A 144,179-nucleotide genomic window follows, 5' to 3' on the forward strand; every position below is an offset into this window, starting at 1 on the left:
GGTTACCTTTTATTATCTTCTCCTCATTAGCTATTGAAACAACATCGCTTTGTTATGTAATTTTAATTTTCACCAAAAGCACATTCAACACATCACGGAAAAATACACGTCTTTCGTATCAAGACAAGAGAGAGAGACATCCATTAGTTCTTAAAAACAAAAAAACTACGCAAAAGTAAAAAAAAAAAGAACAAAATTATTTATAAAATCGGTCGCTGGCGCAGCGCTCTTCTGCGTGCGCGATCGTAAATTATAACTTTGAGGAAGTCAAAGTACCATTACCGGATGTGTACAAAAATGTGAACAAAATACTTCGAAAATTCAAGGCAAAATTTTCGATCTTGAGAGTAAAATTAAAGATAGGCCTGGTGTTGTCTGTAATGGCACACCAATTACGAAGCTGGATCATTTATGGCGCGAGTTTATCATGGCCAAACATCATGATAACAGGGGCAGGAATTCTTTGAAAGAATTCTGCGAATATTGGTACTGGAAATTGACACATTTAAGAGGTCAAAGATCAGATTCAGAAATTATTTGGGAGCTATATAAAAAGCTTCCAGAAGATTCAAAGAGATACGTGGGAAGCAATCATCGTAGCTTCCAAGCATTTCTCCAAAGGGTCGAAGACGAAGACCATTGGCGCGAAAGTCGTGCCAATTATCAAAATTTTGGTCATCGAAATAATCGTAATAACGACGAGAGAAATGACGGCGAAGGATTTCGCGTCAATATGATACAGAGAGGAAGAGGCAGAGGCAGAGGCCGAGGAAGTTATCTAGGTCGCGGTAGAGGATACACCGCGCAAAATAATAACGATGCGGGAAACTGATTTCCGCGAACGTTGCGGGCCAAACGGAAGCGGAAATATATACCGGCCCCGATTTAAGAAAAGTTACCGAACTGACAGTAATATTATGAGACAGGTTAGAGACAGGCGTGGAACGACGCAACGTGTTGTTGCGAAACAAGCGTCAGGTGCGAGCCAGAATGAGTCATCTCCGCCGCGCAGAGTGTTACATGTTAACAGGCGAGTGGAGCAGCAGAGCGCAACGGCCCAGCCTAGCAGAACAGCTGTTCAGAGAGAAGCCGCTAGCAATACGGCAGCATTAGGTACGAACAGAGCCGTAAGAGCTGATGAATATATTACGAGTGATAATCCCGTGGCGAAGGAAATAATAGATGAAACTGTGGACACACAGAGAGGTGCGGATAGCAGTGTTTGCAATGAAGTAAAAGGCGAGAATGAATTAGAGGAAGTAAATAATTGGTGGGTGCAGATCGACGATCTGTACAAGGGCCTAAAGCAATGTGAGTGGGAGGATTTTAAGAAGGAGTATGAAGCAAGGAAGTTAATTAGTGAAAAAGGAGATAGTAGGGATGTCGATAAGGTGACGTGGCCCGAGTTTAAAGAGGAGAGAGTAAATAGCGCCGCGCAAAGTACGCGTGCTGCCGATAGAACGAAGGTGAAAAATAGGCAGGAATTGGAGGATGAAATCCTTAGCATTGACGAGGAAGTAACTTCTGTTAATGATCCGCCAACAGTACTAGCTGCTACCGAAAGGCTCCGTGGAGAAGGGGCAGATAATTACCTAAAAGTAATTGAAGTCTACGAGGATTACACGAAATATGAATTAACAGTAGATGTGAGTAAAGCTGATGATGAGGCCGTTTTGCCGAAAGAGGATATTGAATTAAAATTAAAGCCTGACCAAAATGCAGAGGGAGAACTTAGTGCCTGTCTCAGAAAAGCGTTTATGTTAGAACCTGAAAGCGATCCAGAATGGTCGGACTCTGACGATAGTTCAGATGATGAATATTTCGGTAATAGCGAAAATAAAGGGGATATAGCTAATTGTGATATTGTAACTAATGATGACGAAGTTTCAAAACAAAACCCAGATGTTGAGACTGAACAAAGAAAGAAAGAGCCACCTGACGACTCAGGGTCTATTTTACAAAGAGTTCAAGTAATTAATGACTTTGAACTCCCGGGACCAAAGAAACCGCCAGATATATGTGGGGTGAATGTTAAAAGCATATCTTGGGACGATGTTATCGTCGACCCGGATTTGCTTAGGGAAGATCACAACAATGAAATACATTCGACGGTGAAACAAACTGTAATACCAGTTGAAATTTATAATGTGAAATTGCAAGTACTTCTTGATACTGGATCTCAGATAAGTGCAATCTCCCAGTCGTTTTTCGAACACATTTGTGATAAGCCTGGACTAGTAATTATGTCAGTGACGGGTGTAAAAATTGTTGGTGCTACTGGCAAAGCTAGCAAGCTGGTAAAGAACCAGATTTTGGTTGAATTTAGTATAAAAGGACAAAAATTTGAACATGATTTTTTGGTTGTGCCAGACTTGAGTAATGAAATGATTCTGGGAATAGATTGGTTGGATAAAGAAAAGGTTATTATTGATTGTAGCCAGGAAGTGATCAAAATTAATAATGCATCTAGGAATTTGGAATTAAAATTTGAGGAAAATGGGAAGGTGTTCGATTCAGAAATTGATTCTTTATTGTTGGAGATTGACCAAGGGAATGATGGTTTGACAAACAAGTATGAGGTGTACCATGTCCAGAGGTTAATAGATGAGAGTGACAAGCAGGGGCATAATTTTAAAGAAATGGTGGAAAATTTGAAGGGAATATCTCCCGAACAGAAAACAGAATTGCTTGATGTTTTAGATAGTAACAGCACTGTATTTTCGGACAAACCTGGCCTAGTTAAGAACTTTGAATACCAGATTGAGACAATAGAGCATAAACCTTTCTTTGTAAGACCGTTTTCGATACCCATATCAAAGAGGTAGGCTGTTCAAGTGGAAATAGATAAAATGATAGAATGGGGTGTAATCGAATGGAGTAGCAGCGAATATAATAGTCCCCTTATCATCGTGAACAAAAGGGATGGGGGAGTGAGAGTAGTTGTCGACGCCAGGACTTTGAACAAAATTGTAAAGAAGGAAATAGACAGACCTGAAAATCTGGACGAAATGCTCCAAAAAGTTTTATAACGTGAAGTATTTAACCAGTCTGTATATGACCGCCGGATACTGGCAAATCCCATTGAGTAAAGAATCCCGTAAATATACCGCTTTTCTATTCGCTGGGAAATGCTATCAGTATAAAGTAGTGCCATTTGGGCTTAGCACCTCTGTGGCAGTATTTATTAGGGCACTGGACTTTGTATTAGGGAGAGAATTGAGTTCCCGGCTAACCATTTATGTAGATGATTTACTGATTGCTACAGAGGAATGGCAAGAGCATTGTGAATTATTGCAGAAAGTTTTTATTGCTCTACATGCAGGGAGCATGACGCTTAAGTGGAAGAAATGTGAATTTGTGAAATCGGAGATAAAGTTTCTGGGGCACATTATTACTACGACCGGTATTGGCAAGGACCCAGAAAAGTTAAGTGCAATAGCAGATTGTCCAGCTCCTAGAAATAGAAAACAGTTGAAAGCCTTTTTGGGTTTATGTGGGTTCTATAGAAAATTCGTCAAGGGGCAAGTTTTTAATAGTCCTAGAAATAGAAAACAGTTGAAAGCCTTTTTGGGTTTATGTGGGTTCTATAGAAAATTCGTCAAGGGGCAAGTTTTTAATAGTCCTCATTTGAATAATATACTTAAGAAAAATAGTGCTTTTGTGTGGACTGAAGGGTGTATGAGAGATTTCGGAAAATGAAAAAGTGAACTTTTGGATGACAATACTTTGCATCACCCCATACTGTCAAAACCTTTCCATATGAGTACTGACAGCAGTGCTTATGGATTTGGTATAGAAGTTTTCCAAGAAATCTGTAATGGCAAAGAAATCGAACACAGGACTATCGCGTTTGCAAGTAGAACTCTAACAAAATACGAGAGAAACTACACTATATCAGAAAAGGAAGCTTTAGCCATTATATGGGGGTTAAAGAAATTCAGAAATTATTTGTGGGGCCATAAACTCATCATGCATACTGACCACAAAGCTTTAACTTTTCTTAAGGATTGTCGTTTACTTAATGGCAGCCTAACTCGTTGGGCTTTGTGCCTGCAACAATTTGATTACGAGATTTGCTATGTTAAGGGTACTGAGAATTATGTGGCAGATGCGTTATCTCGATTGCCTAATGGTATGAGTGAAGTGCCCAATGAAAATAGTGGAGAGGGTACTTTTCAGATAAGGTATATGAAAGAGGTTTTAGGAAAAAGGAAAATTGAGCAAATATGTAAAAATATGAGATACCATCAGAATGAGGATCCAACATGGAAATTGGTGAAGGTAAATTTTGACAGTGTGCAGTATCCTCAAATTAAGAAGTATTACAAAATCTTTAAAGGCATTTTATATAGGAGAAAAGATTTAACCACTGAGGAATGGAGAGTATGTTGGCCACACCAGTTTGATACTGATGTCATAGACTATTTTCATTTAGCATTGGGGCATAGTGGGCCAAAGAAATGTTTGGATAAATTGAATAATGTAGTAGTGATTGCTGGTAGTGTCGGTAAGAAGGTAAAGGAACGAGTTAAGTCGTGTGATGTCTGTCAAAAGGCCAAAGTACCGAATAAAACTAGTAGGGGTCCAATGCAAAGTACATTACCTGAAGACACCCTAGAATTATTATCTGTAGATTTGTATGGTCCCCTCCCAAAGACTTCGGGAAATTGTGCATATATTTTAGTAATTTTGGAAGTATTCTCAAAGTTTGTGAAATTATACCCCTTGAAAAAAGCAACAGCAAAAGCTGTATTTAATAGGATGGTCGAATACTTCAGAACCATCGGGAAACCCAAGGCAGTACTATCTGACAATGGACCCCAGTTTATATCCAAAATTTGGAAAGAAGGAATGGAGAAAAATGGTGTGGAGGTTAAATATATTGCAGCCTACCATCCTGCTAGCAACCCAGTTGAAAGGTACATGCGAGAAATTGGGAGATTGTGTAGAACATACTGCAGTCACAACCATAGACCCTGGGGCAGATTTATATCGGATTTTGAGAATGTCATGAACACCTTACATCATGAAACTACTGGGTTCCCACCGGAAGAAATTTTGTTAGGCAGCAGAAGTAAAAGTTTAATTGAGGAAAAACTAGAGTTTCCACCTTGTACAAGTTTGGGGTTGAGTCAAAAGAAAGAATTAGTCAGAAAAAGGGCAAAGCAAAAAGCTGAATCTAGATCAAAAAGACACGATAAAAATCTGAAAGTTTCAAAATTTAAAATTGGGGATTATGTTCTTTTAAAAACCCACGAAAAGTCTAGTGAACTGAACCATGAAATTTCCAAATTTAAATATATTTATAATGGGCCGTATATAATACAGAACATTCCACACGATAATGCTTACTACCTGATCTACCCAAAATCCAAAAAACCTTTAGGTGTAAGAAATGTTGTGGACCTGAAACTGTATGTTCCTAGGAGTGAGTGACATAAGTACACTCAGAAAATAATTTGCAGTAAATGTGCTGTATCCTATGCTAAAACTATTTTATTCCAAATGTAACAAATCTTTGTAAAAGTATGTATACCATTGACAGTGTGCTAATGTAGTTATGTGAGTTTCAGATTACCAAATGCACTGTATATGTAAAGATGTATGGAGAAAAGGGCTGAAAAGAAATAGCAAATGCTGCAAGCCAAATAAATGATGGGACTGCCAAAAACCAAAGTGGGCAGTATATGAGTCATAATCTGAAGGACTGCCAAATAACAAAGAGGGCAGATGAATAGTCAAAGGAGAATTGTAAGTGTGGTACAGGAGATGTGATAAAATGATGCGAAGTAGACTGCCCAAATCTGAATAATAGGCAGCAAAAATATGTAGTGAATTTTCTAAATATTATTGTGTGTTTTTTTTAGTAAGTAAGGAAATGGACTGCCATTCAATGCAAGCAGCAATAAATTGTCTTATAGTGTATACAGATACTGGCATTTGCTTTTGTAGTTAAATGTTTATGTTCCAGATTTTGAAATTATTTCTTTGAAAAAATAAGTAAAAATGAGTAATTTTCTATTTTAATAATGTTGTGATGGGAGGTTGGACTGTGCAAAAGGCACTTAAGTAAATAACAAGTAAATGTTCTTGATATGTTAAAAAGTATAGACCTATTTAAGGTGAGTGAAAAGGAAGTATGTGGTATAAAATTTTTTTTTTTGGACATTCACATAAAGATTCAGAACCACTGTATAAATGTAAAATTTAGTGTTCCCATTAAATTTATACTTAGTAAAATTTACTCGAAACAGGGGCATGTGTAACAACAACAACTGTACAATATGTGGAATGTAAAACCTTTGGTGAATACCCTATCTGTAGGGGAGCAGTAAAGGGTGGATGGCAGGCGAGCGTGGGAAAATGCACAAGGGTGCGGCACGGCATAACGGGCTCAGCAATACAGTCGGAGTTGGGCATCGGTCTGGGAAACACGTTCCGGATCGAGGAGGCTATCCTGGAAAAAGTGGTTTCATTGAGCCTCGGATGTGCCGTTTCCGACGACTATACAGCATGGCTATATTCTATAGGCACTGAATTGAAAAGGATTGCGACGCTAAGAAGAAGCAAAGTGCCGATACAGCAAAAGCCATAGCTGTGATTGTATGTGTGCTGTGCGCCTCGCCATCTCGCCGCCCGCCAACCACCGCATCGACACGAACAGGTTAAATCTTTAGAATTGTATTCGTGTGGACCAGTGTTAAATTTGTTCCTAACTGTTCAATAATAACTTAACTTTTACCAGAATTGCCCTATCAATTAATTATCCTAATCACTAACCTGGACAGGGTCCTTTCCACATGTTGTGCAATCCAAGTGTCCCGAAATGAAGATTTAAAGTTCATGTTAATAAGAATTACATGCAGACCTATCTATGCTAGAAAGATGTTTAAGGAGCTTTATTGTTAATGAAAATATAAGCAAAGAACAAAGGTTTGCCAAAGTTGGAAAATAATTTTGGAATTGGTTTAGTAATGAAGCTTAATTAATTCGAGACAAAAATAATGGTAGTTAAATGAGGAATTAATAAGACAAAAAGAGTAGTAACTCTTATATTGTAAATCTTGAGTACTTAATGTTTCCAATAGTGGATAGTTTCAACACAGTGATCATGACAGTTTCAGGGTCCCCCACCCCTCCACTCTTTTCTTTTCTATTCATTTAAATTCTGAAGTGACTGAACTGATTTGACCAGCAAAGTTAAAGTCTATATAAAACCTAAATTTATCAGTGTTTTACCATTATTAAAATTGACATTGTATGTGTGTGTGTCAAAAGTGCTATTTCTAGGGTGACCTATGTCCGATTTCAGTCGGATCAATAGACAAAACGCAGTTCGTAGTAATCATTGTAGTGTAATGTTGTGTATTTATAGCTTGTTCAAATTAGTACAGAAAGGGAAAATCTTAGTTCAGTAGATTTTTCTGGTTCTAAAATTCACCATATAATACAGTATTACTACGTGTGGTTATGCTTGTACATACATCCACTTGTACAAGGGAGAAACTCACTTAATGCCTAATTAGGCTGGCGACCATATTATTAACCATTGGTAGTATCTGCGGTGTATGTTTCTTGCCTGTCCTAACGTGTAGTTGCACTTATACTTGCTTGACGTATCATTGTTGTTACTGACTGTGTATAAGTCAGGTTTTGCTTCCATTCAGGTACACGCGGTCAACATATTTACTAAAATCCTTTCCTATAAGGTGAAGCCCGTCAACTTATCATAGTACAGGCTTTAAAGAGTTAACGTACGCCTGAGGGTGGAGATGTTACAACAGGACAAGCTATTACTACCCATACAGAGTAATTTTAGACAGGCATCTGTTGCCTGTACCTGGCAGTTACTGATATTACCCTTGATATCAGCAGCAGATATCCATTAATCAGTAAAAGAAATGACATAGATTCTGATAAACTAAATCAGATGTATTAAAGTTGAGACGTAAGAGGCCAGCAATGGACTGATGCCATGCATGGAGCGTTCAACGAATTCGAAAACAAAATTCTTTCTACCAACTTGACAGAAAATCCTAAGAAGTTCTGACCATAATGGCACTGAAACGGAGGATGACACAGAAGAGGCCGAAACACTAAATACATTTTTTCAGAACTGTTTCGTAGTAGAAGATCGCACTGTAGTGCCTCATTTAAATCGTTGTATGAACAACATAATGGCTGATATCCAAATAAATGATCATGGGATAGAAAAGCTACTGAAATAGCTCAACACAGGGAAGGTCACTGGAGCTTGCAGGATGCCAATATGGTTCTACATTGAGTATGTGAATGAACTTGCCCCTTTTCTAGCAGCGGTGAGCTTTAGATCGCTGGAGGATGAAACAGTTCCTGATGATTGGAAAAAGAGCACAGGTCAATCCCGTTTGCAAGATGGGTCATCGAACAGATGCACAAAACTATAGACCTGCATCTCTAACGTCGGGCAGTTGTACAGTTTTATGGGTATTGAAACATTTCTGGAGGCCAAAAATCGCCTATATAGCAACCAACATGGCACCCAAAAACAGTGATCATATGATCATTTGGGCGCTGATGACCACGCCACGCTGTTTAGCGCCCGAAAACCTCAAACCACACACACACACACACACACACACACACACACACACACACACACATATGATCATGTGAAATCCAGCTCACTCTGTTCGTCCATGAGACCCAGTAATAAACAAATACAGGTGCCCAGGTAAATGCTGTGTTCCTTAACTTCCGAAAAGCATCTGATACAGTTCCACTCTGCAACCTAATGAACAACACGAGATTGTGGAATATCAGAATAACTGTGTGTCACTGGACTGAAGAGTTTCTGGTAAACAGAACACAGCATATCATTTTGAACAGAGAGAAGTATTTGGACATAAAATTAACTTCGTGTATACCTAAGGAGAGTGTTACAGGGCCAATATTTTCCCCAACATATATAAAAGACCAAGTAGATAACGTCAGGCGTTACATGAAACTTTCTATAGATGATGCCGCTATATACAGAGTAGTTGCAACGCTAGAAAATTGTAGCAGAATGGTGGAAGATCTACAGAGGATCAACACTTGGTGTGGGGAGTCGCTATTGACTCTCAAAAGAACCAAATGTAATGTACTATGAATACATAGACAGAAAGACCCTTTATTGTATGACTACAAAATTGTAGAACAATCACTGGCAGCAGTTACTTCTATAAAATATTTTGGAGTGTGTGTATAGAGCGATCTGAAATGGAATGATCACATACAATTAATTGCGAGTAAGTCAAATACCACAATGAGATTCATTAGAAGAATCTTCAGGAAATGTTGTCCGTCAACAAAGGAAGTACCTTACGAAATACTCGTTTGACCAATACATAGGTATTGCTCGTCAGTATGGGATCCATACGATATTGGATTGATACAGGAAAGAGAGAAGGTACAAAGAAGAGCAGAACATTTCGTTACAGGTTCATTTAGTAAGCACAAAAGCATCATGGAGATGATCAACCAACTGCACTGGCAGATGCTGCAAGAGAATTCTTCATCACAGTGTATTACTGTTAAGTTCAGAAAGCATACATTTCTAGATAAGTCTCCTATATATATCTCACGAAAAGGCCGTGAAGATGAAATTGGAGAGATTCGAGCCTGCACTGAGGCTTCCCAGCAGTCGTTCTTTCTGCAAGCTATTCGTGACTGGAACAGGAAAGGGGAGGAGTGACAGGGGTACACGAAGTACCATCTACCACGTGCCAAAAGTTGGCTTGAGGAGTATAGATGCATTTGTAGTAGATGTAGAGGTGTTTCAAGATCACAGAAGATATCTGTAAGTTTACCCATCCTATGCTTTGCACATATTCTCAATAAAGTTATTTACTGCATTCTGAGTGATTTTTCCTTGTTAAAATCTAAATTGGTTACTTATAACAATATTATTTTTTAGAATAAAATTTTGGATCTTGTTTGCCGCTACTTTCTCTTACACTTTCGACAGAACTGGAAGAATAGAAATAGGGCAACAGCTTCCCTTGTCTTCTCTTGAGCCTTTCTTGAACAGAGTCTGAGTTTGGCATATTTCAACACATCAGAAAAGTGCCGCTGTTCAAAAGATTGGAAGTATTATTTGAGGTAGTCTAGGTGCTATTATACAATGCACTGCTTTAATCACTTTAGTGAGTATCCATCTCACCCAGCAGAATGATCATTTTTAATGATAACATGACACTCTCCACATACTTTATTCTGACTTTTTTCCAGTCTGTGAGATATTCAACTCATTTGCAGAGTCCAAAGGGACTTTCTTTACTCAGATACTCTGATACATCAACATCTGACTTTGTCATGTTTATGAAGCACTCATTTAAACACATTGATATTTGAGCTTGTTTATAATAAAACTATACTCTGCTTTAATCCTAGATATTTCATTACTATAACTCTAATACCTAATTATGATTTGACAATGATCATACTGCCTTTATCTTACTATTATGTCATAAAATGAAGCCATTGTTTCCATTGATTTGACTGTCTTCACAACTTTTTTTAAATATAACTTTTAAATTACTAATATACTCAGTGTACATATTTTTATTATTTTTCAGTTCATTGTGGAGTAGCCTCCTCCTGACACAGAAATATTTATACCTTCAGTTATCCATTTGAGTTTATTAGAACTTCCTTTCATATGGTTCCAAGTGGAAAAGCTATTAAAATCTGTCAAAGCTACTACTGCTTGAAATACAGTCGTCGAAATGTCACTCAACTGCTGTTGACCCCTTACTAAACATAGCTGAAATTTCTCATTGAAGTTCATTTACAAATGGCTTTTATTATGGTTTTAGTGACATGAATTTTCTCTGTTACTTTTTGGTAGCTCAATAAATAATGCAAAGTGTTCAGAGACTCCTAAATCTAAGCAAAAGTTATTAACATCTTCAAACACATTATATGTTAAAACGTTATCAATACAGACCACTGACTTTGCATTTACTCTAGTGGCTTCCATGAAGTTTACTTTGAAACCAAAGTTTTTATTGTCTAATTGAATTTGGATGTATCACTGCATTTAAATATGATATTAATACTGAAGTCAGCAGCTATTACAATCTTTCTTCTTTATTGTGATTTTCAAGTAGCCACTGAAATTCGACCAAGAAAAGAGCCAATTATAGATTTATCTAGTACTCTGTAAGTAGAAACTACTCTGAATTTATGTCTCTTAACTCTACACAGCAACTTTGATACCAGATAAAATAATTACGCAGGAACCTCAGCGGTATTTCTCTCATCTACAAAAGCTGCTGGCTACCTCAAATTTTTTTTTGTTAAGAATTTCATTATTATCATCTGTAAGTCGATGTTCATTGAAACGAGTCGCTTTGATATTTTAACATTTAGAAGGAATAATTTTAATTCATCAACTTTATGACTTTTGCTTTAAAAGTCAGCACTGACCATTTACATTCCAGTGCATTACATAGGGACATTTATAATCTCAAGCATGCTCTTTCTTAGATAGCATTTCAGTCTTTCCATTTCTGTTGCAAAACAATGTTTGCATCCTCATCCTTCCCTATATGTTTACCCAGCTATTTAGAATTTTGCATGTTTCAGCAAACATTTTACTACGAATTTTCAATCACAATTTATTTAAATGAAGGCCACCTTTACCAGAGTATTGATCGCTTAGGATCTTACTTGAAATTACAAACACAGCTTATAGATCATTACATATTTGTTCATATTGTAACACGGCCGTTTTTCGCTGAAACTGTTGATTAACATTTTTCAGAGGATTATATGCAAATGCCTTAGATAAGGCTGGTGCTGAAAGGATGACTGTACATAAACGTGAAGTACAAACAGAGGGTGGAAACCATATCCTCCAGTTGCTGCTGCCACCAGTGACATTAATCACGCTCTGTGCGCTTTGGCAAGATGAGCCATCATCACACCTGCCAATGTCATTTAGGTGCGGAGTTAATTTTCTTCCTCCAGGAGCCGAGTACACAATGTTAAAGTCACTCACCCACTTTGTTCTTCTGCATGCGCATTTTTGGCAATTTTATGGTGATCATTCCAATCTTTACATGTGCTTTCTATGTCTAATTAACAACTTGTGCAGTCACTGGCCATGTCTGCAAATTGTTAACTGTGTTTTATCCTCCTCACCCATCTGTGACAAGGTTATACTCTTAAATTGTTTTCATAGTTCAGTTGTTAATGGTTCTTTTCAACAGGTCAGTGGATAAAATTTCATCTTAAAAATTAATAAATCTATTTTATAGTGTCCATTTCCTAACATTCATAGCTAAAAGATCTCTCCTTCCATTAATGTGTCTATGTCAGTGGGGTGGTACCACTGAATTGGACTACCCATATTAATATTCATTTAAATAAGACGTTTTCCATTGTGTGACAGTATCCTTGTTTTGAATTAATTTGGATGATCGTGTGGGGTGGTTCCATATTCTGTTGGACACCAGAATTTGAAACTGTGCACCCTTGGGGTTTGCTTCAGCTGCAGTTGTCGCCCCACAATATAATGGTTTGTTCTTTCTATACACGGTTCACTGATGGATCTTCTGTTTGCTTCTGTTGCCTGTTTTCTTGGTTGAAAGGTATTTTAATTGCCCCGTTCAACATTTATGTATATATCACTTCTTCATGAATGTTTGGATAGCATGAAGTTGCAGTTGCAGTAATTTTCATGTTGGCCATTATAGTTGTTTGGAGTAATTTTGGATGTGCATGTATCGTTATGACATTACGTGCTGAAAATATCGAATGGTATCTGATTTTTCTCCATTTCTTGTTAAGTCAAACTGCAAATTGAAGGCTGTTTCACACTAGACGTCAATGAATGGTCATGTCACGACACGCCAAAATCACATCTGGATGTACTCACACTGAATGTCTCGTCACGTCACGTCAGTTCGTTTAAGTCCAGTACCAAACGATGAAAGTGACATACCAACTGTTATGCAAAAAGTCAGAGGATAGTAGGGATAGGGTGGAGACTTTATTGACCAGACTAATCATTGTGGTAAGTAATTTGGATAATCGAAAACTCGGATAATAGAATGCATAAAGAAAACGGATTTGCGTACTATTATCTCTAGAAAGAAAACTTACGTTACTCGCATATTGTTCTCTTTCAGGCACATTTTCATATGGTTACCTTTCTAGGGTTAGGTAATACATAATGTTTTGTGTTTATTCACAACTATAAAAACAAATTAAACTTATTAGAATCAATAAAAGTCAATGTTTATTAAGAGATTAGGGACATATTTTCGTATGTATGTATACATTTTCTTGAAATTGCTAAAATGCTGCAACCTTAATCGTAGTATACCCAACAAAAGTCACATAGGACAGTCACTATTTCTAATTTTGTTTAAAATGTTCGCTAATTGTCATTTGAAGTAAACAGTTCTTTCTCTTAGTTTCTGGTTCATCACGATTTCGTTTTAACTGTAATAAACTCACAGTATCACATTCTGTCTGCTTTTCAAATCATTTGAAAGTTGATTACAGGCTTGAATGCTTCCACATGAGATAGTCCAACAACATTTCCTGCATCTACGTTCTTTTCTGATTCATCTTCTTGCATTTCCAGCTGTTTGTTTACCTACAATATCTTTTCAATAACGATCTGAAAAACTTGATGATTACTGTGACAAGTGAGCCACTCTTTCATATCATCTGCATAACATTTCTGGCATATTTGTATGTTCGTCATTAGCTTATTTACATCCTCTAAAACAGAATCATCCATATCGTTTATTGAACTTTTATTTTAGTATTCTGTTCCAAGCTTTGTTCAAAGTCCTTCTTTCAGTCAAGTTACACATGTCTACAACCATATAACAACATTCCTTTAATTTTATTTGCTTGAAAAAAGTTACAAAACAACTTCATCAACAGATAACAACACAAGTAAAAATTGTTTTGTGTAACATAGTTTTAATGTTTCAGCAGCACTTTGATCTATTGGTTGTAGGGAGGATGTCACATTAAAAAGCACGAATTTTACTGTTAACATTTCATTTTCTGTCTCTAATAGGTCAGCTGAAGGGTGGTGCATCATCCAGTAAAAGTAAGCCTTTTCTATATTCACGAATTCAGTTCTGATTTTTTTTTACTTCAGGGATAAATTTATACCAGTCAATGGATATATCGATGTTGATTAATGTGCTTCTTTGCTAACACCAATATTTTTGATGTGTCTGGTCTTTTGGAATTTTCCTAATGAGGTGCAAAGGAATTTTATGCATCTTGGTAGCATCTGCACAAACGAATACTGTTACTCCTTCTTTACTAGTTTCATATCCTCAAGTTGAACTCACTGAAAATTTAAAGATTTTAATCGTCATGATTTTCAGTTTAATATGGTTTCATCAGCATTGTGAACAAAGTCCAAGCCTTAGTCACTTTCGTCCAATTCTTTTTAAAACCATCATTAAAAGAATTTTTGTACCTACTTCAGCTGACTTTCTCATCTTGCATTTCTAATTCGCAAATGACTATATTTACATCTGCACTTCGATCTGCCACAAATTATTCATCACCACCTTTTTTTAACTGTAATGCCTTTGCACACAGCAAAGGACCATATATTTGTTACACAGTTGATCGTTTCTGTAAAACCAAACAATAGAAAGCTTCTTCCAAAGCTCATTTTTCAGGTACTTCATCGCTTTTTGATGTTTGCTCCATTCTTCATTAGCACATTTGCAGGTGTACTTCAAAATTGAATCGGTATTCTTTTTAATATCGCTTATCATAGAAGTACCTATATCACACTTACTGGCTAATTTATTACCAGTTTCTCCTTTTTTTAATAAATCAAAAACATTTATTTTGTCTTTAAGCAATAACACCACTCGTATACACTATGACATTTTTAAGCACAGGTGCAACATGGTAGTGTAACATAACGATTGGCAGCAGTCTACATCATACAATAATGAAAATCATACTCTCTAACTCAAATAATAATGAAACACACTGGGGAGGGACAGTGCAGTGTGCAGGCGTCTAGTTGCAGTGCGACATGTCAGTGCATGCATGGACTGGCCACAAAGATGTTTCTTCTCACGGACAATCCATTTAAGTGATGTCCGCATAATCATGTCCCCATTGTTTCAGAATTGAGGAATTAACAATGAGGACGTTTATTAAAAGTCAAAGCAAACTTTGCAACACATTTCTTGATCAGTATTGTGCAGTAAAGTGCTGAGAAGTGAAACAACATTTCAAAACAACGACATTTATTTACCAGCTGAAATATATACATGCAAACACATAAAACCATATTTATAAAGAAATAAGTAGAGCTTGTTTACCTTATCCATTTATTTACATAACCAATAAAGTCATAAGCAACTGTATTTTTCTCCTTCATTAGAGAAGGCATTTTCACTTGAAATATTTATTTCATGAAAATTACTTCATCAACTTATATTCTTATTTACATACAGGGTGGTTTTTTCCACTGTGTACAAACTCTAGGGATTGACCGATGAGGGGATACAGAACAAAAAATGGCCAATGAACTTATGTCTGGAAATGCATTGTTTTCTTGCTAAAGAGCATTTATTGAATCACACTTTTTTACAGAGACTGTAGTCTGATATGCACTGCACCATGCAGCCACAATTACAGTACTCATGGTTACAGGGTGGTACTGTTCATCATACATCATGCCATACGCCACTCCCCTGCCATAGTACTTGGTAGTGTTGTGTCAGATTCACTTCTCTTGCTGACTCACCTTGTAGTGGATGTGATGCAATATTGTACGCAATGGTTCCATTGAATCAAGAGCTTGACCACATGGTGTTTACTTATGTAAAGGTAAATGGCAATGGACCATGGGCACCAAGGTTGTATCAGGAGATCTATCCCTGTCCATAATAACCACAGCATTCAATGTTTGTAGCAGTCTTTTACAGCTTGTCTGAGACAGGAAAGTAGGACATCATTAAGAACGTACCCAAAATGTTCAGACACCAGGCTTGGACAAAAATGTGATAAACACTGTGGAAGTTGACCGCCATGTCAGTACCAGACAGTTGGCCCACCGGTACAGGGCAAGCCAGACGACAGTGTGGAACATTCTCCATGACAATTGCTACTACCAGTATCATGTACAGCATATGCAGGGTTACTAGCGATAGACTTTTCCCATGGGAGCAGTTTTGTCGTTGGTTTCTTTAACAGGTAACAACAATTTTGGAGTTTGTGTCACCCATGCTATTCACAGATGATGCCACCTTTATGCAGAGTGGCATCTTCAACTTTCATAACAGTCATCTGTGGGATAGTATGCAGAACCCCCATGATATGGTGACAGTGAATCATCAGCATCAATGCTGCCAGAATGAGTGGGCCGGGATAATTGGCGATCATATTTTGAGAGCAGTCTTCCTTCCACGTCGCCTAACTGGCTGGAACTATGGGTGTTTCTTACAAGTGACTTTATCTCCCCTGCTGGAAGAAGTCACATTGATGATTCAAAGGGTTATTTGGCTGTCCTGATGGTGCTCCAGCCCACTTCGCCATTAGCGTCTGGACTCATCTCTGTCGTGTCTTCCCTGGTGGATGGATCGGATGAGGGGGCAGCTGCATGGCCTACTCTTTTGTTGGATCTCAACCCCTGTAATTTCTGGTTATGGGGCATCTCAAAAGTACCGTGCATACACAACCCATTCCAAATGTGGAGACACTGCTGCCTTCAACACTGTTCAGATGCAGCCTGGCCGATGTGAAAGTGTGAGACAGAACATGCTATGGTGCATACACATGTGCACTGAGGCACAATAATATTCAACACAGTCTGTAACTGTGGCTGCATGGTAGAGTGCATATCAGACCACAGCCTCTGTAACAATGTATGATTGAATAAATGGTTTCTAGCCTGGGAACCATGCATTTCCAGACTTAAGATCATTAGACCTTTTTTGTTCCATGTCCTCTCATCAATCAATCCTTAGAGTTTATACATGGTGAAAAAAGTCACCCTATATAATGCAGGTGTCAGCTCAGTTCTGGTATTATAAAATGTAAATAATTTTTCACTTCGAGATATTTGACCTTGCTAATGAAAGAAAACTACATGGAAAAAATATCAACCTGCAATTTACCACGAAAACATGCAGCTGCTGTGATTTTCAGTCCAGAGACTGGTTTGATGCAGATCTCCATGCTACTCTATCTTCATCTCCGAATAACTACTACAACCCACATCCTTCTGAATCTGCTTAATGTATCCATCTCTTGGTCTCTCTCTACGATTTTACCCTCCACGCTTCCCTCCAACATAGCAAAACACTAAAAAAAAAAAAATAATAATAATAAGGATTAAGAAGACATAAAAGCCCACAATCCAAGACTATAACATGAGTGAGTGCGAAGAAAATAAGTTGACTTCCGATCTTAGCAGACAATTACACCGTAAAAACCTCCTTGACCAAACGTGAGGATGACGTGACATGAAGTAACGTGACCTTCCGTTAACAAACCGTGTAAATGGCGCCATTTTAAATTCATTGTGTAACGTTTCGATGTGACATGATGCCAAATATGAACTGACTTTGAATGGAAACTCAAGGCATGGATACAACGTTCAACTGTCTGCACATATTTCTATGCGTACCTAATCTGCGCAGACAGACCGTTTTTGAGTGAGCAGGAGATATTTGCAAATATGAGAAGTGCACAGAACTGGGAATTGCTCAAGTCTGTTGACATCAATCATATCTGCGTAGACAAATTGTAGCGTTTAGACAGAGTATCGCCATTAAACGTATTTTGTGATGTCAGTTGTTTGTTCAGTCTAGTGTTTCTCATCTGTGTATGCATAGTCAATTTTAAAACTACAGATACACGCTCAATGCTCTAGAGAGTGCATTGCTGAATTGAAATGTACAGGGATCACATGTGTTTGTGAAAAACTGAGAGCACGTAATACAGCTATTAAGATAAGAAGGCAGCTGTTTACAATTCTTCAATAGATAAAATGTGGGGGGTATGGTAAGAAAAGAAATAAATTCTTTGCCAACAGTTTACCGCACACATTTAAGCAAAGTGACGAAATCCTAATACATGTAACATGTGGTGCATAACAAGAGTTAATTCGAGGTGAACCGTAGAATTAAGTATCACAACACTAGAAGTAAAGCTTTTCAGATAGATTATGAATCTCTAGCTAGAGTTCAGAACGGAGTTTTATTTTCTGGTGTATAAATTTGTAACATGTTGATGGTGGACTTAGGGAATTTAAAATCACGACTCAGAAACAAACTCTGTCCAGAGGAATGTTCGATTTGTTTCGTCTGCTTTGGCCAGTGACCTAGGGTAATGGCTGCTTTCAAGTCACCTTTTCGTGCATTTATTCACCGTTTTTTTTTTTGTTAATTGACTCAACAAACTAATATGAAAGCAGAAAAACTGGATGTGGTGATAGATTGATCTGTAGCTTAGCCCATACAATTTCTCAGAATGTATTGAAGTTCTCCATCAGGACAGCGTAAATAGTTTTGCATGTGTACGATATTATGTCACGCTACGCTTGTTTCGCAATTGCAGTGCGAAATTCTATATCCTTGTAGCGTCTTTCTGTCGCCAGGAATCTTAAAGGCAGCCGCTAGTGTAGACATATTGTTCTCCTCGTACTAGTATTTTTTCCGAAACACACGAGGGTTTATGAGTGTCAGAATATAATTGTTTCCAAACCCAATCGCAAATAATTACGCCAGTCGACGGGTTCACCCTGCATCTCACGAAGTAAATTTATGTGCGAAAACTGCTTAAGCATCCACTGTCTTGACCACTTTGATAGGTCTCTCCGTTTGCCTTTTTTTTCGACACAAATTACAAACACAGGCCATAATAGAATTTTCTCTATTACGAATTTCTGGATAAATGAAATAAACGTTGATGTTGCGCGAAATTTGACGGTGAATTTCTTTTCTAGACCGGCGGATGGCGGGCGAGCAACGGAATGGTGCCGTGTGAATACACCACATTTACATGTACAGAATTTTGCGCAGACAGGGGCTCGTGACTTTGACGTGTACACTTTGGCGTATGCACTTTGGCGTATCTGTGATGGCGTATGCCGGTAGTTTTGAATGTTATCAATAGTAAACAATTATTTTTAGTGTGTTTATTTTCATGCCGTAATTGGAATGGATGTTGTCACACATATTTATAAAAAGACGTTAAAATGAGTGTTGTGTTTCAAGACAATATCGGTTGGGTTTTATCTCACGAAATGTTCGTGAAAAGGATTTATGGTGAAGTCTATGACAATAACGTTACGTGTAGGTTAGAGTTCGACCCAGCACTGTTTAAGATTGAAACTCCATTTATAAATAAAGCACCTATCGACTCAGATAATTCGTTGGGCTCAGATAATTCCGGTAATTTGTGGTTTTCACCCAAGAAGAAAAGAAGAACTAACAGAAACGGCGCCGAAAGTACGAATAACAGTGCAGAGCAAGTAGTGAGTTTCTTTGTGAAAGTTTAAGTGACTGAGGAAGCTAATATAAATAATATTTGTATGCAGATTTTTTTCAGTTACTACGCAGATAATTCGACATCAATAACCCATATCATTATTTTGACTTTCCTTATGGCTATTATATTATTAAAAATTGTACTGTAGTTACACTACATTTTTCAGACTTGTTTTTAACAATGTTTTAGATGCTACTATTTCACATCACAAACAAAAAAACAGTTTTTGCACCACGTGGAGGCAAAATTTGTGGTATTATGTAGTCCTACGTAAAAGTAATAGGCTGCTACATAAAGCCAAACACTCAGCTTTGCACAAGACACCTTATCAACGTAGCTTTGTAAGTCTCTGTCTAATACTCAAATTTTTCAGTTGTGCTGAGTTGAAATCAGTGTCTGTACAATAAATAGTTAAAGAGTACATGTGAGGGTGTTGGAAGTATGGACTACGAATCCCATGATAGAGGGATATCACAGTTAAAATACTGAGATGCATGCACAGTGCTGTGCTGGAAGTTGATGGACACCATGTCTTCTGCTGAATACTTCACTCATTTTCCGCTATTGCAGGCTGTCCTTGACAATGGGATTTGCAAAACACAGAGTGTGAAGGAATAAATGAATTCTCATTGGCTACTTCTGCCCTAAGAATTATTTTTTATTATTTTTGTTTTATTGTACCATAATACACTCGTATAACCAAACATATAAGTGTGCCCACTTCCAGGACATGGGAAGACACGCTAACCACAGATTTAATGTGCCTTGTGGCTTAAAGATGGGGCCAGTATTCCAGCCAGCCAGGACTTGGTTTTTAGGTGGTTTTCCATCTTCATCTAGATAAATGCCAAGGTGGTTCCCAAGTTACAACTCAGTTATGCGATGGACAAACGGTTTGAAAAACAATTCTACATTTGACCATACAGTTATACTAGACTCAAACAAAAGGGGTACATAGATTCTTCCGTGGGAGGGAGATGGCTATCAATAGCTTTAAAATGCCTTTGTGTATGATGACCCCAATGTAGTAATAGCCTGTATACGGGCATGGTACCGTTCTCCATGAAATTGGAGCTGTACCGTACTAGTCCTGACCTAGCACTGGCAAGATAAAAGGCATCAGAAGGGGGAGAATGCACTGTTGTCCTAAGATGTAATGTTGCAGAAGACAGTTAAGTGAAAATAAAGCAAGTAAACAATCTTTTATGTTTTTGTAAGGGATATTAAGCGTGTGAAGCAGCAACACGCAGTTTCTGCACTAGATTGTAAACATGTTACTTCCAAAAAAAGTTTTGTTTCACCTACGGTTCAAAAAATAAAAAATGTCCTCCATTCCTGTTTAATATATCATTTTGTGACAATAAAACTTTAGTTCTGTAAGAGAGTGTGTCAAATTGTGCGGACTGTATTTTGTTGCAATTAAGTGATATCACTCTTCAAAACATACATTGCAGTATTGACCATTAACCTGTTTACTAAGTAACATATTACAGAGACAGTAGTAGAATGTAAGTATTGTAAGCCTGACAGAAAAACTTACAGATGAACCAAGTATTGTGTTTGTAAAATTCTACATTCCTAGATCTGTATCATGGCATTACAGAAGTGTCAGATTCCAACCATCTGCCTTGACACATGTTGTCCTCGATATGGCGGAAATGGTTAGTTCCAGTGTACAGAATATAGTATGTACACAAGCCAAGAAATATAAACAAAAATAATAATGACACAATAATGTCTCACACCAAAAATAAAATTAATCTAATGGGACAATGGCAGAAAATTCGTGCTTTAGAGTGGGGACAAGCTAAATGTACAACAATAAAAAAACACTGCACTATCCTAAGGCAAATAATATAAAAAAAGAATTGCATTACAACATTCTGCTACACCAATGAAACCACAGGAATCGGACATTTTCCTTGACCTGTATAGCTCAACTGCAACTATCGATACCAAAAGCCAACACCTACAACTCTGAAATGTGGAACCAAAATGCTAATAACTCAAAAACCTATTTCCTCCTATGTACTACATGAATTAAAATGCTACTGACCTACCATAAATATACAACAGATGAAACATCACAATTACTATAGAATATATCCAAAACAAAAATTAATTTTCAACAAAAGCTTCCAGCAGTAGCAGCACATAGATTGGCCACCACACGCACGCACACGTGTACATGACACCCCCCCCCCCTCACCCCCCCCCCCCCACACACACACACACCAACTACACATTACCAAGATGACAACCAGAACTCCAAAGAACCCAATACCACACATTAAAATCAGCACGTCCGCATCCACCACCAGAAGGCACTATGAAATACAACATGACATCTACAAACACAACCAACTCAAAAAATACCACATCATAATGACGTCACACACAACACAACCAATACATCACAGGTCAAAGCAGACAGGTGCAATCAGACGCTTCTGTTGATAATAATAATGGAAATGGAAGCCATGTGTATTTTGTTTCAAATATGCACCACCAAGCAACAAAGCCAGGAGGAAATGTCTGGAGTTTAATTTTCGTTTCCTTCTCATTGTGATCTGTCTTTCGCTTGCCTTTCATGTAACCATACACCCCCGACCTTCCTTTTACATACTCACCACTTGTCATGCTGTTTCAAGGGGGGGGGGGGGGGGAAACTGGCATTGTAAAAGTTTAATTTTTGTTAGCACATGTTTCTCTTTGTCTCATTAAAATTTTAGTTATCTTTGGTGTAGGTCTATACGCCTATTCCAGAAAGAAGAATAGGCCTATTTGTTGCATAGATAGATTGCTACAACCTTGCTGTGAAAGACACTGTAACAAAACTTGTTGAGAAAACTGAATGGCAGTTATTGCACCCGCAATAAAGGCTAGGCAAGAAGCTAGCGGCAATTTCAATTGTCATATGCTGACAAAAAGAGCTACTAGAAAATTCTAAAAAGTTCTGATCTGATGCAAAGTCAATGAACGGATCAGACTGTTCAGTAAATCTTTTGTGTATCAATGCTGTGAAGAAAATGCAGTGAACTGACAGGAAACCAAACTATTACATTCCACACTTAAAATATATTCACATCTGAAGATTCTACCAAACCAACGATTGATCACTTAAACAACAACAAATGAGAGACATGGAGAAAAGCAGCCACTGTACTGTAAAGACAATTAAGGTGAACTCAAAGAGAACAAGGGTCTAGGCCCTAATGGAATCTGTTAGTGTGACAGAATGAATGGGAAAATGGTGCAATTAATTATGGTTTACAAAAAATGGTGAACGAACAGATGCACAGAATTACAAACCAAGATCGTTAATATCTATCTGTGGTAGGAACCTAGAGTATATTGTAAGCCTCAACATTATAATGTTCCTGGAAGAAAATAAACTTATGTGAAATAATTAGCCTGAGTTGAGGAAAATCACAGTTCACTTTAAATACATACCATGTCTTGCAGATAGTTGATGCAGATTTCTGAAAGACATTAAACACTGAATCTCATTGTTGACTGATAATCAATGTACCCACAATCTAAAAAAAATTTAATGCGGTTTGGCAAACCTAACTCGAGAATCATTGTTTGCAGAGACTTTAATGATGATTTTCTGTCAAAAAAGCTGACTGAGAGCATTTAAAGTTGCTGATGCCCAACTTTGGGTTATTTTCACAGCAGAATTCCCTTCGAGAATTGATAGACTCAATGCAATAGATATTGGTAAGTTGTTTTTAGACTCAACAACCTGCTATAACTTAATTGTAAAACCAATATTCAAGGGTTTATCCAACCACAATAAAAATAATAATAATTGTGTGTCGCTCAAGGGCCTGCTGCTGTTCTTTCGATTGGACACCATTTTGGTGACTTGCATGACCCTAATCTATCCCAGTTACCCAATTGACAGACCAAGCAAAGTTGTGCAATGTTTAGCACACTGGACTTACATTTGGCATGATGGTGGTTCAAATCCGTGTCCAGGTGTCGAGATTTCCCTAAATCATTTAGGACAAATGCTGGGATGGCTCCTTTGAAAGAGCACAACCAATTTCGTTTCCAACCCTTCCTTAATCGACACTTCTGCTCCATCTCTAACGACCTTATTGTCAACAAGATGTTAAATGCTAATCTTCCTTCCAATCAAGGGAGTGTGACCTATAGTTTAATGTGGAATCCGAGTGGTGTGTCATTCCTTGCAACTCCTCACATCATTGAGAGATGAAGGCTAGACTAAAGGCAGACTGAAAATTCCTGTGGCCCAACCATGGTTCAATCCCGCGACCTCTCATTTCCAGGCAAGCTAAACCACCAGGCCTGACATCCAACTATGATGGTCAAATGTTAACAATACAATATACTGACCAGTGAGGTACAAATCAAAGAAATATCATGTCACAGGATCATGAACAATGACTCAGTCATAATTATTACAGTGAAAATATGCGAAGAACACAGAGGAGAAACAGTAGACAGTGCTGGCAGAAAAATTTAGCCTAACTTTTTCTTTAACGTATTCCTACAATATTTTGTTTCTTGTTTTTACCTAGATGCAAGCAATCAAAACTAAGGTTAAAATTAAACATAAGCAAGGATAAGGATAAGAGGTTGATAACTCCTGGGATTAAAAAATCTTGTGCTGGGAAGAGAGATCTATACCTCATTCAGAGAACAAGCTTAGTCAAGATTTGAAACTCCATTACCATGAGTTCTGTAAAATCCTCCAGTCTGATGTTAACAAATGAAAATTCAGGTGTTGTGCCCAGAAAAATAAAGTGCCTAAAGCATGAGGCAAAAGTTGTTTGAAACATTGTTGTACCATAAACAAACAAAAGTAGGGACCCAGTGAAATTAGTCCCCAGCAAGTAGCTCTGGGAAGAATGGTGACACTTTCAAATCATTGTCCACAAAATTCAATGATTACTTCATTAAGTGGCAGCAAACATTGCACCCAGTAATTAAATCCAAATACGTATGCATTAGATTTACTTGCGCAGATGCTACATCACCAAAAGACATTAGTTTCAAAAGTACAGTCCCTGAGGAGATTTACAAAATTCATCAAATCACTAAATTCTGCTGGCCATGATGTTTCTGGCAGAATATTAAAAATGTGTTCTGATTTCATAAGATTTCTCCTAAGCTATCTTTCTTATCAGTCAGTGAACTAGGGCGTATTTCCTGCCAGATTTAGTTCTGTTGTAGTATCGCCCTGACCTACAAAGCTGGAGACAAGCAAACAGCATTAGAAGTACAGATCTGTATCACTTCTTCCATTCTATTCAAGAGTGTTTCAGAAAGACAGGTACTAACTCCTTTAACTGAGCAGAATTTATTAACTGCCTCTTAGTTTGGCTTTCGTAAAAAATTATCCACAGAGAAGGCAATACAACATCTCACAAATGATTATCCTGTTGAGTTATTCTGTGATCACAAAATTGTATTCTACAAACTAAAATGTTCTGGCATTAATGGCATCGCTCTTACACAGATGGTTTCAGATCTGCTTGACAGAAAGCAGAGGGGTCTCATTAACAGACCTTGTTGCAGGCATCAAACTAACCTCAGAGTGGGGGAACATAATATGAGGAGTTCCAAAAGGATTAGAACTGGGCTCATTCTTGTGTCTTATCTCCATAAATGATTTTTCAATAACTTTAAAGGGTAGTTCAAAGTCTAATTTCTGCTGCTGCAAACATAATCATGCTAATCAAGGGCCCAAACTCAACCATAGCTGACAGCCAATAGTTTAAGTCTTAATCTCAAAAGGTTCACATGACGCCATTCCAAACTATCAATAAGGACATACACTATGTGATCAAAAGTATCCAAACAGTTGACTGAAAATGACTTACAATTTTGTGTCACCCTTTATCGGTAATGCTGGAATTCAATTTGATGACAGCTTCCACTCTCACAGGCATATGTTTAATCAGGTGCTGGAAGGTTTCTTGGGGAATGGCAGCCCATTCTTCATGGAGTGCTGCACTGAGGAGAGGCATCAATGTCGGTCAGTGAGGCCTGGCATGAAGTCGGCATTCCAAAACATCCCAAACGTGTTCTATAGGATTCAGGCCAGGACTCTGTGCAGGCCAGTCCATTACAGGGATGTTATTGTCGTGTAACCACTATGCCCCAGGCCGTGCTTTATGAACAGGTGCTCAATTGTTTTGAAAGATGCAATCGCCATGCCTGGATTGCTCTTCAACAGTGGGAAGTAAGAAGGTGCTTAAAACATCAATGCAGGCCTGTGTTGTGATAGTGCCACGCAAAACAAGGGGTGCAAGCCCCCTCCATGAAAAACACGACCACACCATAACACCATCGCCTCCGAATTTTACTGTTGGCACTAGACACACTGGCAGATGACGTTCACCAGGCATTTGCCATACCCACACCCTGCCGTCAGATCACCACATTGTGTACCATGATACGTCACTCCACACAATGTTTTTTCCACTGTTCAGTCGTCCAGTGTTTACATTCCTTAGACCAAGCACGGCGTCATTTGACATTTACCGGTGTGGTGTGTGGCTTATGAGCAGCCGCTCGGCCATGAAATCCAAGTTTGCTCATGTCCCGCCTAACTGTCATAGTACTTGTAGTAGATCCTGAAGCAGTTCGGAATTTCTGTATGGTGGTCTGGATAGATGTCTGCCTATTACACATTATGACCCTCTTCAACTGTTGGCGATCTCTGTCAGTTGGCAGATGAGGTCGGCCTGTTCGCTCTTGTGCTGTATGTGCCCCTTCACATTTCCACTTCACTGTCGCATCAGAAACAGTGGGCCTAGGGATGTTTAGTAGTGTGGAAATCTCACATACAGACATATGACACAAGTGACACCCAATCACCTGACCATGTTCGAAGTCCATGAATTCTGCGGAGCGCCCTATTCTGCTCTCTCATGTGTAATGACTGTTGAGGTCGCTGATATGGAGTTCGTGTCATTAGGTGGCAGCACAATGCATCTAATATGAAAAATGTATGTTTTTGTGGGTGTCCGGATACTTTTGATCACATAGTGTATTAACACCGTAAGTAGACATTGATGGCCATACAACAAATGAAAAACTGTAAAATTCATTGGTGTTGAGTTATATAACAAACTGAAATGGGGTCAACAGAAAGCTAAACTAATGAAGAAGCTCTGTCCATTGTTTTATGCTATCAGAAGCAACTATCATTTTTACACTCACTTTACAATATATTTGCTCCACACATATGAACAAAAATAAGTTTCAGAATAACTGTGTTTCACACAGTTAACTAATCAACACCCAAAAATAATTCTGATATAAACTCTGTCTCCCTGTGTAGGGCTTAGAATGGAGACTGGTGGGGAGATATTCAACAAGCTCTTGCCTAACACAAGGGAAGAAATAGGGACTCCCTGCCATTTAAAAGAAATGAAAAACATACCCCATTAGCTATTCTTTCTACAAATTATCAAGAATACTGAGACTTAGGGACTGAAAAGTTCTGTTAGATGCATGACAAGTAGCAGGGGTCACTGTAAAGCTTCATGACAAGTAGTTATGTACTGTAAATAGGACTCTGTATTTTCAAATGAAGGTACATTTTTCTTTGAGAATTATCATCGTAACAAAGTAAATATTGAGCTACTAAAAGCAGATAAAACCAGCTTCGTAATATAACTGAAGAGAGAGCAACGTTTTTCAAAGTAGCAGATATTTTTTTAATTTACTCAATTTTCAACCAAAATGTATTTTATTGTTATTAAAGCTGTAGAGGTCAGGGGTGAATGACTTCTGTGGAGGGCGATAGAGCTGGGCTTCTAGTGGTCAGGAAGACCTGCTGTTCACCACCCTAGGCAAGGTTCCAAGGGCGTGGCGGGTAGGTACCTGGTGGACGTTCAACATGCCATCATATAAACAGCATTGACATATAGTAGTTTCTTCTTTGCCACAATATGTTGATAACGGTGCTAGGTGGTGGCAGTGAGCCCAATATTAGGCTGCTTGGTCGGTTGGATTATCAGGCAGCCCCTTGACACAGCCAAAGTGCGACATCACCCACGGCAGCGGGTGCTTCAGTAATGTCGTACAGACTCAAGTCCTGATGCAGGGTGGTATGTGGCAGCTGGAGTAAGCAGCAGCACTGACTGGTACAAATACACAGTTCATTGTGGGACACATCAGAGTGTTCTGAAGCAAACTGTGGACTGCAGTGACGACACAGTGGTGACATGTCCCTGGACAGTTAACAGCAGATGGCAGCAAGGTTTGTCCATACAGGGCATTTACCGGTGTGGTGTGTGGCTTATGAGCAGCCGCTCGGCCATGAAATCCAACAGAGTTTTCCCACAGAGGTGGTGACAGACAGCATGTGGTCCCTGCACAAGCCATAGACACCCAGAGTAGGTGGCCAGTGGTGGATGGAAGTCAACCAGCAGGCAGCCTGCTGTTTGGAAGGTACCAGGTCAGCAGCATTCAGACTTAGCGCACACAGCAAACCCACAGCTGGTGCAGACAGCATCAGTCAGAAGCAGCTTGTTGACCCATTTCTGGTTGTAGACTTCCCCTTGCAGGTGGCTGCTGGCAGTGACTGATGATGCCTGTCTAGGACGAGTAGTATTTATACGCACTCAGTCCACTGTTGTTTCTGAAATGGTAGGGCCCATAAGTCACAACAGATGTCGATGTGGCATTTTCACCTTTTAGGACTGGTTTCTGTGGTCTCAGCATCTTTCACAAAAACATCTTACCGACTGCTGTACTGTGATTTCTTGCATCAGCCTGCTATGAGGTCTCGTGCTAAGTCTGTCATAGAATTCTTCTGCTGGGAGAGGTGGAGCTGAGGCACAATATGGTATAGGGAGTAATTTTCTATGATTGCCTTTGTTTTTTTTTTATACTGTATATTGTGACATGTACCACATCCACTAATGTTCTCTTCCTCAATGGGACATGCAGAACATGATGAATGAATGAGTGAGCAGCAGTCTCAGTTTTCTTGATGTGTCTGTTGACAACTCAGCATCTCAGTTATTCAGTGAATTACCTTTTGTCCTTAAATTATTCCTCCAAGGACTTTCCATTATCACATTTAAATGGTTTATCAGATGTGGTCAGTATCATCATCAGATTATTGCCTGACAGTGTTGTTGTCTGCAGTGAAGTTGGGTCATTGGACTATCATGGGAAATGCAGTGCAACTTTTACAGAATTTCCACTTGATGCAGTGAGTGGTAAGTCTCTTTGAATGTGCATAAATGAAAGATAATGCTCATAACAGAGAAAGAGAACTTGATAGCATTGAATTACGAGGTTAATGATAAAATTTTGAGAGCCCATAAGATCGATTAATTATTTATAGGCAATATTGAGAAGTGATATGATATGAAATAAGATAAACACTTTCAGTCAGTTGTATGGAAGACAAATGAAAGACTTGGATTTGTTGGGTTGTTACTAGGAAACTGCAGCATTTTAATCCCACTGCTCCAGAATTTGGAGCTTTTACAATGTAGACATTGCAACAGACATTGAACAAATTTAGAGAGACACAGTGCCAGGATCACAACTGCTCAGTATTATTCACATGAAAGAGTAACAGAACTAATAGGGAACTGAAATGGGTATTTGTGCAAGTAAGATGAGATTGTTCTTTCATATCAGTATAGGTTACATTTAGAGAACTGTTGTTCAAGGAAGACAGTTCAGTAAGCCTGCTGCCTCCCTCACATACTTCATGCAGGTATCATGAGAATAAGACATGTGAGATTAGGGAGTGTACCAAGGCACTTAGCCATTTACCCTGTTTCAATACACAAATGGAATTGGGCAATAATTCAGAGGAATTATTTTGAGGTGGAGGGGAGAGTGGAATTTGAGATAGTATGAGCTATAAAGTAACTCTTAAATATCACACAGAATAAGTAATATACAGAATATGAAGTTGCAGGGTGCATCATAAATTTGTGCATGGATGTTCATTGACTAATTCCACATTGTTAAATTTAATTTTAATTGCCATCTCCCAACTCTTGTGTACCCTTTATATGATAGTTTCCTCGAGTGCATTTCATGCAGCCTGTAACTTGAAGTGTAAATAAACTTTAAGGTACAATATTTGACATGCAGGTCACTTTTGATTTCTATCAATTCACGTTTTCAGGTTAATCTTGTGGCAAACAAATCATCAGTTTTACTTAACAATGCAAAGAAACAGGGTGTGTTCAATTGTGAGCCATCATCATCAGATACCTTAAGAAGAAACGAAGATGCTAGAAACCTATCGGTTATATTTTACAAAGAAAACTCTGATGAACAAAATAAGACATTTCATGGAGCCAACAATCAGGAGTTTCCCATAATAGTGTCACATGGAGAGAAAAAGTATGTTTTCCCACCAAAGTGTATGTTCTTTAATAATGATATAAGCAACTTGAACCAGAAATTGGATGTCCTTGGGAAGTTCGATCTGCTGCTCTTGGATCCACCTTGGTGGAATAAATATATACGAAGGAAGAAACAAAAGTCCCGTGAATCAAGGTAAGTTATGGATAATGAGAATAAGAAATTATGATTCCACAGATGAGATAATTCTGTTAGTTTGGTCCCTGTATGATACTTTTACTTCCTTTGTTGTCTTCAGTTACAGTATGATGTATGATGAGGACCTGTTAAAATTGCCAGTTGCATCCTTAATAGCTCCTGGTGCACTTGTTGCAGTATGGTGCACAAATTCTGAAACACACATAAATACAATGAAAAATAAAATATTTCCTTCTTGGGGAATTGAGTGTGTCAGCAAATGGTACTGGCTGAAGGTACGGTTTCTCCATAATACTTCACATCTGGTAGATTGTGGGGTTTTAAGTCTAGGTGCTCAATGCATACATATAAATTGCTGTGTTTACAAGTATGTTATGTTGTTTTTGCCAGACATTTGCCATCATCTTCTATGGAAGAAACTTTCATGTGGAAGTAGTGAAACCTATAATTTATTTTCTGTTAGGTCACTCGGAGTGGTATACCAGTTTGCAATTTCTCTGAACCTCCTAATAAGCAGCCATTTGAGCAAATACTCTTTGCACATCAACTGTGTACACCAAGAAGTTTTCCATTACCAGAAGATGGAAAAATAGTTATTAGCGTCCCAAGTGCTATTCATTCACACAAACCTCCTCTGACAGGTAAGATTAGTTAATTACTTTGGCTTTTTCATATGTACAAGAGGCATGGGATAATTTAATATGTTTGAAAAGAAAAAGGATATGTCTTAAAATTGAAATACATTGCACAGTGCTATCGTTGGCTCTCTCATCAATCACTAGATGTCCTCAGAGAAACACAGTGCTTCAAAATATGAGTAGTTAATTCCATTTATACTAGCACTGCTGTACTGCACACCCTATATAAATGACATTTGACTTAAAATTTGATAACACCTGAGAAATAAACTTAGTGAGGGTTTTAAATGAAACAAAAGCTCTGAAGGTGGGAGGGGGCAGTCTGCAGATGGCACACATCTGTGATCTGAACTCACGAAATTGTATTAATTTAAAAAAATAAATAAATGAAATAAAAGTGGTAAGTCAATCTCTGCCCCCACTCAGGAGTCATTGCAGGAATCAGTGGATATCGATATTCATACTGTTTTATCATCATATTTGCTGTTGTCTGCAGGCCAGAGCAGACTTTTCATTGAAGGGTGAATGATGGATAAGCCATTATTCCTGCAAGTCGACATGGGGGCTGCGGTGTCCTGACTTAACTCATAGATGTACACAAGGCTACAGACCCCAATATTTGCAGGCATCAGGCATCCATTAATAAGCTCCTATTCTTGGGAAATTCGCAGCCAGCACAGCTTAAAGTCGATTGTCCATTCCATCACATAATTAACGGTTAACAATGTGAGTACTGAAAATTTGTTTGCAATTTTTTTTTATTGTGTCAGACCAAGTGCCTTATCACGAATTGGATTCTTTGTGTTCTGAGTTTTCGGATGTTTGCCCCAGGTTTAGGTTGTAAAAACAATTTCATGGCCCACGTCACCCTTAAACACTCTGCATGCCCTTGCTTTTTTGGGCAATGGCGGTGCCAGTAGCTTTATGAGAGCAGGTTGAGGCGGGGCTGGATCACTTAATGTCACTGAGAGTGATTACACCAATTACCTCAAGATTACTTAGTGACCGTAAAGAAGCCGTCCAGTCTGCTTCTACTGTGTTTCGAATTCAAGGCAGTAATAGACAGTATCCCATGCCTCACCGGAAGGAGGTGCTCACAAAGTTGCCTGGGGTCTATTCTTTTTGAAAATCGACTTGGTCAAACCCTACCGTGATGCATGAGTCTTGAAAACAGTTGCTTGTGATTAATACATGTTTCAGCATCTGTCAGTATCAATTACTAATGCTTAGGATTGGAGTTCACCTGCCATCTTACAGCATTTCTGAGAACAGGTTATGATGGTTGTCCCTCATTGTATTAACTATCTTGATGATATCTTCTTGACAGATGCTAACATGGAGGATTGCATATGTAGCTTCCATTCTTTGTTTGCTTTTCTGTAGGCCGTGGGCTATTGTGTAATCATGATAAGTCTCACTTTTTCCAGGCCTCCATTGTTTGTTTGGGTCATGAAACTACACAGCAGGCGTGTTTCATAGAACAACGTGTCGACACCCTTCTGGCTTCATGCTGTCTGTCTAATCTATAAGAACGTCAGGCATTCCTTGACAAATTGGTGTTGTATCACAAGATTATTCCCAGTGTGGCTCCAATTGCCCACCCCTTGCTTCTGTTGCTTTGGAGAAGTGCTCCTTTCGTTGTTCTGCAGCCCGTGAGCATGCTTTTGTGCAGCTTAAGGATAGCCTTTGCTCCACGCTGTGTCTTGCTACATTACAACCCAGCAAGCATCTGGTCCTGACCACAGAAGCATCCCATTACAGGGTGGAGTTGGTCCTGGCCTATTGTCATTCAGATGGCTCTGACAGCCTAGTGCCTTTGTGTCAAAAACACTCAATGTGAATCAGCAACATTATTCTCGGGTGGAAAAAGAAGCTCTTCCTGTTGTGTAAGCTTTAAAAAATTTAATGTTCTATTGTGTAGTACAAAATTTCATTTAATTACTGACCATAAGCTCTTGGTGTTCCTGTTTACCCAATCCCCACCTGTCCAGACAAAGCCGCTCATCATCTTCAGCATTGGGCTCTGTTTGTGTCGTGGTACAATTATGAGCTCCATTTTCACCCCACATCACAACATGTGAACACGGATCCTCTTTGCCATTTCCCCATGTGCCCTGACCACTCATTCAACCAGGAGGAATTGGTTTGTTTTCAACTGGATATGAAGATGAGGCACATGACAGATGGCTTCCCCATCACCATTTCATATATTGCCTTTGCTGTGGCAGCAGATCCAGTGCTCCAGCAGGCCATGCACATGATACAACATGGATGATCTGACCGTCAGTTGCGCCAGGCATCGGACCTACTTCAGAATTTTTATGCATTGTGCCATTGCCTTTCCCTCTGAGACGGTGTTATCCTCCCATCGACAGAAGGGTTTACTTCCACATCGTGTTTCCAGTGGCTCTGCAATGGGTGGTTCTCAGCTTATATGAGGTTCACTGGGGAATCTCTCATGCAAAACTGGTGGCATGCCACCACAAGTTTTGGTCAGGCATCGATCAGGAGGTGGGACACCAAGTCATGGACTGCCACAAGTATCCGGGTCAATGGGCAGCAGCATGCACTGTTTTCTCACCATAGCTGGCCCCTACACAGTCATGGGAAAGAGAGCACAGTGATTTTTATGTCCATTTGTAGACTCTTTCCTTTTATTGGCAATTGATGCTTCTCCTTATTTTTCTTATGTTGCTCATCATCCATCTGTGACAACAGATGTGACTGTCAAAGCCCTCTTGAAGATATTCTCCGTAGAAGGCTTGCCTTTCATCCTGGCTGTGAGCAAGGGTACTCAGTTTGTGGCATAACTTTTCAAGGACTTTTGTACACATAATGACACTTGCCATGTCATGTCACTTACCTTCCATTCACAATCAATTAGTGAGGCAAAATGCCTTGTATGGATGTTTGCATTGCAGATGTGCAAGTACATATAAGATTTCCCAGCCTAGGAAACCCTTACATTTTTGTAAGCTTTTAACAGAACTGTGCCAATTGGGGCAAAGGATCCCACCACCAAGATTCTGCACAGCCATTAGCCGTGGACACTACTTAACCTCTTGGTGCCAGTTTTGTCGACATTTGCAGCCGATACGTCAGTCTGGGCCAGGGCGTTTGGACAGTGCCCTCACTCGATTCTGGCCATCATACAGCACTAGTGGCGGGTTTGCTTCTTGCAGCTGGTGCCAGCACCTCTCACTGTGCTGAGCAGGTGCTGCTGCCACCAGAAGCAAGATCTCCATTGCCAGAGCCTCTCCTCTCTAGTCCACTGTCATTGCTTCCTGTCTCAGCCCTCTTCATCATGGACTCACAGGTCCAGATAGCACCTGCCACCCTGTTGCTGATTCTGTTCACCATCGCCCCGGGGTCCATGGGTGGTGGGGGTATCCTCATCCCACTCACTTTCACGCACCAGTCCAGGTGTATCGGGAACTTCCCATGTATTTGACTGCTGTCACTGACATTGTCACTGATGCCAAGCTCAACTCTTTAGTCATGGCATTGAGGATGGTGAGGGCTGGTCCCCCCTCCCTTCCCCTCTCCTTCCCCCACGAAAGGGCATGTCCAAAAGAACAGATACCACTTATATAATTAAGACAATGACGGCCAATGATCCCTTTAGTGCAGATGCACACTGAGCTCAAACTCTTACAGGAATTGATGAGATGCCACGAATAATGAGGCTAATGAGCAGGGGCACTAAATCGGTAGTGTGTGGTGTAAGTTGAAAATTTGGGTCTGATGGAAGGTGAGCTAGGGTAATCTGTGCAGTTGCGGTGACCAGTGTCCGGATGGCATGCATACTTATAAGCAGGAGACCCAGGTTCATATCCCAGTCCAGTAGGACTACTGGCATCATACAATTTAATGGAGAGAAGGATTATTTGAGTCACTTAGATGCAAAACTGTCCATGTCCACTTTAAAAAAAAATTGAGTTGGCAACTCTGGATTGTAGAGCATGACATGCTTGAAATGCTATTTATGCTCAAAGCTCTCCATGTCCAATGGAAAATAGCTCACAAAAAGGGTGGTTAGATTCAAAACTGTCCATGTCCATCAGTAAGTTGGGTGCAAAACTTGCCTTGTCCGTTTTGACAAATCACATTGAAAGCTGGGGTCATGTGACTGTAATGCAAGATGGCTACCATAAGCATGTAAACATTGTACTTGTGTGGTATCTTACAGCTGTTTATTCTGAAAGTTATACACACTCTCAGAATGCTATAAAAGTCCAAGGGGAGCCTAATTATAATTCTGAAATCAACCTAGCAGTGTCCGTATGCAAACGTGGGAAACACTTAGGACACACAAACTCGAGCTACATCACAAACACGGTTGTTCCTATTAGTGAAAAGAAACTGGAGGATGTTTCAAAATTCCTCGAGAAACACTATGGTGAGTCCTGGAGGGAATGTGAACCCTTGTCGTGGTACATGACATTACTAGGTTCCAGCGGGTCAGGGGCATCAGATGAATCAGAATGCCTAACAGGAGAAGATGAAGACACTGTTCCAGATATGATGTATTAAGTGGATTGCAGTTTGTCAGTTGTTACACCATGTACCTTCAGAAATATTAAAAGAAATAAAAATTGAATACACAGTTTTATGTTCACCCCATATCCTCTCCTCATGTACAACTAGTCAGGTTCAAAATTGTCCATGTCCATTTCAGTTGCATGCAAAAGTGGCCATCTGCAAAGTCAGATGCAAAACTGCTTATTTTGCTTATATCTTACGTGCATTGAGTTCATGATTTTTTTTTCAATAGCCCAAATGGTTTTGTACTAATCCATACTTATGTATACAACATACAGTGTAGGGCAGTGTGTATTTACCCAGTGGAAACAGTTTTTCCACTTTTTCTCAATACCGGTTATAGAGGACATGGACAGTTTTGCATCTAGGTGACTCATTTGTAACTATGCAAATGTAAAAGGATGCAGAAACATTAATATGATTATTGAGAATCACACTCAATTGCGTTAACATGTAGAAATTGTTTACAAAAACCTTTGAACACAGTTGTGCAGAAAAGAAGTAGTTATGGTAGTGAAGACAAGTATTCCATTTGTGAGGTGCTACCAGAAGTTGACAATACTGTTATTGCTTCTCTGAGAGTAAGAGAAATCTACTATTCTTGCTCTTTGTAAGCAACAGTTGATTTAACCTTCAAGAAGGTGCCTCTAAAGTTGTCACATGAGCAGGTGCATGTTGTCAAATTTACAACATAGACATTTTTAAATAAAAGCAGGCGGTGCAGTGCAATGGCTGAAGGTTAAGGCATTGATAAGGCACAAAAACAGCTGCTTTTGTACTTTTTATAACAGTGACCATGCTGGACGGTTAAAAAGGGGGTACATAAGGGCTATCCTTCCCTTATTCACAAGGTAGGGTAGGTTCGCAAGAGGGAAACAAGGACAAATTAAAAATATTGCCACTATAAGGCAAATGGTCACAGTCATTCCCGTGAAATCTTCATAATGAAGTTGACACTGTCCTGAGATGTTATCTTACCTCACTTCATAAGTCTTCAATGTTGTTTATTGAAGTTTTAAACTTAGTGAAACATTTTACATATTTAGTACTGAGTCATGGGAATTAGTGGTCACAGTCAACATTGAGCAATCCAAACATGTAAGTAATGACAGTTGTGTAGAGAGTATTCAAATATTCCTTTCAGAGTAATACTCTTTACAGTGTAGCCCACAGCTTTAGTGAATCTTGTCCCATGCCAACTCGGTAATGGATTAATATTGATAGAAACAAACAGTGGTTGGATCAGCAATATCACACATTACTGCACAGGACCACATGCGACCAGTAGCAGGGCATGGCTGAGCGATAGCTTGCATTATCTGACACATTCTGTTTGTGTGGCACCAGTCAAGCTACACTTAGCATGATTAAGGCACACAGCTGAGCAAAATCCATATGTTTTGGACTATTGTGTGTATGTGGTTGACAGTGCATTCATACTCTTATGAAGCAAAACATACCAGGCCCCATCCAATTTTCATCTGACCTTACACATTTTCCCAGCAACAGAATACACAGTGCAAACTGCATTTGTCCCGCTTTGTCACAGCCATTCACAAAGTGAAATTGCTGCACTCCTTAATAGTACATAGCTTTATTAACACATTTTCCATTCCCAAGACAAGCTGTGGTATATTAACAGCTGGTTTCAATTATTTCAGCTATGGATTACAGCAATTACTGTATTAGGCCTATTTTAAAATTCAAAAATGACTGTTGTTTGCTCACAGCTCCAACCTAGAACTAGCACCATTTCTAGCAGTGACTTTTCCGAGTCCAAAGAATCAGCAACGCAAGTTGAGTACTTGTTATGTCTTAATTACTCACAGCCACAGTGGAGGCACTTACTACATACTGACCAAGGGATAAGCTAAAGCACTCAATAATAATAAATTGTTCTGTTGATTGAGATTTAAGCTGCAGTACGTTGTTTGCTTCACTGTGCTGAAAGCTGTAAATCTACTAGCTACAACAAATGTATATGGTGTTTAATAGCAAAAACGCAGTGCACAGCAAAGACAAAACAATTTGCTAGAAAGTGTAATTATCATGTCCATTCGTCCAGAACAAGTGTATCCATTTACGATAGCAAATATAAAATACCGTATTTGCTTGGAGTCAGCTGATGGTGCCAGATGTAATTCACACTGTACTTTAAGATGCCAGTGAAATGTGGACGTGTTGATGTCTGTGATAGTTTAATTTGAACCATTATGGCTATCTACAAAACTTACATCAGTTCTGACTTCTAGTGTATAAATTATCAGTTGTGTAATTTAGGTGTAGACTTCCAGAGGGAAGTAATCACTGAACTATGCCACATGAGTAAGCACTTGGAAATTTTGTATCATCAAAATCAACTAATGTGTGAACTGTGATTGTAATGCAGGCAAGGAGGAAAAGGAATTTTAACTGAATGAAATCTTGGGGTGAATGAAACTGTGTCCCAGTCTGCGTATCTGCCATCGATCTGCACATCTCTTTCATCTGAGCTCTCCTATTGCAGCTCATCTGTTCTTCAATCGTTACTAATCTTTCTTGTTACCATATTAAATGAGGTTAAACAGTTTACACTATGAGTACATCTTTAAACTAAGTCAAAACTTCAGCATAGTGAATACCAATTAAGATGTAATAAATTCTTTGTCCAGTTTGTATTTGCTGCTCTCTACCATACCATTTTTCTCTGTCAGCCCACATTTTAAATGTCTACTAGCATGTAAAATGTGGAAGGTCTAACAGTAGGGTGATGAAATATGAAGCAATACATCACCTCACACGGTCGGTCTGAATAGAGTAGCTGGTAGACAATCGGCTAAGAACACCAAGCATCCATGGCTAGTTACGGGAACAGAGACTTTTATTTTTCACTAATGTGCTTTTTTGTGCAGCAGCAGTCAGGCTAACACACGTGGCTAAGGCTGGTATGACACTGTAATATTTCTTTGTCAAAGTTGATGTGTCAAATGTTTGTGTCAAAGAAATTTGATGATGTAATAGGAAACTTTGTCAAATTTTGTCTGTCATCAAGTAAATATGATCAAATCTAGAGCTTTGCCATAAATTTGATCATAAAAGTCGCTTGTCTTCTGTTTACTGCAATGTGAAATGTTACCACTTGGAGCACTAGCATCAGTGCAGCTGTCAGTCACCAGTAGTGTGTTTGTAAAGTTTGTAAACATGGCTGCAGAATTTAGTTGGTTTGTGCCATCAACTAAAATATTAACAGAAATGTATGAAGCTGATGAGGTGCTTTACAACATGAGGTTTCCTGAGTACAAAAATGGATTAAGAAGACTGGAGACCTGCAAAAAAATTGCGGAGATCATTAGTCGTGAGATATGACCAGGGTGTACCAGGCTCCATAGAAAAGAAAGTTAATGGCCTCTGCCCAAGTTAATCTCACGAGAAGGCAAAAGTACGTATCAACACATGTATTTAATTTTATTAATGCAAGTAATTTTTACATGACACACAAATGTTTTACATAATTTTGTTCACTAAAGATACTTGAAGCACACATAATGTTTACGTAACATCAAGTAGTTTACATTATTATTATTGTTATTATTGCAGATGCTTAAAAGCAAACGTGGAGCCAGTGCACAGGCCGTTTATAGTTCACAAGTGTACTGGTCCTACTTGCTGAAGTTTGTGGACCAGGCGACAGTGGTAGATGAAAGTGTCTCTAATTTAGAGGACATGGAAAGTGGCAGTGAACATGGAAACCCACGTTTGAAGAAATTTTTGAGGTAGGTGCATTTGTTTACATTTTACATTATGAAATGTGATTGTCTTGTCAAGGCACTATCCCAGCACCATTTTAAAATGTTTTAAAGTCTTTTCTAACTGCTCTCCCATGTACTGGATGTGCAACAGCAGCTTGGCAAACTGTTGGTTCCATTTTATGTGGGTCCTCAGTGCTCTGTGACTCTAGATAAGTGCAGTTTCCTACTGCTGTAGACACTGTTTCCTGACGAATGTACATGTGTTTTCTCCTCTTGGTTAACAAGTTATGCAATATACAGGCAGCTAGTGCAATTGTAGGTACTGTTTCTGGAGGTAGATTAATGGCATTAAGAAAAATCCTGAAACTACTGGCAAGAATGCCAAACCTGATTTTCACAAGTCTTCTTCTTCGAGACAACCTGTAATTGGGAACTTTTTCGTCCTTAGTGATTCCCTACAAGGGATACAGCTTCATGATGTTGTAACTCAGAGGAAAAGCATCATCTGCCAGCACAACCATTGGAGTTTTAATGTTTGTGTTCCTTAGCTTTTGGCCTTCAGGAATGTTCAGAATAGATGGTCAATGAGACATTCCTGTAGTTTGCTTTTTGAAAACACTCCAGCATCACCAAAATGCCCATTAGTTCCTACATCAACATACAAGAATTTGTAGGTAGCATCTACCATGGCAAATAAAATTATACTGTTAAAGGATTTATAATTGAAAAAGTGAGAGCCACTAGCTCGTGGACATTTGCTTTCCACCCATTGTTCCTGTAGTGTTATAACAGTTCCACTTTTCCTCTAAATCATATGCAATTTGCTCCCACTCTTCTTTGATTGTGGGTACCCGTAAATAAAATTTATGTATGTGTAAGATAATGTGTAACTAATGGTTTCCATTTCTATATTCATAGCATGAAGTAGAGGCACAGTATTCATCACAAGAAGATACTGATGTCACCTGCAGTGAGCCACAGCCCCAGCAGCATGAACGGCCTCCCACAAAGAGAAGAAAAGTGACAACAGACATTCTTTTGGAGGCCACCAAAATGTTGAAGCCTGTAACTGATATGAGCAAAAACCAGTCCCAGCCTGCCCGGTCCGCCTGCGGGTCCGGGGGTAAGAACAGGCCAGAGGTATTCCTGACTGTCGTAAGAGGCGACTAAAAGGAGTCTCACACGTTTCGGCCTTTATGTGATGGTCCCCTTTAGGGTTTGACCATTTTTCCAAAGAGCAAGCCAATTGGGGAAGGGCGCCTTACATGGTGCATTGTATCCAACGTGCATTGAGATCTTTAGCCCACTTTCTTGTCGAGGCATTGTAGTCCCGCTCATCCTCCATCTCTTGGTCGAAGACACCTTCCTGGTTGCATTTTCCTCCACCCACTATGCAGTTTCATTTTCTTCGCCGACGATGACCAAGGAATTCTTAGTACCTCATATCCAGCATGGTAGCCAGTCTGTTGTGGTGTGGCCGCCATGTACCCTGTTGGTTGTAGCCCCCAGACTACACAGGGATCGCTCTGCTGATGCCTGCACCGTTAACTCCCCACGCATGCCAAGGAGTAGATGCCTGTCACCCTGGGGCATTGGGAGTCCTGGCAATGGACATCGTGCCAAGTGGCCTTTGTGCTGCAGCTGGGTGGCGACCGTGGGGATGGCCCCCTGGTCAGAGTAGGTGTCATCAGGGCGGATGACACGCCATGAAGTGTAGTACGTGATCTCTCGCTGGTGGTCTGCCGCCAGCAGTCTCTAAGTGGGTAAAGTCTAAGTCAATGAAGTCTCAGTTTTTTGTGGAGCATTTAGAGGACAAGTTCGGGGAGGTGGAAGGATTGTCCAAAATGTGATCTTGAGCAAAACAGCCTCCTGTGCCCAGTTTAGGGCACCACTCACCTATGACAAGCTGGAGCATGTTTTTGTTTCCATCACGCCCATAAGAGCTTAAATCTGGTCCAGGGTATTTCACAGGGATCTTCTTTTGCCGTCTGATGACAAGCTGCACGCCAACTTAGAGCGACGAGGTGTTCATTTCATCCGGCACTTACATAGGGGTCCAAAGGATAATCAGGTTGCCACTGGTGCCTTCATCTTGATGTTCGAGGGTGACGCATAACCCGAGAAGGTGAAGGTGATGGTATACCGGGGTGGTGTCAAGCCATATATCCCTCCCCCGATGCGGTGCTTCAAGTGCTGGAAGTTCGGGCATATGTCTTCACGCTGTACTTCCAGCATCACCTGTCAAGATTGTGGATGTCCTTCACATCCCAATACTCCATGTGCCTCGCTGCCCATCTGTTCAACTGCAGAGAGCACCATTTCCCTTGCTTGCCAGACTGCAGGATTTTACAGAAAGAAAGGAAAATCATGGAATACAAGATGCTGGACCGACTGACCTTCACTGAGGCTAAGAGGAAATTTGAACGCCTACAACCTGTGCGTATGACATCCTCTCACACCACCGCTACAGCAACAGTTCTAGCCCCATCAGTTTCGCCAATTCCAGTTGGCTCTCAGAACCGTAACACTACACCTGCCCCCTTGATGGTGGGGGCACTTCCCTACCTGTTGCTCCTGCACTTCCTACCTCGGAAACACTGCCACCCCAACCACTGGGGCCATCAGTCCCCACTTCTCAGCTGGAGAAGCATCAGTCTTCTTCGCCTTCTCTCACTAGGAAGAGGTCCCTTGAGTCACTCCGTTCCCAGGTTCCTACCAGTGGCAAAGCAGACACCCACCAGTGGCTGAAGCACCCACAGGTAGCTGGTCATAGGGCTTCACGATCATCCTCAGTCCTTGAGACTGAATCAGTGAAGCCCTCCCTACCACTGGAGAGCCCACGATGACTTGTGTGGTTGTGACCACTTTCCCATCTTCCTGTCACTCCCCTGGCGTCATCCCCACAGATGCCTACCCAGATGGGCTTTAAACAAGCTGGACTGGGAAGCTTTCACCTCTGCTGTCACCATTGAATCTTCCTCATGTGGTAACATTGATGTTATGGTTGAGTGAGTCACCAGGACGATCATTCCTGTGGCGGAAAATGCGATCCCTTGTTCCTTAGGGTGCCTCCGGCGAAAGACAGTACCTTGGTGGTCACCAGAAATTGCTGAGGCCGTTAAGGAGTATAGGCAGGCTCTTCCTCATATGGTAACATTGATGTTATGGTTGAGTGAGTCACCAGGACGATCATTCCTGTGGCGGAAAATGCGATCCCTTGTTCCTTAGGGTGCCTCCGGCGAAAGACAGTACCTTGGTGGTCACCAGAAATTGCTGAGGCCGTTAAGGTGGAGAATTAGGCCCCCCCAGCCTTTCACATTGTCAAATGGCAGATGGAAGGGAAGGACCTCTTGTTCACTACATGCCACAGTGAACCCTGTAATGCTCCATTTACTGAGAGGGAGCTCCTCAGCACCCTTAAACATTACCCCAACACAGCCCCTGGACCAGATTGTATCCACACTCAGATGATTAAACATCTCTCGTCCCACTACAAGCGACGTCTCCTCATCATCTTCAACCGGATCTGGTACAATGGCATCTTTCCATCACAGTGGTGGGAGAGCACCGACGTTCCTGTGCTTAAACCCGGTAAAAACCTGCTTGATGTGGATAGCTATTAGCCCATCAGCCTCACCAGTGTACTTTGTAAGCTGCTAGGACCTATGTTGAGTTGGCGGCTGTGTTGGGTCCTGTAGTCACGTGGCCTACTGGCTCCATGCCAGAGTGGTTTCCGCCAGGGTCACTCTACCACTGATAATCTCATGTCCCTCAAGTCTGCCATCCGAACAGCCTTTTCCGGATGCCAACATCTGGTTGAATATTTTTTGATTTTCAAAAAGCTTACAACATGACCTGGCAACATCATATCCTTGCCACATTATATGAGTGGGGTCTCCGGGGCCCACTCCCAATTTTTATCCAATATTTCCTGTCGCTCCGTACTTTCCCTGTCCAAGTTGGTGCCTCCGACAGTTCCCCCCATATCCAGGAGAATGGGGTCCCGCAGGGCTCTATATTGAGTGTATCTCTATTTCTATTGGACATTGATGGTTTAGCAGCACTGTAGGGCTGTCTGTCTCACCTTCTCTGTATGCAGACGACTTCTGCATTTCGTACTACATCTCCAGTACTGGTGTTGCTGAGTGGCACCTACAGATAGCCATCCACAAGGCCCAGTCATGGGCTATAGCCCACGATTTCCAGTTTTCAGCCGCGAAGTCGTGTGTCATGTACTTATGTTGGTGTTGTACCATTCATCCGGAACCAGAACTTTACCTTAATGACGATCCACTCACTGTAGTGGGAGACATATCAATTCCTAGGGCTGGTTTTCGATGCCCGATTGACTTGGCTTCCTCACCTTCATCAGCTTAAGCAGAAGTGTTGGCGGCACCTCAGTGCCCTCCGCTGCCTGAGTAACACCAACTGGGCTGCAGATCGCCCTACGCTGCAGCAGCTCTACAGTGCCTTGTTCAATCCCGCCTTGACTATGGGAGTCTGGTTTATGATTGGGTGACACCCTCAGCATTGCATTTACTCAACCCAGTGCACCACTGTGGCATTTGACTAGCGATGGGGGCTTGTAGGATGAGTCCAGTGACCAGCATACTGGTGGAGGCTGGAGTCCCTCCATTGCAGATCAGATGTGCATAACTCCTCACCAGTTATGTTGCACGCATCATAGTTCTCCTGAGCATCCGAATTACCGTCTCCTTTTTCCACCCACGGCGGTTCATCTCCCGCATCTGCGGCCTAGGTCAGGGCTTACGATCACAGTTCATACTCGATACCTCCTGTGTGAACTAGAGTCCTTTCCTTTACCACCTCCCCTCCAGGTCCATCCGCATACACCTCCATGGTGTATAACTAGGACGCAGCTTCGTCTGGACCTTTCGCATGGCCCTAAGGACTCAGTTACTCCCATGGGTCTCCATTGTCACTTCCTCTCAATTCTTGGCGTGTTCCGGACTCTGAAGTGGTTTACACTGACAGCTTGATGACTGGTGGTCATGTTGGCTTCGCCTACATCCACAGAGGCCATATTGAACAGCATTCCTTGTCCGACGGCTGCAGTGCATTCACCACAGATCTTGTGGCCATATGTTGTGCGCTTGAGTACTTCTGCTCATGATCTGGCGAGTCATTTCTTCTCTGTACTGACTTCCTGAGCAGCTTACAAGCTATTGACCAGTGCTACCCTCGCCATCCTTTGGTAGCGAGCATCCAGGAGTTCATCTATGCCCTGGAATTATCCAGTTGTTCCGTGGTGTTTGTGTGGACCCCAGTACGTGTCGAAATTCCAGGTAACAAACTTGACAACAGGCTGGCCAAACAGGCTACCTGGAAACCGTTTCTGGAGATCAGCATCTCTGAAACTGACCTGCATTCAGTATTACACTGCAAGGCTTTTCGGCTTTGGGAGACGGAATGGCATAACCTTGGTATGCACAACAAACTTGTGTGCCATTAAGGAGACTGTGAATGTGTGGAAGTCCTCTATGCGGACCTCTTGCTGGGAGTCTGTGGTTCTATGCTGTCTCCGAATTGGTCACACTTGGTTGACCCACGGCTATCTCCTGCCCCATGAGGGCCCCCCTCAGTGACAGTGGTCCACATTCTATTGTGCTGTCCTGCTTTCTCTGCCCTGCGACAAAATCTTCGACCTCATTGGCTGATTTATGTTTTATATGGGAGAGTGGGTTTTATTGTTCTATCTAAGTTTTAGCACCTCTGTGTTCTCTAGCCTAGTGCTTTTAGGCAGGAGGTTTTAATGTGTCGCAGAGTGTCTGGCTTATCCTTTTTATTCTCGTGATCAGCCAGCCACGTCATCTGCTCTCTTGTTGTAATCCCTTCAACCTGTTTCTTGCATCTCTGTGGTTTTCTAGTACTATTCTGTCTATTGTAGTGTTTGTTATCCTTTTGTCGTTCTTGTGGTTTTTCCTTTTTCTTAGTATCGTGCTGCATGTCTCCTTTATTTTCTTCTTTCACTTGTAGAATTGTTTTAATGGGAACAAGGGACCAATGACCAAGCAGTTTGGCCCCTTCCCCATCCCTTTGAAACCAACCAACCAACCAGCCTGCCCAGAAAGATTGGTACAGTGCCTTTGCCAACCATATCGCTGCTGAGCTGCAGAAGATGGAAAATGTGGGTGGTAAAGTATTTGCAGCGAACACTATGCATGGATTAAATCATTTTCTGATGGACAGGTGGGATAAGCTGCAGCTGACAATTCCACAGTCATAGACACAGCCATCCCCCTCTGGATACATCCAGGCAACTTTCCAGCTAGCTTGTATATAGGAGGAGGAGGAGGAGGAGGAGGATGCTATAACATATATAAATTTTCTGAGCTCTTCAGTCTTCTTAATCTGTTTTTGTACTCAGGATGCCTCATGTTGTAAAGCACATCATCAGCTTCATACATTTGTTAATTTTGTAGTTGTTGGGACACAAAATGTATTTATTGCTTTCTTCTGCAATAAAATAGTTTTTAATGCACATAAAGTGTCTTGAACATTTATTTACCATGAGATATTGGTTCTTTAGTGCTTTATAAATTGCTTCACATGTTTCTGGGATTATTTTAGTTAATGTGGACTGTGGTATCCAAGTGCTATTCTGTAAGCTAGAGTAACTCTCTCCTGTAGCAAGAAATCAGACACAGTTCTTGAGTGAGTATTGTGTTTTGTGATATGGGGAGACACTTTACTGAGTGCACACTGAAATGTATTCTCATCTGTTCTTAAGTAATTTATGTACGACTTGACGCCCTCCACTTGCAGATCACATAACAACTTTTGTTGAATGCTTTTATCATCTTGTTGTAAAACCCATGGCTTCATCCAGATACGTTTCCTTTTATTCCCCTGCTTCTCTTCCAAATGCTTTCAGTGCATTTGTGGTACAGGCCTGTGTCACCAGCAAAGCACACGTCACAGTGGCCAACCAGAAACAAGGATGAAATGTCTTTTAAGGTAAATAGAAGTGGCAGCAGCAAGGAAACAAGGGCAAAGCTATATCCAAAATTTGTTTAGCAGTAAACCGTGGATTTCATTACTTAGCTACATAAAACTTAGATGTTAGTAAAGCAGAGTTCAAATAACATTGCCATGCCAATCTGTAATTCATTGAGTACTAAGTGACATTTACAGTTTATTCTTTTCATGATGCTACAGTTGAGGAGAATTGCAGCGTTACTTTACCGACAAGAATCAGCCAGTTCTAAGGGACTGTTAATGATTTGTCACCACTGTTTGTTTGCTCAAGCCGCACTATGAACAAAATTTGTCAAATTTGATTTTTAAACACTTTCTTGTTACTTTTGTGTTTCGCCTGGGATGACTGCAGTCGTCATTTGGTTGGTTTCCTTTTTGAAGCAGTTGGCAGAGAAATAGTTGGGGAGCACAGAATGATGATGTCTGGGATCTGTTGAGTATTAACTTAGGGAATCTTGCCCACCATCAAGCTTCCATCAGATAAGCCACTACTTCCACAGAAATCGCTATGTGGCGCTTTGTTCTGCTCATGTTTCACTGTTCCTGTTGCGACCAGGAGCTGTCACTTGTTCCCATTTTTCCAGCAGCTGTCCTGAACGGAGATTAAAATGCACACCCCCACACCACATACAGCTGCAGCGCAATCAGAGAATCAATGCTTCAGCAAACCAAAACTGTGCATGTTGCAGTCTGCTGACGCAACCTGAGAAATGTCGAGTCAGTATGGATCCTCTCGGTATCAGTGAAGGCTGAGAGAAATGATGAGTCAGGACAGACCGTCCAGCTATCACCCAGGCTCACACACATGTTGCTGACCACCAGCTTCATATCTCTGTGTACTTAGCCAGCTCTCCGAGAAGTGTCAGGAGTCACAATGCGTGTAATCACTGCAAAATGCTGAACTTGTGAAGGCAAGCAAAAGATGAAACAAGAGCATGTAGAGTTAGAAATCTTACATTTGCAGATCATGCAACAGAAAAGCGTTGTCCATAATGCGTAGTTGCTGTCTTGGCGACAGTAGTACAATGTCCTTGTAATGGGAGTTCCTACGGCTTGCCTTTGCAGAACCTGTGCCACAAAGGCTGTACGCTATGATGTCCATGCCACATGTGCTGTGACTTCTCTTTGTCCTGACCAATACTGTCAAGCTTGCTTGGATGTAGGTGTTTTCATTTGTCTGTTGGAGCTGCATATCTGTGTATTATTTATGTGAGTTGAATTGAACTGTATCTCAGTAATGATGAAGCAACGTGAGATGAGTGCCTGTGGAGAGGGCTCTGGGGCAGGAGGCAAATGCTCACATCTAGACCAAATGGGTAAGCAGTGTAGGCTGAATCTCTCTCTCTCTCTCTCTCTCTCTCTCTCTCTGTCTGTCTGTCTGTCTGTCTGTGTGTGTGTCTGTGTGTGTGTGTGTGTGTGTGTGTGTTGCCTTGATGTGGTAGAATGCTATGTCAGGAGGTCTCCTCATGTCCCATTCATCTACATGACTACTCTACAGTTCACATTTAAGTGCCTGCCAGAGGATTCTTCGAACAACCTTCAGATTATTTCTCTGCCATTACATCCTCTAAGAGCACATGGAAAAAATGAACACTTAAATCTTTCTGTGTGAGCTCTGATTTATTTATTACAATGATCATTCCTTGCTGTGTAGGTTGATGACAGTAAATTTTTTTCACATTCGAGGAGAAGGTTGGTCATTGAAATGTTCTGAAAAGATCTCATTGCAATGTAGAAACAATCATTTGTTTTGATGATTGTCACCCCAACTCACTCACTGTAACCATGACACTCTCACCCCTATTTCATGACAATACGAAAGGAATCACTTGCTTTGAACATTTTTCAATGTCCTCTGTCAATCCTATGTTGTAAGGATCCCTTGCCACACAGCAGTAATCTAGCAAAGGATGAACAAGTGTAGTGTGGGTAGTCTCTTTTAGTAGACCTGTTACATCTCCTAAGTGTTCTGTAAATAAAATACAGTCCTTGGTTTGCCTTCCCCACAACATTATCTATGTGATCATTCCAGTTTAAGTTGTTTGTAGATGTAATTACTAAATATCTAATCAAATTGTGACACCCTTATTTAAAGTTGTGTGATTTATGATGCAGCTGAACTTTTTTGTTCATATTCATGGGGATGTCCGCACACTTTCCATTAATCAGAGATAATTACCACTTTTTCACACCATACAGATATCTTATCCATATCATTTTGAAATTGGTTTTAATATTCCAATGACTTTATTAGGTGGTAAATGGCGGCATCATCTGCAAACTATCTAAGAGGGCTGCTCAGATTGTCTCCTAAATCATGTATGTAGATCAGGTACAGCAAAGAGCCTATAACACTTCCTTGCTTATGCCAGATATCACTTCTATTTTACTCGATGATTTTTCGTCAGTTTTTACATGCTGTGGTCTTCCTGGAAGGAAATCGTGAATCCACTCGCACAACTGAAGTGATACTCTGCAGGCACGCAAACTGATTGGAAGTCTCTTGTGAGGAATGGTGTCAGAAGCTTTCTGGAGATCTAGAAACATGGAATCAAAGCTGCCGTGCTTAAAAAAATAAATAAAATGTGTGTGTGTGTGTGTGTGTGTGTGTGTGTGTGTGTTATCTAGTGAAGTAATTTTTTGCATTATTATTATAATGTTGCTGGATGGACAACTGCCTTACCACCAGCTGCGAGAAACATGGTTGCAGGGCTCCCACCACCGTCGCCACCACCACAACCATCCTTCCCATTATTGCTGGTCTGTGGAATTCCACTGTGTGGAGTCACCGCCACCTGCGTCGTCATCACCTGTGGAATTTCCCACTGTAGTTGATGATGGTGATGACAGTGACAGGATTGTAATAATCAGTGAAGTCATTACAATTTCTGATCGTGACACAGAATAAAAGTTAGAAAATATTGTCAAGACACACATGAAGCTGTGCATGGAAATTTAAAACCTCGAGCGGGCCTCGTCTGTGTAAAAATTTGTTTCTGCGATGAGGTGGGTGCAATATTCTATCCGTATGGACACATTAATACTTGTGTTAAATGTGCACCCTTCATTTCTTCATGTGTTGTTAGTTGGGAGCCAGTAGCATCTATAGTTAGAGTAATTTTTTGTGTCGTTAAGATAGTATCAGCAAATAGCTTTTATCCTTTGCAGCAAGTAAACTCCACAGTTTACAATTTTAATGTGTATCTGTTGCAAAGCACAAGAATGTCTTTTTTTAAGTTCATATATACAAATATAATCAATTTGAATTCGAATAACTTGATGATTCACGTGGTTCCTGCTGGGAATGGCATTGCCCGCACTGTCTAGCACTTTGCCTTTTTGATAGAAAAGTCAATTACACGTGCAACTGCTCAAGAAAGCACTTCACACGTTTTTTGAAGGATAATTATACTTTTTGCCATTGTTACTGCATAATATGTAATCTCTGAAAGAACTAAAATAAATATAAAAAGCTAATCTTGTAACTTGTTTTTTAGTGTATGTCACCCTTTAAGACATAAAACATACATGTGCCAGAAAAATTTTAAATAGTGGGATAAATGGTTGGTGTTGTGGGCCTGAAATTTTTGTAAGTGGCTGGTCCTCGGTGTTAAGTTTCAAATGAGAGTCTAACACTTCATGATTTAAGAAATTCATCACACATTGTCACACGTAATGTAATTCGTTTTGCATTAGAGGAAATTTACTTTGCAGGTAACACTTCTCAAATCACCATTTGCAATATTTTCCCACAACCTGTTACAAGTGTAAACAGTGGCGATGTCACACACATCGAAACGAGGCCCACAAGAAAGATGTGCCGAAAGCAGTTTGTTGTTATGAAGAATTGTATAGTCTTTGACACATTTTGCTGTCAGCAGATGCTTGTGTGTGCCCTGTGTTTTGTTGTTGTAAATGGCACATTTTCTTTGCAACTAAAGTTTTATTTTGGTGTTATTCTCTTTTTGTTTTATTTCTGCAGTAGTGGACTAAAGTAAAATTTTTTGTCAGAGTATCAGTTCTTATCAGTTTAAATTACAGTAATGTAACTGAAAACTAAAACAATGAAAAAATTGTAGAATTATAAAAAATTTCCAGGTTTTCCCCTGATTTTTCCTGGATGAAAAACATTCCTGGATTTTTCCCATTTGTCCTGGGGCATATACACCCTGAAGTTTACAGCTCATCAGGTTAAAAGACAATCAGTGGGCTTAATTTAAAGTTATATGTTCACTGCCCTGTAATACATTTCACAAGCTAAAATACAGCCCCACTGTGAATGCTTTCTCGAACATGGGATAAGTTGGCTGGTGTTTGTAAGCAGCTGGAAATCTGTGAAACAATAGGCAGCTGCTGCTAATCGGTGTGTTGAAAGAGCTCCTGAGAGTCGTGTACCTGTCATAACGGTACCAGAGGAACCATAAGTACTATCCTCTCCTGTGTATCCTCTCTCCTCTGCAGTAAGTACATGATCTGTCATTACTCATCCACTTGACTGTGAGTGATGTTTCAATGGCAGATTTAGACATCCAGTACAGTGTGGACAGGTACCAGGGTGTTGTACCAACCTCCCTGACCAACAAGGTTGTGGTGCTGTCTTTCACTGAGCCTGAAACTGAGCCAGTGGGACTCACTTCATCTGTTTAGGGGAAACCTGTTCTGTCCAGTGTCAGGAGGAGGCAAATGCAAATAGGTAGGAGTCTATTAATCATCGGCAGTTCAAACATGCAGCGATGGTACAGGAAAGGTACACCAGGTGCACTCATTTTGTATGCCTGGGGCGTTCATTCAACATGTTGAAGAGGCTATTCCAGGAGCCATTGAGGGAACAGGGTGCAAGAACTGCAGATTGTGGTGCACATTGAAACAAATTTTGCCTGTTGTCTGGGCTCCAAGGTCATATTTGTGACATTCCAGTGACTGTGAGGGAAGGTTGAGAAGACCAGCCTTGTGCATGGACTTTCAGCGAAGCTTACAATTGTCAGCATTGCCCCCAGAACTGACTATGGACCTTTGGTTCTGAGTCGAGTGGAACCATAGACTTTCAAGGTTATGTGACAAGTTAGACTGTGACTTCCTGGACTTGCACCATAGAGTTGAGATCTGTAGGGTCCTCCTATATGGGGGAGATGTGCGCCAAGTGTCAGAGGCTGTTACTCAGGTAGCAAACTGTGTGTGTGTGTGGGGCGCACACACTGGTTTTTTAGACTAGACGGCTCTCCATCCAATCTTGGTTATGGTAGATTTAGGAAACCCAGCAGTATCAGTGTGAGACTGAAAGAAATACTTCCAACAGGTGTGAATATTAAAATCCTTCTGAAACATTCGCAACAAAGTGCCAGAGTTTGAAGCACTCCAGAAAAGCAGTGAAGCTCACATGATACTAGGTACAGAACGCTGGTTGAAACCTGAAATCAACAGTAGTGAGATTTCTGAGGAAAATTTTAATTGCATATTGAAAGGATGGACAAATAGGAAATGGAGGTGGTAGTAACAGTCACAGTAGACAAGAAACTCAAATCGACCGAGATAGAAACCGAAGCTGCATGTGAGACTGTTACGGCAAGACTCAGTATCAGGGGTGGACACAAAAGGACAATGGGATCCTTCTATTCCCCATCAGACTCATCTCCTGGTGTAACTGAAAACTTTAGAGAAAACCTCAGTTCACCTGTACATAAGTTCCCTTGTCATACTGTAATCATCAGTGTAGACTTTAATCATCCAACAATTAATTTTCAAATTATAGTTTTGTTAGTGGTGAGTGTGATAAACCATCCCGTGAAACATTGTGTCTGGAAATCAAATTTGACAAATTTTGTCCATAGTGTTGCTTGAACAAACGAACATTGGTGACGAGTCATTACTAGATATAATCTTGTCAATATCTTCTCGGATATTGCACTTCTCATCATTGGCAAAACACAGTTCCAGTGCAACAGAAATACACTTACAGACCTTTTTTTAAAAAAACCTTGTATGTACCACCCAATTTCACTTCACATTACAGCTTTATGAGACAGACCAGATGCTGAAATTATCAGTGCCAATGCAGTAAAAATCCCAAATACAAGACTTATGGATATTCTGCAACTCAGAGGATCAGAAATGTCCCTTAGACCTGGCTGGTTCTTGTCGGTAAAGTAATGGTGCAGTTCTTCTCAACTGTACTGTCAAGAAAAGAATAAACTGTAAATTGCATTTAGTACTGAATGAATTACAGATTGACAAGGTAGTGTTATTTGAACTCAGCTTTACTAACGTCTAAGTTTGTATGTAGTTAAGTAATGAAATTCACGGTTTAATGCTAAACAAATTTCAGGTATAGCATTGCCGTCGTTTCCTTGCTGCTGCCATTTCTATTTACCTTATAAAAGACATTTTATCCTTGTTTCTGGTTGGCCACTGTGACGTCTGTTTTGCTGGTGACACAGGCATCTTATCATGATTCACCTGCTATGACAATGTTTGATTACAATGCTATGCCTGCTATAGAGCAAGAATCATTTTTATGCTGCCAGCTGAGTTGCAGCAAGTACAATATCGATATCATGTGGTGCTCGCTTGGTTCTTGGTGAGAAAACAATTCTAGAGTCTATTAATCTTAACTTCAAGTTCTGTTGTGCACTTAAAATGTGGTGTTCATAGATGAAGTTATGTGGTAGATGACTAGCATGGCCATTTCATAGGAGATTGTGATTGTTATAGATGTATAAAGTCTTCATAATGTGTGAGAATTTCTTAAACTTCTAGAAGTGGCACAGAACTCCTAAATGAGCCACAAGGAACAACCGCTGAGGCTAACTGGTCGGACAGTTACACTGATTCACCTACCTGGTTAGCCGTGTGTGTTAACATGTCTGCTCCTTACAAAAAAAAAAAAAAAAGAGTGTAAACTGTTTAACCTCATTTAATATGGTAACAAGAAAGATTAGTAACAATTGAAGAACAGATGAGCTGCAATAGGAGAGCTCAGATGAAAGAAATGTGCAGATGGATGGCAGCAATGCAGGTTGGGACACAGTTTCATTCACCGCAAGATTTGATTCAGTTAATAGGATAATTTCTTTTCCTCCTTGCCTGTATTACAATCACAGTTCACACTATCAGTTGATTTTGACGATGTGACATTTCCAAGTGCTTACTCTCATGGCATAGTTCAGTGATCACTTGCCTCTGGGCGACTACATGTAAATTACACAGTTGATAATTTACGCACTAGGACTCAGAATTGATATTAGTCGAATAGTTAGCTATAATGGTCCAAATTGAAGTATCACATACATCAACAGGACTATATTTTCTCCACATCTTAGAAGTACAATGTGTATTATACATGCAGCCCTGAACCAACTCTGTGCGAATAAGATATTTTATATTTGCTATCGTAAATGGATAGACTTGTTCTGGACGAAAGTTACACTTTCTAGCAAGTTGTTTTCTCTTTGCTATATACTGTGTTTTTGATAGTATATATTTGTCATAGCTAGTAGGTTTACTGTTTTGAGCACAGTAAAGCAAAAAATGTACTGCAGCTCAAATCTAAAGCAACAGAGCAATTTCTTATTCTTAAGTGCTTTAGCTTGCCCCTTGTCAGTGTGTAGTAAGTGCTTGCAATGCACTGCTTTTTCAGTAATACCACACACCACACTGTGGCCGTGAGTAATTAGAACATAGCAAGAAATGAACTCACTGTGTTGCTGATTCTGTGGACTCAGAAAAGTCATTGCGTAGTTTTTAATTTTAAAATAATACAACTGTTATAATGCAAAACTTAAGTAATTGAAATCAGCTATTAATATACCACAGCTTTTCTTAGTAATGGAAAATGTGTTACAGCTTAGTATTGTTAAGAAATGCAACAATTTCACTTCGTGAATGGCTATGTCATAGGGAGACAAATGCAGTCTCTGCTGTGTACCCTGTTGCTTGGGAAGTGTATAAGGTCAGAGGTCAGATGAAAATTGGATGGGGGTTGGTATCTTTTACGTCATATGAATATGAACTCGCTGTCAACCAGAGGTGTGCACAGAGCATGCGTGGCCTGCCTGGGACCGTAGTCTTGACTGCTGGGTGAGCCTCGACTTGCCCTGCCCGGTCAACCAGTCGATCCATAGTGGGGCCTGCCAGGTCTCACCGTGCCCTGCCAGGAACCGCATCCACCCAGGCGCCCATGGGGCTCGGCTGCTTGTGAAGTCGCTGCTCACCAAGCATCACACTGTTGTGGGTACAAAACAGAATCTTTGTGGCCCGTTTGCAAGCAGTATTTTTTTTAGAACAGTATTTACGGACACAGTACTTCACCTCCGGTCTTATATTAAAATAATTGATGGTTGTAACGTCAGCAACAAAATGATTACTCAAACCTCCATTGTTGCTTATAATTATTATATCAACTTATTGTTAGGTGCATGTGAAAAACCTCTGTACGTTACAATACACTGGAAATAGTTAATTTTGTTAACGGTCATCCTACTAGTTAGTGAATTTTTGTAATACTAATCTAAGTATTTAAAAGTTTTTATTGACCAACATGGATGTAAGATGGTTATATCGCAACAGAACTTGTCTTGTATTTTATGACATTTATCTTTCCCTAGGCAAAGACTGGCTTCCGACTGTACCTTATTTAACAGAAATTTTGTTAAAAAATCAACAGTTGCAATTTATTACTGCACAGACCAAACACAAACCTGTGTAATCTGCAAGACCATATGAATCATTCAGTAAAAGCCTTACAGTTTGGGAAATCTGTCTAAATTCCAGTCAAATTGAATTCTTCAATATCCTTCACGATTTCGTAGTAGAAATTCGTCTTACTTCGGACGGAAATGTCATGAATAAAATTAAGGAACATTGGAAGGGATTTGGAAAAATTTCAAACACTATTTCCCTGCTCTGTCTAGTAATAACAACTGGATTCTCAGTCTCTTGTAAAAGACAATAATTTTGGAATCCACATGAAGTGTAAATTGGAAGAAGCAGTTACTCGAAACAAATATTAGTCACTGATAAGTTTCTCACTACGCTTAAAGGCAGAGTTTCCAATGCTGTCGGATAAAGTGGTAACATGTTTATTATCTGTCTCGTCTACATATCAATGTGAAAAAGCTTTTTCTTCTTACATGTGTATAAAAAATAAATCCAGACACAAACTTCACAGCAAAAATAATTTAAAACTGTCTTTATTTTCTGTGGTTCCTGATTTCAGAGTTATCTCACACATGCAAAGCAATTGCATACTGCTTAATGAATTCCAAGGAAGGGTTGAGCCAGTCGGCTCCATAATGACAACTCTGATTAACAGAAAGGTGTGAAATACTTTAATATTGCATACCAGACCTATCCATTGTGCAAAAGCTTCATCAGCCCATTTGATGTGGTACAGGGGAAATGTACGGCATTATAAAAGGATAAGGGCTATTAAACCATTTGCTTTGAATTAAATTACTTCTGTGTTACAGTAAGTTCTTTTTTGTGTCACATCAATCATTTTACATTACGTGTTATTTTTTCTTGTAAGGAGCCTAGCACATCACACCTTTGTGATTCTCAAAGGAGTGCAGACAATTCAGAAAGCAATTCTGCATGCATGTGGCAGTCCCTGTTGCACAGAGCCTTGTTGACACCCGGGCTCGGCCGGGTATCCGATGAGCCATAGGTGTCGACGGCGCATCGCGGCTTGTGCACTCAGTTGCCAGTACAGTTGAGTTCGACTGCCTGTGGTGCAGGAAAGAGGAAGGAGCAGTCAGCTGCAGCTGGGTTCGGGTGGGTAAATGTGGCGTGGTGCATGGCTCTGCCATCAACCACGTATACATGACACTCCAAAACATGGAAATTTTGCTCAGCTGTGTGCCTTCATCATGCTAAGTGTGCCTTGACCAGTTGCCACACAAACAGAATGTGTCAGATAATGCAAGCTGTTGCTTAGCCACATCCTGCTACTGATCGCATGTAGTCCTGTGTAGTAAAGGAATTTTCACATGATATTGCTGATCCAACCACTGTTTGTTTCTATCAATATTAATCCATTACCGAGTTGGCGTGGGACAAGATTCGCTAAAGCTGTAGGCTACGTTGTAAAGAGAGTTATACTGGAAGGAGTATTTGAATGACCTCCACACTCCTGTTATTACTTACCCGTTATTTCATGTTAATAACTGCCTGTTGATTTTACCACTTTGCTGGCATTTCAGTGGATTGCTCAGTGTTGGCTGTGACCACTAATTCCCATACAATAACTATAATTACCCTCAAAACGTTTTAGGAAACTATTAATTTTTACCACAGGTTTTTACGTTGCCTTAATAGAAACCTCATTCCAGTATTTGCTTCAATTCCGTTCAGTTCTCATAGGGAATTAGCAACTTCAGGATAAAAATGCCTAAATTTTTCCCTGTTAAAAATACACTTTTTGCCTAGATCTACATTTTCATCTACACACTGCAAACCACTGTGAGATGCATCCCATTGTACCAGTTATTAGGGTTTCTTCCTGATCCATTCATGCATAGAGAATGGGAAAAATGATTGACTGAATGCCTCTGGGCATGCAGTAATTATAGCCTACGCAATTATTATAGTAATTAATCTAATCTTATCCTCATGATCCCTACATAACCGATACATAGAGGATTGTAGTACTTATACAGCGTGTAAATTTTAAGTTGTCAAACAAGAATAACTCGAAAAATAAGCTTCACACAAAAAAATGTGTAGAATCCAAAGTTGATTATTTTCAAGGGGGACATCTGCTAGTGCTAAAATTAGCCTGGCACACCAGGCCCCTTGGGTGTGGGGTGGGAGGCAACTTTAATATTTCCAAATGGTAACCCACATTTTTTATTGCATTATCAGTTTTTACATAAAAAACTATGTACATTTTGTCTTAAACATTTGTTTTGATTCTTCATAGTTGGCTCTGTAATTCAAGAAAATCCATGTTCTCATTTTTGGTGGAAAATTGTGACGGATATGTGAAAAATACTTATTTGCTTCGTAAATTTTGATTCGCTAAAACTAAAACTCTCCTTCTGTCCCCATACGGTGGGGTTTGATAGAGAAATTAGAGTTTTAAAGATTTTGACCCAAATTGTAATTTTTTCTGCAGATTCGGATAGGTTTTGTTTGTTTTATGTTCATGAGGCCACACAACTTTTAATTATCAAACAAATTCATTTACTTGCAAATAATCAACAATAAAATGAAACCAATCGTTATTTTTCAGGACCACCAAATCTTAAATGGGAATACATTCATCTTTAGTTAGCGACTGGGTTAGTCTTTTCCTCAGTTAGTCTTTTACTTTGTTTACTCTATGAGTCAATGAGTTCACTCATTAGTAAGTAGAATGTTTGGTTAATTATTTAGCTAGTCAGATGATTTGTTTGATAATTAAAAGTTGTATGGCCTCATGACTATGAAACAGATAGTTAGGAACCCCACTCATGGTGGAAATATATTGGATTGGATCTAATGGCAACAAAAAGACTTAGAGAGAGAGGGGGGGGGGGCGTGTGTGTGTGTGTGTGTGTGTGTGTGTGTGTGTGTGTGTGTGTTCAGTAAACTAAATAAAAAAAGTCAGTAGGGTCATACCTCCATAAGGGACTTGATGCTTTCAGCACAAGTCAGGAGTATAAAGAGGAACTATGGCTCAAGTTTAAAAGAATAGTTGACTATGCATTGGATAGACATGTGCCCAGTAGAACAGTTCGTAATAGGAGAGAACCTCTATGGTATACAGTCACTGTAAAGAAACTTCCAATGAAACAAATATTAGTGCATAATACATGTAAGACAAAGTGTAGGGGTATAGATGGAGAGATGTGTGATGTCTTCAATGACTGCTGCAGCATAATATTGTCAAATTATATTTCACAAATCCCAAAGAAATTCTGGTCATATGTAAAAGCTGTTAGGTGCACCAAAGTTTGTGTCCAGTCCCTAGCAAATGAGACAGGAAATGACATTGAGGGTAGCAAATCAAAAGCTGAAGTGCTTAACTCCATTTTCAAATGTTCCTTTACAAAGGAAAAGCCAAGACAGCTGCCCCAATTCAATCCTTGTACCACTGAAAAGATGAATGAAATAAGTATTGGTGTCAATGGTGTTGAGAAACAGCTGAAATCTTTAAAGTTGAACAAAGCTCCAAGCCTGGTGGAATCCCTAACAGATTCTATAATGAATTTGTGAATGAATTAGCCGTTCTTCTAACTGTAATGTATTGTAGATCACTTGAACAAAAACTTGTACCCAGTTCTTAGAAAAAAGCACAGATCACACCTGTCTACTAAAAGGGTTGTAGAAATGATCCACAAAACTACCTCCCAATATCCTTGACATCAATTTGTTGTAGAGTCTTAGAACATATTCTAAGCTCAAACATAATGTACCTTGAACAGAATGACTACAACAATGCCAACCACCATGGATTTCGAAAGCAGCAATCATGTGACAACACAAGTCACACTTTCCTTGGATGACTTACTGAAACCCTTAGATCGAGGCAATCAGGTAGATGCAGTATTTCTTGATTTCCGAAAAGCATTTCACTCAGTACCACACCCACGCTTATTGTCAAAAGTACAATCATATGGAGTATCAAGTGAAATTTGTCACTGGATTGAGGCTGTAGAAGTAACTTTGGATGTACCCCAGGGAAGTGTGTTGGGATCCATGCTGTTCATGTTGTATATTAATGAACTGGCAGAGAATATTAATAGTAAAATCAGGCTTTTTGCAGATGATGGAGTTATCTGCAATGAAGTACTCTCTGACAGAAGCTGCATAAATATGCAGTCAGATTGTGATATTTCAAAGTGATACATAGATTGGCAACTTATTTTGAATGTTCAGGAATGTAAAATTGTGCACAAAAAAAAACCATAATATCCTGTGACTATAGTATCAGTGAGTCACTATCAGAATAGGCCAACTCTCACAAATCCCTGAGTGTAACACATTGTAGGGATACGAAATGGAATGATCACATAGGTATTGGGTAATGCACGTGGTAGACTTCGTTTATCCAATAATACTGCGTAAGTGCACTCAATCTACAAGGGAAATTGCTTACAAATTACTCATGCAACCGGTTATAGAATTTTGCTCAAGTGCACAGGACCCCTACCAGATAGGACTAACGTGAAATACTGAACGTATACAGAGAGAAGGGCGCCACGAATGGTCACAGGTTTGCTTAATCTGTGGAGGGTGTCGCAGAGATACTGAAGGAACAGACATAAACTATCCTGAGAAAGTCTGTTAACGAAGTTTCGAGAACTGACTTTAAATGATTACTGTAGGAATATATTACAACCCCCTATGTGTCGCTCACATAGGGATCATGAGGATAAGATTAAAATAATTACTGCACACACACACACACACACACACACACACACACACACACACACACACACACAGGCATTATGTCAAACATTCTTCTCACACTCCATATCTGAATGGAACAGAAAGAAACCATAATAAGTGCTACAATGGGACGTACCCTCTGTCATGTACATGACGGTGGTTTGCAGAATGTAGATCTAGAGGAAATGTATATTTTTAACAGGGAAAAACCCGGGGATATTTTTTTTCTTGTCCACGTATACACCCTGAAGTTGCTAATTCTCTATAAGAATTGAAGTAAATACCAAAACGAGATTTCTATTAAGGCAACGCAAAAACTTGTGGTAAAAATTACTAGTTTCCTAAAACGTTTTGTGGTTAATTATAGGCCTAGTTATTAGCAAACTCAAAAACAGAGATAATTTATGATAAATGTAGATAATATATAGGGCAGGGAAAACTATATGTAACACAATATGATAATTAGAATATCTGTTACAGTAACTAATTCACAAACACTGATCTACTACATACTACTCGTCGATTATGCAAAGGACAATGTTAGCTTCCAAAAATTCTCAAAAACACGCATTTATTTGCACTGATGCTGTAACTTACCAAACGAGAAAGCACTGGTATGTTGATAGACACAATAAAATACATGTCTATCAACATACCAGCACTTTCTCATTTGGTAAGTTACAGCATCTTTTATATACCAGCGCTCTCTCGTTTGGTAAGTTACAGCATCTTTGTTTTTTATATATATTTTTCCCAAGTGGAATGTTTCCCTCTATTATATTCATTTATTTGCACTGATATACAATGAAATTCAGAGGTGATGTAGTCTTTGGCAACAACTGTGAATCACAAATGCTGATTTTCTACAAAATGGGTTATGTATCTAAACACTTGTACTGGTAAGATTTGTAAACATCTGAAAATTCTCAAAGATAAACTATTTCTCACGTAATGAAATTAGTGATTAGTTGTTTTGAACAAAATTTTAAACAATCACAATCAAGTTTAAGCCTGCAATTGATGATAACAGTACGAGTTTATCGTGTCCCTCCTGAATGTTCAAAATTTCACAATGTATGACAATATAAACGGGTATTGATACAATAAATGAAAGATTGTGCAAGAGTGATGTGAACAGTAAAATGTGCAAATCTAGAACTTGAAATCAACACACGAATCTTGTACATGCTGTCTCACACAAATGGTAATTTCCGAGTTGCTTTTATATATAAATAAATGTGCAAATTGCACGGATTTTTTAATTAGCTGTTTCTGTACACACACTACACTCATGTGCCGAACAAGGACAGTGCAGTGTGAGTTTATCTCAGTGAGAATTGCTAAAATTACCTTGAAGAAAACGGTCTATTGACACACAGTCAACATGGGTTTAGAAAATATCGTTCCTGTGAAACACAACTAGCTCTTTATTCACACGAAGTGTCAAGTGCTATTGACAAAGGATTTCAGATCGATTCCGTATTTCTGGATATCCGGAAGGCTTTTGATATTGTACCACACAACCGGCTCGTAGTGAAATTGCGTGCTTATGGAATATTGTCTCAGTTATGTGACTGGATTTGTGATTTCCTGTCAGAGAGGTCACAGTTCATAGTAATTGATGGAAAGTCATCGAGTAAAACAGAAGTGACTTCTGGCGTTCCCCAAGGTAATGTTATAGGCCCTTTGCTGTTCCTTACCTATATAAATGATTTTGGAGACAATCTGAGCAGCCGTCTTCAGTTGTTTGCAGATGACGCTGTCGTTTATCGACAAATAAAGTCTTCAGAAGGTCAAAACAAATTGCAAAACAATTTAGAAAAGATACCTGAATGGTGCGAAAAGTGGCAGTTGACCCTAAATAACGAAAAGCGTGGCATCATCCACATGAGTGCTAAAAGGAGCTCGTTAAACTTCGGTTACACGATAAACAACTCTAATCTAAAAGCCGTAAATTCAGCTAAATACCTAGATATTACAACTATAAACAACTTAAATTGGAAGGAACACACAGAAAAATGTTGTGGGGAAGGCTAACCAAAGACGGCGTTTTATTGGCAGGATACTTAGAAAATGTAACATACCTACTAAGGAGACTGCGTACACTACGCTTGTCCATCCTCTTTTAGAATACTGCTGCGTGGTGTGGGATCCTTACCAGATAGGACTGATGGAGTACATCGAAAAAGTTCAAATGAAAGGCAGCATGTTTTGTATTATCGTGAAATGATACAGGATTTGGGCTGGAAATCATTAAAAGAAAGGCGTTTTTCATTGCCACGGAATCTTCTCACGAAATTCCAATCACCAACTTTCTCCCCCGAATACGAAAATATTTTGTTGACACTGACCTACATAGGGAGGAACGATCACCTCAATAAAATACGGGAAATCAGAGCTTGTACGAAAAGAAATAGGTGTTCATTCTTTCTGCCCGCTATACGACATTGGAATAATAGAGAATTGTGAAGGTGGTTCAATGGACCCACAGGCAGGCACTTGAATGCGATTTGCAGAGAATCCATGTAGATGTAGATGTGCAGCACCAACAAAGTACATCTGGGCTTAATGTATTGCTTGTGAACTGCAACGTAATCTGAACAGATTGCAAAATGAGGAAATTGAGATGATGATCCATGTAAAAATTGAAAGAACCAGAGGTAGTTGAGAGTTTGGGAATGAGAATTAGTCAACAATTGATTGAAACAGAGGAAGGGAATACAATAGAAGGCAAATAAGTACATTTGAAGGTTGAAATATTGAAGGCAACAGAGGATCAAGTAGGCAAAAAGACAAAGTCCAGTAAAAATCCTTGGATAGAGCATGAGATATTAAATACATTTGACAAAAGGAGAAGGCATAAAATGCAGGAAATTAAGCAGGCAAAATGGACTACAGACATCTAAAAATGGGATTGTAAGGCAGGAATGATATACAAGAAATGCAAGGACATAGAAATATGCATAACTAGAGGAATGATATGTACCATCTATAGGAAAATTACAGAAATCTTTGGCAAAAAGAGAAGCAACTTCATGAATTTCAAAAGCTCAGATGGCAAACCAGTACTAAGCAAAAAAGAAAAAGCTGAAAGGTGGAAGGAATATATAGAAGGGCTATACAATGGAAACAAACTTGAAGACAGTGCTCTAGTAAGAGAAAATGAAGTAGATGATGATGAGATGGGAGATATGATGCTATGAGAAGAATTTGACAGAGCCCTGAAGGACTGACATTTCCTCAGAATAATTGAGATCATTGGGAGAGGCACCCATGACAAAACTTCTCCACCTGGTGTGTAAGATGTTCGAGGCAGCTGAAATATCCTTAAGCTTCAAGAAAACTGTAATAATCCCAATTCCAAAGAAGGCAGAACTGACAGATGTGATTATTAAAGATTAAAACTGTGTGCCAGACCAAGACTCGAACTCTGCCTTTCGCGGGCAAGTGCTCTACCATCTGAGCTACCCAAGCACGACTCATGCCCTGTCCTCATAGCCTTACTTCTGCCAGTACCTCGTCTCCTATTTTGCAGACCTTACAGAAGCTCTCCTGCGATGAGGTACTGGCAGAAGTAAGACTGTGAGGATGGGGCATGAGTTGTGCTTGGGTAGCTCAAATGGTAGAGCACTTTCCCGCTAAAGGCAAAGGTCCCGAGTTCGAGTCTCAGTCTGGCACACAGTTTTAATCTGCCAGGAAGTTTCATATCAGTGCACACTCCGTTGCAGAGTGGAAATCTCGTTCTGGATGTGAATATTGCCTACCATCAGTTTAATAAGGTATGTGTACAAAATACTGATACAAATTATTTACAGAAGACTGGAGAAACTGGTAAAAGCTGACCTCGGGGAAGATCAGTTTCAGAGAAATGAAGGAAGTTACAAGGCAATATTGACCTGACTTTTTGACGTATCTTAGAAGACAGATTGAAGAAATGCAGACCTATGTTTATATGCGTGTATATTTAGAAAGCTTTTGATAGTGTTGACTGTAATGCCATTTGAAACTCTGAAGATAACAAGCATGAAACACAGGGTGCGAAATGTTCTTTTGAACCTGTACAGAAACCAGTCTGCTGTTATAAGAGTCAAAGGACATGGAATGGTGGTTGAGAAAGGAGCAGGGCAGGGTTGTAGCTTGTTCCCAGTGTTATTCAGTCTGTAAACTGAGCTAGCAGGAAAAGAAATGGAGGACAAATTTTGGTGGGGAACTAATGTTCAAAGAGAAGAATTAAAACTTTGAGTTGTGCCACTGATATTGTAATTATGTCAGAGTCATCGAAGTACTTTGCAGAACTGTTGAATGGAATGGGTAGTGTCGTGAAAAGGGGCTATAAAATGAACATCAATAAAATTAAAACAGTGGTGCAGGAATTCATTTAAATAAAATCAGGGGATGCCAAAGTAATTGATTAGAAAATAAGATATTAATGGTAGTATACAAGTTTTGTTATTTAGGCAGCAAAATTGGTAACTGAATCAATATGAGGAAAAAAGAAATTTGTTGTACAACTTGACTAAAAGATGTGATCAGGGGACAGGATACTTAGGCAGATTCAAATGGATGTAGGTTGCAGTAGCTATTCGGAGATGAAGAGCCTAACACTGGACAGAGTAGTGTGGAGAGCAGCATCAGACCAGTTTGCAGACTGAAGACTGCAATAACAATAACAACTAAACCCTTAATTTTCATGTTCATGGATGCTTTTGATTTGTGACACTAATTTCACATGCCTCATACACAGCATTCTAAATTACTGTAGTGTTGTGTGCTGTCCTTAGGTTAGTTAGGTTTAAGGGAACTGATGACCATAGATGTTAAGTCCCATAGTGCTCAGAGCCATTTGAACCATTTTTTTAAAATTACTGTACATTTAATGCCATTGCTAGTCTCTTCACTTTGTTTTCTTGGGGGTTGCTTTAGACTCTCAACAAAGAAACTTGCTGTTCCAAAAATCTTAAGACTCATTTCATTGGATTACCAAATGTAGTCCAGTCTACTGCCTTTGATTCTTTTCCAACTCATTTTTAGTAATCTCATCCATCCGAATAAAGTGTATTCCTCTCGCTTTTCACCTTTAATGTGTAATTTTGTATATCATATGTAATGTGACTCTTGAACTGAAAAGTGGACAATGGCTTTTATCACAAAAAAAGTTTAGGATGTGATTTATAAATATTTATTGAGTGAGAAATTTACCAGTGAAGGCTATAGAATATATTCTTGATGGAATATTATTGGGTTATGACCCAAGTGGTGGTGTCCTGAAGTAATATTTTGGCAAGTTTCCTACTCTTAGACTTCAGGAAAAGTTCTTGGAGTCCAAAGAAAGTAATGAATCATAGATTTTGGGGTACACTACTCATCTCCTTGGGCAGCATCAGGGAATTTAGTAACCCCACCAGTAATGGGGAACAATTTGTTACTCAGAGATAGTAATAAAACACACTCTCCAGGCAATACATGTTTGGCACTCATACTGCATGCAGGGGCATCCACTGCTAAGATAGCTAGGACTCTGAGCAGATACAATACACAGACTGTATTTCACCCAATATAAAAAAAATTAATGACTTACTGAAACCCTCAAAGACCTACAGGATTATAGACACTAGGTGTTTACAATATCAGATGTATGTAGCCATAAGTGCAACAACTGAATGAAACTATTCTTTGCAGTACTGTGTGGAGCATGTAAGAATCATTCCTTTGAGCCAGCCAGACAAGTCTATAGCAGCAAACAAAATCAGTGAAGGACACAGTTTTGCTTTGAACAGATGAAGATAATATATTCTTTGTAGAAATCAAACTTTTATTTCAGTCAAAGACTTTTGAATTCTATATATTGTAAATGTTTGGTCCCTATATACTTCACTGTTTTCTCATTTCATCGTGATGTACCTTGACATTGGATTCCAAGCCTCTGTGATGAAGAAGGTGGCAATGATAAGAGTAAATGATAGGTGCACCAACTGGGAGAAGGAGTTCCACCTAAGATCTGCTAGAGTTTCTGGGTTATCGTATATTTGCCAAGACTGCTGGTCTTGCTGGTTGAGAATGATGCGGGCAGTGGACATTATGAATTGGAAGTCGACACTTTCAAATGATTCGTTTGGTCTTCCTGTTGATGTTCTCTCAGGAAAAGAGGAGTGTTGTCAAGAATCTATAAAAGAAGACTTTCTACAGGCTCCTGGAACTTTGCCTGAAGATGATGAGCAGGAAACTTGTTCAAATGCTGCTTCAAAAACACTATTCATTAGTTATCACCCACAGGAAGATTTAATCAATGAAATTTTGTGGTAAAGCATGCTTTCTCATAGATAAAATATATTGTCATAGTGGCTTGTACAGGTACAGATGAGCCTTACATCTAATGGTGAACAAAAACTGACTGACAGCTGGTCCCAGCCTGACCCAGCGCTGGGATGCCTTTGTATGTGCTACTTGTTGCAAGCACATGAAATGCAAAAGCAGGCAACTTTTACTCATCTAAAAGTCTGCATGGATTTTTCACAGCTGGTACTCAGATGGTTAGACTTTGCACGAGGGATGATTATTTACTATTTTTAACATGCACCACTTTTAATGTCAAACAAAGAAATCTCGCGTTTAAACCACATCACTGCTGTTTTTATTTTTACTGTAGCATACGTGAGTGAAAAGTAATTGGAAGTATTCTGAGATTCTGGAAATAATGATCGGAAGAGAAAAATGTTTCAGGTTGCCCTCCATGGGGTGGGTGCACACAACGACTGTGGTTATATTGGGTTAGATAGAGCAGCAATCAGTCGTAGAATTAAGTTGCTTTAATATGACATTTATAGTCACAACGCAGATCAGATTTCGACCTGTGTCAGGTCGTTATCAATGCAGTGCGGAATTATAGCAGTTGTTCGTGCTCAAGTGAATGCTTAAACAGTTCAACCATTACAAAATGTTTGCTTTGGACCACCACATCTGATAGAGAAATATTACTGGAGTAGGATATTTTTCCCACATGACAGTCATCAGGAAAAGGATACTTGAGACTACACCCTCATAAAGTTGTCAGAGATTGCAGTCGTGCGCGTGTGTGTGCGCTAGTTAATTTACATGATACCAGATTCTTAATTTCAAGTACTTCATTTATCAAAATGGTATTTGCAAACTGTTCTGGTAAAGAGAGAAGTCCAAGCAGTACCTTTCTTGAAATTCTTCCATCAATGTTCTGCCAAATATGTCACTGTTTCAGCACTCAATTGAATGGAATTTTGTATTATTTAAACTTTTGGTTGGCTACATGGAAAGTAGCAATGTTTTTATAAAGTTGTTTATTAAATAATAATGTACTGCATGTAGGACTCAGCATTTATAAACTTAAAAATAGCATTGTAGTCAAGTAGATATTAAGCTACTAATAGCAGATAAACAGCAGCTATGTAATCAAGCTGAGGGGGCCGCAGCTTTCTTACTAATTTACTCCATTAAATTTATATGGATTAGTGGGATTAGTATTAAGCAGCATAGATGCATTTTGTTGTTAATACTGTATACCTATTAGTTTCTATGATATTTTTGTCTCGTGTTAACATATATCTTGACGTGTTCGATATCCCTGGAGGTTTTTCTTTATGGGATCTGTGGAACAGGATGAACGGATCAGACCTTTGTTGCATTGCCAACATAAGCAGCTAGTTTCATTAGCTGAAATGAAGGCCCTCGCACCCTTGCTGAGAAGTTCAAATGGTTCAAATGGCTCTGAGCACTATGGGACTTAACATCGATGGTCATCAGTCCCCTAGAACTTAGAACTACTTAAACCTAACTAACCTAAGGACAGCACACAACACCCAGCCATCACGAGGCAGAGAAAATCCCTGACCCCGCCGGGGAATCGAACCCGGGAACCCGGGCGTGGGAAGCGAGAACGCTACCGCACGACCACGAGATGCGGGCATTGCTGAGAAGTACTCAAGAGAAAGCAAAACTACATGCCTGAAATGTATTTTACAAGTTGCTTTCGCTCAGTGAAATTTCTGTGTTAGCAAGGATTTGTCTTTCTGTATTTTTATTTGCACATTATTTTAGTGCTCATTCTTGTGGTGGTAAAATAGCGTGATGGGTTCCATTCTTTGGTACTAGAGTGACATTATTGTTTACCATGTAATGATAGTGCAAAATTTTTGTTTTAGAAAAAATACTAGAAAACTGCTCCTCTAGAAATGGTAATACCGTAAACCCTATGACAAATAGTCTACTAAAGCATTTTGATTTCTGATTGAATCATAGAAAAATACCTGATGCAGATTCCTGATCACTTATTTATCCAACTAAAAGTACCTTTATAGCAGAGTGCATACTTTGTAGAAGACTGATGATGTGTCAACAGCTTTCAAATGTTGACTGATTCTGAGGCTAATCAAGGTAAAGCATTTGAGTAAATATATATATGAGACACACACACACACACACACACACACACACACACACACACACACACACAAAGATGATGTGACTTACCAAAAGAAAGCGCAGGCAGGTCGATAGACACACAAACTGACATAAACATACACACAAAATTCAAGCTTTCGCAACCAACGGTTGCTTCGTCAGGAAAGAGGGAAGGAGAGGGAAAGACGAAAGGATATGGGTTTTAAGGGAGAGGGTAAGGAGTCATTCCAATCCCGGGAGCGGAAAGACTTACCTTAGGGGGAAAAAAGGACGGGTATACACTCGCGCACACACACACATATCCATCCACACATATACAGACAAGCAGACATATTCAAAGGCAAAGAGTTTGGGCAGAGATGTCAGTCAAGGCGGAAGTGCAGAGGCTAAGATGTTGTTGAATGACAGGTGAGGTATGAGTGGCGGCAACTTGAAATTAGCGGAGATTGAGGAGGCCTGGTGGATAACGGGAAGAGAGGATATATTGAAGGGCAAGTTCCCATCTCTGGAGTTCGCATAGGTTGGTTTTAGTGGGAAGTATCCAGATAACCCGGACGGTGTAACACTGTGCCAAGATGTGCTGGCCGTGCACCAAGGCATGTTTAGCCACAGGGTGATCCTCATTACCAACATACACTGTCTGCCTGTGTCCATTCATGCGAATGGACAGTTTGTTGCTGGTCATTCGCACATAGAATGCGTCACAGTGTAGGCAGGTCAGTTGGTAAATCACGTGGGTGCTTTCACATGTGGCTCTGCCTTTGATCGTGTACACCCTCCGGGTTACAGGACTGGAGTAAGTGGTGGTGGGAGGGTGCATGGGACAGGTTTTACACCAGGGGCGGTTACAAGGGTAGGAGCCAGAGGGTAGGGAAGGTGGTTTGGGGATTTCATAGGGATGAACTAAGAGGTTACGAAGGTTAGATGAATGGCGGAAAGACACTCTTGGGGGAGTGGGGAGGATTTCATGAAGGATGGATCTCATTTCAGGGCAGGATTTGAGGAAGTCGTATCCCTGCTGGAGAGCCACATTCAGAGTCTGATCCAGTCCCGGAAAGTATCCTGTCACAAGTGGGGCACTTTTGTGGTTCTTCTGTGGGAGGTTCTGGCTTTGAGGGGATGAGGAAGTGGCTCTGGTTATTTGCTTCTGTACCAGGTCGGGAGGGTAGTTGCGGGATGCGAAAGCTGTTTTCAGGTTGTTGGTGTAATGGTTCAGGGATTCCGGACTGGAGCAGATTCGTTTGCCACGAAGACCTAGGCTGCAGGGAAGGGACCGTTTGATGTGGAATGGGTGGCAGCTGTCATAATGGAGGTACTGTTGCTTGTTGGTGGGTTTGATGTGGACAGATGTGTGAAGCTGGCCATTGGACAGATGGTCAACGTCAAGGAAAGTGGCATGGGATTTGGAACCAAAGGAGTTGAGGTTGGAGAGGAAATTCTGGAGTTGTTCTTCACTGTGAGTCCAGATCATGAAGATGTCATCAATAAATCTGTACCAAACTTTGGGTTGGCAGGCCTGGGTAACCAAGAAGGCTTCCTCTAAGCGACCCATGAATAGGTTGGCGTACGAGGGGGCCATCCTGGTACCCATGGCTGTTCCCTTTAATTGTTGGTATGTCTGGCCTTCAAAAGTAAAGAAGTTGTGGGTCAGGATGAAGCTGGCTAAGGTAATGAGGAAAGAGGTTTTAGGTAGGGTGGCAGGTGATCGGCGTGAAAGGAAGTGCTCCATTGCAGTGAGGCCCTGTACGTGCGGAATATTTGTGTTTAAGGAAGTGGCATCAATGGTTACAAGGATGGTTTCCAGGGGTAACAGATTGGGTAAGGATTCCAGGCGTTCGAGAAAGTGGTTGGTGTCTTTGATGAAGGATGGGAGACTGCATGTAATGGGTTGAAGGTGTTTATCTACGTAGGCAGAGATACATTCTGTGGGGGCTTGGTAACCAGCTACAATGGGGTGGCCGGGATGACTGGGTTTGTGAATTTTAGGAAGAAGGTAGAAGGTAGGGGTGCGGGCTGTCGGTGGGGTCAGGAGGTTGATGGAGTCACGTGAAAGGTTTTGTAGGGGGCCTAAGGTTCTGAGGATTCCTTGAAGCTCTGCCTGGACATCAGGAATGGGATTACCTTGGCAGACTTTGTATGTGGTGTTGTCTGAAAGCTGACGCAGTCCCTCAGCCACATACTCCCGACGATCTAGTACCATGGTCGTGGAACCCTTGTCCGCCGGAAAAATGACGACGGATCGGTCAGCCTTCAGATCACGGATAGCCTGGGCTTCAGCAGTGGTGATGTTGGGAGTAGGATTAAGGTTTTTTAAGAAGGATTGAGAGGCAAGGCTGTAAGTCAGAAATTCCTGGAAGGTTTGGAGAGGGTGATTTTGAGGAAGAGGAGGTGGGTCCCGCTGTGACAGAGGACGGAACTGTTCCAGGCAGGGTTCAATTTGGATAGTGTCTTGGGAAGTTGGATCATTAGGAGTAGGATTAGGATCATTTTTCTTCATGGCAAAGTGATATTTCCAGCAGAGGACAGTAATTCTTTGACTAGGGCTGTTTGGTTGAATCTGGGAGTGGGGCTCAAGGTGAGACCTTTGGATAGCACAGAGGTTTCGGATTGGGAGAGAGGTTTGGAGGAAAGGTTAACTACTGAATTAGGGTGTTGTGGTTCCAGATTGTGTTGATTGGAATTTTGAGGTTTTGGAGGGAGTTGAGCTGGAAGTGGGAGATTGAGTAGATGGGAGAGACTGGGTTTGTGTGCAGTGAGCGGAGGTTGAGGTTTGCTGGAAAGGTTGTGAAGGATGAGTGAGTTGCCTTTCCGGAGGTGGGAAACCAGGAGATTGGATAGTTTTTTGAGGTGGAGGGTGGCATGCTGTTCTAATTTGCGGTTGGCCTGTAGGAGGATGCTCTAAACAGCCGGTGTGGATGTGGGAGAGGAAAGATTGAGGACTTTCATTAAGGATAGGAGTTGACGGCTGTGTTCATTGGCTGAGTTGATGTGTAGGTGAAGGATTCGGTGGGTGAGGGCAATGGAAAGTTTGGAACTGGTATAGGGACTGATGGAAACAAGGGTTAGAGCCACCTGTCAGAACTCCGGAGATGGGAACTTGCCCTTCAGTATATCCTCTCTTCTCGTTATCCGCCAGGCCTCAATCTGCGCTAATTTCAATTTGCCGCCGCTCATACCTCACCTGTCATTCAACAACATCTTTGCCTCCGTACTTCCGCCTCGACTGACATCTCTGCCCAAACTCTTTGCCTTTACAAATGTCTGCTTGTGTCTGTATGTGCAGATCGATATGTGTGTGTGTGCGCGAGTGTATACCTGTCCTTTTTTCCCCTTAAGGTAAGGCTTTCCGCTCCCGGGATTGGAATGACTCCTTACCCTCTCCCTTAAAACCCACATCCTTTCGTCTTTCCCTCTACTTCCCTCTTTCCTGATGAAGCAACCATGGGTTGCGAAAGCTTAAATTTTGTGTGGGTGTTTGTGTGTCTATCAACATACCAACGCTTTCGTTTGGTAAGTCATTATCTGGTGAACACCATTTCAAAATAAAAACTTTATTTTATGATTATTTCAAGACAAAAGTAGTGTATGTAGGAAAATGGCTTCACTCAATAAATTCACACTGGTTTTGGATCTATGTATACAAAGGACTATTATGTGCTTTCAAATAATCAAAAACACTCCTCTCATTTGTACTGTTATTTCAGAAATACTGTCAGCATATCTGCCAAATAATGCCAAGTGTCTTGAGCTCTTTGCAAGATACTTGCTACCTGGATGGACTAGCTGGGGAAATGAAGTCCTGAAATTGCAGACTTTATCATTGTATCAGTCCCATGAAATCTCTCGGACAGGAGATGAAACGTAGTAAGTTTCAGCTTGAGGTTTTTGTGAAACCTCAAAATTGAAATTTGTCTTTTGGTTTGACAGATGTATTTGAGGGTTCAGCCTAGAGCAAAACAAGTTGTTCTTGTTCACTGCTTGTCAAAGATTTTTCCTTGCTGCTACAACCTCAGCACATTTCCTTTATTTTGCTATAAAAGATTAATAATGGACAAATATATGCTGTTCAGTTTGTGTAATGTGATTCTGTTAATTCAGTGTACTAAAATGTTTGCTAAAGTTCACTCTATGTAATGTATTAATAAATAAAATATAAAGCGTAACACCTCTGCAGTTTTATTTATAGAATACATTATCAGTGCCTTTGCAGTAAAATGATGTACTGCTATGCACTGTATGTAAAAATCATGCAACAAAGATCAAATAAGACTTAATTCCACTTTATTATTCCTTTCTTGTGATTACATCCAAAGTTACCATGTAACTGTTCATGATAAAACTTGTTGAATAATAATGTGATTACATCCAGGTATCATTTCTAGTTCAAAATACACGAGTTTGTATCCCACAGCGTCTTGTAATTGTATTTTGAAATTAAAACAGTACCAAATCACATTAATTGGTCCAAAGAAATTGAAATGAAATGAATATGTATTATGAATCAACAGTTACTGAGCATTCGAGATGGTGCATAAATGCTGTACCAATTAACAATCCAATATACATTTTTTACATACTGTGGTTTTCTTCTGAGACTTAAAAATATAATACAGTTCCGATCTGTTTGTTTTCACATTAATAATGGCAATGATAAAAGTAAAGCACTAATTGAATAATACTGGCAATTGTGATGTAAGAGAGGCTACAGTTACGTTACACATTAAAAATGTTTTAGTGTGTAACATTTCCAGGGTTTAGTCGCCATGTGCATTGAAAAGGTGTATATTGACATTATTAGAACTGCCATACCATGTACAATGCACTATTATTTGTGCCTCACAGGATTCTCATGAAAATATGACTATCACAGTGTCCATGGTCATTGAGGAAACTAATGCCCATTCAGTTGTTTTCCATTCACTGCCAGAGTAGTTCCGTTCAATTTTGCTGCAGTAGCTGTCTCACTGCGATATCCATTGGGGTTCATTGTCTGCCAACGCCAAAAATCTCTGCCTGAAAGTTGAATTAGTGGTTACTTCTCCAGAGTTTAGTTTTGACTACAAAATACACATTTCTAAATCAATTCATATGCTACAAGTCATAATTAAAAATTACAACTGACATCAATCTGCAGTTTTTATTTTTGTTGTTAATGCTAAAGATTTCCACTTGTTTCTGGGATCAGATAAACTGTGGACCAGTATATCTTATCTGCAACAGTCTATTTTCAGCAACACCTTTTTCATTATAAGCACTTAAAAGACTTTTTTTATGAACTGCATCCCCATTAAGTCATCAGTTCACATTTCTTCCTCCAGTTAGGTTGTTACTTAGTCCGCGTCATGTACTTGCCAACAAACAGTTGGAAAGAGAGTGTGTACAAGACATTTCCACTTGAGGTTATAGCTGTTCTAAATATTTTTGACAAATGGTGGGCAGCTACCATTACACCATGTGCCTTAAAATCTCAAATTATGAATTGCCACAGATATTACACTGTATTCTGGTAAGATGTGATCCACACTTTGATGCCCCAAAAGTAGACCAAAGTGCTTAATTTCAAGGTACACAGTGTATCTTAAGACTATGAAAACAACTGTAAACACTTAAACATCATGAAACACTATGGTTGTGAGAAACTGAAAATTCGGTCTCGGAAAACCTGTGCGGGATGAAGGAACTTGCAAGATTTTTTATGAAAGAAATGCCAGGAATTTTTTAAATGAATGTAATCATAAACATTCTAAGAGTAAAGGAGATCTTTCACCAAATAGCAGAAGCATGGAGTCAACAACAAGCATACAAAAAAAGAAAGCGAGGTTTTGGAAAAACCGTGGTTTGTTTGCATGTGCCGTGCCCCCTCACCCCTCTCTCCCTCTCCCCCCTCTCTCTCTTTGCGTGCGCACTCCCTCCTGTGCTGGCCGAACACACAATGCCAATATTGCAATTTGGCAGGTGAACCAGAGTGAGGGATTGTGTCGGGTGGGGTGCATAAGGGGAGAAAGAGGCAAGAAGCAGGAGGGTGGTTTGGGGATGGGCAGCTAGTGGCTAGAGGGAGGCAGTAGATGTGCAGGATAGGAATGCAAAAGGGAGAGGTGGGAAAGGCATAGGCTAGGCATGAACCAACTCTAGCATGGGGCACGGAGAACACACTGACATAGTACCTCACATGAAGGCAAACAAATGAAGTTGCACTGCTGCTTTACTCTTAACGATCGAAAAGGATAAGCAAATTTCAGTGCAAGAAGGCACATCTGAATATCACACAGTTATGCACAACCAGTGTTTTATGTACATGGATTGCATCACTGACATAATTAAATCCTTGTTCAACGAGGCATTCTCATGCCCACAGGCAAAAATCAGATCATTTATCATGGATGTGACTGCACCGTTTGCTACAGAACAAATAATGAAGGAACTGAAAGAAGCCCAGTCAATTTAAGTGATGGTAAATTCTTCCAGCCACACAGACATGAAGTTGGTTTCTTTAATGGTTGGATTTTACCATCCAGGTAAAGGCGTCATAGTGGAAGTGTTGGAGATGGTGAACTTTGGTGTTGAAAGTGCAGAGCATTTGACTGCGTATGTCTTAAAGCTATTACAAAAGTTTGATCTTTAGAAAAAGATTGTAGCAATTTCAGCTAACACCACAAATACCAGTTATGGGGGAAAGACAAGGAAATTTAAAAACCATCTTTATTCTAAGTTGCAGGAAAACAGTAAAAATAATTTAATAGTTAAAGGATATCTTGTGCTATTGTGCACAATACTGTCCAAACTGGCACAGAAAGCTGACCCATCAATATACAGTTCATAATTGGTAAAATCTATCAACATTTCCACATTTTAATGCGTGCATTGAAAAACTAAAATCATTCTGTGAATTCGTTGAAGTAGAATACAAGGTACTATCAAGTAAAAGTAAGATCAGATGGTTATTTCTTCCAGTAGCTGCAGAAAGAGTCTATGTTTTTCAAGCATTAAAATCCTACTTCCTGGAACTTGACAAGTGTCCTATCACCCAGAAGAATTTTTTCAAAAATCTGCTGTTCATCACCCATCAATTCCTTTCGGCCCAGTTAAGTAGTTTCTCCAACTGTATTCTGTGCATAGAAGGAAGTAACTGTAACTGTAGTTGCTGACAAAATAAATATTTCCCTCAACAAACTAGCAGCCAGAAAATCCAAAAGATTTTTAGCACCTGCAATACTACAGGTGTTAAATGAGTTGGAAAGTGAGAGACTAATGACATCTGATCAGTTTACCAGTAGCATTACAGCTTTCTGTGATACCTGTGCTGGATACATTTGTTAATTATGTAAACCATGTCTGGAACCTCTTCAGCCAATGTAGCAGATTTCCCAAAATAAAACCATTAGCTGGATTAGTGTTCAGGAATTGTATAGTTTTGTCGAATTTAGTGTCTTTAACTTCACTGCAGATGAGGGAGAATTGTTTGATGAGTACTGTTGTGTAAGTAAGTAATGTGAAGGTAAACTTCTAAACTGAAATATGAAATCAAACATTATTTTCAGTGAAAAATGGCAGGAAAGTTTTATCCAATTTCACAGTGGGCAAGTGAGCATAAAAGATGTTAGAAGCTTGGTTGAAATTTAACTTGCTGTTCCAGGTACTAATGCACTGAAAACCTAAAATCATTCTGTGAGTTCATTGAAGTAGAATGCAAGATACTATCAGGCAAAAGTAAAATCAGATGGTTCTCTCTTCCACCAGCTGCAGAAATACTGATCCTACAAATTATCTTAGAAGATAGATTAAGGAAAGGCAAACCTACATTTCTAGTATTTGTAGACTTGGAGGAAGCTTTTGACAATGTTGACTGGAATACAGTGCTGGTAGATCATAGGTTGACCATCCAGGCTGCATGCAGTGCCATAGGGCTGTCTTGCAAGAGGTGTCAAGGGATTTTGTCCAACAAAAGTGGTGCTTGGGCAATTTGTTCCTCCCTCATGACAATGAGATTATGCAGGAGTTTTTGGGAAAAAATAAAATGACGGTTGCTCTTTATTTGAAATATTTACCGTACATGTGACTTTTATTCCCCAGAATGAAACTCGGATTAAAAAACAAGGTTTCACACAGTTGAGGAGATTCAAACAGAATCGCTAGTGGTACTTAGAAGACTTACAAATAATACATTCCAAGGAGCTTTCAGTTCATGGGAAAACTGCTGGGAGCTGTGTATACACCTCTACTTTTGAAGATAAAGGTGATAAATAAGAAGCAGGTAAATTTTAATTTTATTTATTGGTGTATTCCAGGAACTTTTGGGTAGCACCTTTTACATCCTATCTCATTTCTGGTCTAGGATGTGTATTGTCTTCTGTCTATTTCTTTTAAAAATATTCACACGTTCTCCTTACAGCTCATTCTCTTTATAGGTTGTAAAATCCCCACAATTGTGGGAGCTTCAGATTCATTTTTCTCTCAATATGGAATTATGGATGTGGTACAAGTTTGTAAATTTCTATTTTGCTATTTTTATTATACTAGGATTGCATTTTGTACCCTTGTGCATTGATTTAGTGAAACATTTAATGGTTATTGTTTGAAAATGAGTGTGTAGAGAGATGCTGTTAGAGATTTAAGAATGCGGGCGTGGTATATTTCTCAATAAATGGAACTAAAGATAAAGTTGCTATATTTTACCAAACATCAAGGGAATTATACAGGCAGTGATAGAGCACTTTAGAATTTCATGTGGTCATAGGCTATTAATACACTGTAGTGTTTCTTTGAAGAGTAAATGAGGACAGTAAAACAATATAGACATTCTTTATTAAAGATATGTAAAATCTATCATGATGCCTCTCAAAGTTATTGTTATTCTGTCAGTATCATGCAACGTTATCAGACTATTTTTTTGTTAATTGGGTGATAGAACAATACAAATTAGAAAGAACTCATGAAAATTAAAAGTTAATTCTGCACTTACCAATGTTTCTGTTGTACATTGAGTATTATTTTACTAACTAAAAAAGAAGTCATTGGAATTGTACAGGCATGCATAATAATTATTTGAAACACCTAACCATATGTTAGAAAACAAGCATTCAATCACTAAGAGTATTCTCTAAAATGAAATCAGTATCATTAAGTTTCTATTACTATAATGATTAAACATTCACCATTACACCAGTGTACTTGTTATCTTGCATTTTCTGTCTGCATAGGATGCATGATCCATTTTAATAAATGAGTGTAACCTACTGTCAAATCTGCAGGATATGCATGTACCATATTTACATGTTATTAGGTTACTGACATTCAGATGGATGAGTAATTAAAAAGAAAATTACACCAGCACTTGCATTCTACAGGTTTTAATAACTTCATCACACTGTCAATTCTTGCTAAATAAAATCTTTCATTCACACAGTCAGGTGAATTGTCCCAATGACCAGTATGGGTGCTGGTTTTAAGTATGTAATCACTTGCACAAAGGCAGTGAACTCTATCTCTTGGGCTGAGGGTATTGAGAACATTGGTTTTTAAAGAAAGGAAATCTATAGATTTTTTCCTTCCTGTCTCAGAAATACAGAATGTCACTTAGGATCCCAGTGATTGAGGGACATAATTGTGACCATTTTTTATTCTTGCTCTAGAAACTGCACCCTGTTCCAGTCCACTTCTATTAAGGTAATCGCACATGCTCTTGACAGCTTTTGATTTCTCTCTTTGTGTTTTACCTATCTTTATTTTATGCTATTGCATTTTGTACCATTATTCCGTGGTTTGATGTAAATACAATTTCATGCATACTATTTGAAAGTGAATATATAGAAAGGTACCATCAAAGATTTAAGATTGCAGGAAACGATGTAGTCTTCGATAAAATGTATTTCATAGTCATTTAGAGCAAATGCAGTACTCGTATTAATTGTGTTACAGTTGATACACAAGAAGTATTAAAATCTTCACCGTTCATTTATTTTTCCAAATTACGCACTATCAGAATATTTTGTTAGCGCCTGAAGTATAGCGGTAATGGTTAATGTAGTTCCTAGAATTTTAGTACAAAAGTAACTGCGTTATTTTGTCTTAAAACATCCGTAAACCAGTCAGCGATTCATATCATTTTGCATAAACATCTAGCCTGCAATTTGTCTCCATACGAACTCTTTTCTGGCCACACAGGAACCGTCCAGTTAATCCTTCACCTTCAGTCTTTTAAATTACCCTGGAATTGTTTAGCAGCCTCAGTACAACCAGATCCTACCTTTCCAATAATGTATATCTCTTTTAAGCACAATCTTCAAACTAGCTTTGCTGGTGTTGGCACTTACACACTATTTTTATTTTGTGTTGCTTCAGTTTTTCCCTAATGGCCATGTCAGGAACTAGTGTAGGAATTTTGGTACAGTTTTCACTAATAGATAGACTGATTCACAAGGGAGGTTTGTGTATGTAATTTATCTCCTCTGCACCAGACAAGTCATCCATTCATAGATATTTAGTGCTCCTTGTGCGAAGCTACGGCAAGTCACTAGTACTATCTAAGTTGATGCCTGCACCTCACAGTAAGTCACAGCATATCAATTTTAAGGCAGAACTGCTTTGCATTTGGTAGACGTATTTTGTCAGTAAGGCATAAATTCATCATTAATACCACTCTTACGTGCATTGTAAATCATATAATTGATTGTGAATGGGCTTTGCAAATTATTGTGCACTTGAGTCATCATTTTTTTTACTGTTAGTGTGGTATGTTTTAATTTGCCTTTAAGTCCTTTACCCCTGTGCAACTATTGACGGAATACATCTGAGTATAACACTTTATCTGGAGTTAACAACTGTTTGAAACAAATAAAAATCATTACATAGAGAACTATACATAATCAGTCTTACAATCAGAGGAGCATTCCTAATCATTACACACTTGGAAACTATCCCTAGCCCAAATTCAAAACCATTTAATTTAATTTTGTATATTCACTAAAAACCTCAGAGGTGAAATTTACCTCTTCGGCTGCTAACATATTTCTACGGTCTTGATTTGTTTCCCAGTATTTTTAAAAATTCTAAAAGGAGCTACTACTCTATTTCAGGAGTGGCACTGTACCTAATAGTAGAACTCATTAAAATATACCCTACTCCCAAGTAACATACATGCAGAAAGTATGGTAAATGCAGAAAAATTTCAGAATTCTAACTGAAAGACTGAACATTAGTATACCATTACCACCTTCATTTTTGTACAGCATATTTGTGTCCTTTAACTTACACATCTGTTCCAAATTGTATTTTGTTTTCCAACCAAGCTCTTTTTCTGCCAGGTTTGCATTGGCGTACATGGAAACAATGTCACCAGTACGTCGTTCTCGGATCTCATATGGCACTACTGTTGAAGTGACTGCTTCAAATGTTTTGAGCAGCTGGAGCACTGAAACCCCTTGCCCTGTGCCCAAGTTGTAAGTCTGAAATAAAAAATACATTATGGCATAATACTTACACATCATTTTAACATCATATTTGGGCTGCCACTGCAGCTCTGTTACTGCCAGACTTCCATCACAGACCAGGCTGTCCACATCTCCAACTCTCCTTGGACCCAAAGCATATGGAATGTGTACACCTGTCACTTCCTCAAATTCGTGTACAAGTTCTTTCACGGATAATCCCGTACCCAAACCAAGATTATAAACCTATATAAAAAGTTAGTATTAATCATAGTAGTAATGTACTCTACCAGCTCATGTGTTTGGGTGACATGTACAAGGAAAACAGTCCTGAGGCAATGTCTTAAGTAAATTAATAGTAGTAGTTAAATGGATAAAAAGTGGCACTATCTCACACCATAACATAACATAACATGATGGGAACCTGAAGGAGCTGCAAATTAGCTGAAGCAGTTATAAAATTTGGAGATGTGATTTTGGCTGAAAGCTGTTGTGTGTAGTTTCAGCAAAGGCTGATGCTGTTTTGAGTTTTGTATTAAGGATGGGGACATAGCAGTGTGCTATCAGTCACCTACTACAGTGTTAAGATGACAAATGTAATTGTTGCATTTAACATTAGGTAGGAGGGAAAAGATTAACTCTGGAAAAATCTTGGTAAAAAGAACCAACACCATTCACATTTCACTGTACTACATTCTGAACTGGTAGTTCTTCCATCAGCCTGTGAAATTTCACACTTTAACATAGTTAATGCTCGAGGCTCGTTGATAAAGTGCCAGACTACAAATTCAAATGCCTTGGTTTGACCCCTGGTTACTGCTAGGATTTTTATCTGTCATGTACCACTTTTATCAGCTCTGGCATATCTGTTAATGTAAAAAATGCTGGGTTATGCCATGGCTCAGAATCCGTATTAAAGTGAAAGTCCCCATTAACTGGCTGGGTCAGTCAGTTCAAAGGTGAAGGGAAGGCAACAGCATACCACCCCTTCAACAGAACCATGCCTAGTAGAACCTTGTGGTGTGCAAAACAATCTTTGGATTGATGACTGCATTACTTTTTAGTTTTTTATTGTGAGTTTGTCATTTTACAGTATTTTTGCCACCTAACTGTTAAAAACCAAGGCCAATCTATTATTACATGGAAGCTCAGATATCAATAAACACTGATAAAATATGCCATACTTAAAAACACTATAAGTTATTTCAGGGCCAGCAATAACTCTCAGTTAGAAACAGGAGGGATGAAAATAATGACAAGAGGACAAAGCTAAGGATAAGGAACTCCTTGTTTCAGCCTGTACAGAGAGAGGAACAGGTACACTTTTCAAAATGATACTTCAAATGGTTCAAATGGCTCTGAGCACTATGGGACTCAACTGCTGAGGTCATTAGTCCCCTAGAACTTAGAACTAGTTAAACCTAACTAACCTAAGGACATCACAAACATCCATGCCCGAGGCAGGATTCGAACCTGCGACCGTAGCGGTCTTGCGGTTTCAGATCAAAATGATACTGTTGTTAAGAAAAATTGAATGTTACTTCTGTTCAAATTATTGGCCAGTGATGTGTCCCCACTTCCCTCTTTCATCCAGTTCATGCAAGCAGGAGACACAAGAAGCCTACTCAGAACAATGTCAGTAAGAGAAACCACATGGTTTGCCATCTGCTCTACTATTCACACTTTTTCACTACCGTGATTGAGGGACTGATGAGAGATAACAAAAGGAGGATGTCAATGAGAAAAATTTGTGGATAAGGAAGAGAAGATGAGATTGGCAGTGCTGTGTTTTCTTTTGTGTTCATTCTTTTAGTAAAATGTAGGTTATAAAAAATGTTAGCAACTGATAATTTTATGCCTGCACATAATGATGAAGTGAACTGGGTTGTAAACAAATAAAGAATTATGCTGAAGAATTTTGTTTATCACAGCTTGGAAAGTTGACTGAAAAGTCTCCTGGTCCACTTTGTAATGACAAATACATTATTAGTGAGTGATGTGCATAATGTAGAACATAAGCATTTAAAACCTCAAGTTTACATCAACCTATCAGGGAGAAACATTTTTTGCACTGGACATGTTATATTTAAGGTGGAAGTCTGATAATTATCATTGTGGAAAAACCAGTAATGATGTGAAAACATTATTATTATTACCAATTTAATAAAAAATTTCTTTTGTGGTAAAATACTAAATTACTAATTCCTCATTTCAATAATAAGTAGCTGTACCCTTTACTACTGAAAAAAAAAACAATGAAAAGGTAACCTGGTTTTGAACATTCATTTGTATCCTATGCCAATTTGTTAAGTTCTCAGCAATGTAAGCATTATTGCGCATTTTGATGGTAATCTTACTTTTAACCTTAGATGTTCCTTGTTCAGTTTGTCCAGGGCTGCAACATGCCCAGATGCCAAGTCCATTACGTGTATGTAATCTCGTACCCCTGAAACAAAGGTTTATTTTCAATTCTAATTCTGGAAGTGATCGTTGTGATGAGAAATAGGGAATAATGCACAAATTTATTGTACTTATTTATTTTTATTACGAAGTCAGAAGTGTTGAAATTAACATTAAAACTAATATGATAGTTGATGACTAAGATGATGTGAGATGCCAAATAAGTTGATTTTATACTGGAAGTTCAACTTTCACTTTCAGTAGGAAAATTAAGAAAACAGTGCAGATGGTTGCTGAAGTGACAGAAGGGGGAGAGAGATCTCTGTCTCTCTATATATAAAATTAATTTGAGTACAGTTGACAAGCATTGCTTTAACAATCACACATTGTCCATTAATCTCCAAAAAATTAGGTCAATAACTTACTTAGACTCATACCTGTTTTTACCAAGTTGTACAAATGGGAACCTACTGTGACTTTTCTGACTACAAATTCACAACTTATGGTGACTACACGACTGACTGGCAGAGATTCACGGTAACTGAGCCATTAGCTATGACTTAATGAACATTACTAACTTGACAAGAACCAACTGTGGCATTCTCCACAATTCTTCATTGAAGACTTATGTAGGAATTTTTATTAATTATTTTCAAAATTTTAAAATACAGAGTAATTATATTTTAAATGCTGGCATAAAAGAAATTACAGGCAATATTTATACACATTTGGGACTGAATGTTGTTATATTTTACTTATTGGCTGCATACTTTTTTCAGTCTTCAACCTTACTGTTGAAATATTTCTTCAACTAACTTATTTTCTCAGTAATTGTATGCACTTAACAACAGACTATGAAACTTTACAGCCAGATTTCTTGAAGGATTTACACTCTTCCATTTGTAGAATATTGTATTATTTCTGAAAACAAATTTGAATGGCAATATTTCTGAAGATGTTAAAGTTTGAAACAAGACAGTGTTCATTGCATACAAGAAAAAGCAGTGCTTCAAATCCTCCAACAGCAAGTACGTATTAGCAGGGTCAAAGTACTGAGTGCATGTGTTGTAATCTTACGAATATTCGTTTAAGTAAAAGTTCTGTACAAATATTTATAACACAGACATCTACCATATGGAAATTATACAGTAAGTAGAGATGAGAATTTGATTCAATTGAGAGTTCTGAGAAAAATAGCCACTCTCTCAAGGATCTTGTAAAGTACCTAATGACATATTGTCACCACAAAAAAATAGAATTAAAAATATGGTTTATTCCTCTCTAAATGAAAACAGTACGTTTTACTTCCTAAAGATAATTTGTTTCTTGATTTCCTTTATATTTGGCCAGATCTGCAGCCCAAATGTGTGCAATAATTGCAACACTTATCAAATACCGAGCGAGGTGGCGCAGTGGTTAGCACACTGGACTCGCATTCGGGAGGACGACGGTTCAATCCCGTCTCCGGCCATCCTGATTTAGGTTTTCTGTGATTTCCCTAAATCGTTTCAGGCAAATGCCGGGATGGTTTCTTTGAAAGGGCACGGCCGATTTCCTTCCCCATCCTTCCCTAACCCGAGCTTGCGCTCCGTCTCTAATGACCTCGTTGTCGACGGGACGTTAAACACCACTAACCTAACCTAACTTATCAAATATGAAGGCGAGTCAGTGCTGATTTGGGGTCATAATTAGTTTGGCTACAGTCAAAAACCGGAAGTTTACTGTAAGAGTAACATTCAACATCTTGTATTGATACACTGAAGGCGAATGTATATGAGTGCAAAAGAAACTAGGTTTGAATCAGAGACAGTACTCTCCACCACACAGCATATCTTGGTTTGCAAAGTATAGCTGTAGATGAAAACAAATTTGTCTTCCAGCAAGGCACTCCAGTCTCTGGGTTATCTGTTATGTTAAAAATGTTTGGAACACCTTAGAATCCTGGACTAAAAACCATCATACTGCAAATACAAGTGATGTGAAAACTGACTTATGTGCAAAAATTAAATTCTTGCCAATCATTATACCTGTTCCATCCACCGTGTCATAATCACCACCAAAAATGGTAAGGCTCTCTTTGTTGCCAATGGCAACTTGTGCCATATATGGCATCAAATTGGTAAATGCTTTTGTAGGATCTTCTCCAATTAATCCTGATGGATGTGCTCCAACAGGATTGAAATATCGTAGTGATATTATATTCCAGTTCTGCAAAATTACATAATCATATATTTTGTTGTTCAAATTTTTGTAATAGTTCAATATAAAATACAAAAAACGAGTGTTCATGAACACAGTAAGAAATATACAGTGGGGCAAGTGGTATTTCTAGAAAATACAAGTCTCATGAAAATGAAGGAGTGTGTCTAACCTCTCACAGCCCAGTTTTTAAAGAAGACTTGATTAATTTGAAAAGTAATCTTAATTATGCATGGTGACTCGTTTACAGTTAATGATAAATTCATTTTACATTGCTTTTTAGTGCAATATTTCAAGATTCATTGCATTTTGTTCTTAGTATTTAGTCTTCACTCCTGCTAATGACATGTTTCTAAACAGCTTCTGGTTTGTGATTATTGTTATATAAACTATGGAGTATTTAGTCATTATTACCTTTTCTGCTGCACTTATATCCTTCAGCATTTCCTCTATGAAATATTTTGTCCGTCCATAAACATTTGTGACTTCACCTGTTGGGTGCTCTTCTGTTATTGGTAAATACTCTGGATTACCATACACAGTGCATGAACTTGAGAATACCAGTTGGTAACAGTTATTTTGTTTCATAACCTATAACATAAAATGTTTGTTCACTTTTGTTTTAGTTGCTTACTGTGACAACCTTCTTACAAAGTGTATTTCACTCACCCTCTCAGCATTTATAATACATTAAAAACAACAAAATAAATCTGTCTATTAAACCCATAAGGCTAATGAAGCTCAAAACTGTTGACTTATAACAGAGACAATTGCAAGGTAGGAACTTTTTAGGGTTTAACATCCACTTGACGTTAAGCACAAGCTGAGACTGGAGTAAGAAACTTGTAGTGTCCTTTTCAAAAGAACTATTCTGACCTTGTCATAAGTGATTTAAAGACACAATCAAAAACCTAAATCTGGGTGGCCAGACAGTGATTTGAACATCTTGTCTTCTTGGACATACATTGAGTTTCAACTACTGTGTCACCTCATTCAGTGTGATAACAACAGTGAAATAGCAGACTGTAATAAAAGTAATACTTGTGTGGATTAGAGATGGGCAAAACATTCAGAGATTGTCCCACAACTGCTCACTCAGAAGAATGAACTATCTTTTCCGTGACTCACTACTCAATCATGAAACTCAGTAAAAGGAAATCACCTTGCCTCTTTAATTCAGTTATCATACCTCTAAGTTCATCTCATGTAGTCCTATTCTGAAAGATCATAGAAAGGGAAGTAATATGCTTGTGTTATTCCACTAGTAGTTTTGAGATTTAAATGTTCTCCATTTCATCCACTACAAAAATTAAAAATATTACAACAAAATCCTAAATATTTTTTATTGAGAGGGAAAATTTTAAAATTAAGACTGAGTCATGTTCTGTTTTCATACTTTTATTGCATATGAGGTACAACTTATGAAATATAATATAATTTAAATTAATTTAAGTATCTACAGTTGTCATTTACTATAAACATGACATTATATGTATCCAAGAAGGAAAAATTAAACAATATTATGATATATGCAAGTTACACAGGTAAAGTGCTGTCTTTTGTGACTGCAGTAAAGCCTGGTGAACACAAAACACATTTTGCTTTGTTCTAAAGCATATTCAGTGGCCTTTTTTTTTTTTGTTTGTTTCTCATGACATTTTTCCCATTCTTCTACACATGTGTGATGGATTTCAACACACAGCATTTTCATTAACAATATATGCATGTTTTCATGTTGTGAAGAATCACTGACATCTTGCAAACAAAGATAAAATAATTGTGGCTTACAAATAAAATTTGGTCTGTTTTACTTAAAGGGAGTCAGTTTCTTTTGTCAGTGCTTATTTGTGCTGCTTTTGAAAAGACATACTCACAGGGCATTGACATAGCTGAAATCCATTATATTTTCATTGAGTACAGCAATTCTCTGCTTTCCCACCATTTTAAGGAATTGCTGTTTCTAGGCAAATATTCCTCAGCTAAATATTTGTGTAGTTCAACATTGGTTGCAAGTTCCAAGTCACGACTTTTTTTGAACTGAAGCCACCCTCCAGACAGCTGTTTTATCTAGTTCAAAAACAGCTGCATGTCATGGGTCATGACTTCCGTGGAACTGAGACCACACTCCAGACAGCTGTTAATGTTTTATGCACAATTTCTAAGGGAAACAATCTGTCTGTATCTTTAAAGAAAACAGAAGTTATGGCTTTCAGGGGCCAGGAGCTAGTTCCCAGAAAAACAATAATAAATGATCAGAAAATAGAAAGAGTAAACTTGTTCAGTGTCTTACTCGTATTAGAAATGGAAATACAAAAGAAAGTAGAAAGATTTAATTACATTAACAGAACAATGTATAGAACCTAAGTAAGAAGGGAAACCGCCCACGTAAGAAGGGAAACCGCCCACGTAAGAAGGGAAACCGCCCACGTAAGAAGGGAAACCGCCCACGTAAGAAGGGAAACCGCCCACGTAAGAAGGGAAACCACCCACGTAAGAAGGGAAACCACCCACGTAAGAAGGGAAACCACCCACGTAAGAAGGGAAACCACCCACGTAAGAAGGGAAACCACCCACGTAAGAAGGGAAACCACCCACGTAAGAAGGGAAACCACCCACGTAAGAAGGGAAACCACCCACGTAAGAAGGGAAACCACCCACGTAAGAAGGGAAACCACCCACGTAAGAAGGGAAACCACCCACGTAAGAAGGGAAACCACCCACGTAAGAAGGGAAACCACCCACGTAAGAAGGGAAACCACCCACGTAAGAAGGGAAACCACCCACGTAAGAAGGGAAACCACCCACGTAAGAAGGGAAACCACCCACGTAAGAAGGGAAACCACCCACGTAAGAAGGGAAACCACCTACGTAAGAAGGGAAACCACCTACGTAAGAAGGGAAACCACCTACGTAAGAAGGGAAACCACCTACGTAAGAAGGGAAACCACCTACGTAAGAAGGGAAACCACCTACGTAAGAAGGGAAACCACCTAAGTTCTATAAAACAATGTCAGAACCAATTATGACATTTGGAGGTGAATTGTGGACTGTAACAAAAAGAAATAAACAAAGCATTGGAGACGTGATACCTAAGAAGAGTATCTGGGTACACACACAATCTGACAGTAGGGTGAATGCTGACAGAAGAACAGGGAGTGAAAAACTTAAATCAGCAGATCGACGAATGTAGGGGCTATGTCACAAGAATTCAATGTGACAGAATACCTGAATCAATTATGAATTATTACTCAGTGGGCATAATGTCTTTAGAAAGACTGAGGAAAAGGTGTAAAGGTGAATAATTCCAATCAATAGGGTGTAACACAAGTATCTAATACAAGCAGACAAGAGAAGAAGACATATTAAAAATGTTATGATTTTTTAAAGTAACTAATGTAATAAGTTTTGAAATTATGTTTAAAACCCTGGTCCAATGTAAGAGGTGTCCTAAACTCATTAATCTGATCGGAGTAAATAAATGAAGTGGACAGAAGGCATGACTGTTCCACATGTTTGTGACAGTACCCAGACAGCATCTGTCCCACATGTTAGTAGTGGCTGAATCAGTAACATTCCAGGCTAACAACCTGATCTTATTCTGGGAACTCAAGGATGGCCCTAGGTTTCTTACCCTCTGCAATTAACTCCTTCAAATCACGAAATCTAAAGTTTGCACAATGGGTGTACTACCCTTGGTGATAACTCTGGTGAGAAATCCACCATTACATATTGTAATGCGTTGGGACCTAGGGTTCTGGAGGGTCCCATCATCTGTAGTGATGAAGAGATGGACTATACTCAAAACGATTCTAAGTTTAAGTTCAAGAAGTAGTACTATTTTGGAATGAAATGTAAATTCTCTTCTGAACATTGGGAAACAGGAGGAACTTTAATTATTTCTACAGAAGAACAATATACAAATTTTAGCAATGCAGGAAACAAGATTCTTATGTGAGAATGTAATTGACACAGAATATTTCAGAATTTATAAGGGGAAATCAACCACAAGAATAATGGAAGACATGCCACGTTTGGAATAGCATTTTACGTAAGCAAAAAAATTGTAGTGTCACAAAATTTACATTGAAGTCAGGAAGTGTGCATGTTAGCAGTAAAGTGCAAGAATAAAAGATGTACTACTATAAATTACCAAGCACCTATAAATGATAACAGAAGAAATCTGGCAAAAGTAAATCAGTTTTGGGATCATTTAGAATCAAATCTCCAACATACCTAAAAACAATGTTAAAATGCTTTATGATCGCATCAGTGTGCAAGTTTGGAAGGAAAACAAATTTAATATTGTAGGTGAATATCCAGCACACTTAAGAAAAAGTAGAAATGGTGAAAGACTGATAAATATGAGTAAAATGTTCCACCTGAAACTGATGATGATACATTTTCGCAATCTACCAAGAAAAGCCAAAACTTCTGTATCTCCAAATCCAAACCTAAGAGAATTTAAGCTGGATCACATAGCCATATATAAAAGGGATATCATGGAAATTATGAATGTTAAAGTAATCAGAAATGGGGAATTTGACTAGATCATTAAATCTCTTGCATTAAAATGCAATTTCTTTCATCCAAACCAAAGACTAAAACCAAGAAAATAATCAGATACAACTCCACTACACCTAATATTACAAGAAAATATAGAAAAATTTAGAGAAGAAAACGAGACAAAAAACAAGGTGATTGACATGAACTCCAGGTATGAATTACTACAACAGCAGAGAAAACTGCCCACAAAAACATGTTGGATCGAAGAGCGTGAAGAAGCTCTAGTACAAAGAGCTCAAAAATGGAGGAAATGGAGATGTTAAAAAAACACTTAGAAGAATTCTGATGACAAACAAAAAAACATTAAAAAGAGTCTGAAAAATCAAAAGAACCTTTGAAAAACTTCAGCTTATGGAAATGCAAGAAAACTTTACCAAACATACTAGCACTAGAAATTTTTATCAACTTTTAAACATGTAATTAAAGGGTATCAACTACAAAGTATTTGTTTCAAAGATGATGAAAATGGCAAAAAATGATTAAATAACAAAGAAAATTTGCAAAATATTAGCAAATTTTTTCACAGGTCCTTAAACTGTCCGGTTCCAACAATTAAATTGGGATTTTCACCAATACCATAAAATCTTGAGTATGATTTCCCCACCAATAGAGCAAGATATTCAATGAAGCCATTAAATCGCTCAGCAACAACAAAGCAAGTACTGAAGAATCCATTACAGCAGAATTACTGAAATTGTCAGAATTAAAGATCTACAACTGCTTTTTGAGAACATTTGGAAAACTGAAAATATTGCAGAAGGGTGAAAAATATCATTAATCCACATGCTACATAAAAAGGGAGAAAATCAAAAGTCAACAATTACAAAGGAGTGCCACTTCTGCCAGTTGCATACAAAATATATCAAAAATTTTCCTTGACAGAGTTATAGAAGCCTTAGACAAACAACTGGGAAAACATGAGGGAGTTTTTCGAAAAGGGAGACCCTGCACAGAGCAGATTTTTAAGTTAAAATCAATAATTTGTCACAGAATGTTAACCAGCAAACCTAAAATAGTATCATTTATTGATTCCAAAAAAGCATTTGATTTGGTAGACAGAGAAACAGCAGATAAAATCATTAGAGAATTTGGTGTTAAAGCAAAGTTACAAACATAATTCATGAACCTCTAACAAAGACGATATCTAAAGTTAAAATTATAAAAGAACTGTCTCAGCCATTTGAAATAAAAACCGATGTTAGACAAAGGGATGGTTTGTCACCTTTACTTTTTAACTGCATTCTAGGGAAAAGTATAAGGATTTGGAATTTGGAGCTAAAGAATCACAAAATTGAACCAAAAAGTGTAGGAAGGAAAAAAAAATGGAATTAAGGTATGCTGCATGGATTTTGCAGACGATTTTGCAATACTTTCGTAAAATCTGACAGATGCACTTATTCAAATAAATCTTCTGGAAGAAACAGCAAATGCAGCTGGTCTCAAAGATTCAGCTGAAAAAACAAAATTCATGACAAGTATAAAAAATGCACCAAAATTCACAGAAACACAAATAGATAAAATAGAATGAGTAAGTAAATTCAGATATCTTGGGGAACTATATAACAGAATGGACAAGAAAAATTTGCAATAGATGTAAGAGTTAACAAAATGGGGAGATGATTATGTTTGGTTTGTGGGGCGGTCATCAGTGCCTGTACAAAGTCCAAATTATTACACAGTCCTATCTAGCCACTGTCACGGATGATGATGATGATGATGAAATGATGAGGACAACACAAACACCAAGTCCCTGAGCGGGAAAAATTCCCAACCCAGCTGAGAATTGAACCCCGTACCCCATGATACGGAGCCACTAGACCACAAGCTGCGAACAAAATGGAGAGAGCACATGGTTTCACAAAGAATATTAACAAGAAGAGATGCAAAACTATAAAAGTAAAACTAAAACAGTATACCTCTGTGGTGCAATTGGAATGTTTAAATGGGTGTGAATGCCTAACAATTTTAAGATGGACTGAATAGAGGTACATGAATACAGAACATTAGAAAAATAATTGCGGCAATACAAACTACACATGGCTAGAAAATGAGGAGATCTACAATCGAATGAAAACAGGTTTGCGAAATAAATGTTCCTGTATTTCTGGAAGAAGAAATGAACAACACCATGGATTACAGCAATCAATAACATCATTACAGAAATAAGCAAAGACTTAGAAAGAAACATCATTAAAGAATCGGAAATAACAGTCAGAAATTGTTTTAAGAATAAAATGCTAAATTTATAAAGCTTTCAGTGCAGAAGGAGATTATATATATGAATACAACAGAGGGAAAAATTCCACGTGGGAAAAATATATCTAAAAACAAAGATGCTGTAACTTACCAAACTAAAGCGTTGGTATGTTGATAGAGACACATATATACAGGGCTATTACAAATGATTGAAGCGATTTCATAAATTCACTGTAGCTCCATTCATTGACACATGGTCACGACACACTACAGATACGTAGAAAAACTCAAAGTTTTGTTCGGCTGAAGCTGCACTTCAGGTTTCTGCCGCCAGAGCGCTCGAGAGCGCAGTGAGACAAAATGGTGACAGGAGCCGAGAAAGCGTATGTCGTGCTTGAAATGCACTCACATCAGTCAGTCATAACAGTGCAACAACACTGCAGGACGAAGTTCAACAAAGATCCACCAACTGCTAACTCCATTCGGCGATGGTATGCGCAGTTTAAAGCTTCTGGATGCCTCTGTAAGGGGAAATCAACGGGTCGGCCTGCAGTGAGCGAGGAAACGGTTGAACGCGTGCGGGCAAGTTTCATGCGTGTATCTGGACATGCTGGAAAATTGGCTCATGCCACAACTGGAGACCGAGAGCGCCGACTTCATCTTTCAACAGGATGGTGCTCCACCGCACTTCCATCATGATGTTCGGCATTTCTTAAACAGGAGATTGGAAAACCGATGGATCGGTCGTGGTGGAGATCATGATCAGCAATTCATGTCATGGCCTCCACACTCTCCTGACTTAACCCCATGCGATTTCTTTCTGTGGGGTTATGTGAAATATTCAGTGTTTAAACCTCCTCTAACAAGAAACGTGCCAGAACTGCGAGCTCGCATCAACGATGCTTTCGAACTCATTGATGGGGGCATGCTGCGCCGAGTGTGGGAGGAACTTGATTATCGGCTTGATGTCTGCCGAATCACTAAAGGGGCACATATCGAACATTTGTGAATGCCTAAAAAAAACTTTCTGAGTTTTTGTATGTGTGTGCAAAGCATTGTGAAAATATCTCAAATAATAAAGTTATTGTAGAGCTGTGAAATCGCTTCAATCATTTGTAATAACCCTGTATATATATATACAGGGTGTTTCAAAAATGACCGGTATATTTGAAACGGCAATAAAAACTAAATGAGCAGTGATAGAAATACACCGTTTGTTGCAATATGCTTGGGACAACAGTACATTTTCAGGCGGACAAACTTTCGAAATTACAGTAGTTACAATTTTCAACAACAGATGGGACTGCAAGTGATGTGAAAGATATAGAAGACAACGCAGTCTGTGGGTGCGCCATTCTGTACGTCGTCTTTCTGCTGTAAGCGTGTGCTGTTCACAACGTGCAAGTGTGCTGTAGACAACATGGTTTATTCCTTAGAACAGAGGATTTTTCTGGTGTTGGAATTCCACCGCCTAGAACACAGTGTCGTTGCAACAAGACGAAGTTTTCAACGGAGGTTTAATGTAACCAAAGGACCGAAAAGTGATACAATAAAGGAACTGTTTGAAAAATTTCAACGGACTGGGAATGTGACGGATGAACGTGCTGGAAAGGTAGGGCGACCGCGTACGGCAACCACAGAGGGCAACGCGCAGCTAGTGCAGCAGGTGATCCAACAGCGGCCTCGGGTTTCCGTTCGCCGTGTTGCAGTTGCGGCCCAAATGACGCCAACGTCCATGTATCGTCTCATGCGCCAGAGTTTACACCTCTATCCATACAAAATTCAAACGCGGCAACCCCTCAGCGCCGCTACCATTGCTGCATGAGAGACATTCGCTAACGATATAGTGCACAGGATTGACGACGGCGATATGCATGTGGGCAGCATTTGGTTTACTGACGAAGCTTATTTTTACCTGGACGGCTTCGTCAATAAACAGAACTGGCGCATATGGGGAACCGAAAAGCCCCATGTTGCAGTCCCATCGTCCCTGCATCCTCAAAAAGTACTGGTTTGGGCCGCCATTTCTTCCAAAGGAATCATTGGCCCATTTTTCAGATCCGAAACGATTACTGCATCACGCTATCTGGACATTCTTCGTGAATTTGTGGCGGTACAAACTGCCTTAGACGACACTGCGAACACCTCGTTGTTTATGCAAGATGGTGCCCGACCACATCGCACGGCCGACGTCTTTAATTTCCTGAATGAATATTTCGATGATCATGTGATTGCTTTGGGCTATCCGAAACACACAGGAGGCGGCGTGGATTGGCCTCCCTATTCGCCACACATGAACCCCTGTGACTACTTTCTGTGGGGACACTTCAAAGACCAGGTGTACCGCCAGAATCCAGAAACAATTGAACAGCTGAAGCAGTACATCTCATCTGCATGTGAAGCCATTCCGCCAGACACGTTGTCAAAGGTTTCGGGTAATTTCATTCAGAGACTACGCCATATTATTGCTACGCATGGTGGATATGTGGAAAATATCGTACTATAGAGTTTCCCAGACCGCAGCGCCATCTGTTGTTGAAAATTGTAACTACTGTAATTTCGAAAGTTTGTCTGCCTGAAAATGTACTGTTGTCCCAAGCATATTGCAACAGCGGTGTACTTCTATCACTGCTCGTTTAGTTTTTATTGCCGTTTCAAATATACCGGTCATTTTTGAAACAAAAACCCACATCCTTTCGTCTTTCCCTCTTTCCTGATGAGGCAACAGTTTGTTGCGAAAGCTTGAATTTTGTGTGTATGTTTGTGTTTGTTTGTGTGTCTGTCGACCTGCCAGCACTTTCATTTGGTAAGTCACATCATCTTTGTTTTTAGATATATTTTTCCTACGTGGAATGTTTCCCTCTATTATAACCATATCATTAATTTGAACCCAACAATTACGTTTGTTATTGTCGCTGTTGCATTTCGAAATCTTTCCTGTCGTCTTATTTTCTCTTTATTTTCTCTTTCTGTTTTTACCAGTAGTCTCACTTTGTATTCACCTTCCCCTTTTTACCGTAATACAATTTTATCCCGCCTATATATGCTCAATAATACGTAACCCACTTCCAAACCATTATCAAAAAAATTTTTATTTTCCGCTTTCAACACTACCGCTGCTATAAAATCCACCATTTCTACTTCAATAACAGCTGCTTTCACTTATTAAACAACCATTTTGGCTAGTTCTAATAACTTTCACTTTATTTCCACTTCCGTTTTTTCGTACATCACTGATTATTTTTAGCCGCTCCCAACAGGTTTTAACGTCATTATTTCTTCGTCAGACAATTGTTAGCCCCATTTTCGTAATCTTTCACCACAACACCACTCCTTTTAATACATTTACACGTTTTTTCAAAATTTCCCGAATTTCTCCGTCCTTTAACGTGTTTTAGCGGCAACACAACCACCTAACCTTCATGCACATCGCTGTCTACCAACCCAAGTTCACCACAGGATCAACTTAACCAACCTTTTTTCATACCAGATCTCCAGTTACTTTCTAGTTCACCCTTATCTCTCCCCATATATTTTTCTCTTTCATTTTCATTTCAACCTCAGGTTACACTCTCCACCTTCTAATACCATGTCACCCTCACAACACCCCCACAACAACCCCATTAAGTTTTATTTACATTCCCTCCGCAAACATGCCTTCACCCTAGCCAGATTATGCTTGCATATTTTATTTTCTCAGGCTTGTCTGACATTTGGCATAACCCCCAAAGGCCTCACACTTACAGTTCCCATCTCTGGCTGCAACCCTTCTTTCCATCAGTCCCTATACCAGTTCCAAACTGAACAATCCATTGCCCTTACCCACCTAATCCTTCACCTACACATCAACTCAGCCAATGAACACACCCGTCAACTCCTATCCTTAATAAAAGTCCTCAATCTTTCCTCTCCCACATCCACACCGGCTATTCAGAGCATCCTCCTACAGGCCAACTGCAAATTAGAACAGCATGCCACCCTTCACCTCAAAAAACTATCCTATCTCCTGGTTTCCCACCTCCGGAAAGGCAACTCACTCACCCTTCACAACCTTCCCAGCAAACTTCAACCTCCTCTCATTGCACACAAACCCAGTCTCTCCCATCTACTCAATCTCCCACTTCCAGCTCCACTCCCTCCAAAACTTCAAAATTCCAATCAACACAATCTGGAACCACAACACCCTAATTCAGTAGTTAACGTTTCCTCCAAACCTCTCTCCCAATCCAAAACCTCTGTCCTATCCAAAGGCCTCACCTTCAGCCCCACTCCCAGATTCAACCAAACAGCCCTCATCAAAGAATTACTGTCCTACACTCGTACTCTCTGCTGGAAGTATCACTTTGCCATGAAGAAAAATGATCCTAATCCTACCCCTAATGATCCAACTCCCCAAGACACTATCCAAATTGAACCCTGCCTGGAACAGTTCCGTCCTCCGTCACAGCGGGACCCACCTCCTCTTCCTCAAAATCACCCTCTCCAAACCTTCCAGGAATTTCTGACTTCCAGCCTTGCCTCTCAATCCTCCTTAAAAAACCTTAATCCTACTCCCAACATCACCACTGCCGAAGCCCAGGCTATCCGTGATCTGAAGGCTGACCGGTCCATCGTCATTCTTCCGGCAGACAAGGGTTCCATGACCGTGGTACTTGATCGTCGGGAGTATGTAGCTGAGGGACTGCGTCAGCTTTCAGACAACACCACATACAAAGTTTGCCAAGATAATCCCATTCCTGATGTCCAGGCGGAGCTTCAAGGAATCCTCAGAACCTTAGGCCCCCTACAAAACCTTTCACGTGACTCCATCAACCTCCTGACCCCACCGACACCCTGCACCCCTACCTTCTACCTTCTTCCTAAAATTCACAAACCCAATCATCCCGGCCTCCCCATTGTAGCGGGTTACCAAGCCCCCACAGAACGTATCTCTGCCTACGTAGATCAACACCTTCAACCCATTACATGCAGTCTCCCATCCTTCATCAAAGACACCAACCACTTTCTCGAACGCCTGGAATCCTTACCCAATCCGTTACCCCCAGAAACCATCCTTGTAACCATTGATGCCACTTCCTTATACACAAATATCCCACACGTCCAGGGCCTCACTGCGATGGACCACTTCCTTTCACGCCGATCACCTGCCACCCTACCTAAAACCTCTTTCCTCATTACCTTAGCCAGCTTCATCCTGACCCACAACTTCTTTACTTTTGAAGGCCAGACATACCAACAATTAAAGGGAACAGCCATGGGTACCAGGATGGCCCCTTCGTATGCCAACCTATTCATGGGTCGCTTAGAGGAAGCCTTCTTGGTTACCCAGGCCCGCCAACACAAAGTTTGGTACAGATTTATTGATGACATCTTCATGATCTGGACTCACAGTGAAGAAGAACTCCAGAATTTCCTCTCCAACCTCAACTCCTTTGGTTCCATCAGATTCACCTGGTCCTACTCCAAATCCCATGCCACTTTCCTTGATGTTGACCTCCACATGTCCAATGGCCAGCTTCACACGTCCGTCCACATCAAACCCACCAACAAGCAACAGTACCTCCATTACAACAGCTGCCACCCATTCCACATCAAACGGTCCCTTCCCTACAGCCTAGGTCTTCGTGGCAAACGAATCTGCTCCAGTCCGGAATCCCTGAAGCATTACACCAACAACCTGACAACAGCTTTCGCATCCCGCAACTACCCTCCCGACCTGGTACAGAAGCAAATAACCAGAGCCACTTCCTCACCCTCTCAAACCCAGAACCTCCCACAGAAGAACCACAAAAGTGCCCCACTTGTGACAGGATACTTTCTGGGACTGGATCAGATTCTGAATGTGGCTCTCCAGCAGGGATACGACTTCCTCAAATCCTGCCCTGAAATGAGATCCATCCTTCATGAAATCCTCCCCACTCCACCAAGAGTGTCTTTCTGCCGTCCACCTAACCTTCGTAACCTCTTAGTTCATCCCTATGAAATCCCCAAACCACCTTCCCTACCCTCTGGCTCCTACCCTTGTAACCACCCCCGGTGTAAAACCTGTCCCATGCACCCCCCCACCACCACCTACTCCAGTCCTGTAACCCGGAAGGTGTACACGATCAAAGGCAGAGCCACGTGTGAAAGCACCCACATGATTTACCAACTGACCTGCCTACACTGTGACGCTTTCTATGTGGGCCAGCAACAAACTGTCCATTCGCATGAATGGACACAGGCAGACAGTGTTTGTTGGTAATGAGGATCACCCTGTGGCTAAACATGCCTTGGTGCATGGCCAGCACATCTTGGCACAGTGTTACACCGTCTGGGTTATCTGGATACTTCCAACTAACACCAACCTATCCGAATTCCGGAGATGGGAACTTGCCCTTCAATATATCCTCTCTTCACGTTATCCACCAGGCCTCAATCTCCGCTAATTTCAAGTTGCCGCCACTCATACCTCACCTGTCATTCAACAACATCTTTGCCTCTGCAGTTCTGCCTCGACTGACATCTCTGCCCAAACTCTTTGCCTCTAAATATGTCTGCTTGTGTCTGTATATGTGTGGATGGATGTGTGTGTGTGTGTGTGCATGAGTGTATACCTGTCCTTTTTTCCCCCTAAGGTAAGTCTTTCCACTCCCGGGATTGGAATGACTCCTTACCCTCTCCCTTAAAACCCACATCCTTTCGTCTTTCCCTCTCCTCCCCTCTTTCCTGATGAAGCAACCGTTTGTTGTGAAAGCTTGAATTTTGTGTGTATGTTTGTGTGTCTATCGACCTGCCAGCGCTTTTGTTTGGTAAGTCTCATCATCTTTGTTTTTTATATATATATATAGGAAGTGGGCTACAAGCTAAATTAGAGAGGAAGCCAAGAGCACAAAGAGCAGGGTGTCTCCAGAATCGCTTTATAATCTACTCCGTGCAACTGGCCAGCAGTCAGGAACAGCCGCTGAGCTATAGGGTGGCGTCGCTTTGCGATCTACTCTGCATAATTGGTGGCTGGAGACCATTACTCGTGCGACTCATATAATCACAGTCATCAGCATCTGAATTCGATGCTATATCAATGAATAAGAAGTAACAACTCATTCAGTAGTGTGTAAATGTTTATTGGGCTTCTGAAATGTGAGATTTTCTTTTCAAATCAATATCTGAAGTACAATGTGTAAATGATAACTGTTTACTACATACCACAATGGTGTGGAGTAAGTCAAGATGAACAATTTGATGTAGGACATTTGTGGGCTGTCACTTACGGAAACTACCTGAAAGTGGCCAAAAAGGTACCTAACTTAACACGTATGCATGTCGCGTGAGATTTCAGTACTCTCTCACTCTCTTCGTGGAAAGTATTAATCCTAGACAAAAAGTAATTTGGACCGTTTTGTAGGAAATGTAATGTAATTTAATTTTGTACTGGTATATGTTTTTGCTGGAGGCTGCATGTTTTGAGTTATTAAAGAAAACATACAAAAGTTGTCTTCAAACCAACCGCAACACTCATCTTTCTCCAGTCAGGATTTGTATTATGTCGTTCATGGCAGTCCCTCCTATCACATTACAAAAATGTGCAACTACACAAATTATTTTTCCATATTCTACTACCCTTTTTGGTCCTTACTGACTGGGCTATTATACCACAGCTGTAGTCAGCTGTTTTATCGCAATGATTAAAACTTTTCCATGAGAATAATGACCTAGGTGTAGGACCTGTTTATCTGGAACTGGGGCTGACATCTATGAAGGTCACTTGGAAGTTAAACTTGGTTCAAGAAAAATTTTTATTCCTGAAGTTATGTGGATATCTTTGAATAAAGAAAATATGGAAAAAAGGGACACAATGAAAGACAGCAGCTGCTAATGGTTTCCACCAACTGAGATGGCACAGTAATTAAAATACTGAGCTTACAATCTTAAGGACAAGAATTAAGTTCCCTTGTTACCATCCAGATTCAGGTTTACTGTGCTTTCTTGAAACTGCATAAGGCTAATGTGGAGATGGTTCTTTTTAAAAAAAACAGCCAGTTTCTAGAACAGCCAGAGCTTGTGGTCTGTTTGTAATGATCTTCTCATCAACAGGACATTAAACCCTAGTCTTCCTATCTTCCAAATGTTCTTACATCCTTACTGTTGACAGAAACCTTAACAAGCTATACAGGGTACTCTCAGGTTTTCATGTCAGTAGGGGCTACCGTATTTACTCCAATCTAAGTCGCACTCGAATCTAAGCCTCACCTGAAAAATGAGACACTAAATCAAGAGAAAAAAATTTTTCCCGAATCTAAGCCGCACCTGAAATTTAAGGGGAGAGTAAAGTTTTAGACCGCACCTCCAAATCGAAACAAAGTTGGTCCATTGCAACACGAGACAATTTAGGTCGAATGGATGAAGATACAGCTACTGTAGTTTGGTTTGAGTCTTAAGCTTAACAGTTAAGCTTTACCAAATAGCCATTGCTATGTGTCAGGCGCTCTGTCCATATTTATATGGGTACCCTTCCTTTTTCACGTGCTTCGTCTTGCTTGAATCGATTGCTTATTTTGCTCTGATCTGATAAGTGCCGTTCTCTTTGTTATAGGTGTTTACATCACTCAAAGCTGAAAATGCATTATTGTACTGTGCCATGCATTGTTTGTGGTATTCTGATAATGAGAGTTTATGACCTGTCGCCGCTCGCAGCATGGCTTGCTTTTGTGCGCACTACTGCGGCTTACAATAAAAAGAGGGAGGAATTGTCTCATAAGTGAAACAATGGCAAGAGACTTATTTGTTGTTACTTACACTGCTGCTTTCTTTGATAATTATCAACAAGAACCAAATAATAGACTGCATATGATAGAAGATTTTCTGAACCAGAGTTTAGCGAAAATTTTTCTCTGTTTGAAAATCTTTGCAGACACCTCTTTAGTACGTTACATTCTGCTCAGAAATTAAGAGTCAACTTGGATTTAAAAATTTAGCCAGTTGCCATGCTTCATTTCTGACTATCAGTATTCAGCATAAGAATAATACGAATATAATCATGACATGATATGTATTTTCTTCCGCGTTTGCTGTTGTCTCATTCTAGTTTCGTAGTTTATTAGGAAGACAGGATTTAAATGAGATAGCAAACACGAAAGAATACATGGCATAATGTTTACATTCTTTTACCTTTTCTTTTAATTGATATACTGATGCAGAGGTTTTGGCGCCAGTATTTATCTTTGTGCCTGCAAAGCATGCCTGTGTAGCGCTACATATATTCGACGACAGAAGTTAGTTGTGTGGCACCTACCAACATTTTTCAGAACTTCCACTTACTTTGCACTCGATTCTAAGCCGCAGGCAGTTTTTCGGATTACAAAAACCGGAAAAAAGTGCAGCTTACATTTGAGTAAATACAGTAAACATTTTCTGCATAAATCTGCTTAAGGAAGTTTGAGGGCATTGTTATCTGATCATTTTGTCCTTTTGGTTTCTAAAGTGCACTTTTAGTATCTGGTCAGTTTTATAACCATAAAAAAGCCATAAGCATAATTACAGCAAAATATGTTTTTACATTTCCAGATTTTATATTTTCTGCCATTTATGTTATTTTCTGTTGGTCCTATAGTAAGCCCTAGTCCCTCAAGCAATTCTTTTCCTGCCAGAAAAATTTCATGTGGATACATTTCCCAACCTTTGATATTTTGAACCACTGCCACAAGCTTCAACATTAGTTTTCAAATTCATATACATAGAAACTATACATCTCTTTCCCCCTATCTCACAACTTGTAAAATCATGTGCAACATAAAACTGTACAGTTTGTTTCAGAATCAAAATCATTTATGGGTCTATGGGAAATACAGGTGCATTCATACTGTCTTGTCACCTGGCTGTACTATAAGCTTCTGTAAATCATCAAAAACATCATTTTAACTTGTTTTTCCTGTTGAGGACAAACCATGTAATGCACAAAGCAACTCAAAAGAGCCATTAATTTCAACTTAATGCAATTACTTTGTACTAATTTCACAAGATTCTCACAAGTAGTCCTACACTCTTAGTTTTGTTTGTCATCACATTAACAAAATTAGTTTATGTTTCAACTGCATCTTTAAGCCATTCAGAAATCATATGCATTTTTGGCAGATATGTGAAACTTTTTGAAATTGGTGATTGGACATCTTGTGAATGTGCCACCGCCATGCACTGAATAGGGCCAACAAAGCACACACAACCTACAAAGTATGCCTTTAACTGCTTTTGAATAAACCAGCCAAAGACATACTGACAGCTAGTCAATGGACATATTCTCTTTATGTCATGTCATTTACATCGTCCTTGAAAGCAGAATATTTGTCAATTTTCCACGTATTCAATAAATTATTGTACTATCCCAAAACTATAGCACATTTAATAATGGGTGTATCGTCAAGTGCAATTTGGTGTCCATTTTATAGAGCATGATCTGCTACTGCCAATTTCTCTTGATACCATACACAGAAATATTGCTCATTGTCTACACAGCGCTCACACAGTGTCCGACAGAGAACCATCCACACTGACAGTATTTTATATACTCTACTCCAACCATTCCAAGACCTACATGCCTTTCACGGACCTCATGAGTTGTCTAATTTTTGCCAGAGGCACGAAGACCACATTAGTGTTATGCCTTTTTAGGGGTCAGCTAATCTTTCCAGTGACAGCCAGAGTAGGACAAAAAAGCACGCTTCTTTGTGTCCTCCTTGGGGGATTCTGCATTTGTATCAATAGAGAGAGAGCTTGCAAAATCTGTTGGTTGTTGTACCCATTTTCTGTAAGTATTTTTCGTATGTGGCTCATCTCTTTCAGCAGGTTGTCAGCATCTGGAACAGTTTCTATGCAAACCACTAAGGTCCTCAGAACAGAATATTTCTGTGATGGGTGTTGGTAGATGGTAGGCAGCAGATATCTCAGTATAGAGGCATTCTTGCCCAAGTGTGTTACATATTTGCAGAAGTGAATATGAAATTGTTTAAATTAAGACTGTTTATAACCATTACTCAAGGAAAGCCACTCAACCTTAGGTTGCATAAAATGACTTCCTGCTTCTACCAACAACTATTGCTCGGTCGCCACGCAGTGCAAATGAACACCCCTTCAGCAAATAAAAAGAAATAACATGCTATGCTACTTTAAATTAGCACCTGACAGTTGTTAATCATTATTTGAATTCTGAAAGAGTAAGCTTTTACGAGTATGTTTTGTCACGCAACTATTGCTACACCAATAGCCAGTTGAGGTTTATGAAGACATGTGCACCAAGTGACATGGGAACTGGGAGGATGACTTTATAATTACCTGGGAAGGCAACATTTACAAGGCAGAACTCTCACGATGAATATCCTCCTTAACAGGAGCACGTGCACATGTAGTATTTCCTCACTCAGTCAAACAGCAACTTCATTTCATGTTATTATAGCTTATTAGTAATGCCCGGAGTTTGTTGACATGCAATCTTTCTTTCCTTATGCACTATGCATTGTTCACAAGCACTAAAATCCAAAAGATTCTAGCTTCAGAAGTATAAATTTGATTTTAGATTATTGTCATATAGGTACTGTACTGTATTTAAGTTTTCAATTATGTCTTTTTAAGATTTTACTTTCTTTCTTAGATATTTGTGTTTAACATTTATTTTTTAGATTTGTTTGTCAAACTAAAGGAAAACAGGAAAGTGCATGTTCCATTTGTATGAGCAAATGTTACAAACTTTTGTAACTGCAAGCACGTATTATCCAACAAAGATGTTACCTGACTTTCAAGAACCTCTGCATGCTGATGTCATACACTACAGTAGCTCTAAGATGGTTACACACTGAATGAGATTTCTTACAAAAAAATGTAGTGATTTTAAATTAATCAGTCTCTTTGTAATTTCAGTTCCAATCTCCTTTAAAGTTTTACGTTACTCTAGTGCATTTTACAACTCACTTTACATATGCTTTATATTGTTTTTACATAATTTTTTCAATTTTCAGGTCACTTTAGGTCATAAAAAATTTCGGTACTTTTTCATATTCACGAGCTAAATGGATCCTCACTAGGAGCAGTTGCCCCCCACTGCCCCTCCTATCCTCCTCTCCCCACCTCCCACCCCCTGCAGGTGCACCTGGAGCTATAATACTCCATCATGGACTGTGTGGAACTAGAAGTGATACAGTAAATTGTCTGGATAATCAGGAGACGAGTAATAATAATAATAATAAAATAAAAAAAATAAAAAGGTATATGACTCACGCCAGGTACACATGAGACAGCCCGGCTGACGTAGCATTTGAGTATGTCATAGTTGTTCTTATAGTGTAACTGTTACCTCCCTGTACTGTACCTCCACCCCATTGCCTGCCTTCTGTGAGAGACTCTACACAGGTGTGCTGCAATTATTTCTGTATCCATCATCATACCATAACAACTATTTATTGTTATTTTTCATCAGCCAACTGATATTTTGACATCAGAGTCTCAACTTCCGTGTTTTCTTTTGAATATTTGTAAAAATGGTAATGCAATGTCCTGTTGGAATTTAATTAACTTAGAGAGTAAAGGTAACAACTCACTTAACAGTAGAGGTGCCAAGTTCTCAAAAAATAGAAACAAGACCGACACACACACACACACACACACACACACACACACACACACACACACACACACACACACACAAAAATTACATGGTCTGGGAAGATGACTGAACAGCCAATTCCAATTATGTTCCCATGCTTAGAAGTGTGTTTAGTGTGTTAATCATTGTGCCATTAGCTGTTATAGTACTCTTAACATACAGTTTAGTTTCTTGTATGAAAGTACCGTATTTACTTGAATCTAAGCCGCACTCGAATCTAAGCCGCACCTGAAAAATAAGACTAAATCAAGGAAAAAATATTTTCCCGAATCTAAGACGCACCTGAAATTTGAGACTCGAAATTCAAGGGGAGAGAAAAGTTTTAGGCCGCACCTCCAAATCGAAACAAAGTTGGTCCATTGTAATATGAGACACAATTTAGTTCGAATGAATGACGATACAGCTACAGTAGTTTGGTTCAAGTCGTAAGCTTAGCAGTTAAGCTTTGCCAGGTACAGTTACAGTAGTTAGGTTCGAGTCGTAAGCTTAGAACTTAAGCTTTACCAGGTAGCCATTGTTATGCATCAGGCGCTCTGTCTGTTTTTATAGATGTACCCTTCCTTTTTCACGTGCTTCGTCTTGCTTGAATCGATTGCTTATTTTGCTCTGATCTGATAAGTGCCGTTCTCTTTGTTATATGTGTTTACATCACTCAAAGCTGAAAATGCATTATTGTACTGTGCCATACATTGTTTGTGGTATTCTGATAATGAGAGTTTATGACCTGTCGCCGCTCGCAGCATGGCTTGCTTTTGTGCGCACTACTGCGGCTTACAATAAAAAGAGGAAGGAATTGTCTCATAAGTGAAACAATGGCAAGAGACTTATTTGTTGTTACTTATACTGCTGCTTTCTTTGATAATTATCAACAAGAACCAAATAATAGACTGCGTATGATAGAAGATTTTCTGAACCAGAGTTTAGCGAAAATTTTTCTCTGTTTGAAAATCTTTGCAGACACCTCTTTAGTACACTACATTCTGCTCAGAAATTAAGAGTCAACTTGGATTTAAAAATTTAGCCAGTTGCCATGCTTCATTTCTGACTATCAGTATTCAGCATAAGAATAATACGAATATAATCATGACATGATATGTATTTTCTTCCGCGTTTGCTGTTGTCTCATTCTAGTTTCGTAGTTTATTAGGCAGACAGGATTTAAATGAGATAGCAGCAAACACGAAAGAATACATGGCAAAATGTTTATATTCGTATTATTCTTATGGTGCAGAGAATACTGCATGTGATTCACAGTTCATGAAAGTTCCTATTAGCAACCATCTCTTGTCACAGGTAGGAAAAAATTCAGAACGTAGAGTTGGCCCTCTTACTTTGCACTTGATTCTAAGCCGCATGCAGTTTTCTGGATTACAAAAACCGGAAAAAAAGTGCAGCTTAGATTTGAGTAACTACGGTAATTTAAAAATTTGTCCTGGAACTTTTAGTCAGCCAAGATGACTGCTCACTCTAATGCTGCAGCAGATCCTTCATATCTACTGTGTTCGTGTGATTCTCTACCTTCAGCTGTTTTACCTTGATACCTGGGGCTCTCTGGCAGTTCAGAAGTAGCTTAGGCACTGGAGAGACTTTGCCCGACTTTACTTTAAAGACATGTTGCCCAGTAAGGAGCCACTGTTGTGCATTGACAGGCAGCTCACTAGCTTTTGACACAGAGGCTAGAGATAGAGCTTGTCATCAAAGTATGGTAGTGCAGATCTCATTGCGGCTCAAAATAAAGGAATCAGAACAGTGAAGTTGTTTAATATAAAAGTATCCCTGGTAGTTGGTTGGCTTAATGTGAATAAAAATTTAAGGGTTAATTTCAGCACTGAGGAAAGCAGTACAGGATTTGGAAAAAAATGTGTGATTTCTTTTGTCATAATAGTTAGTTCTTTCCAGAAAAACAATACAAATGCTACAGTCCCAAGTGCAGAATCAGTCAACTGTAGACTTGTGGTGCAATAGCTGTGTTATACTGACCATTTTTAGTATCACAGGTTGCAGAAGAGCAGGGCATGGGAGGAAGGGGGTCGGGAAAGGACAGAGTGTTTAACCAGTGTCTTTAACAGAAACATAGAATGATAAGAGAAACAAAAATGGCCTCGTGGCTTACCAGGCAGATGTTTGGCTATAAATACAGTGTTTGATCATCAATGAGCCCTAGGACTTTCTGTCCCTTATCGCTTTTTAACCTCTTCAAACAATTCTGTATGTATGTAAAACCTCAAGTTGCACCATGGTTCAGAGCAGACATTAGGTTCCCTGATAAAGTGCTGGATTTTATTTCAGGATTGAGGACAACCTTCCTTTAGAAGGCTGAATGGGGAGGTCAGACATCCAAACATCAGACCAGAGTGTTAGTAATGTTCTTTAGGTAAGTCATAAGTCAAAGATAGGAGCCATAATTTGAAAATGTGTATCATGTTTCAAATCATTAATATTTACAGGGAGCTACTTTTCAAAAATTAAAGAGTGCTTACCTCAAGTAGATTGATAGTCCCGACAATGTTATTTTTGTAATACAGCAGTGGAACTTGCATCGATTCTCCAACTGCTTTCATTGATGCAAAATGAATAACACAGTCAATCTTGTGCTGCAAAGATAAAATTTAAGGCATCATACATGAAAATTATTCAGCAACTTCATAAATTTCAGCTTGCTATGCATCTACTACTAGTCTGACCTGGAAAAGAATAAACCAACATTAAACTTTTACTGTTACAGTTAAAAGAAATTTTGGTCTTCCACGTTTTATATTAGCAATAAATTTTAACCACATGCAGAAAAGAGTAAAAAAGACAAGATTGGAAATGTAATGGTAAATAACAAAAATTTTAGTTATCTAGTTTTATGCCTATATTTGTGACTCAATTTGTACAGATAGGCTGATTAAAATGTACTAAATGTTTTTTGGATATAATGTTACACATCCAACATACTGAGAATTTTCTACAGATATTGCTACCACCAGAAAATTGTTTCCAAATGCATATCCCCAGTTATTGAAGTAAAGTTAGACACTTTAACTGACTCAAATAAAAAAGTAAAACAGTTTCTCCTGAACAAAAAGTTTAGAAATTGCCAGACACAAATCAGTGTGTACACTAGAACGACAAGTATCAGTGCACAGTGTATATATGATTCAAGTGCAGATACAGTAAAAGTCTACATTAGGGGTAGTGTCATACTTAAGTGTTTCATGCAACAATGTTGTCGGCACTTGCTGTGAGGTATAATGTGTGTCACGTGCTGGGCCTGTGCAGCCAATGAGAGAGCAGTGAACAGATGACTTGTTTCAAAGGAATATAGTCACATTTTCATGTCAGTATATCATTACCTTCAAACCTGTAACACATTCTAAAGAAACAGCAAAATATTGTGCTAACTAAGATGATTAAGTTTTTTCATATGTAAAATTGCTGTATTCCAACCTAACCTAGGCCTCGGGTTAAACTACAGATCAGAGTGTCACCGTCACCTCAACCGGGTATTTTAGCTTTTATGTTAGTTGGCTTCACCAGCTCATGACCCAAATGTCACATCTCATTTTAACCACAATCTTGTAATTTGCGACGTACTCGAAAAAAGAAAAAAAAAAGTCAAATATTTGAAACAACGGAGATCATGATTTTAACTGCTGCTCATTTTACTCACAGCAGTTTAAGCTGTGCTATTAGGTCCCATCCTAACCTGAACTTTGTAATTCGTGACATATTTGGAAAAAACAGTCAAATACTTATGACGACAGAGATGATGAGAAATGGTTTATATTTTGGCACTAGAAATCCATTTTCTCACCTCTCACTTGTTATGTGAAAGTATCATCCCACTTGCTACACAAAACAGACACATTGCCAATCTATGTTGGTAACGTATAGACGAACACCACCATGACTGCTGCTGACCCTGTTCTTGACTTTAACCCAGAAACTGTATGAAGTAGATAGTTACACTGTATAGCAGTTGTTGAATACAATAGATGTTTTCAACCTACAACATCTCAAGAAATATTCCATGCTGTAGAAAATAAATAGTGAATTATATTTGATTATGCCTAAGTTGTCATGCAGATCAACTGTTTACAGGATACCACCATAAAAGATGCTATAGAAATTGAAACAGGAAAAAATAAATAAATAAATAAATAAACAGAGAATACCATCAGTAATAATAGTGACCTGCAACTGAGTAAAGTAAAAGAGGATGCAGGGCTAAAATATTGCCACAGTGGCATGACGACCAGTAGTGTGGATCTATAATGATGGTGCCATGAATCGCATAGCAGTCAGTCACAGGCCTATTACTTGACAATGACTGGGGAGTACTAAGGTGAAAAGTCATGAACTTTGATTATGTAACATTGCTGGAAACCCAATGAGATTTTACTAACAGCATGAAGCTATCAATATTTTCAAATGATCTAAGAAATCTTCATGGATGTAATCTGCTGAATATTCACTATAGTATAAGAACACTAATAAAACTAGATTCACTTAATAACTGTCAATCTCTTGAAAATTTTCAAGTTATAAATGAGGTTCTGTTACTGTGGGAACTGACCTCTGCCATGTATTTCACAGTCAATTACAGATTTGTGTTTTAACACTTATTATCAGAATATAATTTGGAAGCTTTGCTCTGCCATTAGATAACAACTGAGATGTTTACTTTGGCAGCAAAGTGTTTGCATTTATAACATTAATATCACAGAAGCAACCAGTGTAAACACAGTGTAAAAAAATGTTCAAGATTTTATCAATAAAATAAATTTTCTACATCGTCACTTTCTGTTAGTCATGACTATCAGTTGCAGCTTATAATTGCACCAGAATCATTAATCTTACACAGTAACACTCAAAGTAACACAAATTTACAGTGTGTTGCAGTTTGTGATAAAACAGACCAGTAGTTGACTTAGCAATAAACGTGAACAAGTAAATTCTGTATCATAGCTACAGACAGTAATAAGTTGTTAGGTAAAGCTCCTTATCCATCTCATACATCACTTAAATCAACAATTTTTAACCCACAAGGAACAAAAGTTATACATGCTGACATAATTTTTGTAAAAAAAATCCAGTGATACATACTTTACTAAATATCTCTTCTAGTTTTGACTTGTCCAAAAGATCACACTGATAGAATGTCACTGGTTTCCCTGTTATTTGCTCTACTCTCTTCAGACTAGGTGCTTCTCCATGTTCTCCATTCACAGAATTTGCAAAATTATCAATGGCAATGACACTGTATCCAGCCTCAAGTAGTTCTACAATACAGTGACTTCCGATGTAACCAGCACCTCCAGTTACAAATACAGTGCTAAAATTTGCCATTTTGTGATCTGAAAGGTAAATGTATGATAAGAAAATTAAAACTGAAATTATATTAAACTGTTAAATTACTGCGTAATACTAATGAAAGGGCCTAGGAAAGGTGCAAGATTGACTTAAATTACATTTAATATGTCTCTTTCAAAAAGCACAGGCAGTGGCCAATGACTAGGCTTACCGTACACCCAGCATTAGCCTGGACAGTCACAGTTTTTCAAGTGCTGTCTGGTGTAATGTCCAAAGTTGCAAAAATGTCTGGAGTTTGAGAATTTTATGACTGGCACAGACACTTTTTTTTAAACCTTAGACCTCTATTTTCAACATAGCAGTTTTAAACATTTTATTATGGCCATGCCCACCCTCTCCAATGGGTAGGCATGGCTACCAGTTCTGCCACAACTTTCCACTTAGTCATTTGGCATCATAACAGAGGCAACGTGTTTACTTTGTTTTCATGTGTGTAGTAACTCATCTACATGTTTTTGATCACTTTAACTTTACTGATTTTTTTTTTTTATCTCATTGTTTCGTAGTGGCTAAAAGAAAGTATATACGTAATGTTATCTTCAGTGGGAATATAAATTTTGGAAATTGTGCAATCACAGTAGCAATGAACATGTTTATCACACTCTGTGTACAGGAGAATTTTCTGAAACTTCCTGGCAGATTAAAACTGTGTGCCGAACTGAGACTCAAACTCGGGACCTTTGCTTTTCGCGGGCAAGTGCTCTATCATCTGAGCTACCCAAGCACGGCTCATGCTCCGTACTCACAGATTTACTTCTGCCAGTACCTCACCTCCTACCTTTTTTTCTGTTGCACATAAAGGTAAGGGTGGTATTAAAGAGCATGTGAAAACAGCTAAACACAGGAATGCTGTTAATGCTACAGCTTCCTAACAGAGATTTTTTAAAACTAAAGATGGGAATAACAGTCATTTGACTTGTGCTGCTAGAGATATTACATTTTCATACCACAATGCTATACACAAATACAGTTCTGAAAAAAAGTCATGTCTAGTGAAAAATACAAACATAACAAAAACAGAATGAGATTTTCACTCTGCAGCGGAGTGTGCGCTGATATGAAACTTCCTGGCAGATTAAAGCTGTGTGCCCGACCGAGACTCGAACTCGGGACCTTTGCCTTTCGCGGGCAAGTGGTAGAGCACTTGCCCGCGAAAGGCAAAGGTCCCGAGTTCGAGTCTCGGTCGGGCACACAGCTTTAATCTGCCAGGAAGTTTCATATCAGCGCACACTCCGCTGCAGAGTGAAAATCTCATTCTGGAAACATCCCCTAGGCTGTGGCTAAGCCATGTCTCCGCAATATCCTTTCTTTCAGGAGTGCTAGTTCTGCATGCTTCGCAGGAGAGCTTCTGTAAAGTTTGGAAGGTAGGAGATGAGGTACTGGCAGAAGTAAAGCTGTGAGTACCGGACGTGAGTCGTGCTTCGGTAGCTCAGTTGGTAGAGCACTTGCCCGCGAAAGGCAAAGGTCCCGAGTTCGAGTCTCGGTCGGGCACACAGTTTTAATCTGCCAGGAAGTTTCATAACAAAAACAATCAATTTTGGACAATATAATGAAATTGGATAGATAAAAAAATCTACTCACCAAGCAGTGGCAGAACACACACAGAAAAGAAGGTTGCCTATTTATAACCTTATTTTATGTGTGTGTTCTGCCGCTGCTTTGTGAGTAGATTTTTTTATCTGAAACATAGAAATAAATGTATAAAGTTAATGTTTCCGTAATTTGTGTTAACTAATTTCTTATGTCTTGAGCTGGACCCAAATGAACATGGCAATATGTCCTAAAATGGACCCAAAAATATGATAAGCCAACCATTTACAAGATTTATATTATATAACATGACACTATCCCAGCTTCTGGAACTGTTATTCCTTACTCAAGTGTAGGGGTGAGGGACAGAGTGGGGAAGGTTAGAAAGAAAGGCCAACCAGGATTGAATTCTCAATTGAATTTTGCTTTGATATAATACAGAGCACGTTAATACAGCCAACAATATCCAAACAGTGGAGCCAAGTACAGTTTTCATATAATTTTCCATTTAATTTAAATGTGTGTTCCACTACTCTTATTCCTTTAGTGGGAGAGGCATCGTAAGGAGGATATAGAAATGCATGACAATTGTTATAGCAGAGCAGAAGAAGATTGAGGATGCAGAGAACAGTAGGTTTAACTCATTGAAAACTAAACTGGATAAATTTCTAGAGGATGTACCCATGAGCCACATGATCATACTAGTGGTGTGACAAATAAATGTCATGTTCCATAACTCCCATAATGAAAGGAAGCCTCCAAGGATGTAGACCAAGGCCAGAGCCTCCACCAAACCAGAAGCATGCACTGCCCACTACATCTGTAAAGTATACCAACAACAAATTATGGCTTGTGTTAAATTGAAATATACTCATGTTCAGAAATAAAATGAACACATTGTACAATTAGAGATAGGACATTCATATTCACAGGACATGTAAATTAGTATGTTCTGCAGAAATAATTAGCATTGGAATCATGTCAGCCAATGGGTTCATGATCAACTTCAATAATGCAGCACAACACCACCTACTTCCAGCTCTCTTTGTCACTATAAACCTAAGGTAATGGATCAGCGTGACTTGAGAAGACGTGCAGGATGCCTCGCAGACATGTAAACAAACCGTACCATCAAATCAATGGGTTTGAGAGAGAGCATATTATTGGCATGAGAGAATGTGATGCATCCATAAAGGAAATTGCTGTTTGTGTGGGACAAAGCAGTTCGGCAGTGCAACAGGTGTGTACAGAATGGTTCACAGTGGGCCGTAAAACACAATGATATGCGTCAGGTTGCACCGGACAGACCACTCCCCTAGAAGATCAACACCTCATCTGAATGGCATTGTAGGACAGATCTGTGTCCTCCTCAGCTGTGGTGCAACAGTGGAACAGTTTAACACATTATACACTATCAGAGGTGACAGTCCATTGCCGTTTATTACAGCATGGGTTACACTTGCATCATCCACTTCTCTGCATACCTTTGATGAATGTGCACAAACAATGTCACTGGGGACAGGAATGGCATCAGATAGTGTTTTCAGACGAATCCAGGTTTTGATTGTTTCAAAATGATGGCTGTGTTTTGGTTCACTGCAGACAGGAAGAGCGGCATCACAGTGACTGCATTCGCACAAGACATATAGCCCCAACTCAATGCCCCGTGGTGTGGGTGCTATTGGGTATAGCCGCAAATCACAGCTGGTGCATGTCCAGAGCACTGACCAGTGGCACCTATGTGAATGGCATCCTGGAACCCGTAGCCACACAATTTCTGCACAACACCCCAGATACCATTTTTCAGTAACAGAATGCACAGCCATTTGTTGTTACACAAACACATGCTTTCTTGGTGTCAGCCTTTTGCCATGGCCTGCCTGATTATCAGACTTATCACCAGTTGAAAAAGTGTGGGATATGGTGAAATAATGATGGCACTGCTGTGACCCAGTTCCAACCACCATACATGAACCAGGCGAGTGCAGTTTGAATGGCTATACCGCAGGGTGCCATTCACACCTTATGCACATTGATACCACCATGCATGGAACAAGTTATCAGGGCCCGTGGTGGACCCAGTGCCTACTAGACAAAAGGACACATACTGTACCTTGGTAATTGAAATGCTAACCATTTCTGCAGACGATACTAATGTACATGTCCTGTGAATATGAATGTCCTGTCTCTAGTCATTCAAGGTGCTCTGTTTTTTTTTTTTTTTTCTGAACATGGGTGTATATATTTGTGGACATAAAATGCTAGCCAATATTTTGGTGTCTGTTGTTATCAACTACATTACTGAATGCTGAAGAATAAGCCTTGTATACAAAATACTAATACAGCCCAGTAAGTTATCACATGAATACTTGCACCTGCAACTTCATTCTAAGCATTTATGTTGCTTTTGTAATTTGTGAGACCATATCAGCTGTCTACAGATTAGAAAAGTTGAGTTTCTAATGACTATACTCTCGCCACTGGTTGTTCTTAATTGGGCTGAAGTAGTCCTTTATTTTGACTTCTCCACTACTACACAGTTTCAATTGTGTAGCTATTATGAAGTGAGTATGGTATAATCCTTCAGATGGATTTTGGATACAGTCAAAATGTTTGTTTACTCACACATTGCTGCAATGTTGTGGGTTGGCAGGACTTCCAAATTATCAAGACACCAAGTGATTCCTGAACAGCAGCGATGTAGTACACCACTTACATGTCAAAGCATACTGAACCAGGACTCATATCCTGTGTGCACTCTTGCATCTTTCATCAAAAACTTATTAAAATCTGTTGTATGTCTCTGATCATGCTCACTACATTACTGAGTATAGGAAGGCAAGAAAGTAGATTATAATTTGTACATCTCTGATGATAATGTTGCCAAACAATTTCTCTAGATGCTAGAAGTGAGAAATCACTAAGTATCACACTGTATGTTGCAAAGATCAGTTTTCTAGTAAAGATATAATTGCGCTTTGTGCTTAGTTGACACCTTCTAAATACACTTTAATTCGTTTTTACATCAATGAATGTTCGCTATCTTCTGTCACCAAGCAGTTTTCTTGCAGTACCAGAGGCCGTCTTCGCGCGAACGCGCTTAAAAGAAAATTGTCTCAGGTTGTTGTCTCCGCATGACATTGACCTTGCACTTGAACGTGGAGCTGGCGACCATATGATGCGCGCAGTTCAATGACCTTTATACTGAGAATGCGAAGAATCCTACGGTTTGCCGGAAACCTGTTCCCACGGCAGTATCTCGTACTGTACAAGCGGTTCGCCTCTGTATAGGATGCACTGAAGCCGTCTGCGTCTTGCGCTTACAATCGCACAAAAAAGTTATTTCCAATAAGTTGAGAATGTTTATCGCTATTACCTCTCTCACGATCGTGCTTACGGCTTCAAGACACCGTTGGTGGGCAGTACACGGTCAAGCGACAACAGTCATGCCTCAACTTTCTCACGGCACGTATACGGCCAAGGACTGCAGTACTTGACACCTATTTCATAATCTCACGCGTGCAAGGAATCGAGATGCGCATCGCTCGTCTGCGAAACCCTGTGCGAAGCTCTTCCGCACGCGCGTCGAAGTCGCTGGCCATAAAACAGTTTACACTAGACGTTGTTTTCACTGGCTGCGCCGCTTCTCACGTTTTTCTCGACCGGACTACGCGGAACGGGCACGTGACGCAACTTTTGACAAATGCAGCACATGTGTTGCAGATTAAGCAACTGCAGGACCGGGAGCTTACAATCTCTTCACACTTCATCATTCGAAGGACACTCACAGCTACGAAGTACACTATGAACGAGGTCGCTATAGGTAGCTTTTCCTTTTTATTTTCACCTGAAGTTTTCCTAAGGTTCAGTTAATTGTCGTGTGCAGCCAGAATGAAATTGGGCGGAGATTCCAACAAACGTATACAGTGACGATGCTCCCGTAATTCCTCATGTGAATAATGTAACATAATGTCAGTTGCTGAAAGTGGAACAGATAGATTAATGCGTTTAAGCCAATGGATTTGTCGGGCGAGCACAGTGAACTCTTACCTTTAATGGGGCACGAGACGGCACTGCCTGCGACTGGAGGATCTTCTTCACGCTCGCACTAGGCGCGTCCTGGCAGCCTTCGCATCACACGCCCGTGTTGCCAAAGCTACTGCCCCCGCCACCACCTGTGACGCGGCGCGAGCTGTCAGTGGTGCGTGACGTCACAGCCCCCTCCAGGCTCCAGCAGCCGCCGCCGTTGTACAATTGCCGGAACTGTTGCTGTGCGTCCGTATTGCGTTGCTGAAATTGCGTGACTCACGGATTCGGACGTGGCAGGGTAACGGAAACACCGACACTGTCTTAGAACGAGGGAATTCATTGGTCATAAATAAAACTGTACAGCGTAAGTTGCGAAATTTGCGTGGACAGCTTCCAGACGGCTGGAGTCGGTAAGATGCAAGTAAATAAACAGAAGTCCACCGAAGACAGTTGAAATGATCAGATAAAAGACGTCATAGCAAAGTAAACTACACTTTGTTTTAAAAGATTCCTATATTACACGGTGACCCAAAACTCCGTTAACATTTGATAATGAACTAATTCACGGAATAATGTCGGTAGAGAGGTAGTGCCTGAAATCAAGGTACTTTTAATAAAGATATTGGTGATGAGCAAATGACTGACCTAATTCGTTTGCTAAGAATAGTGTTAAATATTTTGTTTACAATGGCAAGCTATGCCATCAGCCTGACGGCCTGGCAATGGATAATCCACAGCCTGACGGCCTGGCAATGGATAATCCACTGGCAGGCATCTTAGCAGATTTTTTCAGTAATTTGCCGGAAGAAATATTCTTCAGTGATTTTTCGGCTGCTGATCTCGGTATTTTGTCGTATTCTCGGTACTTAGACAACATTTTGATCGTATACAGCTGTTCCCTGGAAGAAACTGACATTTGTTTGAAATTTTTAACAGTCTTCATGAAAAAAATCAGGTTCACTGTGAACTAGAAAATAACGATCGTCAGCTCCATTACTTGGACCTTAGTATTGCTGTTGACGACAGGCTTTCCTACGGTATTTTTCGAAGAGCCACTAATACACGTCAGATGTGCCCGCTAGTGCCCTCAGTCCCATAAAATTCTATACCTTTGTCACCTGACAAGCTTAATGAAGAGTTGAATTTAATAAAAACTATTGCAGTTAATAACGGCTATGATTCCTTGTTAGTTGAAAAGACCTTCGCAGTTAATACTGATGCTAAACTGACCACTTTAGGCATATGTGCTGTTTCTCGCAAGCCCGCAGCTCGTGGTCGTGCGGTAGCGTTCTCGCTTCCCACGCCCGGGTTCCCGGGTTCGATTCCCGGCGGGGTCAGGGATTTTCTCTACCTCGTGATGGCTGGGTGTTGTGTGATGTCCTTAGGTTAGTTAGGTTTAAGTAGTTCTAAGTTCTAGGGGACTGATGACCGTAGATGTTAAGTCCCATAGTGCTCAGAGCCATTTGAACCATTTTTGTTTCTGGCAATAATAAGTAGAGAAAAGATTTTTCTGTTCTATTTTTAAGCCCTATTTCCTATAGAATTCGTCGTCTTCTAGTTAAAAAATATAGATGCAAAGTTACCTTTTCCAGTAACAGTAACTTGCAAAGAAATGCTATTCACAGTCTCAAGTCCACAGTTGCTCTTACACACAGTTCAGAAGTTTATAAAATCACTTGTGATACGTGTCCCGTTTATTATATACGACAAACTGGAAGATCTTTCAGTGTCAGTACAAGAAACATTTATCGGGAAAATGAGGCACTAACGTACATAATTCCACTTTTCCTGATCATCTGTTAACTTTCGGTCACAAACCGAAAAGCGTTGAAGAAATTTCCATTTTGCGTAGGGAAAAGAAAGGTCACGGGCTCGACGTACTCGAAGAGCTGGAGATTTTCAAGCATATTTCTAAGGACGATGGCCTCACCCTCAATGAACAGTTACAATAACGTAACAATAATTTTTTCAGTGTCTCGCGAAATTTTGATTCGTTTATTTCCTACTACGTTTTTCTGCCTCTAGTTCCGGAACATCTTTTTCTTCGAATCTCATAGATGTCTACTGCTAAAGTTAGCTTAATGCAGATATTTTTGGATTGTCCAGTTCTTTGTGTACATATTCTATAATATCTTGTGCTTTGCGTAATGGTAATTTCTATATAGCCTAACTAATCGCTCTATTATGCTTAATTTGCTTGACTTTTTTGTAATTTCAAAAATGCATTAAGCACTCTTCCTTTGTATTTTGTTTTTATAATTAACTGTATTTTAATTCAATTATTTCTGTTATAATGTCTCAAATTGGCGCATGTCACTGTCCGCACCCTACAGGCGACGCAACTTGTTTTCGTGGCAGCAATGTAAGCCACTGGGCCGACCAGTCTGATGATGTTCCTAGCAAGGCATACGTGCTAAATGCCGGAAAGTGTTTATTTTTAATTTTTGACTTGAGCATGTCTGCTGGAAGCTTTGACAATTGTTTTCTCGCAATGTAACTTTACGTAATTAACTTGATGACAATTGTCATCTCGGTTAATATTTTTTTCAAACTTAGTTTTCTACGTATTATTTTATAGGGTTTCTTAAAATTTCACTCTGATTAAAACATTCTTAGAGGTGTCGAAACCTAGGTCAATGTACCAAAGTTATTTGCAACCGGTTGGCCCTGTGCGGCTGGTCCCGGTGGAGGTTCGAGTCCTATCCTTAGGATAATTTAGGTTAAGTAGCGTGTAAGCTTAGGGACTGATGACCTTAGCAGTTAAATCCCGTAAGGTTTCCCACACATTTGAACATTTTGAACCAGTTGGCTGGCCGATGTGGCCAAGCGGTTCTAGGCGCTTCAGTTTGGAACCGCGCGACCGCTACGGTCGCAGGTTCGAATCCTGCCTCGGGCATGGATGTTTGTGATGTCCTTAGGTTCGTTAGGTTCAAGTAGTTCTAAGTTCTAGGGGAATGATGACCTCAGATATTAAGTCCCATAGTGCTCAGAGCCATTTGAACCATTTTTTTGCAACCGGTTGGCCGTGTGATTCCTATGCTGAAACTTATATACGGTTGCTGAGAGACAGCCATGTGATGTGGGGTTTTATTAAAACCAAAAACGAGTGCAAAACGTGAACACATGGCTCTGGACAGCGTGGTGCTGCTTTTCAAACTGTCAGCGTGACGGGTGCGCGGTTCGGCCGTATGTCACACATTCGTATCATCCCTAGCCTGGCTGATAAACATATGCTGGAAAGTACGACTTTTATACAGGATGGCACTCCATATATATTGCTACACTTGTGGAAGATCTTTCGCGCACATCGTTTGGTGAGGATTGCGTTCCGAGGCGCCACTCCGTCATGCATGGCCTGCTCCACACCTCAACCCGTGTGGACATTGGTAGCGGGGTTACCTGAAGTCGCAAGTCTACCGCAATCGTCCGACCGCATTTGGGATGTTAAAAGACAACATCCGACGGCAGTTTCTCACCAGACCTACGGATACGACTGTACAGTGCTGTTCAGAACATTGTCCCTCGACTACAGGCATTGCTGATGAAGGACGACAAGTTGAGCATTTGTTATTAAGAACATCGTCTTTGCTAAAAATCGGTTGTTATGCTAATTATTGCTTTTATATCATGTGGTGAGCCATCGGTTGGTTATTTTGTGCACTTTGTTCTGGTTTCATAAAGTCGCATGTCATTTCAAGCACGTGTGTCAATTTTTACCTTTCTATCTACATTATTGCGTTAAGTACTGAATTTTCAAATCTTCACCCATATCTACATCTACATGGATACTCTGCAAATGCAACTTCAGTGGCTAGCAGAGGGTTCGTGGAACCACATTCACAAAAATTCTGTATTATTCCACCCTCGAACAGCGCGCGGAGAAAACGAATACCTATATCTTTCCGCGTGAGCTCTGATTTCTCTTATTTTATTATTATGATCGCTTCTCCCTATGTACTCGTGAGCAGCTCCCGCCGCAACAAGAAACGCCTTTGTTTTAATAATGTCCACCCCAAATCCTGTATCGTATCCGTGACATTCTCTCCCCTGTTTGTCGATAGTAAAAAAACATGCCGTTCTTCTTTGAACTTTCTCGATGTACTCCGTTAACGGCATCTGGTAAGGAACTCAGACCGCACAGCAGTATTCCAAAAGAGGACGGACAAGTGTAGTGTAGGCAGTCTCTTTAGTAGATCTGTTGCATTTTCTAAGTGCTCTGCCAATAAATCGCAGTCTTTGGTTCGCCTTCCCCACAACATTTATTATGTGCTCTTTCCAATTTAAGTTGTTCGTAATTGTAATTCCTAGCTATTTAGTTCAATTGCCAATGGAGTGCGCCACGAACTTGTAAGTCATTTTCAGCCAGGTGTCCAAATACGTTTGATAACAAAGTATACGTTAAGTCTCTACTCTATGAATTTCAGTTGCACTAATGCTAAATACTTGAATGTCCCTCTTATCGTAAAATGCATGGGAATAACATTGCAAGGGCATTGAAGTGGATTTACGGATAGAAGTCTACTTGTTATGGATATAAGGACATCTCTGAACCGCTTAAAGCGTTACGGAAGGTCAGCCCTAGCTTAAGCCCATCCTAAAAACTGATATCAAAATTAAGATCACGAAATCGGTATATCGCGAATGGAACGAGACTGCACCAAAATAAAGATAGCTACGCATTTCACGCAGGCCGTGGTTCAATCACCTTAAACATAGGAAATGCCCGGTGTCATCCATAATCCATGTGAGGCTGAGATGCGAATGTTAGCTTGTACATTTAAACAGTTTAAAATTTCTGTGGAACATGTGATCAGGACCAAAATCACAACGTCAACCTGAACTATGCACAAAGCATAAGCAAGCACAAGACAGAAAATTGATTACAAAATGGATTAATTTACCTACGTCTGTCCCTGCAAATTTGAATTTCACTATCATAAATACTTGGAAGAAGAATACAGATGTGAAATCACGTTACAGTTTTGGTGGCCTTAAGATCTATTAAGGTGTCAGATCATCTCAGACTAGAACAAACTGATATTACAATGTGTAATATTTAGTGCATCTTACACAGTAATATTCTTTTGCGTTTTGTGTCTACGAATAGTGTTATTAAAATCTCTCTAAAAGAAAGTGGTTGATTTTATAATATAAATATACACTGATAAGCCAGAACATTTATGACCACCGACCTACTATCGACATAAAACTGACCAGGTATAGCAGCGTCACCCGGCGACGAATGGCTGCTAGTCAGACACACGCACGATACATGTAGTATCAGTGAGCGTGCTGTCCGTGTGTAGAATGGGGAGGGCGCGCAATCTATATGAGTCTGACCGAAGGCAGATTGTGATGGCCGGGAGGTTCGGCAAGAGCATTTCGAAAACTTCGTCGCTTCTCGGGTGTTCGAGGAGTGCTGTAGTGAGTGTCTTCAACACGTGGCAAAACCAAGGTGAAACCACGTCCAAATGTCGGATGTCGTAGACTGGGCAGACTGGTAGAACAGGAAAGGCGGCGAGCTGTGGCGGAATTAACATCAGACGTTAATGCTGGGCAGAGTAGAAGTGTGTCTGAACACTCAGCGCACCTAACACTCCTAACGATGTGCCTCTACAGCCGACACCCTTGCATATGCCAATGTTAACACCACGACATCGGCAAGTACGACTAAAATGGGCACGTGACCATTGGCACTGGACGTTGCAGTGGCAGATCGTTGCATTGTCTGATGAATTCCGATACCTTCGTCATCATGCCGATGTGAGGGCGCGAATTCGTCGTCTTTCAGGGGAACAGCTCCTTGACAACTGTACTGCGGGACAGAGACGAGCTGTCGGCGGCTCTATTATGCTCCGGGGGATCATTCACTTGGGCACCCATGGGTCCAGTGGAGCTCGTGCAAGGCACCATGACGGCCAAGGAGTATCGTACACTGGTTGCAGACTACGTGCATCCTTTCATGACGATCAAGTTTCCCGACGGCAGTGGCATTTTTCACTAAGATAATGCGCCCTGCCACAAGGCCAGGGGTGTGATGAAGTGGTTCGAGGAACACTGTGGCGTGTTCCAGCTGATGTACTGACCTCCCAACCCGCCTGATCTGAACCCGATCGAACATCTCTGGGATGTGACTGAACGTGGCGTCAGAGCTGATCACCCCCCCCCCCCCCCTTTCCCAGAATCACGTGACTTGTGTGAGTAGATATGGTGCCAGCTCCTTCCAGCGACCTACCAAGTTTTCATTGCTTCCATGCCATGACGCGTCGCCGCTGTTATCCTTGCCAAAGGTGAACATGCTGGCTATTAGGTAGGTGGCCATAATGCTCTGGCTGATCAGTGTGTGCTCTTATTCCACTCACCAAGTTGAGTAGTCGCTTGGTTGCCACTTCGCCCAATGATTTTATAAATTCCGTAGGAAAGTTATCTATACCTGCAAAGCTTCCAATGCTCTGCTAAACACTCACTGTAATAATAGATCGCCTATGTCTTCCAACTCGACCCCCATTTCTTCTTCTATCGTGACAGTAGACAGTCCTTCCCACTCGTATAGGCCTTCAATGTACACTCTGCAACTGTTCGCTTTCTCTCCTGCATTTAACAATGAAATTCCTATTGCATTCTTGATGTGACTTTCCTATACGTTTCTTTTCAATTTCTTCGCGTTTTTCCTGTTGCTATTCCGTTATGACTTCCCTGTACTTTCAATTTATTTCATTCCTAATTGATTTCTGTAGTTGTATTTCTTTCTTTTCCTGTCATTGCTGTACTTCCTTATTTCATCTATCTGTTGAAGTATTTCTTCTGTTACCCTATATTTGCCGGTCCAGATTCTGTGATTGCCATTTTAGAGATGTCCAGTCCTCTTCTATGAAACTGCTTGTAATCTTTATCGCAGTATCAACAACCCTAGAGAACTTCAAATGTAACTCGTCTTTTCTTAGTACCATTGTATCCCATTTCTTTCCACATTGATGTCTCTGTACGAATCTCTTAAACTTCAGTCTACTTTTCATCAAGTGCATCTGCGCATGGGTACACCTAGCAATCCAATATATGATTCCGGAATCTCTGTCTCACCAGCAGCTGGAATCTTCCCATTTCTCCATTTCATTCCCAAGTATACCTCCTACTCTTGTGATTTTTGAACAGTATTATCACTACTGCTAGCTTAAATCAGTCTTTCTCTTCTCATTTATACTATCGAGTTCATATTTTCCAGTAACCCTGTCCTCTACTCCTTTCGCCGCTGCAGCGTTCCAGTCATTCATGATTATTAGATTTTCATCTCGCTTGACATGCTGAATTACCCATTCAGTTTCCTCATATACTTTCTCAACTTACTCATCTTCTGCTTGCGACGTCTGCGTGAATACCTGAGCTTTTGTTGTTGGCGTTGGTTTGCGTCGATTCTGATGAGTGGTTTCCATTGCCTTCTACATCTTCATAACGTTGACCCTTGCTGATTCTTCTGCATCTTAGAAGCAGTTTCTCACGCCAGGAGCAATAGAGTGTCCCACACTCTACCCATTCCTCCGCCCTCTTTGCCAACGCCGTTGGCAGAACATGGGATGACTTCTTATGCCGGAACTCTTCGGTCTGCCATTGGTGGTGATTTTTTTTTTCAGAATTTAAGCAGTGGCTGGGTTCAAATCGGGTATCCAGGAAGTTCTTATTACTAGTCAAAGACGTTACCTCTAGACTAAGTATTCTACGGCTTTTCTAAAGCCCTGTCGAATTACCGAGTCAGTAAGTCCATTCCAGACAAAACCAGCCTCGTGCTTCACGTCTAATCGCACTTTATTCTGCTCACAACCACTTTAGTGTGCTATTCTTGCAGTGTAACGATTTCTTGGTCTCAATAAATGCACAGTGTTGTGATCCCATTTCAAGCAAGGTTACATGATCCACTGCCGATTGCAAGAGTAGAGTGCACGTAAATACTCGCATCATTATTTATGAGTATGCACGAATGTGAAAGAACCAGGGTGAGAAAACTTTAAATTTTTCATACAGTTTCAAAATGGAGAAAAACTGAGAAAGAAATTTACCTTGTCACGGGCAAACACCCATAACTCGCAAGAGCGTAAATTATAATGTAGTGCATCAACAAATAAAAATGAGGTTACTGTAAAAAAGCTTCCAACAAAATAGAAGTTTTATTGCCCAGATCTCAGCTGATACATATCCTGAGTACTAGTTTCAACTAAGTTGTATCACCATCTTCAGATCTTTAAGCGATATAAGTATGTTACAAGGTTTACTATTATCATGTCTTTTCAAAAAAAAAAAAAAAAATTAATTCAGTTTTACTTACCATCGGATACGGGAATTATAAAGCTACTAAGTGTGGCACTTTGCCATCTGGCCATCTAAAACATCGTAAACTGTGAAATTAAAAATGTTGATAAAAGAAAGCTCTAATTTTCTTTTCTGTATTTTTCTTTTTTTTTTGTGACGCCAACGTCATAGACTAAAATAATGTTTACCTCACAGAAAAGACACCCCTTATCGGAAAGTTGTATATATATATATATATATATATATATATATATATATATATATATATATACCAATTTCTTTGCGTCAACACCAAGCTTACAAAATTATTGCAGCATTTTAGAGCATGTAGAAATTTTTGCGATCATAGTGATCGAAAAATCTTTAGAGAAAATAATCTACATTTTCGTAATGTTTGAAAAGATGTACAAGCATCAAGGAATAACACAAACTGAAGTTAAAATACAGTGCTGGCAATATATACATACACACCTTTTTTTGAAAATTATATATATTACAAAACTGAAGCATGTTAAGATACATGACGTCGTACAATTACAAAATCTTCGAGATGGTAGCAGAACAGTACGAGTACAACTGTACATATTACAATATTCGCAATATGCACAGAGGCTAGAGCCGTGATTATCAGTGGTCAACATTTTATGCGGGATGTAGCAAGATAATAATAAGAATAACAATAATAATAATAATAATAATGACAGACCAACGATAGATATGTGAAAAGATTGTTAACGATTGTTTGAAGGTTGTTAACATAATTATAACGTAAGCTATGGTAAAGCGTAGCATCTCATAACGTTTTTTTTCGAAATTATATATTATAATTGTAGCCCTTGAAACATATTTGTAACACTTACAGGTCTGAAAATGGCAATGTAACTCCACTGAAACTAGTAATCAGGGTATGTATCAGCTGCGATCTGGGCAATGAAACTTCTGTTTTGGAATCTTTTGTACTTTGATGTAGAGATCACTCTCCTTCTGACAATTTCAGGTAATTACAAAAATTTGACAATGCAACTAGTGATTTAGTTGGCATTAAAGCAAAGAAAATATCTTTTGTCGTGCAGAACTTAGTATTTCGCTCTGCTTCAACACAGAAACTTATCACCACTATCTCACAGCATTCAAGGGACGTTTATTAGTTACTTTTTATTTCCCTAAAACAAAAATTTTGGCACTTATCCTTTCTGTAAAAATTGTCACGTTTTACTCTTCCACGGTCTTCTCGACATGGGCGGAGGGAGTTGTACTAAATCTCTTGGTTCCAACAAGTTGAGGGGCTTCCATTTATTGTAAGACAAATACCGAAACTGTTAATCAGCTTCCATAATATTCTCAACTGGGAAACCCCTTTCCGAAACACCAGATCGCAAGATACGTGCTTCGCGAGAAGCCTGTTCTACAATTTTTGGGAAGAGGAATGGAAGATAAAAGGTAAAGTTTTGCGGTTCGATTCGTCAGAATAATGCAACAATATTAGTTCATCGTCACCCCTTTCAAATTTTTGTGATCATAGCAACGATCTACAAATAACTTTAAATTCGGTTATGAGAGCCAATGCGTTATATGTGTTGTTTAGCCGAGTTGCGAAACACAAGGAACTCATATTTTTTAGCAGCAGGGTGGAACGAGTGGCAGCAGCAACGAAGTGGGAGACACTAAACGCGCGGCCTTTCCATCGTTTTTAATGGCAAATGGTTGCAAACAGTGGCTGACCTCATTCCGGGAGTGTGCAAGCAAATATTCGCCACTGCTTCACTGCTCGATGACTTATAAACACTGAGTGCGTCTGCCGCCATGTTTTAAGCAGAATGTTCGTGAGCTAAGATATTTGTTTGTTATTCAGTTGAATTACTGCAGACATAAGCCTCTGGTTTTTTGTAATAGAGAGCAATTTTACTACAAGGAAAAAAGTAGAACTCCTGCTGTGATGACCTCGACGACCATGGGAGATGAAACTTCTCTTGCCGCGAACAGAACATTGACACTGAAGGAAAAAAAAATCTCACCTCCAAGGAGGAGTTGGGTGATGTAAACGAAAATTAATAGGCGTGTTTCCACGTCTGAAAGCTGATGTCTATTAAAATTTTGCGCCAGTCGCATAAGAGTGGCGCTATTATTAGCGCCACTATGAGGATGCAAATCAGGTTTGCTTTAAATACACGCTGTATCGGTCGTGAGCGTGTTCATCAGTGTCTCTCCTTGAGTGCTGTTACATTCACGTGTGCAACTCTGTGCCTTCGTTTGTGTATAGTGCTGAACTTTTTTATACAACCAGTGCGTCCGTGAACGCCTTCCTTTATTTTAAAATGTACCGTATGTCTCCTGTTTTTATCCTCCATGTAGGTTTGCTTTTATGTCTTCCTGTTTACTGTATGTTTTTCTATGGCCAAAGAGCGGCGTAGATAGCCCGCTGCCGGCCTACCTTTATGTAAAGGTTTGGAAATAACAATAAAGAAAAAAAAAGTCGTGAGCATTAGTTACCTTTGAGACTGGACATGGAGTGTTGACGTTAGTCAAGAATGTCTTTAAGGTGACAAAGACGCCTTTGCCAACACCTCACTGAGTTTGAAAGAGGTCGTGTAATAGGGCTACGAGAAGCTGAATGTTCCTTCTGCGATACTGCAGAACGACTTGTCAGCTATGTAGCTACTCCACATGATTGTTTGCGGAGGTGATCACGAGAATGTACGGACGCAAGAAGACCGAGCTCCGGACGGTCACGTGGCGCTACCGAGAGCGAAGATCATCGTGTTCAGCTTCCGGCTCTGGGCATCAAACTGCATCTGCAGCATCAATTTGAGCAGCAGCTGGCACAACATTGACCAACGAACTGGTACAAATCGGTTACTTCAAGGACAGCTCCGAACCAGACACCCTGTAGCGTGCATTCCACTGGCCGCAAACTACAGTCATTTGCGGCTTTAGTGGTGTCAAGCGAGAGCTTATTGGAGAGCAGGGTGGAAATCTATTGTTTTTTTCTGATGAAAGCTGGTTCTACCTCGGTGCAAGTGCTGGCCGAGTGTTGGTTAGGGGGAAGGCAGTTGAGGGCCTGCGACCAATTTGTCTGCGTGCTGGATACACGGGACGCAATCGTACTCCTGGAGTTATCATCTGTGGCGTTACTTCGTATGACAGCAGGAGCACTCTCGTGGTTTCCCACACATCCTGACTGCAAATTTGTACGTCAGTCTAGTGATTCGACTTGTACTGCCATTCATGGACAGGACTCCAGAAGGTGTTTTCCAACAGGATAATGCTTGTTCACATACCGCTGTTGTAACCCAACATGTTCTGCAGAGTGTCGACATGTTGCCTTGGCATGTTCGATCACCAGATCTGACTTCGATCGAACACATATGGGACATCATCGGATGACACCTCCAGCGTCATCCACAAACGGCATTAACCGTCCCTGTACTGACTTACCAACTGCAACAGGTATGGAACTCTATCCCACAAACGGACATCCGGCACCTGTGCAACACAATGCATGCACGTTTACGTGCCCGCTTTCAACATTCTGGCAGTTACACCGGTTATTATTGTACCAAAATTTCACATTTGCAATGGCTTATCTCGCGCTTACATTAAACTGTGATCTTGCAATATTAACACTTAAGTATGTTATCCAGATAAATGTACTCACGAAATTTCATTACATTAATTATTCTTTGGTGTTGCGACTTTTTGTGTCAGTGCATTAGGTTTAGGGATGGAGTCTGGGAAAACGACCTTGTAGGCCTCTGTGAGAGCCGTTATGGGCCTGCAAAAAGCTCACCGGTTTTGATATGTCAAATTATGAACTTTAATTTTTAAATTTTTCCAAATACATTACCAGAATACATAAACATGTTCATCGCATCTTCTTATTACAGGCATGGGAAACGATGTGTGGCGCACGTACTGCGCTGGCATGCATAAGTGTGTCCTTGACTGCCTCTCAAGACTCCACATGCATTTCGCCAAGAACGCGCTGAGTTTCCTCCTATAACTCGCGGATTTTTCGGAGCTTATTGACATGCACCAGTGATTTCAGATAACCCTGAAGAAAAAATCGCAAGGGGTTAAATCACATGACACTGGTGGTCATTGTTGGTCACCTTTACGCGAGATGAGGAGATGCGTAAACCGCTCGTGAAGGAACATAATTGTTTCGCGGAAGTGTGCGAGGAGGCAATATCCCGCTGAAACCACAAGTCTTGAGCGACCATTCTATTAAAATGAGGCTACGAAATATAATCCACCAGTGCACGGTATCGGCTTCCATTTGCTGTCATAGCTCTTCGATGGTGCTGCCCACGTAAAAGCTACACTGCCACTCGCTGTAAACGCATTTCCCTCTCTTCGACAATCCAAGGATTTTCAGACCCCCAGATACGCCAGTTCTCTTTGTTCACAAATCCATTCAAATGGAAAAGCACCTTGTCATTAAATATGATGTTCCTGACAAGACCGTCTTCTTCACAGAAACGATTAAACAAAATGTCGCCTTCCTCATGCTCGACCTATTTCAGCTGCTGCTTTAACGGAATGCTGCAAGAATGGTAATGGAGACCATATAGGAGAATGCGCTGTACTGCCCATGCCCAGTTCTCGGGAACTGTGAGAAACCAACTTCACTGGACTAACAGCCGCACTGTCACTAACCACCGCAATGTTTTGCACAGATCGGCCAGAACGCTGGCGCCCAGATCTCTTTTAACATTCGCTGGTGAATTTGCAACCTGTTGATTCATTCGGTGCATCGCTGCGCCGTAGAATCGTGCGAAGAGGTCTCACAGTTGCTGCATAACATTCTCCGTTTTGATACAGCGTTTTCACTATCAGCACACAGTAAACTGCTCCCTGGTTAGACACACAATGAAGATATGTGAGAAATTCAAAGTGAAGCAATTATCGGAACGTTTATGGAAACCAAAATGATACACAACAATGTGGTAACCAACAAACAAAAATATACAACGCGATTCAAAACCGGAGCCCTGTTTGAAGGACAATTATCTGCACTACCTCTGCGCGATAGATAACGTAAGCGCCTGAGGAATATTCGTAGTTTCTGCACGGAAAGATGGCTCGTTAAGTTTTCTAAGCAGTTTCTCGGGAGATGTGTGGCCTCTTTCTTCATGTATTCTTCACTCGAGTTCTATCAGCATTACTGGTACACTCCTTATCTAGTCAAAGACGCCTGTGATCATTCACGCTGCCCTTCTTCCTGTACGTAGACTCCCCCTGTTAGTCCGATCTGATAAGAGTCCCAAACATTTAGGCAATATTGGGGTATGGTCCGTACAAGTGTTTTGTATCCCACCACTCTTGCAGATAGACTGCTGTATCCCAATATCCTACAATAAACCCAAGTCTACAATTTCCTTTACCTACTTCTAAGCGTTAGCTACCAGGTCAAAGGTATGCAAACACCTCTATGTAATGCGGAATTGACCATTATTATTGAGACAAGAAGCGGACCCGCCACTAAAAAAGAAGCGGGAGGAGAGTGTTGTGTTGTCAGAACAGAAGCGGTAATAGCAGAAGGCACTGGTGACGATAGCTCAGCCATTGGATGTCACCTCAGTAACAGATCCACCAGGGATATAAAAACTTGTATGAAATCAGCGGAACGAATCACTCATGAATTCCAGAGTGCATCCAGAAGTCCTTTTAGCACAATGACTGCGCATAGAGAGTTAAAAAGAATGGGGTAGTATGGTCGAGTAGCTTCTCATGAGCTACATACACTGCTGAAAAAAAGAAGTTGGCACACCTGGAAAGAAAACGTCGATTTTGATCCGAGGACGGCGTATGCCACCTGGGGGATAGTAGATCTACTAATAATGGTTTCAACATCGTGCGCCAACAGATAGCCTAGTGGCATACCTACCAGGCGCCATTGTATCTAACCTCTGTCAGTAATTGCCACTGTCAGTAATTGCAGACCGAGCGCCACCACACGGCAGGTCTAGAGAGACGTCCTGGCACTCGCCCCAGTTGTACAGCCGACTTTGCAAGGAAAGGTTCACTGACAAATACGCTCTCATTTGCCGAGACGATAGTTAGCATAGCCTTCAGCTACATTTGCTACGACCTAGCAAGGCGCCGCATTCAATTGATATTTATTATGTGAAGCATGTATCATCAAGAGCGATGTTCTACAATTGTGGATTAAAGTTAAGTATTATATCAACTACTTACTTTATTTGCTACTATTAATTCCTTTAACTGTTCCAGACCTCACGCCAGTCAGCGTGTAATTAAACGCGTGCATTTCGGCCGGCTCTAGAAAAACAGTGTTGGCTCTTCTGCCAACACTACAGATCGTACGGTCACCACAGCACAGATAAGAGGGCTTGTGAGCCCAGATGTGTCAAAACGAATAATTGTTGCGAACCAGTTATTAGCAGTGGGACTGCGGGCACGCACACCTATAGCCACTCACACCACAGCATCGACGTGCATGGCTCGACTGGTTCCGTCAGGCGATCACTTGTTCTGTGCGCTGGTGAAGTTTCGATCCGTTCTGGCAGATGGCAGAGCCGTAGTACAGCGTCAAACTGGCGTCTACGTACGACTCACATTACAAGCAGCGTGCTGTTATTGAATTTTTGTGTGCAAGAAAAGAAATCGTGGTGAACGTCCATACACGTTTGTGTGTAGTGTATGTCGGTGCTGCAGTTGATAGGAGTACAGTTGGGCGATGGGTAAAGTAAGTTACAGTCTCAGGAGATGCAGCAAGAGAGCTCCATGATCAGCCACGCTCCGGACGTCCTGTCACAGCCATTGCTCCAGACATGCTGAATCGTGCGGATGCCATTATTCGTGCCGACCGGCGCATCACAATTCGACAATTGGGTCTATAGTTGTCGGTCAGCATTGGCAGTGCGTCTGCAATGATCGAGACTCTCGGACAATTAAAGAGGTGCTCATGATGGGTTCAACGAATGCTCGCAGCGGACCACAAGATTCAAAGAAAGGCCATTTCATCTGTTCAGTTGGAGCGTTTTGAGACCGACGGAGAGGCCTTTCTGTCACGGATTCTCTACAGTGATACACTTTGAAGATGAGGAGAGTGTCAGTCATGCAGTGAAAACATGGCTACGCCTACAGCACAAGAGCTTTTACCAGCGGGGAATGCATGCTCTTCCACAACGTTGGCATACGAGCATTGAACGTGATGGAGACTACAAAGAAAAATAGGACATGGACAAGACATGTTGATGTATATTGTCATCAAATTCTGACGCTTAACAATAAATATGTCCTTAGAAAAAAAATTTCGGGCATTAATTATCGAAGGACCCTCATATTGTTCCATCAGTTTAATGCTCGCCCATACACTGCCTGTGAAACCCAACGTGCTGTGCAAGATGTGCAGCAATTTCCTGGGCCAGTACAATCTCTGCTCTTTTCTCTAATGCACGTGTGGGATGTGATGGGATGAAAAGAGACTCGTCACCCAACAACTCTCACAGAACTATGCGAACAGGTCGAGCGGATATGGCATAACGTACCCCACGACAGTATATCTGTACGAACGGCTGATTACCAGTCAGCGCCCGCATTGCCACCATGTATTAATATGGGTGTTTCAGCATGGATCGATGCCTGGTACCTCAGAACCGCTTGTGCTATTAATCTGTAAATGCAACCATTTCATGTATTCCTCGGCTGGATACCAGAGTCAGCGCCCGCATTGCTGTCACGTATTTATATGGGTGTTTCAGTACGGATCGATGCCTGGTACCTCTGAACCGTTTGTGCTATTGACCTGTAAATCATTTCATATACTCCATATGCGCTGTTGCAACAATAAATCTTGGCTGAATTGGAAACCTCTAAACAGGTGCACTAGTTTTTTTCCGGCAGTGTATCTGTGCAGTCAGTGCTAAGTGATGTTTGAGGTGGTGTAAAGAGTGACGCCACTGTACAATGGATGACTGGAAACAAGTGATTTGGAGTGATGAATCACGCTATGTTCTGTGCCAAGCAGATGGAAGGTTTTGGGTTTGGCGAATGTTTGGCGAACGTTACCTGGCATCATGTGTAACACCAGCAGCGAAATAGGGAGGAGGTGGTGTTACGGTATGGTAGTGTTTTTCGTGGTTAGGGTGTGGTTTCCTTATTGCGCTTAAGAAAACGCCAAGTGCGGAGGGATATGAACACATTCTTCAGCATTGTGTACTGTGTACGGTAGAGAACAGTTCCGAGACGATGATTGCGTCAGTGTGACAATGCATTCTGTCATAAAGCAGCACGCGTGAGACAATGGTTTGTGGACAATAACATTCCTGAAATGGATAGTTCTGTCGAGAGTCGCGACCTAAACCGAATGGAACATCTCTGAGATGAGTTAGAAAGTCGACTTTCCTCCATACCCCAGCTTCCTACGTCACAGCCTTCTTTGGTTTCGGCTCTTGAAGGTGAATGGGCAGCCATTCTTTCTGACCCCTCACTTGAAAGCTACCCAGCGGAGTTCAAGCCGTCATAAATGTGAAGGATGGGCAAGATGCATATTAATATTCACTAACAGGTGCCTGGATAGTTTTGACCATACAATGTGTGTGATCGTTCCTGTAGTCAAAAGGTATCACGCCTGTAAGTTTCATGAAGTTCACAACTTTTTATTTCTCTGCATTAAGCATTAAAACCTTAAGAGCTTGATGTTTTGCCCAGATCTAAATGGATATTATGTACCTCATTTACAGGCAAGTTATCTATGCGATTCGGAAACAATCATTAACGAATAGAATCACTTTGATTCCTACGGACTAATTTCAAAGCCTGGCAACAGATGACAAAATATCTATGTATTGTGTTATATACTAGGTTTACAACTTCGCTTCCGCCGTTCTGCAATAGACAGCAGTAGCGCCAAGTGGGGTTCAGGTGGTTGATCGTAGGTGTAATACAATAAGCTTAGGCCATCTGTAAACATAATGCCATAAAAATATTAGTCGATTTGTGATTGCATCATAAGGTTATTCGCGATTAAGTACGTCAACTTACGTACCCATTTCTCGCCATTTGCGGGAAGTTTTAATTTTCTGATTTAACATGAATAAATCTGTGGCTCTTAAAATGCTGGGGAAGACCAATGGTAAGGAAACTATTAGTGGAAGAAAGTGCAGAGAATATTTTCAACGCCCTAAGAACGGTGATTTTGATGTCGAAGACCGACATGGCGGTGGAAGACAGAACGATTTCGTAGCTACTGAAACAGAAGAAGACAGTCGCAGGACATCATTATCGAAAGTAATAGATGCGTTCGAGCTCAGCACTGAAACACAAAGGGCCACAAAACAGCGATAGACACGTAAAGGTAATTTTGCAGCAAGTCAGTGCTCGACCCCATATCGAAAAACCCGTCAAAAGATACATGGAGACGTTGAAATGAGAAGTCCTATCCCTCCCGCCGTATTCTCCATACGCTGTCCTCTCTCACTACCACCTTTTTCGATCAGTGGCATACAGTCTGGCTGACCAGCACTTCCGATCATATGAACAATTGCAAAATTGAATCGATTCATGGATCCCCACAAAAGACGCCCAGATCTTCCGCCACGGGATTCGTATGCTATCCGACAGAGGGGAGAATGTAGTGGCCAGCGGTGGGCAATACTATGGATTTTTCACAATAAAGCACAGAACTTCGAGAAAAAGAATCGCCGGAAGCAAAGTTGTAGACCTAGTATAACAAGTTAAAACTTTGTGCTCGTCCAGGACTCGGTACTAGGGAGATTTACTTTTCTGCAGTCACAGGGTTGTTGCTGAGAACGAATCCTCTTACTCCGTACGGCGAAAGAGACTATCAGGGTTAGAGTCGACCCGTGAGGCGTTCTCAGATGATGTAATTGGTCAGGACAGATGTGCAGGTTCTAATTGGGGTCCGACACACCGTTGCCGCAGACCATATTCCGCGTATCAAAACAGACTTCATTATATTTTCGATCAAAATCTTTATGTCCTTAATTTCTCAGAATTTGCGAAGTGATATTCTTTGAACATTTGTAGCAATGAGTAGTGATACGATTTACGATCAGCAGAGTTTTGTACTCTCGTGCTAGGGTATTCAACAAGTTCCCATCTAGCACAAATCAAGAATTGCGAATCTATGTTACTAAATGGATAACCTGGCTCAAGGTTCCTGGTGCACACTCCCATTTGCAGGTTGCCTGTCTAACGGATTCCAGGGGCAACCAAAATTTTATTTTCAGCTTTATGGATAATTATTGACCGAATGTAAAAATGCTGTCATACTCTCTCTAAAGTACTAGAGGGGACTAGTAAATGCCGGTAAGGTCATATACCCGATGAAAGGAGATTCGTGATCTACACCTCCACCTGAAGAGAATGGGCAACTTCACTTCATGTGATGGCTAATGTAGACAGGGACCGAGGGATGACTGGGATAAGTCAGCACACCAGCATTTGCTGGGCAGGGCACCCTCTTGTCCTAGATATGAGAAACCATTTCCAAAGGCGGGAGGACCAGGTGATGGTCAACGGCATAGGATGTGGAAGGCAACGGGAAACCACCGCATTAAAGAACTACAGATATCCCAAGCACCATGTCAGTGTCTTCTGTAAAAATTTTCTGGAAATAAAATAGCCCCCAATCGGATCTCAGGGTGGGGACTGCAGAAGATACAGACAAGGTGAAGGAAAAGAATCCCAATTTTAACATAGCAACTTATTTAATGTGAGAACACTGCTTCAGTGTAGCGAACTATAAAACCTAAAAGTTGAAATGGAACGACTGGAAATAGATATCCTTGGCGTATCGGACATGAGATGGCCCCAGCCAGGTGATTTAGGGTCTGAAGAATACAGTGTCATTCACACCGGAACTGTCTAAGATAGACTAGGAATGGGACGAGTTGAAATAATTTCGAGGAGAAACTACACTCCTGGAAATGGAAAAAAGAACACATTGACACCGGTGTGTCAGACCCACCATACTTGCTCCGGGCACTGCGAGAGGGCTGTACAAGCAATGATCACACGCACGGCACAGCGGACACACCAGGAACCGCGGTGTTGGCCGTCGAATGGCGCTAGCTGCGCAACATTTGTGCACCGCCGCCGTCAGTGTCAGCCAGTTTGCCGTGGCATACGGAGCTCCATCGCAGTCTTTAACACTGGTAGCATGCCGCGACAGCGTGGACGTGAACCGTATGTGCAGTTGACGGACTTTGAGCGAGGGCGTATAGTGGGCATGCGGGAGGCCGGGTGGACGTACCGCCGAATTGCTCAACACGTGGGGCGTGAGGTCTCCACACTACATCGATGTTGTCGCCAGTGGTCGGCGGAAGGTGCACGTGCCCGTCGACCTGGGACCGGACCGCAGCGACGCACGGATGCACGCCAAGACCGTAGGATCCTACGCAGTGCCGTAGGGGACCGCACCGCCACTTCCCAGCAAATTAGGGACACTGTTGCTCCTGGGGTATCGGCGGGGACCATTCACAACCGTCTCCATGAAGCTGGGCTACGGTCCCGCACACCGTTAGGCCGTCTTCCGCTCACGCCCCAACATCGTGCAGCCCGCCTCCAGTGGTGTCGCGACAGGCGTGAGTGGAGGGACGAATGGAGACGTGTCGTCTTCAGCGATGAGAGTCGCTTCTGCCTTGGTGCCAATGATGGTCGTATGCGTGTTTGGCGCCGTGCAGGTGAGCGCCACAATCAGGACTGCATACGACCGAGGCACACAGGGCCAACACCCGGCATCATGGTGTGGGGAGCGATCTCCTACACTGGCCGTACACCACTGGTGATCGTCGAGGGGACACTGAATAGTGCACGATACATCCAAACCGTCATCGAACCCATCGTTCTACCATTCCTAGACCGGCAAGGGAACTTGCTGTTCCAACAGGACAATGCACGTCCGCATGTATCCCGTGCCACCCAACGTGCTCTAGAAGGTGTAAGTCAACTACCCTGGCCAGCAAGATCTCCGGATCTGTCCCCCATTGAGCATGTTTGGGACTGGATGAAGCGTCGTCTCACGCGGTCTGCGCGTCCAGCACGAACGCTGGTCCAACTGAGGCGCCAGGTGGAAATGGCATGGCAAGCCGTTCCACAGGACTACATCCAGCATCTCTACGATCGTCTCCATGGGAGAATAGCAGCCTGCATTGCTGCGAAAGGTGGATATACACTGTACTAGTGCCGACATTGTGCATGCTCTGTTGCCTGTGTCTATGTGCCTGTGGTTCTGTCAGTGTGATCATGTGATGTATCTGACCCCAGGAATGTGTCAATAAAGTTTCCCCTTCCTGGGACAATGAATTCACGGTGTTCTTATTTCAATTTCCAGGAGTGTATATATGCAATATAGCTCTCGAATAATACACATTTCAAAAAAAGTTTTGCATCATCTCGGTTCCAAGAGTTGGGGAACCTGTTCAGAAAATTGGAATAGAGATCAACATAAACATCATTTCCGCCATTTTTATTGCTCACGAAAACCACATATTGCATGTTGTACCACCACACAGCGAGACCTTCAGAGGTGGTGGTCCAGACTGCTACCGAGCGAGGTGGCGCAGTGGTTAGACACTGGACTCGCATTCGGGAGGACGACGGTTCAATCCCGCGTCCGGCCATCCTGATTTAGGTTTTCCGTGATTTCCCTAAATCGCTCCAGGCAAATACCGGGATGGTTCCTTTCAAAGGGCACGGCCGACTTCCTTCCCCGTCCTTCCCTAATCCGATGAGACCGATGACCTCGCTGTCTGGTCTCCTTCCCTGAAACAACCAATCAACCAATCCAGACGGCTGTACACACCGGTACCTCTAATACCCAGTAGCACGTCCTCTTGCATTGATGCATTCCTGTATTCATCGTGGCATACTATCCACCTGTTCAATAAGGCACTGTTCATCCAGATTGAACCACTCCTCAACGGCGATTCGGCGTAGATCCCTCAGAATGGTTGGTGGGTTACGTCGTCGATAAACAGCCCTTTTCCATCAATCCCAGGCATGTTCGATAGGCTTCATGTCTGGAGAACATGCTAGCCACTCTAGTCTAGCGATGTCGTTATCCTGAAGGAAGTCATTCAAAAGATGTGTGCGATGGGGGCGCGAATTGTCGTCCATGAAGACAAATGGCTCGCCAACATGATGCCGATATGGTTGCACTATCGGTCGGAGGATGGCATTCACGTATCGTACAGCCATTACGGTGCCTTCCATGACCACCAGCGGCGTACGTCGGCCCCACATAATGCCACCCCAAAACAGCAGGAATCCTCCACCTTGCTGCACTCGTTGGACAGTGTATCTAAGGCGTTCAGCCTGACCGGGTTGCCTCCAAACACGTCTCCAACGATTGTCTGGTTGAAGGCATATGCGACACTCATTGGTGAAGAGAACTTTATGTCAATCCTGAGCGGTCCATTCGGCATGTTGTTGAGCCCATCTGTACCGCGCTGCTTGGCATGGTTGCAAAGATGGACCTCGCCATGGACGTCGGGAGTGAAGCTGCGCACCATGCAGACTATTGCGCACAGTTTGAGCAGTAACACGACGTGCTGTGGCTGCACGAAAACCATTATTCAAAATGGTGGCGTTGCTGTCAGGGTCCCTCCGAGCCATAATCCGTAGGTAGCGCTCATCCACTGCAGTAGTAGCCCTTGGGTGGCGTGAGCGAGGTATGTCATCGACAGTTCCTGTCTCTCTGTATCTCCTCCATGTCCGAACAACATCGCTTTCGTTCATTCCGAGGCGCCTGGACACTTCCCTTGTTGAGAGCCCTTCCTGGCACAAAGTAACAATGCGGACGCGATCGAACGGCGGTATTGACCGTCTAGGCATTGTTGAACTACAGACAACACGAGCTGTGTACCTCCTTCCTGGTGGAATGACTGGAACTGATCGGCTGTTGGACTCCCTCCGTCTAATAGGCGCTTCTCATGCATGGTTGTTTACATCTTTGGGCGGGTTTAATGACATCTCTGAACAGTCAAAGGGATTATGTCAGTGATACAATATCCACGGTCAATGTCTGTCTTCAGGAGTTCTCGGAACTGGGGAAATGCAAAACTTTTCTTTGTGTGTGTACTAGTCAAACTTTAAACTTAACCAAAGGACACTGTGGTAATACAAGTATACGTGCCAACACCCAAAGAAGAAGATGCAGTCGTTGACATAATAGACAAAGAAATAAGTAATGTGATGAGAAATGTTAAGGAAGATGAAAACCTGATTGTCATGCGGGGACTGGAATGCGATTGTGGGTGAAGAAGTGGAGGGAGGAATTGATGGCAAATATGGACTTGGAAGAAGAAATGAGAGAGGAGATCGACTAATCGAGTTCTGCTCGAGGCACCAGTTAGTTGTTGCAAACACACTTTGCCAACATCACAAACGAAGAAGATATACATAGAAGGGCCCTGGAGACCTGATGAGACAGCAGAGTGATTACATTCAAGTAAGTTTCAGGAACCAGGTAAAATATTGCAGGAGCTATCCATCTGCAGCCATAGGCAGTGACCGTAACCTGGTCCTGATGAAAATTTCACTCAGATTCAAATGTCTGAAGAAGAAGACAGTAAAACGTAAATGGTAACTAGAAAAACCGAAACCGAGGGACTGGCAAAGCGCTATGCTTACGAAACAGACAATCTAGCTAAAAATTTTCAATATGTGGAATAAATGAAGACTGGAATTAAATTAAATCTGGTATATACAAAGCAGCAGCAAAGATAGTTGGAAAAACTAAACCCAAAAACAAGAGTAAATAGATTACAGCAGATGTTACTGAGCTTATAGAAAACAGGAGATTATACAAAAACGCAATTTATGAACAAGGAAAAGCTGAATACTGAAGACTTCGGAATTTAGTCACTAGAGAAGCTAGGAAAGCAAGAGAAAATTTTCTTGAGGAAATGTGCAGGGAAGTGGAAGAAGATATGCAAAACGGAAGAACTGATATAGCCTACAGAACAGCAAATAAATTTTTGAACAAACGTAAAACAACACTCTCAGGTAAAATAAAAAACAAAGAGAGGAAAATGCTGCTTGGTGAAGACATGGTGAAGAGAGTGAAAGAATATATTGAGGAGTTGTAAGCCGAAACACCTGTTTCGGAGGAAGTAATAGGAAGAGCAAGTAGACGAAAATGACATTCTGCAAGAAGAATTTGACGAAGCTCTAAAAGAACTGCGGGACAACAAAGCAACGGGTATTGATGACATCCCTGCAGAGCTAATAAAGAATGCTGGTGACAGCATGAAAATGCTACTGCTTAAACTTATTAGGTCTATCTATAACACGACTGAGATACCGACAGACTCCCAGAAATGTATAATTGTTCCTATACCAGCTACAACATGTAAACAGTACCGAAGTTTAAGCCTAATATCACATGCATCAAAAATTCTCATAAAAATAATTCTGAAGAGAATTAAAGAGAAGGTGAAGGATATGCTGAGTGAAGATCAGTTTGGTTTCAATAGGGGATTAGGAACAAGAGAAGCGATTCTGGCAGTGAGACTCCTTACCGAAAAGCAATTACAAAAAATAAACAAACTTACTTTGTCTTTGTAGACCTGGAAAAGGCATTTGATGACGTTATCTGGCAAGAGATGGTCGGAGTGCTGAGGAAAAGTGAAATGGCGTACAAAGACATCCGTGTGATACTCATTTTCTGTAAGAATGAGGTGGCAGTGATTAGGAACTGTCACCAAGAACAAGAAAATTTTTTAGAAAAGGGGTAAGACAAGAATGTTGTATCTCTCCTCTTATATTCAACGCTTACATCCAGGAAGTTATATACCAATTTCGAGAAACTAGTGAGGTGGGGATCAAAATTAATGGACAGAAGATATACATGCTACGTTATGCAGATTATACTGCTATAGTCAAGGAGACAAAAGAAGGTCTAGAGCAAGTCCTCAGAACAATGGAAAGGATTCTATCCAATCAGTATGGGATAGGATTACACAAGAAAAAGACTAAAGTGATGGTATGCAGTACAGAAACAGAACATGAACCTTTGAGAATGAGAATGAGAAGAGAGGACCGGAAAGTGATAGAGAAATTTACCTACCTAGGAAGCAAAATTGCAAGGGATGGTAAAAACGGGAAGGAAATTGTGAGTAGAATACAACAGGCCAAAATTGCATTTAATCTGAGGAGGAACTTTCTCACCAGCAAGAATATCAGTCTGAAAATAAGGAAACATATCATGAAAACTTTCGTTTGGAGTGTGGCCCTATACGGATGTGAAACTTGGACAATGAGAAGAGAAAAGGCGGCAAGAGGCCCTGGAGATGTGGTGCCATAGAAGGATGATGAAGACCAGCTGGAGAGACAAAGTAACAAATGAAGAGGTGCTTAGAAGAGTACAAGAAACCAGATCTCTGTGGAGGCACATCCAAACAAGAAGAGACAGACTTGTAGGATACATCCGAAGACACAACAACATCACTGGAACAGTAGCAGAAAGAGCTATTAAGGGAAGGAATAGGCGGGGGCGACAAAGGATATCATACATGCAAGGGGGCGACCAAGGATATCATAAATGCAACAGATCATGAATGATGTTGGATTTAAGACGTGAGTGAGAATGAAGAGGAAGGCAGGCAGAAGGGAGGAATGGCGCTCTGCTGCAAATCAATCTCAGGGTTGAACACTAAAAGAAGAAGAATCTGCTCACCAAGAGGGATAATCTTACATTAAAAGTTTAACACAGTAAGACAGATATTACTGTTAGAAACTGTGTATGTCATGAGGCAGCGAAACTTATGCGTAAATTACCCAGACTATTTTCATCAAATTTTTGAGAATGAGAACACTTCCAGCAAACTTTGCAAATAATTTCAAATCTTTTCGAAATATTTTCTCACTGACACCCCCTCCCCCCCCCCCCCCCCCCACCACCACCACCACCACACACACACAAAATGATGAAAGGAAAAAGGTTTACTGCTTACTCCATTTTCGATATTCAAGCGGTAAAACTTCAGCGTTAGGCACGACCTTTTAATTTATTACTTTGTTATTACTAAGTCTATTCGCAACACATTTTGCACACAGAATCGATATACAACTAAATGTACCTGCAAAATTATATCATTGCACGACACACATTTCAGGAGATATGACGTCATAGATAGTGAGATACGTGAAAAACTAGCTCTAGCTTGTAATGGAACGCAAATTAACCAGACTATATTCATCCAGGAGCACATTCATAATGAGAGCACTTGGCGACTTCCATCAAACTTTGAACATAATGTCAAACCTTCCCTAAACTTATGTTGGGGGGGGGGGGGGGGGTTCCGCCTTTAGCAAAACAATTTTTTTTTCCAGACACGTTTCACTGCATTTGCAGCGCCATCAGTGGGTTTCTTCTTATTATGGCTTCTTACCACATAGTGTGGTTTGTCTGCTGTATTACTTTTTTATAGTGTCTGTTTTTATTTACAGTTTGTCACCTGCAAGTTTTCTTTTTTTGTCATCTTCTTCATTGTCAAGTTCTGCGTATTGAGTTGTCAGTGCCACTCACAGTTGGTTAAGTCTATCTGAGGTAAACACGAATTGTATTAAGCAGGATAATGATAGTTTACTGTCAATGCAGTGTGGGGAGGATTGTCTATTTACCACTACTTCGTTCAAGATCCTGTTTGCAACTGTCTGTATCGTGCAGCAACTCAGCTCTGAAATAAGCCACCACTGTGTTTACTACGAGTGGATTTCAGAAAGTATGTCACATTATTAACACGGCAGGCCAAGCAACTTTTACTGAATGCTGCGCTACACAGCGACACAGATACACGACACTAATTTGAACACAGTCATCAAGGCTCTGTAAAGAACGGTCGAAACATTCTGTCAATCGTTGAGTCCCACCACGACAGGAACACGCTTCTCGGTCACGGAGCTATTCGATAACCGCTGTGTCGACGTCCTCATCGTTGGTAAACCTCTTCCCTCCCCTCCATCCCCCTCTCCCCCTCCTGGATGTTCTTTCAGACTGCTGAAAAGATGGAAATCGCATAGCGCAAGATGTGGACTGTATGACGGATTAGCATCATCTACGTTTGTGCGGCGTTGGCCAAATTGTTGACACCATTTCAGTAAGTCTGGACATGACATTGAGTTTGGCCCGTATAGGGTCAAACTTTGCCGATAAGAATCGTACAGTCTCGCGTACTTCAGATTTGGAGTTGCCGCACCATTTCACTCGGACACTGTGACACACCAGTTTCCCGTGCCGCTTGAAAACTATATCTGCACACTAAATCCGCCACCCTTGTTGCGTAATGGTCATACAAGGGGCCACACGAACTTTTCCTCGCCGATTGATTCATGCTGATACGGTGGCTAACGCACGACTAGCACTTCAACAGAAAATATAAACAGTACGACGCAACCAACTCTCAACCGTTTTTGAGATACTTGAGTTCGAAAATTTAGACATATTCATATATTTTGTTCGTTGATAAAACATCGATATATCGATATTCTTTACAGAAGGCGTGGTCCTTTTTCCCGATATATCGATACTCGATATCATAATGGCAATATCGAGTGCCGATGTTTTTATTTTATATTATATTTTTTCATAATTTTCGGAAAATATTTGAAGGTGTTCTTTTGAAACTGCAGTTGGACATAATTTTACTTTCACTGTGTGAAGGAGCTTACTACTTTTTGAGCTTTCATCTCACGTCCAATCTTTCTCTTTGAATGTGTGAAGCAGTTAAATGTGGCACAAAAGAACTCCGATTGCACTGGGAAGTCGTGGTGTGAATGCAGCAAACAAAATTTCCGGTGTAAAGAAACAGCACACCAGTTCTGTTAAAAACAGTTTTAACGCAGCTAGTGTGATATTTCTTCACATCGAAATTCCTGAAAATGATGAACAAAAATCTAAATGACAAGACTGGTCATTGCGTTGACGTATGAGGGGAAATGCTGACGTAATCGGCGCTCGGCGCTACCAGCAAAAACAGCACCGTTTAGCTTCACCTCGTTATTTTGACTCTTGAACTGCTAGGTCGCTGACGTTTGTGGAAATGAAAAACCAGGGAAATCAACATGAAGTGTTCCGGACAAATCCGATATGTGACGAAACCGAACTATGGACCTATCAGACACCTTTTATTGTGCCACTAACATGCAGTTAGCATTGTAAGCAATGCGGTTATCGCCAAGCGTAAACGTGCTTCGTTTCCCCTTCAGTTCTTGCTCTAAGGGAGATAGGCAGCCTGCTAGCTTCTTGATTTACAGAATATCTAGTAATAAAAAAAAGGGGCTCTAAGCACTATGGGACTTAACATCTGAGGTCATCAGTCCCCTAGACTTGAACACGCTGAGCTGCCGTGCCGGCGACTTGAACCTAACCAACCTAAGGACATCACACACATCCATGCCCGAGGCAGGATTCGAACCTGCGACCGTAGCAGCAGCGCGGTTGCGGACTGAAGCGCCTAGAACCGCTCGGCCACAGCGGCCGGCATCTAATAATAAATAAATACTTCAATATACAGCTCTAAAACTAATTTACAATATGCGGCCGATATTTTTATAGGTAAGTACATCGATATTCGTTCCGGTTAGATATCGACACTTTTTTCGATATATGAAGAGCTAGCACCGATATTCGTTTCTACACAACGATATATAGGATTCCCGATATTTTAAAAAATATCAACAGTCCTAGTTGATAATATTCAAGGTTTCCGCAGCAGAGCGAGTAAGTTTCATAAATGCGAGGTGTCTGGATCGTATAACGCTGTCGGCAGTTTTTTTTATACACACGTCAATTCTAACAATAGATTTATTATGGCTGTGCATATTGTCAACATTTAGTGATTCATGTATTATTTTCATACTCTCATCCTGAGTAAAAGCTTAGAAGATACCGCTGACTGATTTGGATCAAGGGTGAAAAAATCGTTTGACGAATACGAGACGATACCTTCAAATTACGAGAAACGCGCAACAGTATTACACAAGAATTTTCTAACCGACATATGTGAGAAAAGAACAGTAAATATCTTTTGCTCACCGCTTCATGGCGAGGGCAAACGCATCCGGATTGGCACGACGAAACTTTCCATGACTTGAGAGCGTCTACCAACGTGCATTATTAACGTTATTCCTCCAAGATGTACTCCGCTGGTGGAGGCTTGCAACGTTTATTCTTAAAGGAGGTGAAGAACCTTATAAAACGACTACAAAATCGCGCGTACCTCATCGAACAGAACAGGGATAGCTTCTAGAGAAGTCTGCATAATAATTCAAACAGTCGCACAGCATCAGTAGTCTGCAACAATATTCGATGATATAATTCGGTAGTGTGCCACACAGCGAAATTGTGTGATGACCGAGAACCGTTTATGAATGTAAACCAAGTTTGTTTTGCAACAGACACATCGAAAAAACAGTGACGTGCAATGATTCGGAGTTCACTCGTATGTGCTCTATGTCGCAATAATTATTGTTTTCCATGTATTTGTGAGTAATATCATCCCGATTCGCGCAGTGCTCTGTGGGTCACACATTATATTTGTCACAAATGTAGATGCAACATCGTAAAGAAATCTCCTTTTCAGGATAAAGATTATGAAAATGAGTCATTAAACTGTGATAATCTGCACAGTCATAATAAATCTTTTGTATGATTACACGTGAATGAAGAAAAGTACTGACAACGAGTTTCAATCCAGAGACCTCGCGCTTATGAAACGGCTGGTTCGGTGAATACTAGCGAACGTGCAAAGCATATAACACGGCTAAAATTTTCAAACTCGATTTTGAGAGTTGCGTCTTCCAGTCTACATAAGTGCTATGCGTGCCCTACACGCCCTGTCAATATGATTTAAATCGGTGAGCGGAAGTTCGTACGGTCTCCTTATCAGCGCAGGACTGCATGTTTAACTTATTTTCTGAAGTCTTTGCGTACTTTGAATATCGACAGTAAAACGGAGCTTGGGTTCTGGGCAGAACATAGTTGCAGTTCTCGATATGCGTAATGAGCTATGCGCATCTCTTCCGCGTAGTCTTCAACGCAACAGCGAGACTGCAGGCGAGAGCCGCCGTGATACAATTGCAGCCGGCTACAACTTCGTAATGCCCACCGCTCGTATCTAGGCCAACAGACTTTAGGGTAAGAACTTGGTACTCCTATTGAATTACTGCTTCTGAAACGCTGGCACTTGTGTGAATTAATTGTAAAATTCTGCCAATTTTCTGTTTATTTCAGTAGCTCACCTGTCATTCGTGCCCTTCTTCGTGCCTCCCTGTCACATCCAAGAAATCATGGACTGTGCGGCTGCTCCCGGCGGAGGTTCGAGTCCTCCCTCAGGCATGGGTGTGTGTGTTTGTTCTTAGGATAATTTAGGTTAAGTAGCGTGTAAGCTTAGGGACTGATGACCTTAGCAGTTAAGTCCCATAACGTTTCACACACATTTGAACATTTTGAACATCCGAGAAACGTTGACTTAGAGATTGTTGTATCTTATACCTGGTGCCCAGTAAATGACTCACTTGATATACTTAGACGATAGGCCTCACATTCTGCCCGCGTAGTATGTTTTTCTATATCTACACCTGACGCGATCACCTCTAAAAGAGAAACTGTATTGGCAGCAGATTTCACACCAGGATCAGTTGGCAAATGTTTCTGCAGTTGTTCTCAACGCAGTAACTCTCAGATGACGGGCTACGCTGACAGTGCAGAAATCATACTCAATTACAATGTAATAGTTAAGAAAACCATTACTTGAACTCTCTACACAATGTAACTGGTGATATAATTAAACAACACTCTCGGTTC

General features: G+C 40.3%; 2 protein-coding genes across 3 annotated transcripts; one reads left to right on the top strand and one right to left on the bottom strand.

Moving 5' to 3' along the window:
- The first annotated feature begins 19,112 nt into the window (after positions 1-19,112).
- On the top strand, positions 19,113-71,872 carry LOC124616196 (N(6)-adenine-specific methyltransferase METTL4). Its single transcript, XM_047144496.1, has 5 exons — positions 19,113-19,510; positions 29,666-30,042; positions 30,146-30,320; positions 30,509-30,686; positions 71,458-71,872. The coding sequence occupies exons 1-5, from the start codon at positions 19,232-19,234 to the stop codon at positions 71,616-71,618; spliced, it is 1,170 nt and encodes a 389-aa protein (XP_047000452.1). The 5' UTR covers positions 19,113-19,231; the 3' UTR covers positions 71,619-71,872.
- Positions 71,873-72,017: 145 nt separating this feature from the next.
- Positions 72,018-114,240, bottom strand: LOC124615524 (UDP-glucose 4-epimerase-like). Of its 2 annotated transcripts, none has more exons than XM_047143483.1 (8): positions 114,101-114,240; positions 108,254-108,504; positions 105,643-105,756; positions 84,190-84,366; positions 83,604-83,784; positions 81,534-81,622; positions 79,002-79,194; positions 72,018-72,766 (listed from the first exon to the last, which is right to left on the bottom strand). In XM_047143483.1, exons 2-8 carry the CDS (start codon positions 108,494-108,496, stop codon positions 72,645-72,647), a joined length of 1,119 nt encoding a protein of 372 aa, XP_046999439.1. In that variant the 5' UTR covers positions 108,497-108,504; positions 114,101-114,240; the 3' UTR covers positions 72,018-72,644. The 2 variants fall into 2 exon arrangements, with proteins under 2 accessions (XP_046999439.1, XP_046999440.1); XM_047143484.1 differs by lacking the exon at positions 79,002-79,194 and adding an exon at positions 79,230-79,422.
- Positions 114,241-144,179: the final 29,939 nt, after the last annotated feature.

This window comes from Schistocerca americana, chromosome 5 (assembly GCF_021461395.2).
Source record: "Schistocerca americana isolate TAMUIC-IGC-003095 chromosome 5, iqSchAmer2.1, whole genome shotgun sequence".
In the NCBI taxonomy this organism is placed as follows: Eukaryota; Metazoa; Arthropoda; class Insecta; order Orthoptera; family Acrididae; genus Schistocerca; species Schistocerca americana.

What these genes read in the sequence shown, in the direction of transcription:
- LOC124616196 (XM_047144496.1), top strand. Translation starts at nt 19,232, where the DNA reads ATGAGTGTTGTGTTTCAAGACAATATCGGTTGGGTTTTATCTCACGAA. An exon ending in ATAACAGTGCAGAGCAAGTA is followed by an intron (nt 19,511 to 29,665) that starts GTGAGTTTCTTT and finishes TCACGTTTTCAG; the next exon opens with GTTAATCTTGTGGCAAACAA. An exon ending in CAAAAGTCCCGTGAATCAAG is followed by an intron (nt 30,043 to 30,145) that starts GTAAGTTATGGA and finishes TGTTGTCTTCAG; the next exon opens with TTACAGTATGATGTATGATG.
- LOC124615524 (XM_047143483.1), bottom strand. Translation starts at nt 108,496, where the DNA reads ATGGCAAATTTTAGCACTGTATTTGTAACTGGAGGTGCTGGTTACATC. An exon ending in TGACACGGTGGATGGAACAG is followed by an intron (nt 81,623 to 83,603) that starts GTATAATGATTG and finishes CCTTTGTTTCAG; the next exon opens with GGGTACGAGATTACATACAC. An exon ending in AGGAACATCTAAGGTTAAAA is followed by an intron (nt 79,195 to 81,533) that starts GTAAGATTACCA and finishes TTTTTATTTCAG; the next exon opens with ACTTACAACTTGGGCACAGG.